This window comes from Vigna umbellata, chromosome 4 (genome assembly GCF_029865625.1).
Source record: "Vigna umbellata cultivar VRB3 chromosome 4, Vumbellata_1.0, whole genome shotgun sequence".
Lineage (NCBI taxonomy): Eukaryota > Viridiplantae > Streptophyta > Magnoliopsida > Fabales > Fabaceae > Vigna > Vigna umbellata.
Genome location: NC_142168.1, coordinates 25,666,626 through 25,810,804, shown reverse-complemented (window position 1 = coordinate 25,810,804; position 144,179 = coordinate 25,666,626). Strand labels below are relative to the sequence as shown.

General features: G+C 33.6%; 8 protein-coding genes and 2 pseudogenes across 10 annotated transcripts; 7 read left to right on the top strand and 3 right to left on the bottom strand.

Moving 5' to 3' along the window:
* Positions 1–18,412: 18,412 nt before the first annotated feature.
* On the bottom strand, positions 18,413–21,301 carry LOC148199696 (uncharacterized). Of its 3 annotated transcripts, XR_015785672.1 has the most exons (5): positions 20,785–21,301; positions 19,902–19,975; positions 19,572–19,669; positions 18,743–18,810; positions 18,413–18,567 (listed from the first exon to the last, which is right to left on the bottom strand). XR_015785672.1 is itself a non-coding variant. In XM_088111926.1 (4 exons), exons 1-3 carry the CDS (start codon positions 21,029–21,031, stop codon positions 19,589–19,591), a joined length of 402 nt encoding a protein of 133 aa, XP_087968052.1. In that variant the 5' UTR covers positions 21,032–21,301; the 3' UTR covers positions 18,413–18,810; positions 19,572–19,588. The 3 variants fall into 3 exon arrangements, 2 of the variants coding, with proteins under 2 accessions (XP_087968052.1, XP_087968050.1); XM_088111926.1 differs by having other exon boundaries at positions 18,413–18,810; XM_088111924.1 differs by lacking the exons at positions 18,413–18,567; positions 18,743–18,810 and having other exon boundaries at positions 19,465–19,669; positions 20,785–21,296.
* A 17,156-nt stretch (positions 21,302–38,457) lies between these two features.
* LOC124838435 (cytochrome P450 736A117-like) lies at positions 38,458–40,355 on the top strand. The gene is made up of 2 exons (XM_047314032.2): positions 38,458–39,414; positions 39,744–40,355. Exons 1-2 carry the CDS (start codon positions 38,458–38,460, stop codon positions 40,353–40,355), a joined length of 1,569 nt encoding a protein of 522 aa, XP_047169988.2.
* A 25,175-nt stretch (positions 40,356–65,530) lies between these two features.
* LOC148199695 (cytochrome P450 736A117-like) lies at positions 65,531–69,515 on the top strand (annotated as a pseudogene).
* A 3,217-nt stretch (positions 69,516–72,732) lies between these two features.
* LOC124837367 (cytochrome P450 736A117-like) lies at positions 72,733–74,972 on the top strand. Its single transcript, XM_047312704.2, has 2 exons — positions 72,733–73,703; positions 74,225–74,972. The coding sequence occupies exons 1-2, from the start codon at positions 72,753–72,755 to the stop codon at positions 74,831–74,833; spliced, it is 1,560 nt and encodes a 519-aa protein (XP_047168660.2). The 5' UTR covers positions 72,733–72,752; the 3' UTR covers positions 74,834–74,972.
* A 5,484-nt stretch (positions 74,973–80,456) lies between these two features.
* LOC124837369 (cytochrome P450 736A117-like) lies at positions 80,457–83,995 on the top strand. The gene is made up of 2 exons (XM_047312707.2): positions 80,457–81,415; positions 83,080–83,995. The coding sequence occupies exons 1-2, from the start codon at positions 80,483–80,485 to the stop codon at positions 83,701–83,703; spliced, it is 1,557 nt and encodes a 518-aa protein (XP_047168663.1). The 5' UTR covers positions 80,457–80,482; the 3' UTR covers positions 83,704–83,995.
* A 9,929-nt stretch (positions 83,996–93,924) lies between these two features.
* LOC124820743 (cytochrome P450 736A117 pseudogene) lies at positions 93,925–100,719 on the top strand (annotated as a pseudogene).
* A 6,175-nt stretch (positions 100,720–106,894) lies between these two features.
* LOC124820742 (protein phosphatase inhibitor 2-like) lies at positions 106,895–112,487 on the bottom strand. Its single transcript, XM_047292502.2, has 5 exons — positions 112,357–112,487; positions 111,748–111,818; positions 109,142–109,254; positions 108,587–108,772; positions 106,895–107,353 (listed from the first exon to the last, which is right to left on the bottom strand). Exons 2-5 carry the CDS (start codon positions 111,750–111,752, stop codon positions 107,118–107,120), a joined length of 540 nt encoding a protein of 179 aa, XP_047148458.1. The 5' UTR covers positions 111,753–111,818; positions 112,357–112,487; the 3' UTR covers positions 106,895–107,117.
* Positions 112,488–117,484: 4,997 nt separating this feature from the next.
* On the top strand, positions 117,485–128,691 carry LOC124820741 (F-box/LRR-repeat protein At3g26922-like). The gene is made up of 4 exons (XM_047292499.2): positions 117,485–117,665; positions 117,913–118,888; positions 119,033–119,235; positions 128,271–128,691. Exons 2-3 carry the CDS (start codon positions 117,971–117,973, stop codon positions 119,204–119,206), a joined length of 1,092 nt encoding a protein of 363 aa, XP_047148455.1. The 5' UTR covers positions 117,485–117,665; positions 117,913–117,970; the 3' UTR covers positions 119,207–119,235; positions 128,271–128,691.
* A 1,319-nt stretch (positions 128,692–130,010) lies between these two features.
* LOC124820740 (cytochrome P450 736A117-like) lies at positions 130,011–132,144 on the bottom strand. Its single transcript, XM_047292498.2, has 2 exons — positions 131,194–132,144; positions 130,011–130,856 (listed from the first exon to the last, which is right to left on the bottom strand). Exons 1-2 carry the CDS (start codon positions 132,133–132,135, stop codon positions 130,245–130,247), a joined length of 1,554 nt encoding a protein of 517 aa, XP_047148454.1. The 5' UTR covers positions 132,136–132,144; the 3' UTR covers positions 130,011–130,244.
* Positions 132,145–140,227: 8,083 nt separating this feature from the next.
* Positions 140,228–141,731, top strand: LOC148199694 (uncharacterized). The gene is made up of 6 exons (XM_088112763.1): positions 140,228–140,491; positions 140,591–140,671; positions 141,132–141,223; positions 141,293–141,368; positions 141,459–141,554; positions 141,636–141,731. Exons 1-6 carry the CDS (start codon positions 140,228–140,230, stop codon positions 141,729–141,731), a joined length of 705 nt encoding a protein of 234 aa, XP_087968889.1.
* The last annotated feature ends 2,448 nt before the right edge of the window (positions 141,732–144,179 follow it).

Here is a 144,179-nt window from a genome sequence, read left to right as displayed (position 1 = left end):
TAGTGTTCCTCTTACAAGTGCAGACACATAGTAACCAATCAACACAGATTCTAACAATTCTAACAACACATTTTGATCCTTTACAACATGATCCAACACTTGAAGTTCTCCTGATGTGTCTAAGAATTCTGTTAACCTTTTAGTACTCTCGACCTAATTTGACATGATATACTAACTTTTTCACTACTTTTGAAATGTCTGGATTTATTCAAATTATGACATACACAATGCTTCTCATTATTAATTCAAATTCTTCTTCTTTTGTTTCACTTTCAAATTACTAATTAAAGATATTATTGATAAAAATCAAATCAAATTATTAAAAATAATTGTATAAAGTTTATCCCACAAATTAGTATATGTTATAGCTAATAAAAAAACTGGAAATCCTAACCTCCTTTATTAGTGTGCAATGCCCTTAATTCATTGTCTTTATTATTGATTTATTATATATATTATTTACTTTAATTATTTCTAAGTATAAAGTATGGTAATTTTTCTGTCAAATTTTAGTTATTAAGAGTGGTCTTAATTTTAATTGAAACTTTTATGTTGGAAGATAAAAAAATTGAAAGAAAGTAATTGTCTTTATTATTGATCTATTATATATATTATTTACTTTTTTTATTTCTAAGTATAAAGTATGGTAATTTCTGTCAAATTTTAGTTATTAAGAGTGGTCTTAATTTTAATAGAAACTCTTATAATGTTGGAAGATGAAAAAATTGAAAGAAAGTAATTGTCACTATACCTAATAAAATATTATGAAATTATATATCATCACCTAAGGTGATAATTGAAATAATGCATTAATCGTAAAAGGGCCAAGAAAACATAATGTATCAAGACCACAAATTTTAGGTAATGTATTATAATAATAATAACAATAATAATTTTTTATACTAAAAACAAAAGTTGCAGAAAAATGAAAGCAAGTCAAATAAATCATGTTTACTTCTACCGTCTATGATAGTTAAAACACAAATTAAAATAGATACTGTAAGCCTATTATTCTTTTTTTTTATTACACTAAAATAAAAATTACAAAACATAATATTTTGTACAAAAGTTATATTTATCTTAAAGTATTTGTAGAAATTATTGTAAAATATGATTTATTTTTTGTTTAATATTTAAATTATCACTATCTAACCAAAGGATAAATTTGACTTCCACCTACATTTTAATGGGTGAAAAAACAGGAGGAAATGTTCCATACATGAAACAAGGAAAATGACACCAATGGAAAGTAAATAAAAGAGAGATACCATATTTCTACTATTTGGGTTAGTGAAGAAGAAATGAAGAATTAAAAAAAATAAAAAATCAAGTCAGTCTTTTTCTAACATAAAAACTGTTCAATGTACATTAGGAAAATTGGTGTGTATATATATATAATAAAAAGCTTCCAATTTTTTAACCTAAAGTACATTTTTTTAGAACAAACTTTGATTCTAGCCATTCTACCCATTTCAAACAAGTGGAGAAAAATCACTTTGTTTTTATTTTACTTTAAACTATAGGACATAAAAGTGAAAAGCCATAGGCTTTGTCCTTTAAGACAATGAGCTCAAGTTATTGCACGTTATAATAGGTAATTCAAGAAGCTTTATTGAAAAAATACGGACAATAATAACAAAAATAGTTTAGGAATGGTTTAATGTCTCAATAGGTCCCTATTTTTGTTCAGAATTTGAAATAGGTCCCTTTATTTTTTGGCGTCTCAATTGGGTCCTTATTTTTGTTAATTTGATGCAAATAAATCCTTTCCGTCAATTTCATCAAACGGCGTTAATGAATGTGTGACGTGGTCTGAGGACAGTATTGACACGTGTAAGGCCACGTCACACATTCATTAACGTTGTTTGATTAAATTGACGGAAAAGATTTATTTGCATCAAATTAACAAAAATAAGGACCCAATTGAGACGCCAAAAAATAAAGGGACTTATTTCAAATTCTGAACAAAAATAGGGAACTATTGAGACATTAAACCTTTAAGAATTATTAAATAAATTAGTAAAAAAGTTAATCTCTTAATGAATTATGACACAAATGACCTATTCAAAATCAATCATTTCACAAAATGTGAACTATAATATTCTGAAATTGGACTTTAATAATGACATATTTCAGAACTCACATTTATATAAGAAACAAACACAAGAAGATACACATAGATTTGGACAACTCACTGAAAACGGAGCAAAGGGACCAAGTACGTCATGTTTGGACATGCGATGCAACTAAGCATCATCTGTTACTTAGTCTCGTGAAACTTCTGAAACAGATATTTTGGTACTTCGTAAGTTGTAACATTGTCCAGCAAGAGAGATAAAACCCTAACCGACACAGCTATAAAATAACGAAGTTTGAAATACATAATTTAACTATCTTATATTGAAATAAGAACTACGGTTCTTGATAAGTGAAAATGAAGAAATTAATTATTTACAATAGGATAATTTTTTAATATTATGAATTTAGTTTGAATAAGTGTGATCCTCTTCATTTATATAATTCAAAAATATTAATATTTTTAATAATTAAATTAAGTTCAATGTTCAAAGTTATTGTTAATGGTAAGGACAATGTATTAAAATTAAGTTCACATATTATTATGAATAAGTGTGATATATAACTTTTATGAGATATGTTATCATAATTTAATGGTCATGTTATTTGTTTATATATGTAATAACATCACAAAAATTTAAGTTATGTGGTCGAATTTATATTCGTATCTCAATCTAACTCTTTGTTTAGTGGTAGGAAAATATGTAATACTCTGACATTTTAGAAGTAGTGGTGTAAAAATAGTGAAACTCGATTATTTTAATATTAAATGGTTTTAACATAAATTGTTTTGTTATACACGAGTTTTATTATTTTAAAACACGCAATCTCTCTAAAAATCACTTTTCTAGAGTTCTCCGACTTCTTTCCATAAGTTCTTTGTTCATCTGATTGAAGAACTGAGACGGCAGGAGTGATCCTGACGGCGAGCTCTTCAATTCAGACCGATCAGTTTCTCCATTTGAGTAAATTAAGTTTTGACCCTTTTTCTCTGGTATTTTCTTTCTTTTGTTGCATGTGGGTCTTGCTCATTTTGCATGTAATGTCTGAGTCTTCTATAAGACTCTCTATTGATCAATGGTACTAATGTTATATCCAGATCGTGATTTTATGGTCTATAGGTACAGGTAGAGCTCTTTTAAAAAGGTAACAAAAGCTAGTTTTATGTTTTGAGTATTTAATTTCCAGTATGCTTGATGAAATTTTGAAATGAAAATATGATTTAGTGATGTTAAAGATGAATGACTTGGTGAAAATGTTGTTTTGATTTGAGTGAAATTGGTTGTATGATGCTTGATGACTTGTATGAGTATGTGTTTGATTGGAATAACCTTATTACTGGTATTTTAGTGAAATGATGGTGTTATAATTGGTTGGATTGTTGAATAAAATTGAAGTTGTATAATTTTAGATCATTAGTGGGAGTGTTAGTAGTTAACTTTCACAAGAAATGGTAAAATGGACGAAATGCATGAGAGTTTAAGATCTTTGGTAGTGTCATTTGGGACTAGTTTGAATGATGAGTGAAGATGTATATGGTTTGGATTTGCATAATAGAGGATAAGTTGTGTTTTTCATTAACTTTAAAGTGTATTTTGAGGTTTTGAGTAATGAATGTTAGAAGTAAAAGGTTTTAGATAAAATGGAGAGTTTGGAGTTTGTTTTTGAGGTAAGTTGGACTTGTCTAGACCCTTAAATTACTTGGTCAAGAGTGAAAATTAGTAGATTTGAATTTTAGCCCATAAAGTAAGCTTTGAGTTGTTTTTAAGTGGAATTTCCATAGTAGAAGGAGTCAATACTGGTTTAGATTGGAGTATATATGTATATACGGGTTGCTATATCTTTGATTATCATTTAGAAGTGTTAAAAGTTGGTAGAAATGCATGGGAGAAGATATGAGAGTTTGGAGTAGTGTTCTTGGCATATTTGGAGGGCTGTTGGTTTATGTAGAGGGGTTGGGCGAACAATTTACTCGTTGGGCGAGTAAATAAGGGTTCTGGTGGTGAGTTTCAGGGGTAGGACGAACCAGCTCATTGGGCTATGAGAGCTGAGTGGTTTTGTTCTCGTTGGACGAGTGAGGACTACTCGTTGGGAGAGTGAGTCTGAGTTTCATGGTCATTTTTTTCATAGATTTCTCTTTTGTGCTTAGTCATGAATGATAAAATATTGTACTTTATACTCTATGATATGATTGAAAGATATGATGGCATGTGAATGATGGTTATAAGGAGTTCAAGGAGAATTCCTTTAAATGGTTATGTGTGTAAGTGTATGTATTGATATAAGAAGCTAGTAATTAGAGGTTATTATGACGCTCACAATAACCTCCAGTCTTAAGAAAAGAATGATGGTTATATGGTGGAGAGTAGCAGAAGTTCCCTAGTCTATTGGTTATTTGTTAGCCATAGATGTTTGAAAGGATTAACCTTGGAGTGTGGTAATTTGTTGATGAGGGTGTTGTTGTTGTTGTTGTTGTTATACCACCTCAAAGGTAGAGCCTCTATAGTTCAATATCAATACATGTATCTGGATGGTGAGTCTAGAGTTAGATGATGAAATGTGTATGAATGTTGTTTGGTTGTTGATAGTTGAATTACAAGAACGATGTTGTATAAAATTTTTATATGTGTTCTTTGATAAATTAGCTTACCCTTTCTTCTTTGTGTTGTTTGTCTGTTTTGCTTCTTCTCTTTTGCAATGATCACCTAAATGGTGTGAGCTTAGGGGAATGTCCTGGTGAGTGTTAACCTTGGAGTGTGGTAATTTGTTGATGAGGGTGTTGTTGTTGTTGTTGTTATACCACCTCAAAGGTAGAGCCTCTATAGTTCAATATCAATACATGTATCTGGATGGTGAGTCTAGAGTTAGATGATGAAATGTGTATGAATGTTGTTTGGTTGTTGATAGTTGAATTACAAGAACGATGTTGTATAAAATTTTTATATGTATTCTTTGATAAATTAGCTTACCCTTTCTTCTTTGTGTTGTTTGTCTGTTTTGCTTCTTCTCTTTTGCAATGATCACCTAAATGGTGTGAGCTTAGGGGAATGTCCTGGTGAGCAGGTTCTAGGAAGATGTAGATCTAAGACGCATAGTAGAATGTTTGTTTTCAAGCTTCGTTCATTAATGTAATTACCTTATTAAGCTTTTGGTTTAGTGTAATATTTTTATAGTAGTCTAGGTTTTAGTATATATTTTGCTATTATAAGTTATTTTTGAATTATTTGTAATAGCATCTTATATCCTTTCTTCAAGTTAAGTGTTTTATATTACTGAAGTATAATGAATCACGTGGTAGTTGAATGCTAAGAAAAATAAGGATGTTAAAAAAAACCTTTATTTCATGTTTATATACATTTAAAATGATATAATATTTCATTTAACATTTAAAAGTTAAGTCATCATTTACATGAACTATTTTTAGAAACAAATAAATTCTTTATAAGATTTTCCAAAGTTCCTATCATATCAAATTCATCAAGGGAATATGAGAGGATTACCATATGACCAGTGGATACCACCGAAGCCATTTGAAATTAGAGAGGAAAAAGAATCATGACTGGGTAAGCTAATCTTAGTTACAATTTGTCTTTTATTTAAATTTTATGGTAAGTGAATTTTTTTTCAAGACTTGTAAGGAGATAAACCCAATTAAGGAAGAATAAAAAGGAGATAAACCCAAACAAAAAAGAAAACAAACCTCATAAATAAAAAAAATATATTTTGTTCAAATTAGTAAAGAAAAAAAAGAGGTACAAATAATATTTTATTTTTACAAAGAATAGATAACTATTATGGATAACAACTATAAGTACCTAACTAAGGTTAGACACATATCAAAAGACTTAATTTTTACTAATATTCCTTTTCAAGTTGGATTGTACATAATGTGACGAATGAGATATATTGCTAATTGAGAATTGAATGACAAATGAAACAAACAACAAATCTTACTAAATATTCAATCTTGTGAGATAATAGTCCATGTTAATATGTTTTGTTGGTTTATGAAAAAGGAGATCCTTGCTATGCAAATTCCTTATATTCATTATCATAAAAAATAGACAAAGGAGTAAGAATGTTGAGAGATAAGTCACAATACAAAAATTGTAGTTATTGGAGCTCACAAGTAAGGGTCAAGGCTATGTACTTAACCTCAACAGAAAAATGCTAAACCAAAAAGGATACAAAACCAATAAATGGTCTACTATTAGGACAAAAATATAGTAAAAATAAGAAAAGACTTGAATGGTTGAATGTGGTGTTAAGTATGAGAAGGATAAAAAGAAAAATGTCGGGGAAGACTTAAATATTTCATGATTAAAAAAAAAACTTTGAAATAAATGACTATGGAAACTCAACAAACAAACTTAGTTGTTGGATGAAAAAGGTAATTTAATATATCAGCATATGAAAAATAGTAAGATATTCCAAATAAGAAATTTAAAAGCATAAAACTTAACATAGACATCAATAGAAATGCTCATAGGTTTATAATATGTTAATCCATGTTCAGAGAGAAACTCCATTGATTAATGATAAGACTATATTGAAACTGAACAATTTCAAGACCTAAAAACAATTGAGATTGTTGAGATCTTTGATGTGAAATTGAGCATGCAATTAGTTATAAGAATCTTAGTTTGTTTTCTAGTCTTAGTTAGGTAGTTACAATCTTTTTCACATATTTGGACTAAAGATCAAATCTTCTTTCTTCATCTGTTGACTCTCTCCTTTTTATATTTTGCTTGGGGTTTTTATCTCCTTACATGGTGCAGTGAGTATGGAGAAAATAATTCTGTCAGAGATAATCCCTTACTGTTTTTCAATGTGTTCAACCATGGCCACTTAAAATTTCAATTCAACTTGCACTGGTTAATCATCTTGTGAATCCATCAAATTCTTTGTTTCTTCATTCTAAGGAGAATCACACTCTCATCTTATTACTCTTCTTTTAACATAACAAAATTTTCACATCTAGTCATACAGAATATTCTTACCGCATTTAGAATAGAAAAACAATGAATGGTTAGTCGATGATTTACTTCTTTTTCCTTCGACTCCCAAATCTCTTCTTCACAATCCATGATAGCCTTGCAACAAACCATCATGTCTTGATTCAACTTATAACACACTTTATTCTTCAATATGTCTTTGGAAGGATATATGCAAGAAATTATCTCATGGCAATAAACTTTGTATCTTTGATCTTCAAGCTTATGTTCATGAGCATAAGTTTATTATTTTTGTTCAAATAAGGTCATATTAGGCATTATTATGAACTTTGATATGTCAACTATGATGTCACTCAAAATCTCATCAATCATTTGTCATTACATAAAAAAATTATTAAAAAGAAAAAGAATATAAAGCACATGGGACCACACCAAACCCATGATAAAATTAAACTTCACAAACCATAGATAAACTATACCTATTATGAAAAAAATCTAAATAAATACATGGTGGTAAAGCATTAACTACTTATATTGTTTATATGAATCAAAGCTAAATTAGCTAACTTATCGACACAATTATTTTCTTCACGAAAAACATGAAAAACTTAGAATTGCATATTCTTATAAAAATGCAAGCATTGCCGCCATCTTCCTCTAAAACTACAAGAAACTACTCGTTGATCTAAAAATCATGACACACTAAAGAAGAATCACTTTCCAATCAAAGCTTTTGAAAATTTTCCATCCATGCTCCAATGCATAAATTGCCCTCATAAATTTAACATAAATAGAAGTTTGTAAGTTAAAGCTTAAAAGCTATCCATATATTCATCCAACTTCTTCTAAAAATACTAACACATGAAGCAAAATCATGACAACTCATATTTGTATATTAGTTTCATAAATGAAACCAACATATTTTGTTGAGTTTATTTTAAGAAAAGTTTGTTGCGTATTTTTTGTACATAAATTTGTTTTCATCTTCATGTTTTGTTATTATTTTATCTTTTAATAATATTTGTAATATAATTACAAGTGATTGACGTACTTGGATATGTCAAACTAGGTTAGATATAATATATTAGATATCATAATATACTGTGATACCTAACATTATTTTATATATAAAATTATGTTAAAAAAACAGCAAATTAACTTAATCAAGTTCAAGAAATTAAAAACAAATTTAAAACTTTCTTTTTAACTTTTTCTAAATACGATTAGATTTTGAAGGCATGATATTTGAAAGGAATACTAATTAATGATATTTAAAAAAAAAAAAAACTAACACTCCCCAAATCAATGTTGTAATATCGTTAACACTAACACATGCATGCCGCAGCAATTGAAGACAAAAGATATAAAAAGTTGCATGCATGCAGAGACAGTTTCTCTCAATCAGACCAAATTTTTGCAGCCTTAAAAATTGTATCGTGTGATGATTTTCCTATTGTTTTTACCAAACTGCGAAATCTTGCTTATTTTGTTCCTTGTCTGGTCCCCTGCATTAATTCCAATGATGCTGCACCACCAATTTTTGTATATAGCCACAACTTTTATTATCTTCTTATTAAATGATGGATAATTATCCACCGAAAGAAAGTGACTTCTCTTGTTCTTGTCACCTCTTGAAATAACAAATTAACATGCCAATGTGGAAAAAGTAAAACATAGAATGCTGATTTTTTGTGGGGACATCAATGTTTGAATGTTATGAGAAGCTTCATAATACCTTCATTTTTTGTCAGTGAAAAAAAAATTCTGCTTTCGTTATAAATAATAATAAAAAAATAACTTCACATGTACTAAGAAAAATAAATTTCAAGACTTTTTGAGTTAACTTTTAAATTTTCCAATGACGAATGAGAAATATGTTTCCTTTTTTCTAAAAGTTCTTCATGTTATTACTCATTAATCCACTAACCCAACTAAGATGGATTGAATTCACTCGCCGTAATTTCTTTTAATTAAATGCTATTTTATATAAACAAAAAAATTATTATCAAACTTACGAGTTTCATGTGATTTTGTTGTTTCACTCGATATCTTATTTCTAAAAATTATAATAAGTTAATTTAGTCGGTAAGATTTATTAATAGTTTTTTTCTTAATAAATCTTTGAGTGATTGATGACTTAATGTGCTATGGATTGTGACATTATTAGAAAAAACGCAGATTAACAACCAAAAGTAACGGAAATTTTTTTGTCGGTGGAAAAATTGCGATTGAATTTGTCACGGATATCAATATTCATCAAATATATATATAAAATGGTGTTTACTTTTGTGATTGAATTGTTGGGGGCATAAGATATTTGGTAGCGAAATCAATCACGATTACAATTACTTTTTAATACACTTTTTCATAAATTTTAGTGACCGAATTTCCTATTGAATAGTATTTTTCATTCAACGACCAAGTTTGATTTGGTTGGTAAAGAAGTTCTTGATGTTAAAATATAGTGACTTGTTTTCTTATTGTAGAAAATAACAATTTCTTTTTGCCTTGTGACTTCTTTAACATATTTTAAATTAGATTTAGTTATTTTTTTTCTTTAGCTATATATTATTCCTTGAATCTGGAATTATTTGAAATACGAAGATTATCAAATTACGTCCAAATCGTGTCATTTGTAAGGAATTAGTTTTAGTTTAGCCATACAATTGTTTGGAGACATTTTATTTGACATTCTATTCATTAGAATCAGAATTCCAAATCTAATTCCGTGGTGATAGAAAACTAGTACATATATTTAATTATTTGTGTAATTATTTCACAATAAGGTCAAGCATAAAAATTAGAAGTTAAAATCAATATTTCATTTATTTGGCTTTATTTTATAAAGAAAATAGCATCAACAAAAGAAAGAATGTTTTATTATAGGTTTAATTGCTTCCTTTGTCCCCAGTTTGGTTGAATTGTGTCAAATTCATCCTCATTTTTAAAAAAGTTTCATTGTCGTCCTCACGTGGTATAAAAGTGTCAATTGAATCCAAACATAGAAAAAATTTGTGTCAAAGTAGTCATTTTTCCTATATCTCTGTGTCTTCCTTTCATATGTCACTTCTCTGGAGCTATGAAAAGCCTTAAATTGGATAAGGTAAAATGAATATCTGTACTTGATTGTATGAAAGGAAGACACAGATATATAGGAAAAATGACTACTTTGACACAAATTTTTTCTATGTTTGGATTCAATTGACACTTTTACACCACGTGAGGACGACAATGAAACTTTTACACCACGTGAGGATGACAATGAAACTTTTTTAAAAATGAGGATGAATTTGACACAATTCAACCAAACTGGGGACAAAGGAAGCAATTAAACCTTTATTATATCTCTATGATTGACATGACATCTATTTACTGGTTGGAGGTATAAATGAGAAAGAGAACGTGTATTCACATTTAATAAAATGTTTAGTTGGTGAAAAGTGAGTTAATTTACAAGTATTCAGTCTCAAGTGATGAATAAGAAAAATGTATTAAACAAATTCAAATAGTTGAATTATGAACTATTAGTAAATGAATATTAAAGATAAAATTAATAGAAAATAACTCATCTTTACAAAACAAAATTATAAATTTAAAATTGTTCTGTTTATCTTTAGTCGATGTAATATCTCAAACACACATCTATACAAAATACATTCATACTTCATTATAGAACTATATATTTGTGGTGGTCCAATATCAACATAATAATGAATAATATAATAAATTTAATAAATCTTATTATGATAAGTTATAATAGAAGCGAATTTAAGTCTAATTCATTTTTATAAATTTAATATATAATGTCAAAATTATTTCTAATTATTTATTGAAATTTGATATTTATTTTTAATTAATAAATAATTTCAAACATATGATTAACAAATAAATGTATAATTAATATCTAATCATAAAAAAATAAACAAATTCAACAGCAAATGAGTCTATACGACTTGTTTTATTATATTTTAATATAAAAGTTTGTATTATGAAATCCAATTATAGACGGTACTAATCATCACGATGATGTTATAATCCTAATCATGATGATGATATTAGAATTGATTAAATTCATGAGATCCTAAGCACATATTTTCTTGCATGTTTATGTCGATGTATTGTGTTTTTTTTTTATATGAATACTTATTTATCAATTATGGATATGCGTTGAAACTTTTAATTTGTCACATTGCTATTTTTATTCGTACTTTACTACTATTCATTTTTGTCATATATTCTGTTTTTTTATCTTTACATGTAATCAAGTTTATATACAAATTTTATATGTTTTGTTTGTTTACTTGAAAATGCCAAAGTCTTAATTACAGAAAACAAAATTAGAGAACTAAATTTATTTTAGTAACATAAAATTCCCATCACTGTTGAATTAACAATAACTTTTTAGTGGCTACAGTGACATAACTTATTTTTTTTCTTGAAACTATAATTTAGTTTTTTTTTATATTTATATGTTCATTACTTAGTAACATTAAATTTTATTCAACTTAAAACATATATAAACTAATTACATTAATTTTATACTATTTCTATATTTTTATTTTTTTATAAATACATATATTTACTTTTTTTATAATTATTTTATTTCTATGATATATATCAAATTAATTTTGCCATTATTTTAAATGTAAATGAATTACAAATCATATATTTTTGTTCTTAAATTTTCATGAATTAGTGACTGATTTACGAAATATAGTGACAAATTTCATCTGTCGTTAAGTGACCATTTTCTAGTATTATAATTAGAGCTATATTCAACATAATATTTTATTTAACTTTTAAATTGAATAAATTTTGAATTAAGTTTGATAAGTAATGATATTAGCTGGAATTTCTATATGTTTGCAAAAAATAAAAATATATAGTCTTGTAACATTAATGAAGATAACGTTTGATTCTACAAAGATAAAAATGTAACAAATATTTTAGCATGCACATTTCAATGAGTTCATAAAATTATCTTAGCCAATTCAAAGCACAAATACTTTTCAACACTCTTACTTGAAGGTTTCTTGAATGTCAACCAAGAAATTATTATTCAAACTTTGATGTCAGATACTATGCTTGATTTAATACATATATGAAAGTTAAGTATACCTAAGTCTGATTAAAAATTATTTATATGAATGATTGGATTTGGTCCGTGTCCACAAAATTGAATAAAAATACTTTCATTATATAGACAATATCTTTCATCTTTATTACTTAATTCATTAAAATTTGTTACTATTATAATCTTAAATTCGTAAAAATATTTTTTTAAATTTAAATCCAGGCATGCATATTCTCTACGTTTGGGAATGAAAATACGTATTATCGCAAATTTGGTTGGTGAAAGCACGTTTTGGGCTTGAAGAGTAACTGGGCCTTTCTCATTGAAGATGACGTCATAAACTTAAAACTAAAAAATATAAGAAATTAGAATATATAGTATTTTATAATTTAGTCTTTAAATATTTAGATGACAGAAACCAAACCAAATCAAGATTATATGTATACAAAACTAAAAGAGATAACAATGATATCTGTAAAGACTAAAATAAATCATTTTTAAATATATGAACCAAAAGATAAATTTGTGCAACTGTACTTATTAAATAAGTAATTAAATTTAAATAATAAAATAAAATAATTTAAAGGATAAAATTAATTTATATGTAAGTTAAATATATCTCATAAAAAGACATAGGAAGATTTTCATTTTTAATCATGAAGCTCATTTTGTGAACTATCTTCTTATTACATATAATTTTTTCTTATTAATGACCTTTTACATTGGACTATTATATTAATAAGATACCTTTGTTTTTCACAAATTGAGATTTTTCTAACAATTGGAACCACTTTTTAGGAAATTATTGTTCTATACATATATGTTAAATTTCAAATAATTGATTAATTATGTTATGTTTTTTCAATCTTACCTTTTGTGACTTTTCATATAAGTTTAGAATTATTCACAATAAAAAAATTATATGTCAATTTTTACCTCTTTCAATCCTAATTTTAGTTTTAAGATATTATTTGTGCTAGAGCTTTTGATTTAAGTTCCAGACTTTAACACAACTTTTGTACTTTCATTTGTAATTAGATTAAAACTTTTATTTTGTGGGCCTTTGGGTCCAAAGAAACTATTTGGCCCACAAGCCTAAATCGTGATCACCTAAATCAATCAATGCATTGACTTGAATTCACAATAATTAAGAATTGTGATTCTGATTTAGTTTCCATAATTGAATTATAAGATTTCTCTAATGGAAATAAAGTGATATGATTAGGCATCTTTGTAAAATTGTGACAATTCTAACGCATGTATTTGGATCGTTGGATGGATGTTTAACATTTGGGAATCACATTTTCTTTTAAATCAATTTTTGTAATTTTAACACACAAAATCTCCTTTCCAAACACATTCAAAAAGATTGGACGGTGGATATGAATCAGCGGTTTCAAAAATTTTGATACAAATAGGAGCTCGGGGTTCAGTCATTTTCACACACTTTCTTTCTCTTTTGTTGCTGTCGTTCGGTTTAAAATTCTTTTTCCAAGGTAATTAATAAATGGCTACTGTTCGCGTTTCTTCTTCCAACGGGTCAACGGGTAGGGAAGGCGGGGATTCATCTGACGGGAATAGGTCATCGTCTCCCAGCTCGGTGTCTTCGTCCTATCTGGAAAGGCCCGAGCCGGAGGGGGGATCGGGGCCGAGATCCCCCGTTGGTGGTGGCGAGCGGGTCATAAATGGGATATCACTCTTCCTTTCCCAAGTGGGTATCGTCATAGACGCTGAATGGGCGGAATCGGCCGGTGGGTGGCCCGTAATCGGGGGTTATGACTTGGCTTCTCACGAAGTAGGATCCTATGAGTCTGAGTTTTCTACCCAAGAGGAACTGCGGTCATGGGTAGAGCGATCGTTCATAGCCAGGGATGGAAAAGATACCCGTTTGATCCGCCTCGGCATTAGTCATCCTAACGAGCGAGTCTTCCACGAAAATGGGGCCCACACTGAAGACTTCTTCTTTGTATATACATATTTATTCAACCAGATGTTCGTTCGGGTTCCCTTCACCGCGTTCCAATCAGCCGTGCTTCAAAGGCTAAACGTCGCTCCCTCTCAACTACATCCGAACGGTTGGGCCTGTATCCAGGCGTTTGTGGCGATGTGCTCGGCCCTAGCGATTACTCCCACCATTTCCGTATTTCTGCACTACTTTAATGTCCGGGCGGTCCCCTGTTCCCCTTTTATTGGACAAGGGACCATGCCAAAATAAATGTTGTGCCGGTCGACTCCATGACGCCCGTTGAGATTGAGGCGGTTAAGACCATTGACGCCTTATCCCGCCGTCTCCCTGCCCGAAATTTAGTTGAATGCCTTGGGCATGAGGATTTTGATCAAATGTCGTTCGGTATGGCATTTGCCACTATCTGCGTGTTATTTTTCTATTAACTTAGCTAAATTTATGTTTTCTTTTCGTATATCATGTCTCTTCCACCGCTCCGCAAGACAAGCTACGTGTCATCGTCCCAGAAGAGGGACCCCTGGTCGGCGGGTTCCAGCCATGGACTAACGGCTACGCAATCGAGGACGGTGACGAAGCCAGATCCTCCCGTGGCGGTCGGAGTGGTGCAACCGGCTCCCATGGTGAACCTGGAGTCGTCTGAGGCGGCCGCCATCCCCACTGTCACCCCCTTAGAAAAGAAGAAGAGAAAGTCAAGGAAGGGGAGAAGTCGTCTTCAAAGCGGAGTCGTCGAGATGTCCTCATCATCTTCCGCGCGGCCTCTTCGACCCGGCATTTAATGTGGGGGGCCGAGTGAGCTTCCACACGAGCTCTTCTCAACAGACGGTGATTGAACCTATGTCAGAGAAGGACATCACTGAGGCGCGCTGGAGTTCGCGAGCCTGGGGGCCATGCTGGTCTAGTATCTACGCAAATTTGCCGATCAGTGAAACGCTGGGAATGTTCAAGCGGAGCTAGCCACCGAGAAGAAGGTCGTCGAGGATCTCCGCACTCAACTGGAAGCTCTCACTCTTGAGCATAAAGAGTGTGGAAAGAAGTGGTCTGAACTGGAAGAAAAAATAGATGAGGTGCGCCAGGAGCTGAGTACGACCATCCAACAGCTGAAGGAAACTCGTGCTAGGAGTGATCGGATTGTCGAGGAGGCCGGACGGCTGAAGTTGGAGGCAAAGCGACTGTCCGAAAGAGAGAAAGAGTTGTAAAGTCAGGTGGAGAGGGCCAACGAGGCTATTGCCATTTTGAACACAAATGTTCAAATTGAGCATGAAGAGGACTTTAATAAGGCGCTCCGTCAAACGCTTTTCTGTTAGGGGCGGATCCTTTGGCCATCAATTTTGACATTTGCTAAGATGTTTACGATAGGAAGATGATGTCGATCGTATGTTCGCCGGTCGATGAGAATGTGGCAGCTGAAAAAGAGGAGCGTCCGGACGAGGACGATGATGAGTGATTGAGCGTAGAGGGGGTATTTTTTGCTTTTTGTGGAGGTAATGGTTACTCGGATGGATTATATTGTTTTGCTTGCCGACCGTGGCCGTTCATTGCTGATGTAGTTACAAATTTGAACTCTTATCAATGCATGCTCTTTATCGTCCGGCCATAATATATATATATATATATATATATATATATATATATATATATATATATATATATATATATATATATATATATATATATATATTTATATATATATATTTATTTATTTATTTATGTGGTGACATAATATTGTGATATTGATATAACATATATATTATGTAACCTTTTAAGAGTATGTTATTCATGTAGGCGTATATGAGAATACTAAATATGGTATTTGACTTCAAAGATGGTAATATTAATTACGAAATTCATTAAGAAAATAAGATATCTTATATTTCACAAATGGTTTAATCATACGTACACATATACGTATAAGAATTTAAATGGTAAGAAGTTGAAAGAAGTTTGTTCTATCACCACTTTTTATAATAATTACAACTAACCACACCAATACAAATACACCGATACAAACACAAGAAACCAATGTTGATTTTTTATTCATTTTCATTGAGATGTCATTAAATATTTGGTTGAAAGTGATTTGGTTATAATTTAATTACATATGCAAGAAATAAGAGGAGCACGCGAAATGTGGAAAAAAAAATATTCTAATATAGAACAAACTACAACATGGTGAAGATAGTTGAACATGGAAGCTCTCAACAATAATAATCAAATATGATGCAAGGAACATGAAGCAAAGACCTTACTTGAAACATCAATCATATAGATGATTCTTCACTATAGAGTTCTCATAAATAATGTATAAGAGATAAAACATCTTCGGGCATCAAACACATGCGCACATGTGTATTTAATTTGTTTTTGTGACCAAATAAAAAATTATCACATAATTTTAATAATTAATCAAGTTCAAAAAATATTTAAAAAACTTAAAAAAAATAGTAAAATGAAATATATTAATAAAAGATAACATTATCCACAAATTATGTACTAAAAATATCGGTTACAAAAGTGAATCTCGCCCGCGCGCACACATATATATATATATATATATTATTTTATATATTTTCTAAAATAATGCAAGAAAAAAAACAATTAACTCTTAATATATCGTAAATATCAATATTTTTAATTTGTCAAATAACTATAAACAAACATTTTAATCACACTAATGTAGACTTTTGTAAGAGGTTTTAATAAACTTGGTTGTTTACTTATATATTGAAAAATTATACAACAACATAGAACATTGAAATCTTTGACTGGTAAAACATATTTTTGAAATATATAATAATTATTTAATTTTTTTGTGTAAAAAATTCATTTATGTTGTGTTCACTTAGTATATTTACTATTTGTGAGAGAAAAAAAAAAGAGACAGAGGATGTTCACTTAATGCAATTTGTGTGGATTTGTGAGTGAGGATAGGAGGGATGAGGGTTAAAATCAATCATTCCTCGTATCAGAGGATTTGAGGGATGAGAAATAAAATTACAAAATAACTCTTAATAATAATAATAATAAATAAATAAAAAATAATGATAATAATAAATAAATAAATTATAATAATAAATAATAATATATAATAATAATAAATAACAATAATAATAATACATTTTTGTTTTCATGTTAAAAATTAATTTTTATTTTTTTTTTCTTATAATAATTTTTACAATTATATATAATATTGATAATTATAATTTTATATTTATTTTTATTATTAAGGGTATTTTGATAATCTTAAATGTTATCAATTAAATAATTTTATTTATTTGTCACATCAATCAAATTCTACACTAATTTTCATAAATTTTACTTTCAAATTCATTTTCACTCACCTCCAATTCTCTTTAAACAAACAACAATTAATTCACTCTATAATTTCCTCAAGTTCATCCACTCACTCTCCCCAAATCAATATTTTAAAGTGAATATACCCTTATATCTGAATCAAAACTAAATAAAAATCTCAATTTAAAGGTTTAATATATATATATATATATATATATATATATATATTAATTATAAAAACAACTTTTGTGTGAATTTTATTAAATTAATCTAATATTATAATATTTTTACATTTTTGTTAGATTTTATATTTTTTTATTGTGTTTGGAATTTTATTTGTTTTATTAGTGTTACAAGTTTTCTTCTCTAAAAAATAATAAAATTAATAAAAAAATTATAATCAATAGTTATATTAAATATGATATAAAAATATTAATTTAAATATAATAAAATTACAATATATTAAACTATCTAAAAAATATATAATTTTATATTTGTATATAAATGATATTGTTTCTAAAAAATTAATTAAAATTTTGTATAAAGTCTTGTATGATAAAATCAAACACACTTTAATCTTGATTCTAATCCAATTAAGATAGATTTTAAAGACCACATTTTTTATATTCCACTTGAGAGAAGCTTTTAAAAAGAAACTTTTTAAAAAATGAGTTAAAGTTATCTATAACTATTGGTGAAGTCGAGAAATCTAAAGAATATTCATAACACAGACCATCTTTAATTTACATAGACAAAACAAAAATTAAGATAGACACCCAGTTTTGCAATTTTCAAAATTAAAAACCCACTCCCTAATTAATTACTTTGTTTTTAGAAAATAGAATTTAGATCAGTTGAAACACATATCGTAATCATATAAAACAATTTAGAAAGCAAACAAAAACTGAAATTAAGGTAGTACTTGTACTTGTAATTTAACATAAATAGAAAGTATAAAGCAATAGAAGAGAGATACTAAAAAGTGGATGGAATGGTGGAATAGGACTTCACATGAGAAGCAATGATGGAAAGTTGGCAATAAGATGAGAGTGTTCTAAAAGAAGAGAAAAAGCATAACACAGAATTTCGATTTCAAGACATTTACCAAAAAACCACCACTGCCTCCAACATCATACAGATAAGGTACCAAACTCCTCTCATGTCCCTTTCCTTCAATCTAATCACAATCCACACCTTCACGTGCCCTAATTCAATAACATCGTATTTTCTTACATTATCGTCCAATAGTAAAAATTATTATATATCTATTTATTTATATATATATATATATTATAAAACTCTTACTATTTTTCCCACTGCACTATCAAATAATGTTGATATGATATGATACTCCTAGAACTTTCATAAAATATCTCTCACCCATAACATGCACATCTCAAACTTTGCTTTCTTTTCCCATCATATGAAAAAGGGAACCAATAACTCTGCTGCAAAGAAATGGAAAAAATAAGAAACATCTTAGCTCATTGCATGTGCTGCCTTCCTTCATTGATAATAACCGGCACACATGCATAGTTTCTTAATATCTTCTCACATGATAGACAAATTTAGTTACAAACTCTTAAAGAAAACTTACATGTCATAAATTAGAGAAAAATAAGACAAATTTGAAAAAGAAGATAATAATAATATTATTCTTTAAATTTTGAAAGCAAATAAATATAATTATTTTAACTAAATCATATTAATCTTTTTTATATGTTAAATGATATTTTATGTTAAATAATATTTCAATTAATGTTTATCAAAATAGACCAGATCCAATCCGGTCTATCCCACTGTGAATTGACTATTTTAGATAAATAAATTTATAATATTTTATTTTTTAAAAATATTTTTTTCTTTATTTTTATTTATAATATAATAAAAAAATATTAACTGACTCATCATAAATTCAATCCGATAAACCAAATTCTTAATAAATTAAGTTATATAATAAGTTTTATTTTTTTCAAATTTAACTCAACTCAAACTCATATTCCTTAAAATATAAATCAAAAGGTTTAATATAACTAAATTAAAAATTATATATTTTTATTTTAGAATTTGAAATAAAAACAAATTTTAATTTTACATTCGAATTGAAAAACGAAAAGTACATTTAATTTATAATACTAATAATAATAAATCAAAGACGAATATATTGTAAATAAATTGTAAATAAAAGTGGAGTTGGTAGAAAAGGTACACTAAACATCAATATTCTTAATTTTGTGCTCTTTTATCATCGTCGTCACCATTACATGCTGCTGCACCTTCTCTTTGGTTTTCTGCATGTGGGACCACCTGTGTCCATGTGGAAATCACACGTTAGTCTTTTTCCTCATCCATATATATCTCTTCGACAAAATATCCTTATCTTAATAATTTAAACTATGCATGCACAAGACCATTCAGAGAATCATGTGAACCGATTAATATATAAATAAATGTACATATTATTTCATATTTTAACAGTTGGATCATGATCCGGTGGCTGGAAACAGCTTTCATCTTCACAAAGGCAAATTTACTACACCTGATCCTGCGATGAGTTGTACGGCTGAGATGATCTTCTCCTCGGTCTTCTCATTGTTGGACCCATTGAATCTACTGTAAGAACCAATACCCGATTTAAATTATAATAAAGAATAGAAAACAGGGACACAAAAATAAGTGGATCGTCAGATCATTTTCATCAAATAAATACATTGAAAAACATCGCTGTAAAGCTTAAAAGAACTTTTCTAGAAAAAAAAAGCTTTTAATTAATTGACACAAATAAACTACCAACATTTTGTTTGCTTTAATTAAATTCTTAAAAAATAAATATCCACTCTTACTAAATCTACCTACAAAATCCACAATTAATCCAAAATAAGTCTGCCATAAAATTAAGATTAACTATTTCAGTAAATATAGTTTGTGTGTTCAATAACATTATAATATATATATATATATATATATATATATATATATATATATATATATGAACAAAATTATATGTTATAATGTATTATTCTTAGTGTTAACGGCAAACATTTACTGTGTATAACTTTTTATCTTTAATGTAAAAATAAAAGTAAAAATAAAAATGGCATTCGATGGTGGGGCCAGATGGAAAGAGAAAAAATCATTCAATGTCTACAAATATCTAAGAAGCATATTCGTTGTTTTTGACACCGGTTACGTGCTGTTTGGTTTGGGGCTTTACATCGTCAACCACCGGTCCACCGCCACCACCGTTTTTATCAAAGTAATAAAAGAAATAATAACATGCAGCCAAACGCTGTCTTATGACTATCAGAACTCTCCTCAGCTCAAACAAACCCAATCCACCGAATCCAAAGCAACGGTAATAACAAACCGGTGGAAGCTAAAAGGCGCCGGTAGTTAAACTTGTGAGGGGTGCGATCACGTACCTGCGGGTGAATGGAGTTTTCTGGTGCGGCGTCGGAGATGCGGTTTCAAATCCAACGTGGAATCGGAGGTGTCAGGGAGGTCGCGATCGAGGCGCAGGAAGTGGCGCGTGAGAGTTGCGGCGCCTTGGTTTTCAAGCATTGCACGAACGAAGGCGGCTTCCATGGTGTTGAGGAAGTGCACGTGCTTCTCCTCCGTCCAGAACGACGGCGTTTCTGTCGCCGGCGGCACGTGCGAGGTGGAGTTCATTGCGGCGGCGGTGGTGGCAGTTTGTTCGGAGATTCCTAGGTGGAGGGGTTGGGGTTTTATTGAGAGAGCTTGTGGTTGGTTGGGTGGGTTAATGAGAGTGAGAAAACAGAAATAGCTGAGATCAAATTAGTATTTTAATATGACAAAAATGAACTTAGCTAATATGGAGAGATAAATACATAGAATCAAATGTAGGTAGGATGCATTATTAATATATTATTATAGAAAAATATTATTCTTAGTGTATATATTTTTTTAAATATTCTTTTTTAGTATTGGTTAATTTATTATACATCACAAGTGTAAGTAAGTATTGTTGTTTATTTTTTATTGATTACAAGTGAAGTGAAATTCATTAATTTATGTATGTAAAAAATGTAATTAAAAGAAAATATAAAAATGTTAAAAAGACAAGATGACATTGCTAATGATGATGCAAATTCACATATTATGGAGTTAAAACTTTAGTTCTAATAATAAAAAACAGAAAAAGAAAAACATATATATACCGACCGAACTAGTTCTAAGTTGTCCTTGTTTTACGAAAAAAATCATGATATTTAATAGATTTTAATATTTCGCCTTTGCAATAGAAGGTATGTAATAATATAAGTGTCAATGTTGTTATTAAGTAAAATTTCAGAATATAACATTCAAAAAGATACAAATAACATATTATTTTGGTGTAAAAGTGAATCAGTTTAATTACAAATTAATTTAAAATAGTCTTTTTGAATATTTATATTATTGCTTTGGAATGTCACTAATTTTATTGTTGAATAATTTTAATCTTAAACCTGATTAAACCATCTTGAATTAATATAATTTTCAATCAATTGTTTTCATTAAGAAAACTTAAACTGGATAGTTCGGTATCACTCAAAGAGAAAAGAAAAAACATATTGGTTAAAAAAAGTTAATTAAAATAAGCATCTTAGTCTGTAAAAACTGTAAAAATAAACATGGGATGAAGGATAGAGTTATACAAATCTATTATTTTTTTTAATTTATAAGTCTATTAAAGCAATTAAACCAAAGAATTTCAAAAAGAAATAATATTGTAAACTTTTGTATACGTGTAATAATGTAATCAAAGCATTCTCTTGATGAATGGATATTTCCCTAACTACAAAAAAAAAAAATCTTATTTCATCCTCCATACAAATATAGATTATTATTCATCAACTTTAGTTAATTAAATTTTTTGTAACTTTATTTGCATTAATGAATGGTAAGTGACAGTCAATAGAAGCGCGAGTAGCAATTGGACACACCGTACTCGACTGGGTAGGTTTTGAAAGGTGCAAAAGTTACAAAATATCTCTGACCTAATGAGAGTGAAAGAAGATATTTTGGAGATAAATGAAAATATATATTTAATATTATATCTTAAAATTCTAGAATGTAACTTAATATTTAAATGATATATTTTAGACATTAGTTGAGAAATAAGAATAAGAGCTCGTTTGCTAAAGCATAAAGTAAGAAGCATATTTCAAAATATATAAGAATAAATTGAAATTATAGTAAACGTCATACCTACATAATAACTTTTAAAATGCTTAAATATATTTTTAATCATGCAATATAAATATTTCTTATTTCCAACAAAAATATTAATTCGTTTTAAATTTCTTGTTCAAAATAAAGATTAGTTTAAGGGAAAATATAATTTAAATAATTATAATTTTTATTTATACTATTAAACACAAATAAACACTATTTTGTTGTATTTTTTAATTGAATTTTTTAATCTTTTAAGAAATAAAAACAATTTATTTATTCTTTATTTTATAAAAATAAATATTTGAATAACTTTTTAATTTTAAAATAATTAAATGTTACTCTTGTAAAGATAACGACTATATACATTTTTTTTAATTACTTAAAAGTAATTATTTATTTATTTAATAAAATAACTTCTCTTCTTTTCAAAGTAATTAGACAATTTTTATTTTAAAAACAATGGTTAAATAATTTTTTAATATTATTTTTATAAAATTATATATATATATATATATATATATATATATATATATATATATATATATATATATATATATATATATATATATATATATATATTAATGTTATAAAATTGTTAATGCAAATACACAAAAAATACTCATCTTCTCTGGTATATGTAGTTTAATTAAGTAATTCAAATAATGTAATCGTATACTATATCTATTTTTTATTTAGTAATTTTGTTTTAGTGTTGTATTTTCTATTAAAAGTAACTATAATATTTTATATATATTTAAAACAATTTATTTTCTAATGTCATAAAGAGTTTTTATTACAGGAAAAAATATACTTTATATTTTCAAAAATTCTAATCCTAATATATTAAATTAAATGTAATACAGAAAAATAATTATCACGTTTTTATATTTAAACAATTTAAACTAAAATAAATTAATTTTATTAGTAATACATTAATATATTTTGGGATTAGTAATTCTTTATACATAAGGAGATGGAATTTATAAAATTTGAGGAGATTTAATAAAATGATATATGTATTTTATTTTTATTAATAAAAGGTAATGATGCATCCACATTTTAATTTGAATCACATACTTTAATTTGAAAATCACATACATATATAAGATATTTTATTAACATTTACGAATGAAGTATCTAACTTATAGAACAATAGTATTTTAACGATGATAATGATTTATAATTTTTTATTTTGATAACTTTATATATATATATATATATATATATATATATATATATATATATATATATATATATATATATATATATAATATTTTATTATTTTCAAAATAAACGGATCGGCATATCAAATACATGTAGTATATCATATCATGTATCACAGGTAAATTATAAATATGTTTCATTAAATAAATTTAAGAAAGAAATTATGTTTATTTTTAAAAACATATAATCTCAATCTTCTCTTACTTGTCTCTAAGTTATCTCACACTTTCAATCATACACCATCTTGACTCAACTAAGTGTTTGACTCATATAAAAAAAAATACTTAGAGTAAGAATTGAAGGAGGTTATTGTGTGTGGATTCAACTTCATGGTTAAACTTATATATAGATGATTGGCTCAACCCCTTTAGTTGTCCTTATTTTTATAGGTTTTTCTCAATTCGATCCCCATTTTATTAGAATTCCCAATTTTATCCTAAAAATACAAATTTGAGTCAATTGGGCCCCTGCCGTTAAATTAGCTTGACGGGGTTAAGTTTTTATGAGTTGGGACGTTTACGTGGCCATTTTTTGCCACATCACTCTTGTCACGTTAGCGTCATATTCCCCAACAGCAAAAACCCTAATACATATTTCGAAATAGGATTTAGGGTGGCTGTGCGATTTGGTGATAGCGACATTGGAGCGCTTCTGTGTCGCGGAGGAGGGGTGGTTGTTCGTTGCAAGTGCGTTTCTGGATGAGGAGAGAACTCACAGTGGAGGTTGAACGCCGAAGAGGGGATTACGATTAGGATATTTGGTATCTGGTTCACAATAAGATTGATTGTTTGTAGGTTCCTGGATCGTGGTGGTACGAGAACACTCACGGTGGCTGCTTGAACGTTTGCTGGCTTGGTGGTGTTTGAACGACAGCGAGAGAGGTTGTGCGATTCTAGATTTCTTGGCTGATTGATTTTCTGACTTGTGGTGGTAGATGGTTTCACAGTGGTGAAATGTTTTCAAAGAAGAGACAGTGGTGGAAGGAGATAGAGGCGTTGTGGCGGTCTGGGGATGGCGCGAATCACGACCATGAATCTGGGTTCTCTCTAGTTGTTGAAGGTGGTGGCAGATGATTGTTTATGAGTTGCGTAACGACGACATTGATGCGCCACTAGATGGTGGATGCACGAAGAAGGTGGTGTTGATGGTGGCGGTGCATCGAAGGCGCTACTGGCGTTCTTACAATGGCTTCACGATTGCGGCACAACAAGGTGGTGACGGCGACATGGTAATTTGTACAATCGAAATGGTTGCAGCGCAACAAGGTTAGGTTCAGAGCTGAGATACAGGTATAGTTCAGGCATGTGCCGGATAATCTGTACAATCAAAATTTTGGTGCAGATCTTGATCGAGCGACCAATGAACTTGTTATCAGAGTTCAACTTGATGAGGCTATTTATTTGAAGATAAACAACAAAGTTCCAGATCTGAGAATGAAGTTGGATCGTAGTAATCTAAATCTTCACTATGGATCAAGGTATTTTCCTTTTACTCTTAAAAAATCAACTTTATGGGACCCCTGAAATACACTCTTCATTAGATTATCATCTTATAAATTCACTTCATTCTTAGTTTCTTACTTAAACTAGTGACAGTGTTCAACATTGATCTAATGTCGATATAATCTCTGTGGGCCTATGGAATGCTGCCACCATAATTGCAGGATTTTTCTTGCTCCATAGACAAAATTGGACATTTTGAAAGTAGTAAAGTGTTATCTATGGATGACATAGTGTATGATCATTTTGAAAGTAGTTTTAATTCTTACTTCATTTCAGATATTCAAAGTAGATTCCTTATGCTTATGAGAGGCTACTCTTGGATGCCAAAGGAGAAAGAAGACTCTTCATACGCAGTGTCAAGAGTGATGTGGCAAAAATTGGCCACGGCAACGTCCAAACTCATAAAAAATTTAACCCCATTAAATTAATTTAACGGTAGCAGCCCAATTGACTCAAATTAGAATTTTTTAGGACTAAATTGAGGATTCTAATAAAACGGGGATCGAAGTGGGAAAAACCCATAAAAATAGGGACAACTAAAGGGGTTTAACCTAGATGATTTACCCTATTATACAATTTTGATACAGTGGTCCAAACCCCAAACTCTCTCGCTTAGTGACTCTACTCACTAGGCGAATCCAAAGATAGTGATCCAAACCCCTCAACCACTCGCTCAGCAACCCAACTCGCTGAGCAAATCCTGAAATAGTGACCCAAACCCCTTGACCTCTCGCTGAGCGACTCCACTCGCTCAACGAGTCTACATAATTCTACAGCACGAAAACTGCAGAATTATCACCCCAAACCTCTCTTAACCAATTGAATATATTTTTTCCAAATTCTAACCCTCCTAGATCATGTTTCTAACCCTCCTAGATCATGTTATATAGTCAATTAAACTTGAACAAATGTGTCTAAACAATCGTAAACTCATTTTAAAGTGTTTACTAACCAAATTAAACTTCAAAAATCCACCAAACCTCAACTTATAGACCTAAATTGAAATCTACCATTTATGGTACAATTTCAATCAACTTAGGGACTCAAACAAGTCCCATATGACCTACCAAGACTATTCAAAATGACCATCTGCACACAGAACTCCTAACTCAAGTTTTCACTACTCCACTTCCTCAAAAACAAGTTTTAAACCAAACTTAACTCTACATATTCACCACCACACACTCTTAACTCAAATCTCTCACAAATAAAACGTCGAACATGTCCTAAAATAATTCATAACCAACCCCAATTGCAACCAGCAAGTTCACCAAATTCTTTTTCACCATTTCACCATTTAAGACCTCATTTTTAGACCAAAATGACCTACAACCAATGGTAACCCTTTCTTCCACAATGCAATCAACACAATTAACTTCATCAATACATAATTCAACATCAATAACACATACAAGAAGATTTTACATGTTATAAACCATTCATCATCACACAATTTATCATTATTATCACAAAAATACAATCAAATTCTCGTTTTCTCAACCTCTTCATACATACACACATATACATTCCCACTTCTTTCAACACAATCACAATTTAAAATAAAGATTCTAGCTTCCCTTACCTTACACTGACGATATAAAGCTCTATTAACACCCGGTTACTTCTCGCACAAGGAATTTCTAGAAACACCTACGAATCACCAATTGGCGATTGGAGACAAATCTTAGAACCCAAATTGAACCAATAATCAAGGAAGAAGATCACTTGATACGTGCAAAACAGTTCCTCTTTGCATGGTTAAGGATCAAGAAAAGGAACAAGAAAAGGCTCTAAGCACCAAATTAATCAGATAGAATGATAGACCTTGACGTCGTGATCGTCTAGACACCTCCTGATCGTCATATAGATGACTTGAGATCAAGAACTCTTAAAAAGAAGGTAAATAACTCTAGAAAAGTGATTTCTAAAGAGATGATACGTTTTAAAATAATGAAACTCGTTTATAACAAAACTATTTATAATAAAACCGTTTAATATTAAAATAATCGAGTCTCACTATTTTTAGACTACTACCACTTCTAAAAATATCATTTTATGAGGTTTTACATATATTATCTTAATGATTTTAATTAATACATTTAATTTTTAGTAGTTAATAATGACTAAAGAGTTACAAAATATTAGAATTTAAAATTAATAAATATCCTATATTGAATAAAAGTATATGAAGTCATATTTATATAGATTAAAATATATTTAAACCAATTTAAAATATATAATATTATTAAATAATAAATTTTAATTCATTTTTCGTACTTTCTTTGCTAGATAACAAAACCCTCTATATTTGTTCTAGTAAATATTTAAACTTTACCAATCAATGTGGTAAAGGTGTTATTTAAAGAATCTATGAATAAATTTTTTATGGAACACATATTTATTATTTTTTATTATTATTAATTTTATTAATATCTTTTATAAAAATCTTGTGTGCTATGGTTAGATGGTGACATGTGGCAACATAGTATTTCAGACCCTTTTATCTTATTATGCTGTGGTCCATTTTTTCGTTTTTGATTTGGATTATTGCAAAGAGCCCATAACGGCCCACTTTTCAGTTATAGATTCACTCTGTCACAATCCTATTCATTTAGTAAATTTATATTTATTATTAGTGAAATTACCTATATGTCCATATTTATATTATGTATGAAGTTTTTATTTATAATCATATATAAAAAAGATAAAACATGTTTAAAATGTAAAAGTACGTTATTATAATACTAATATATAAGAGAGATACACTGCACAATAATGATTTTTTTAAAAAAATGATTTTCAGAATTTTTGCTTCTTTACTTGTGTATCTTGTCCCTTCCAATTCAAATTTATTCATTTTTCCATCTCATGTACTTTGCATTCTACCATTGAATTATATGTATGAATGACATTTATCATAGATTCAATTATGAATAGTTTGCTTATGAATATTGTTAAAAGTGTTGATACATTGTGGTGTCTAGTTGTGTAATATTGTGATTTGAAGATATATAATATAAAAATTGAACTTTTTATAAGCAATCTATGCAAAATTAAAAAACAAATCATATAAAACCACATTTTAATAAATGTGGCTTTAATTGAAAGACAACATTATATAGGCGTGGTTTAATCTTAATGTGAAAATTTTTGTCTATTGTGATGATACTAAGCAACAGTTTTAACAATGTTGTCATAGTAAAAACCATGGCCTATTACCTATGTTATGCTCACTTACACCATGCTTAAAAAATCATTGTCTAAACCTTAGTCCAAGGTTTTTATGGTTTAGGCCACAATTTTTTGTTACTGACTAAAGTGATTTTTATTGTACTAAACTTTATATTAAATCTTAAATAAAAAATTATAATTGAATATGAATTAAATTTTAACAACAAGATATATTATTATTATTATTATTATTATTATTATTACCAAATTAAGTTAATGCAATTAACAAATCAATTTCAAAAGATTATATAGTGTATCATATTTATTAATTAAAATGATATATTTTAAGAAATAAAACTATTTAAAACAAGGATATTAAACAAATTATAAATTTAATATTATAATTTAAATTATTCATTTAAAATTTAAAAATATAATTTATATAATATTCTTTAGGTTTAATGTCTCAATAGGTCTCTATTTTTGTTCAGAATTTGCAATAGGTCCCGCGTCTCAATTGGGTCCTTATTTTTGTTAATTTGATGCAAATAAATCCTTTCCGTCAATTTCATCAAACGGCGTTAATGAATGTGTGACGTGGCCTTACACGTGTCAATACTGTCCTCAGGCCACGTCACACATTCATTAACGCCGTTTGATAAAATTGACGGAAAGGATTTATTTGCATCAAATTAACAAAAATAAGGACCCAATTGAGACGCCAAAAAATAAAGAGACCTATTTCAAATTCTGAACAAAAATAGGGACCTATTGAGACATTAAACCTATTCTTGATAAAGTCATACTCTTATACCCAAAATTTCAATAGCATAATGTCTAACATGTAGAAATTCCAAAATTTAAAGGATATAATTTATTGAAGATCAAACACACCTGACTCAATACCAATGTCTTACAAAAGAACTAATCAATGCAAACAATTTCAATATATTAAAATATAATTCAATGAAACATATGCGTAATCTATTTTTCAAACATATTCAAACCACATGTATAATTCATATTTGAAATCTATATAAAAGAAAAATCAAATGTGCCACATATAATTTGTTCTTACTCTAGAACATGTAGAATATTTTTGCTCCATTATAAAAACATGGTTGTTGCAGGATACAAACTAAAAGATGAACTAACTATCTAATTAAAGTGATAATAATAACAAACAATATATGAATAAATTCACCACAAATTTACCTATACTAATAGTCACACATTAGATATATAAAATTTGGCTGAAGGAATAATATTAAGTTTAGATTAAGAGATTAACACTTGTTATAATATATGTTTTAATTAACAATCTACTTATTTTTTAGGAAGTTAGATGCAAAATACACGAATAACTAGAAATTATGCATAGCTTACCAAAATAGATTTCCAATTCCAATCTATTAATTGTTTCCTATTTTATATCTCAAAACAAAACTAGTTTAAATAATAAAAGTCAAAACACTAAAACACCCCGATGAGAAAACAGGAGTTCATATATTTAATTGAGAAAGGTGTAATATGTAATAAAAATGAGAAAACCAGTGATAAATTAAAAAAATTGATCGTCATATATATTTTTAGAAAATAAAATTTAGATTTTTTTTTTATAATTCTACGCTCTAAAAGTTAAAAAAACTGTTTTTTTTATAGGAATTCGTATACATGTCTCCATTGTTTACAGTAGAATTGGGATATATATCTCCGTTATATTGTCCTTTTATGGAATATATTAAGTAAGATTATCTAAATTTCATATTAATTCTTAATAAATATTGTTTAATATTTACAGACCATTAACTCTCACAAATATAACTTTAATTTTCATTATATTGATAATTATTTCTCATCTTTAATATTCATTAATAATTACCTCACACTTAGGTTTTTTAAGTTCTCATTATATGGATAAGTATTTCTAATATTTAATTGAAAATAAAAATATTTCAATCAAAATTTCAAAATAAATAATTCTATAATAATGGTTAATTTAAAATTATCATATTTTTTGAGACTATATATATATATATATATATATATATATATATATATATATATATAATTTATCCCTGGTTGTAGATGCTTATTAATAATTCAAGGTCATGCTTTGATCCGTGTTATTGTACATACTTCTTTTATTATAATATTGTGTCATTTTTAACCAATTTTTTTGAGTCCAAGTATCCCAAATAAAATAATAGAAATCCACATACACCACCATGCCTTAAATTAACCTTTATTAGAATTATTCATTTTGAGATTTATAAAAAAAATCTGATATTGTGATTCTTGACGACAAACTAATTAAGAAAATATTTTTTATTAAATTAACCAAAAAAGTATAAATTAATTTTAAATCAAGAATAATAAAATTTAAATTTCATTTTCAAAGATTAAATAAGTCGTACTTTATGAAGGAAATTTATGGTATGATATCATATTACTAACTCGTGATTAAGATGATCTTCTCATTGGGCAACCACACAAACTCACGCGTCAAAAGCTTAATTACACTGTCTCTGTGTAAATGACTAAGTTTGACCTAATTTCCTTAATTAAGACAAAACGAAAAACACGAACAGTATCAAAATCCATCCGAGTTTCGAAGAAGTAATATACATACATCCCTCGCATGCACCCAGTTAACGTTTTTGGTTAAATAGAATGCCTCTATGTTTAGGTTCAACTTGGTCAAAGTTAAGTAGAGACGATTGCTAACTTTTTATAAATATTTTTTTTTCTATTCCGTATAAGATAAAAACTATTTTTAACATTATTTTGGTAAACTTTAACATCAATTATTTGAATTTTAAAATCGAAAGAAAAAAATTTAGATGACCAAAGGGCAAGTTAGCATATTAATTAGGATTAAAAAATTGTAAAAAAGAATAAGAGTGTTGAAGAGAGTCAATTCAACTTATGGTTCATCGAGATAAAATGAGTTAAAGTCAATATAATGGATTGTTATGTGAATAAGAAAATTTTCAATTTAACTTGATTTTCAATGAGTTAGTGATTCAATTAACACATGTTTCATTTTCCTAGCTTACTTTTTATATTGTAGTACATTTACTTGATTCATCTATTTATAAGTATGCATAGTGAACGTGTTTTATCAAGTGGAATGAGGTAATGATGCATACCTTGAATACATTACAAATCAAATTTATCTTTAAACATATATGAAACCATAATGAATCTTTCTTCAATTTTGCAGCGCTTTAAGAGTATATCTCCTATACTAGAGGACACAATTAGGCAGATAAGACAGGAGTGAACAAATTATCTTCTGCAAAGATGGAGTTAGGAACAATTTTATTTGTTGTTGAACATTGCTTAGTTTTAGTTTAAGTTTATATCTTCATAGTTTGGTATTGGATTATTTTGTACATTAAGTAGAAGTTTCTTTATACGAAACGCATATATACTATACTATATTATTCTATTATTAAAATACCCTTAACCTTAAAACTTAAAATCCATGATATACTAGGATATTTTTATTTACTAAAACTCGATACACATTGCTAAAATATATCAACTGAAAAACAGACATTCCCAAGTTAACAAACCTATATATATTATAGTGTATAAATTTAGTTAATCTTTGCATATTAGGAATGAAAGGGTGCACGCGCTGTGTTTTTACGAAAAGAAGAAGCCGCATAAATTTGAATGTTTCTACATAATGTGTTTTCAATTATTATTATAAGCATGTGTTAAGAGATAAGTGTCAAAGTTTTCAACTGAGCGTGAGATTCTAAGTTGACTTGTTAAGTATCATTCTAGATCACGGAAGTCCCAATTAATTGTTCTAATCATTTACAGCATGCTAAAACTTAAAATCTGAAGAAAAAAAACACGCGCATCAAACAATAACTCGGGTAAAAAAACACACCATTAACGTTTTTTATTTTCAAATTAGAGTTTGTTTTGATAACATTATTACAAACAACTTCTTTCTTTTTAATCTGATTATGATTTTTAGTTGCATCTCACTGTTTAATATATATTTTTATTTCATTTACAAACTAATAATATAAACCTCATTCGAAAGATTTAAATTTAAATTTATTATTAATAGTTCAACAACGTCTAATATATATATATATATATATATATATATATATATATATATATATATATATACTAATTACCAAATTACGAGTTTTTCAAAATAAAAACAACTCCTATACTAAATATCTATAAAAAATTATGAAAACTACTTCGTCGTATTCTTACTTACCAAAGGTCTATCATCACTTACCTCACTGTCTGCTCAGTAATCATCGCAAAAATTAACAAAATACAAAAGAATACACGATAAGCCAGTGAACAAAAATACTTTCCTAAATTATTTAAAATTTCTAAATTATTTAAAGTATGTTATATATAGAAACTAAACATGTATAAAATACATGTCACGCGTATTAATACAAATAGTTGATACTAGACGTAATTATCTGGACATATATCTTTGACATTGGGCTTTATGTAGGCGTACACTTGTAGTAATAGTTATACTCTGCAAATTCATAAATAAAGGGGTTATCACCTTACTATTTACAAGATTAGTCTCCTTTGCATCTTGGACAACACAATCCAATGACTAGGACTTCCTACGACTCTCACCACATAACACATTGTACTCTATTTGAGTGTAAATAGTTATTAGAGTTCAGAATACCTCCTTATTGGCCTCTCATATGTTAATACTTACACTAACAAAACCATAATCAGTTGTCTTTAGATTAGAACCAACAATTCTAAAATAAACATTTACCAGATCACACATTAAGCATACTGAAAGAGAATATATAAAATGGAATTAGACTCTATAATTTCGCTCAACAAGGATATCTACTCGCTCAACGAGTAGTGCTTGAATGTCCACTCTTCCAGAGATCAGATAGCTCCCCCAATGAAATAAACAGTAGAACTCACAAATTTAAATTCTTCTAAAAGTTTTACAACGTGACTTGTCTCGCCCAACCATTGCTAAGTCAGTGTGCTCTCACTAGTAAAAAATCGCATTTTTAAATCGCACATTATGCTTTGGTTTTTTTGGAACCGAAGCATATCAAAACGTGGTGGCAGTTTTCTAATTTTTAAACCACTATATGCCTCGGTTGTTAAGCAACCGATGTCTAAACGGAATACTACCTCAGTTGGCAGAATGGACCGAGGTATATACATCAGGTGAAAGAGATACTGCCTCGGTTGGCAGATCGATCGAGGCATATAAGGCTTTCTATTAACACTTGGGCTTGGACCGTGCAAATCTTCAAGCCAAGAAAACCTAGCACCTCTCCCATTTCCCTTTTATTTTTCTTGCTTCTTTCTCTTCTCTACGCTCCAATCTCGCTGCTTCCTACTTTAAGTGCCCCTGCCACGCTCCAATCTCGCTGCTGCCTGCTCTAAGTGCCCCTCAACAAGAGCTCAAAATTATTTTCATCCAAAGTTCTTCACACATTCCTTGAGCAAGAGCTCAAAATTCAGCTTTTGCACTAGAACGTGATACTCCTTGACGTCTAAGGTCATGTATAACACAACGAACGCTTGCATAAACGTCCATTAGTTTGGGTGAAATTATGTCGGCACAACATTTAGCCCACATAGGACGCCCATTTGAAAATCTTCGAAAGGTATATGAACGAACAAAAACCCACTTCATAATATGGTATCGGAGTCATGGTTAAGAGCCTATCCTAGCGATATTTCTTGTTTCTTGGGCATTTTTATTCCACCTGTTGTCGGGCCCAATTTCTACTATCATGCTCGAGATGTCTATACCTTGACGTGAAGGAGGTGTGTTGGAAGTCCCACATCGACTAGAGATAAAGCCAAATTATAATATATAAAGTGAGGTGCAAACCTCACCTTACAAACCGGTTTTGTAGGGTTGAGTTAGGCTTAAAGTCCACTTCTTAATATGGTATCAGAGTCATGGTTAGAGCCTATCCTAGCAAGTTCTATGTGGGCATTTCTATTTCCACCCGTTGTTGGGCCGATATTGGACCACCCAATTTCTACTGTCACGCTCGAGATGTCTATACCTCGGCGTGAATGGGATGTGTTGGAAGTCCCACATCGACGAGAGATAAGGCTAAATTATAATATATAAGTGGGGTGCAAACCTCACCATACAAGCTAGTTTGTGGGATTAAGTTAGATTTAAAAACTTACTTTCTAATAACTTTTCCCAACAAGTATATAGCGACTACCAAGTCAATAACTCTTTGACTTTGTCCATGGTGTATATTCTCGTCCAACAAGTTTACATAATTTTACAGAACATAATTATGTACATTTATGCCATTGCAATCCTATCAAACAGTTCAACAACTAATCCAGATGCAAAAGCATACCAATTTTAAATTACTTTTTTAAATACACTATCAATTATAGGTTCTTACATATTTATATTATTTTTAATTTTTAAAAGTATAATTACTAAGATTTGCACATAAGTCATACGTTTAATAGAAATAAGAAAATTAAATTGAAAACAATGTTAATTTTTATGAGTTATAATTAGAGCTGTCAAATCGGGTAATCCGGCCCAACCCAACCCGACCTACCACGAGTTGACCACTTAGTGAACCAACCCAATCCGACTCATTTATTAGCAAACCAAAAAAATTTGAATCCGACCTGACCCACCACGGGTTGGTGGGTTAAACGGGTTGGCTCATTGGCTCACTTAACTTTTTTTCACTCTCTTCTTCTGAGATTCTTATAACATGTTACTTTTATCGATCAAATTGAAATAGTAATAATTAGACCAATTGATATAAAAGAAAATGAAACAAAAGAACTCTATTGTTATATATTCTAAGCTCTTAAGCATAAAATTTTGTCAATTTAGTTTAATGAGACATACACAACCGTTTGACCAAGAAACTACATATAGCCGTTAACAAAAATATATAGCAGAGGGGAACTTTTGGATAGGCACCGCAGCACGAAAAGCTCTACTGCGAAGTAAAGGTTGTGTTTTTTGAATAATTAATTTAATTAATTTGATTTCAATAAAAAAAAAGGTGGGTTGGTGAGTCAACCCGACTCACCCCGGGTGAGTCGGGTTCTTAGCGAGCCGGGTCAAAATTGGCTCACATAAAAATTTTCATATTTTTTTCCAACTCAACCCGGCTCAAACCCGTGGTGAGCTGGGTTAGCTCACCGATTTCAACTCCTTTTTGGCGACACTAATTATAATGTTTCATTTTTATTATATATTCTAAATAAACCCTTCGATCTAAGTAGGGAAATTAACAATTAATAATTACATCAATTAAATGGTGTGTCACTCAAGAAATTGACTGATTTACTCACTAGAAAAACAAATGGTTTTTTAACTCGCACCATATGTTTTGGTTTTTACAAAACCGAAGCTTATAAATATGCGGTGACATTTTCGTAGTTATGGCGAACTTATAGGCTTCAGTTGACTGGGAACCGAGGCAATACGACCGTTCGACTTCGGTTCTGCTCTCAACCGAGGCAGTAACCGAACGTTTTGTCCACTAATATGCCTCGGTTGTCTGGGGACAAAGGCAATATGACCGTTCGGTTTCGCTTCTACTATGAACCAAGGCAATAACCGAACGTTTTGTCCACTAATAAGTCTCGGTTGTTTGGGGACAAAGGGAATATGACCGTTCGGTTTCGGTTCTGCTATGAATCGAGGCAGTAACCGAACGTTCCAAGTTAATTTTGTCCACTAATAAGTCTCGGTTGTCTAGAGGCAGAGGGAATAGGACCGTTCGGTTTCGGTTCTACTATGAACCGAGGCAATAACCGAACATTCCAAGTTAATTTTTTCCACTAATATGCCTCAGTTGTCTGGGACAAAGGCAATAAGACCATTCGATTACGCTTCTGCTATGAACCATGGCAATAACCTAACATTCCAAGTTAATTTTGTCCACTAATATGTCTCGGTTGTCTAGGGACAGAGGCAATAGTACCATTCGGTCTCGGTATTTTACTTAACCGAGGTAATAGCCCTTGCGTAAACTAAAAGCGAACGCATTTTCTGGCGTAGTGTTCTTCCTCTTCCCTTTCGCGCCTCCAAAGAAGTTCTTCTCTCCAACCTAGGGTTCTTCTTCCTCTTGTTCTCTCCGTTCTAATTCGCGGCAAAGGAGGTTTGATTCTATTTCCAATCTCTTCTCTCTGCCATTTTATCTTTTTCCCCCTTTCTCACTGGTTCTAGGTTGGTATTGCAGAGAGGGGAAAATACTCATGGCGGCGCGAAGCTTGTGGGTTTGCGATTTAAGCTCGTGGTCCTTCTACAGATTTTTGGTTCTTGTGGTTTGCAGGTTTTATGGCATCCCAGATGGAGATGTGGTGGTTGCAAGTTCTCGCGTTGAGTGTCGCGATTTTTACGGCGGCGACGGCCTGAAGTAGGCTTTGTAGCATGACAGTGGTGGTGATGCTTCACGGTGGGGATGGCACGATGCAGTGGCGATGGTGAGGTCGCACTTGGGTTCACGAACCTGCTGGGAGAGGCGCTTACGTGCGAAGCGAGAGTTCCATGGTTGATGCGTCAATGGAGGAGATGACGCGGCTAGGGCTCGGCGAGATCGAGAACCGTTCAGCGAGGACGAGCACCGTTCGGCGAGGACGAGAACTGTTTGGTTCAGTACGAATCGAAGCCTAAAGTCTAAAAAAAAAACACCCTACTGCCTCGGTTACCTAAGAACCGAGGCATAATCCGACCGCTTTTGACCTCGGTTATTAACCGAGGCAAGAAACCTACCATTTTTTGCCTCACCTATATATGCCTCGGTTGTAGAACCGCTGCCTATAAGCAAAAATAACCGCTATCGTTTCTCCTTACTGCACTAGTGACTTATAATATTGATATTAACAGTAACATACGAATATACAAAAGAAATACAATAATTAAAATAAAACATATAATTGTTATAGTTTATCTATAATACTGTATTAAAGCTAATTAAAGATAAAATATAAACTTATAAATATATTTTAATCAATAAAATTAAAATTTTAATTTAAAGAAAATTTGACAAAACGATATCAATTTATATTTCTACGTAATTTGTACCTTTTTCTCTTTATATTATTTTTGGATGTGCTTTAGTACATCAGTTTTGATTAAAAGAAAAATAATCGATGTTTGTTTTTATGAATAAAATAAAAAAATGTATTATTTTTGTTTATCAATGTTTATTTCTATCAAGAAAAATATCAATGTTTATTATATTTGTATTTATAAACTATAAACATGTAAATTTTCCTTCACAATTCATTTATGATAATTAAGTATCACTTATTTGGCGTAAAAAAGCTAATGGATTATTATTATTTAGGCTTTTTATTGTTTTGTTTTCTATATATTTTTTTAATTAATTAATTTTTTTTATTATAATGGTTCAATTGAGTTGTATTTTTGAAAAAAAAAATTATTTTTTTGTTGTTGCTAAATTGGTGTTCATTTTCTCTGAAATTGACACCTACAAAAATTTAAGTTTATGTCAAAATATAAATAATTTTTTAATTAAAAAGTATTATGTTTAAAAATTAGAAAATTTTTAAAATAAAATATAATTGAGATTTTGAGTGTGACATACCTATATTTAAGAAAAGATATAATGCTAAGTTTTTTTAAAATAAAAACTTAATTTACTAAAAAATAAATATAAAAACTATGATTAATCAAATAACTAATGACTAAATTACTCGTTAAATATTTATTTTAGACAACAAAGGTAGGATAAATAAATGAAATTGATTGGACAGAAAGAACTGTATTTCTGTTTCAAGCATGTGTCTGTAAGTTAGTACGATGTCGACCATGATTCAGATCTGGTTGTATTCAAACATCAATTAGTACTATGAATTGAACAATAAAATAAGTATTGCACCCATAATCATGAAACGTGTTTCTTGAACAAATTCTCCACAAACACGTAAGTTATGGTGATGGCTTGTAACAGATATAAATACCTCAATCCGCATTGATAATTAAGCATCAAACTAAACAAAATGTCGACCTCTATGCATGAAAACTCTTCACACTGGTTGTTCCTCCTATTGGCTACCTTCATTATCCTCTTTGTTTTACGTACTGTTCTAAATTTTTTATGCAAATGGAATAACAATTCCATCACTACAATCGCCAGAAAAACCTCACCACCATCTCCTCAAAAGCTTCCAATAATAGGAAATCTCCACCAACTTGGCATTCTCACTCACCGCACTCTCCATTCCTTTGCTCAAACCTATGGCCCTTTAATGTTACTTCACTTTGGAAAGCTGCCAGTTCTTGTGGTCTCAACGGCGGAGGCAGCTCGTGAGGTTATGAAAACCCATGACCTTATTTTCTCCAACAGACCACATCGTAAGATGTTTGATATCTTCTTTTACGATTCCAAAGATGTGTCATCTGCTCCATATGGCAACTACTGGAGGCAGATAAGGAGTATTTGTGTCTTGCATCTTCTCAGTGCAAAAAAGGTTCAATCCTTCGGTGCAGTGAGAGAAGAGGAAATCTCCACAACGATGGATAAGATTAAACAGTGTTGCTGTTCTGTGACGCCTGTGAATTTAACTGATTTATTTTCAACAGTCACAAATGACATAGTGAGCAGAGCTGCTCTCGGAAGGAGATACAGTGGAGGAGAAGGGAGTAAGTTTTGGGAGCCAATGAATGAGATGATGAAGATGTTGGGTGATCTAGTTATAGGGGACTGTATACCTTGGCTTGATTGGGTGGGAAGAGTTAATGGAATGTATGGTAGGGCAAAGAGAGTGGCTAAACAGCTTGATGAATTTTTTGATGAAGTTGTTGATGAACATGTAAGCAGAAGAGGGCATGATGTGCATGATGATAATGATGATGATGATGAACAGAATGATTTGGTGGACATTTTGCTGAGGATCCAAAAGACAAACGCCTTGGGGTTCCAGATTGATAAAACAACCATTAAGGCTATAATCCTGGTACGTAAGATTAATACAATGTGGTATCTATCTGTATAAGTTCTTAATATACAACCACTCTAACTTCATAAAATCTTTACTTTTCTTAAACATCATTTAGTTCAATCCTTAATATCAAAGAAGATGTGAGAAAAGTCTTAAGATAAGCTGTCGGAAGTTTACAAATCTTAAACATCAATCCAGAGGTTTATTCATTAATTTTGTATTTCCAACATTCATAAAATATTAGAAATAACCTCTTTATACTGGTGAGTTCATTTTGTTGAATATGTCCTTCATGGAATTTGAAGGTAGACAGTGAAATTGACAGTTGGTGGGTATTGTTTCAGGATATGTTTGTGGCAGGTACTGATACCAGCTCCTCAATCCTGGGATGGATAATGACAGAACTCTTGAGGCACCCAAGTGTGATGCAGAAGCTTAAAGATGAGATAAGGAATGTGGTTAGTGATAGAACTCGCATAACTGAGGAAGATTTAAGCAGCATGCCTTATTTGAAAGCAGTGATTAAAGAAAGTTTTCGATTACATCCCACAGTTCCCTTGTTGATGCCAAGGGAATCCATGGAAGATGCCAAAGTGATGGAGTATGACATTGCAGCAGGGACACAAGTAATAGTGAATGCATGGGCAATAGCAAGAGATCCTTGTTACTGGGAAAATCCTGAAGAGTTTGAAGCAGAAAGATTCTTAAAGAGTTCAATAGATGTGAAAGGACATGATTTTGAAGTGATACCATTTGGAGCAGGAAGAAGGGGTTGTCCAGGAATAATGTTTGCCATGAATGTGATTGAGTTGGTCATAGCAAACCTTGTTCATCAGTTTAATTGGGAAGTGCCAAGTGGAGTAGTGGGGGATCAGACACTCGACATGAGTGAATCTGCAGGGTTGACCAGTCATAGAAAATTTCCTCTCATAGCATTTGCCTCCTACCATGCATAAGTTGATGTCAAAGATAAACATAGTACTGGAAAGAAAAATAAGGGACTATATTCTCAACATTTATAATAAAATCTAGGGTTATAATAGGTTAGTTTATCTAGTTATTCTTATTTTGTTATTGCAACTCTTTGTTGTCTTCAATTCGTACGTGTAAATCATATGTACGTTGATATGTACTCAGGATTTATTAGAGAAGTTGAAGACAGATTCTTGGATGTTTATTAAGAAATTAAACAGTACTATTCTACCAGTATATATGGTAAGAACAGGAACGATCGTGTACAATTTTTCCTGTCATTCAAGAGGATCTGCTTGTCGTAATTTTTCCTTTACATAATACTCAAAACTGCCTACATAAATCCCATCCCGGACTATATATATAATAGTTTGTTACACCACCCAACTGCATAAGGTTATAACACTGTAGTAAAATTTAACCGATGAATTATTATCAGCAAATTTAAAGTCGTCGGTAAATGAGCATTATCGATAAAATTATTGATAAATTGTACTATTTTATTTACGGACAGATTGTCCATCAAAATGTGAGAATTTTTTACCCCAATTTCACTTTCGCTGAACCTTAAAAAATTAACCTGGGTTGTATGTTTGGGTTGCATGGGGCTTGTATTGCTGATAATTTTCGGCTTGATTGTGAATCTCATGATGTAATTTCTGAAAAGGACAAAACGTGAGTATTTTCGTGTTATGTTTTTATGAGGTTAGAAATTGATTTTGGTGTTATACTTTTGTGCCTTTTTTTCCTCTCCGAACCAAGATAGTACTGTCTAAGCACTAGTGCAGAAAGGGGTTTTAACGTCCGATATTTTGGCCTTTTGACGTCCGCCGTACGCCCGACGTTTATGTGGGTGACGTCGCTCAGACGTCCGTTGTGGCAGGACGGACGTCTCTGTAAACGTCCGTTGTGTCAGCACGGACGTCTACATAAACGTCCGTTGTGTCATGACGGACGTCGACATGAACGTCCGTTGTGTCAGGAGGGACGTCTACATGAACGTCCGTTGTGTCTGGACGGACGCCTATATAAACGTCCGTTGTGTCTGGACGGACGTCTATATATACGTCCGCCTCCTCCCCCCTGACGTATACCTTGCTGAAATGTTTTAGGTAGGAGCTCGGGGGTGGACGTCCGTGTGTGCACTGACAGACGTCTATAGACGTCCGACTGTGCACTAACGGACGTCTACTGGGCGTTTTTTTTTTTAAAAATTAGTTTATTTTTTCAATAAAACCACACCTGAAAAGCAGAAAAATGTCCCAGAACAATTTTGCAATAATATAAAAATGCGTTTTATATAAACAAAGTTCTACTTAATGTGGAGTTCAATCCACTACCAAACTATCAACATAAAACTTAAACTAAAAAACTAAACAATGTTCAACAAGAAATATAACTATTCCTAACTCCATCTTTGCAGAAGATAAGCGGTCCACTCCTGCCTTATCTGTTTAATTGTGTCTTCTGTAATAGGCGATGTAGTCTTGAAGCGCTGCAAAATTCAACAAAGATTCATTATTGTTTCATATATAGTTGAAGATGAATATGATTTGTAATGTATTGAAGGTATACATCATTACCTCATTCCAGTCATCTGTAATGACTGCTCGAATGATGGTCTTAATCCAACACATCACATAGAAGCCACATTCCCATGAAATGAGAGTAGTCAACGATGACCACAATCAAATATGCATCCGGAGAACAACACAAGTACTGAACCGAAATTTTATCAATCTTATCCTTAAACTCCAAATGACATGGAATTGCAAATTATGGAAATTAATTTTCTCAAACTGTCCAATCGGACAATTCAAAATTTAACACAAACGATTAAAAGATTAATCGTTTGTCTTAAATTTCAAACGGGAACTAAGTGCCACTCAATGATTTGATACTTATATAATACACAACTAATACAGATATATTCAAAAGCCAATTACGCAGTCACATTTTACAGTAAAAAACGTGCATTCACAAAACTCAATTACATGCATACAAAAAATTTTCAACCAACAAGCTAACCTGAAAAGTAGATTCGAAATGAAAAGGATGAAAACGGAGGAGTGAACGGCCTAAAATGCAGTCCAAAAACAGTCAAAGAAGCCTCCAAGAACACGCAAGAGTCTGCAAAAAAACGGACCGAAAACGATTTTTAATCGGTTCAAATCAAAGGTATTTCATCACAGAGCAATGTAATCGGATTGAAAATGAATTTAAACGGTCCAAAAACGAGAAAACTCACCTGGAAATCAATGGCGCAGCAGCGTTTTGCGGAGGAAGACGATGAACAGTGCGTTTCCAAACGTTAACTGGTCACGGGTTCGCGGGAGCACGATATTATACTCTTAGACGTCCGGCGAGCTTGTGGACGGACGTCTATAATATTATAGACGTCCGGTTCGTCACTAATGTGACGTCTTTGAGGATTTAAAAATGATATTCGCGGGTGGGTTTAAACGTCAGTCCTTGGTTGCGCCGACGTCTGTAATATGATAAACGTCCGTTTTGGGGGGCTGACGTCTATTATATTGAACAACTGAACGTTTCAACTCCCCATGGCAGGCCCTCAACGTCAGTCCTAAGAGGGCCCGGACGTCTATAATATTATAAACGTCCGGCCCCGCATATTGGACGTCTCAGGACCTGAAGAGAATTAAATATCCAACCACCCTGTCAGTACATTAAACGTCCGGTATACGGGCTCGGACGTCTATAATATTATAGACGTCCGTGCCCGCTGAAACACAGACGTTTCAGGACCTGAAGAGAATTAAATATCCAACCACCCTGTCAGTACATTAAACGTCCGTTATGCGGGCACGGACGTCTATAATATTATAGACGTCCGAGCCCTCCCAAAACGGACGTGTAAGGTCCCTACTTGGGAAATTGAAACATTCAGCCTCGTAGACGTCCGTCCCCCTGACACGGACGTTTAAGGGCTGCAATGGGTACTTGAAAACGTTCAGCTATAAACGTTCAGCCTTTTAACGTCCGTCTCCGAGGACGGACGTTCGCTATAGTATAAACGTCCGTCTCGGCCAGGGACGGACGTTCAAAGGCTGCACATGGTTTTCACTGTTCAGCCTAATAAACGTCCGTCACTTAGGACGGACGTTCACTCAAGTATAAACGTCCGTCTCGGCCAGGGACGGACGTTCAAAGGCTGCACATGGATTTTCACTTGTCAACACCCAATTTCGTCCGGGTTGACTAAATAATGAATCTCTTTTGATTTTGCCTTATTTTATTTTCTGTTTTTTATGATTTTAATTCTATTTTTATTATTATTTTATTTCGTTTTATTTGATTTTCTATATGAGTATTTTAAAAAAAAAAAAAAAGAAAAAAAAAAAGAAGAAAACAAAAGAATAAAAAAGGAGTGAGGCAAGATCACGTGGACCCCATCTCTAAAAAGAAGAAAAGAAAAAAATTCGTTCCTCCCTCACAGACACACGGACACACACTTCCTTTTGCTTTCCACCCCTCTGCTCCTCACACACCGGGAACCACCCCAACAACTTTTCCTTTTTTGACTCCCAACCTTCATCCTCATCCCCGGACCCAATCATCAACGATCATCCATATTCACCCATCGTCATAGCCATCTTGACACCCACGGCTACTGCCAACACCCTTTCCACCACCTTGATCTCAATCAAATCTCCATTCTCATCCTTCTTATCATACTTCTCTCCTATTTCCCCTAGATTCAAAAACAAAAACAGAGAAGAACATCCTGTTTAACTTCACCCATCAACCACCAAAAACCCCAAGAGTCAAACCTAATCAAAGCACAGGAACAGAGGGGGAAGAGAAAGAATCGTCGCAACGATTAGTGGCGGCCATCGAGTCGAACTTAAGAGGCGGAAGCGAAAGGTTCGAGTCGATCTCTCTAATGGAAGCTGGTATTGTCGACCACATATATGCATGAACTCTCTGCATTGGGGTTCCCTCCGTACGCTCCGTCAACGCCTCCCCGCCTATCAACCTTCTCGACGATCATTGTTTCTTCTCCAAACATACTCATGCAACTCGACCAGCTCCAAGTCCTCGGTTTACAGAACAACTCGCTCACGAGAACCATCCCGGACCTCAGCGCTCTCTCCAATCTAAACAGCCTGTACAACAACCAATTCACTGGTTCTCTCCTTCCTTCACTCTTCTCTCTCCACCGTGTATGATACTTGAAATCTCCCGCAACAACCTCTCTGGCGCGATTCCAGTGACGCCGACAAACTCTTTCTCTGTTAGGGCTTTCCTTAATCGGCAAACTGTTCATCACCCAAGTGTCAAACTCGTGATCGTTGGTGGCGGCGGTCTCGAACTCGGAGAAGAGAAAAAAGGGATTCCTTATTTGCGAGCGAAGAAGAGAAAGAGAGAAGAAAGCTTGGCGCGGCGGCCAGTAGGGTCTGTGGCGACGATCGGCGCACTAGCAGCGTCTTGGGTTGCAGCTGGCGGCGGTCGGTTTGGCTGAGGCGGTGGCGCGTGTGCATGAACGGGCGGAGGTCCCTCCTTTGGCTGCCTCATTTAGAAGAAAGACTCTAGGTCTCTAGGTTCTGAGCTGTATGTTTGAATGGAGAAAGTGAGAACCCCTAAAGTGTTCTGAGCTAAAAAAATGGACCTTGGGCCTAGGTATTGGGCCACATTCTCTCTGCCTGCCACCACGCGTAACTCCATTCACACCCTCATTCCATTTGGGCTTAAGCCCATTCTGTTTTTGCAAACAAAACAAAGAGAATTGGGCTTGAACATATATTTCGGGATGCACCTCCCATTTCTCATTCTTACACTCCTGACAGCATTGGCCCAAGCAAAGGAGCCTCATTTCTTCGTACCCCTGGTTTTTAATCTCTACACCCCTATTCTTGTTGGGCTGTTTCTCTTGCTTCATTTTTATGCTTTTGTTTCTTTATTTTTTATTAGTATTTGTTTAGTTATTAGTCTTTACTGTATGTAACCCCTTATATGATAACCCCACTCCTAGATCTTGTCTTTTATTTTTATCTTGGTTATTTACTGCACTTTAAATAAAAAAGAAGAAGGAAAATTATATATAAATAATAAAATCAAATAAAAGTATTTTGAAAAGGTTTAAGCACACGTGCGACCGCTCGCGTAGGCCTTGTGCTGAAAACCTTTTCCTTTTCTTTTACAAAAGTTAAAAATCAAATAAAAATATTTTGAAAAGGTTTTAAGCACACGTGCGACCGCTCGCGTAGGCCTTGTGCTGAAAATCTTTTCCTTTTCTTCTACAAAAGTTAAAAATCAAATAAATATATTTTGAAAAGGTTTTAAGCACACGTGCGACCGCTCGCGTAGGCCTTGTGCTGAAAATCTTTTCCTTTTCTTTTACAAAAGTTAAAAATCAAATAAAAATATTTTGAAAAGGTTTAAGCACACGTGCGACCGCTCGCGTAGGCCTTGTGCTGAAAATCTTTTCCTTTTCTTTTACAAAAAGTTAAAAATCAAATAAAAATATTTTGAAAAGGTTTAAGCACACGTGCGACCGCTCGCGTAGGCCTTGTGCTGAAAATCTTTTCCTTTTCTTTTACAAAAAGTGAAAAATCAAATAAATATATTTTGAAAAGGTTTTAAGCACACGTGCGACCGCTCGCGTAGGCCTTGTGCTGAAAATCTTTTCCTTTTCTTTTACAAAAAGTGAAAAATCAAATAAAAATATTTGAAAAGGTTTTAAGCACACGTGCGACCGCTCGCGTAGGCCTTGTGCTAAAAAACCTTTTCCTTTTACAAAAGTTCAAAATCAAATAAAAATATTTGAAAAGGTTTTAAGCACACGTGCGACCGCTCGCGTAGGCCTTGTGCTAAAAAACCTTTTCCTTTTACAAAAGTTCAAAATCAAATAAAAATATTTGAAAAGGTTTTAAGCACACGTGCGACCGCTCGCGTAGGCCTTGTGCTAGAAAACCTTTTCCTTCTTTATTAAAAATACTAAAATATTCCCAGCTACAAGTAATCTTTCAGCTAGAACTACGTAACCCTGATTTCTCATTTTGAATGAGAATACGTAGGAGCAAGGTCAATCCTTGTCGGGCCCAAAAAACTAAAAAATATATTTTGTTTATTTTTATTTTATTTTAGGGGATAGTTAAACATTTTGAAAACCACATCATATTCGCGCATTTAGTTAAAGGTACTGCCTTAGGGCAGGCGTTGTAGGGTGCTAACACCTTCCCTACACGTAACCGACTCCCGAACCCAGAATATGGTTTTCGTGGACCGTGCTTTATCATTTTGAGGTTTTTCCATAGTTTTCCATAATAAACTATGGTGGCGACTCCAAAATCTCTTTTCAAAACCCGTTTCTTTTTTGGATCGTCGTCCCGTCGCGATTCCGGTTGCGACAGATGGCGACTCCACTGGGGACTGTTAGAGAGTCGAGCCATTTAATTAGATGCGCGAATTTGATGTGGTTTTGCTTTGTGTTTTTCTTTCCCTTTTTTCTATTTTATGCTCGATATTTGGAATAACTGCAATAACTGTTGAATATTGAACCCTAGGGTAGAAACCATGTTTATATCTGCCTGGGAATTTTTCTAGTTGTTTTGCAGGTGAGGGTTTGGGTATGCATTGCATTCTCCCTTCACACACGCACTTTCGGCATATCATGAGTGGGGCCCTATACCCGGGTCCGAGCGTAACTTAGAATTAGAGGAGTTGTGTAGCGGTGTCACTCTGGGATGTACTTCCTGTTTGGCTATCGTGAGAACTCCAGCTAGAGTCTGTTCTCTTCATATGTGTTTCCACACCTAGTTGATTACTCGACTGTTGTGGAGATACTATAAAGGGGGCCATAGCTCTAGTGACCGTTGATCTTTAGGTTCAGGTAACCATCCTTGTGAGATTCCATATACTTAACCTTAGATCTTAAGTGTTCGACCTTCATTAGGGCACAAAGGGAGATGTGTGCAGTCTTATAACCCTCATTTTTGCTTAATAAAATCAAGCACCTTGTACATATCTTTATACCTTTTTTATACACCTTTTTCTTTTATTTCTTTCTTTTTCTCATGCATTTTTATGGTCTTGTCACTGGTTCTAGTCAGAAAATTATAAATTTGTGACTAAGCCTTTGAGATAAAATGGAAATTAACATGAGATCTGAAGTCAAGGGGGGTTCAAGTTCAGACATTTTAAAGGAAAGGATAGCCATGGAAGTAAAGGAGGGTAATATGGATGGCCTGAGAGAACCGCTGAAGAAAATGGAGACAACCCAAAAGGATGCATTCAGGAAGGAGTATGGGAATTTGTTGAGCCTGTTAGAGGTGGAAGTTCAAACACCGGCCATTACTCTTTTAGCCCAATCTTATGAACCACCATTGAGGTGCTTCACTTTCCAAGATTTCCAACTAGTGCCATCAGTGGAAGAATTCGAGCAAGTCTTAAATTTGGAAAAAACTCCATACAACTACTTTGAGCAGTATATCCTTGTCTTGCAGTGAGCGAGGATCAGGAAAATACACCTAATGAAGTTGGAAAGCGAGTTCAATCAAGGGCAAAGTGAGGGGCCTTCCTCAAAGATACTTATAGGAATACCTACATCATTTGGCTTAAGAGGAAAATTGGGAAATGTTTACGAATGTATTAGCTCTTCTCCTCTATGGTGTCACGCTTTCTCCTAAATGTCAAGAACCTCGTCGACTATGCCGCTATGAATGCATTCGTGGGATACGAAGAGCGCTGTGAGAATCCAGTCGCTACCATCTTGGCTGAAGTTCATGGGACCCTTAATCATTGTTATGAGTTGAAGGGAGGGAAAGTGCTATGTTGTGTTCATCTCCCGTGTGACTGAGGACGCCTTAAAGGCCACCTGTCCCATGTTTGAGCTATGGCAGTATAAACCAAATGTGAAAGGGGCAAATGAATGGGCGCAACTTTGTACAAGTTTAAACAAAGAACAATTTAAATGGTGTGTCCCTTGGCAGCATAGATCGCAAATTATATATCATTTGCACGAGTTAAAAATGAGCTTGGAAGAGTCTCCAACAAAATTATAGAGATGAATCAACAAGGCACGCAGAAACGCTCGTCACACATGCAGAAACGCTTGGCGCAAGGGTGACGCCAAGTGAACGTTCGTCCAGCTCTCAAAAGACAGCGCTCGTCCAGAAGAGGACGTTCGTCCACATTCGTCTGCACGTTCGTCTAGAAATGGGACGCTCGTCCAGGAACGCTCGTCCAGTCGGGGAAGAGGACGCTCGTTGCAAGCCGCTCGTCCAGAACGCTCGCACAAGTGGACGCTCGTCCTAGACGCTCGTCCAGACATGTTAACGCTCGTTCAGAAAGGGAGCTCGTGCAGGACGCTCGTCACTTAGCGAGCGGACGCTCGTTTCATGGCGAGCGGACGCTCGTTGACAATGAAAGTGGACGCTCGTGTAGCAGAAAACGTTCGATCAGATAGTGGACGCTCGTCCAGACATCCAACGCTCACACACGGACGCTCGCCGAACACAGCGCTCGTCCAGAAGAGGACGTTCGTCCACATTCGTCTGCACGTTCGTCCAGAAATGGGACGCTCGTCCAGGAACGCTCGTCCAGTCGGGGAAGAGGACGCTCGTTGCAAGCCGCTCGTCCAGAACGCTCGCACAAGTGGACGCTCGTCCTAGACGCTCGTCCAGACATGTTAACGCTTGTTCAGAAAGGGAGCTCGTGCAGGACGCTCGTCACTTAGCGAGCGGACGCTCGTTTCATGGCGAGCGGACGCTCGTTGACAATGAAAGTGGACGCTCGTGTAGCAGAAAACGTTCGATCAGATAGTGGACGCTCGTCCAGACATCCAACGCTCGCACACGGATGCTCGCCGAACACAGCGCTCGTCCAGAAGAGGACGTTCGTCCACATTCGTCTGCACGTTCGTCCAGAAATGGGACGCTCGTCCAGGAACGCTCGTCCAGTCGGGGAAGAGGACGCTCGTTGCAGGCCGCTCGTCCAGAACGCTCGTACAAGTGGACGCTCGTCCAGAATCCAGTCGCTCGTTCAGAATTGAGACGTTCGTCCATTGGGACGCTCGTCCACGTTCGTCCAGCAGAAGCACGTTAGTCCAGCAAGTGGACGCTCGTCACCAAGAGAATGCTCGTCCAGCGCTCGTCCAACGCTCGTCCAGAATTGGGTCGCTCGTCCAGAAAATTGGACGCTCGTCCAGAATTGTATCGCTCGTCCAGAAAATTGGACGCTCGTCCAGAATTGGGCCGCTTGTCCAGAATTTGGACGCTCGTCCAGAGATGACCCGTGACTCAATTCTTGTACCCTTCTTTATATCCGAATCCAGAGGCAGTTGGAAAGGGGGATCTAGAATGGGGAGGAGACCAGGGACGCTGCTGCAGCTGCTCCAAGGGGCTTCCATGGTGGAAAAAATCCAATTTCCACCACCCAATCCATCATTTCTCTCTTCTATGTTGTATATGTGTAGCTAAAACACCATTTCACTGGGGTTAATAAAGATTCCCTTGGCCAATGAATCGTAGAGATGGTTAAGACAATCAAATTGTAATTCAAGTTAATTTCTCCTTACCCAAACTGTGAAAGGCAACTTCATAATGCTGAACAGCGGATGAAAGCAGCAGTTGAGAAACTGGAAAAAGAATGTTAGCATCAAGCTAAAAAGGAGACATCCATAAAAATGATTCAGATGAAAGAGTATGTCATTGAACAAGGACAACTTACAAAGAAGTGGAAGAGAAGTCTCTCATAGCTAGCTTCCCTTGCCGATGAAGTCATTGAAAACGTCCCTAAGTTCTTAGCTGATGCTGAGTCTGTAATGTCAATCATCAACCCGCCTAAGGGGATTGAAACATTCCTCAATTGCTGCAAGAAACTGATAAGAGAAATGAAGAATGTGATGGCTAAAGCCTGAGGTGGTTGACCAAGACTTCCTGTGTCTCACGTTTTGGGAACTTCTGAATGATGAACCGCCTTATGGACTCCGTTTCGTGTTAATTTCCAAATTATACCAAGGCAAAATTTTCACAGCTTTATAATTTCCGACTAGAGTATTTAAACTACATTGTCTCTTCTTTTTCTTTTCATTTTCATTTTCATTTTCCTAAATTGTTTCATCTAAAAAAAAAAAACAAAATACGGTTAAACATCCAAGATACCCTAAAGGACTCGAACCAGTTACCAAATCTTGGAGAACCAAGGAGAGGTTCAGGAAGGGATGAAAGTCGATATCCAACAATTGAAGAGACAAATGAGCCGAATCCTAGAGGTTCGCCCACACCACATCCACAACACAGTGTTTTAGGGGCACCAATTTTCCCTCGATATGTCCTCTTCCTGAATTACACTCCACCCTTGGGAGTGGACTCGGGACAACTTTGCATTCAAATGGCCAAAAATAACGTAGTTGAAAGAGTAAAGAAGCTTGGGGCACTTTCATGGTCCCTAACGAAATGATTCAGCCTAGTGTTGTGAGCAAGATAATGACAAAGCAACCCGAGTTGAAATCTTTCCCTCATTGTTGTTGCACCAGTGGATGTTGATGCTGACAAGCTTAAATTTGAAATACTGGAAAAAGGATAAGAGTCATGGAAGGGGGAGGAAGCTCTAAGTTTGCAAATGTTGTAAGGCTATGCTTAGTCCCAAATGTGGTGATACCTCCCAAGGTTTAAATTACCCAGAGGGACCACTTGTCTTAAGATCCATCTCATGACATATGGGAAGAAAATGGTTGTTCATGCATGTTGAAAAGTTCATAATTCATTTTTTCCAAGATAGTTTGGTTGGCGTGCCACCAAACTGGGGCACTCACCTTGAATGTTCGTGCATCCGGTCTTGGGGAAATCTGGTAGATGCTTTCTTGAGGTAGTACGAATATATCAGGGATGTGGCACCTGATAGATTACAACGGCAGACCTTAATGAAGGAGTCTAAATTGTTCAAAGAATATGCCAAAGGTGGAAAGAGACCGTTGCTCAAATGAAGTTTCATTAGAGTGACAAGGAAATGGTTCCCATATTCCTCAATACTCTGTAATCACCCTTCTGTGAGACCGTGGTGAGCAGTGTCTCCATAAGCTTTACAAACTTGGTGATGATCAAATAAAGAATTAAAATTTGTGTGAAGACTGAAGAGATCACTCAAGGTCCTACCATGGCAGTAAATGTGAACAAGTCTGGTCTAAGCTTGGGATAAGGAGAGAAGAAAGAGCTCAATCATATCCCACCGCTCAAATACCGTTGGCCTACCCTTTGAAACCGTTTTGAGGAAGATTGGAGACTAGACCCAAACTCAACTTCCTACCAAGCTGTCAGGTAGAAAAATGTTTGATCAAGAGAAAAGGCCTATGAGTTTCACTCCTATCCATATGACTTATGCAACATTTCTTCCAAGTCTCTACATAAAAAGGCTTGGTCTCTACTTGTTACATGAAGCCTTTAAAGCCTCAATACCTCAAGACTCATGATACATCATACACAAAAGGTGATTACCATGGAGTGGCTATCGGTCATTCCACCAAAAATGCTGGTGGTTCAAGCGCAAAGGCAAACTTTGATTCATTCAAGATGATTAAATTGTGAAGAAAGTCAATCCAACATTGAGGCAAGGCTTGAGAATGCCTCTACAAATGCCATGAGGAAATGAAGTGGGCTTTAAGACCACACAAGAAATCATAAGTCATTGTACAAGTGAATTTGATGTTGTGGGGTGTCTTCCTATGGAGAAGTATGCTCATTGGTATCACGTCTTCATCCATGACTTTGGATGCAAGCATTCACTACAGGGTTTCTCCAAGTAGTGCTGGAAATCGAGTCCTGAGAGGGTATCGAAAAAAAAAAAAAAAAGAAAACAAAATTGAAAAAAAAAATGAAATAAAGTCAATCTTGAGTCACTTATCTTTCTTGCAAATCGTCAAACTTTTGTTTTTCGAAAATAGAAAAGAAAAAAAATGATGAATAATCAAAAGGAAAATTGGGATGTCAAGTTTTTCGAAGGTCAAGTGTTTAATCAAAAAATAACAATTTGACGCTTTCTCCCGAGACGTTTGTGCGTATTTTGCTTGAAAACCTTCACCCTTCACTGTTCCAAAATAAAGGATGTTCCCCAACAAACACTGTCACTGCCTTTAGTAATGATGTAAGCCTTTACACTGGGGCAGATTGGCCTGGCCAAAATTTTCCTCGCTTGACCTAGTTGGGTGGTCCCTGAATCCATTGAGACAAATAAAAGAATTTTCAAAAGGAGAATAAGTCCACTAGATTGAAAACCCAAAAGGGCGGTCTAGAAAGAAGGAAAAAGAAAAAATCACTCATGTTGAGGTCATCTAGTCGTAGAATTAATCTTTTGAAAAGAAAGCAATCAGAATTTGAAATGATGTGTGGCCATTTTTTCTTTACCAAAAAAAAAAAACAAAATATATCCATTGTCACCCTGTTTTGAGCCAAAAATAAATCCTTTTTCAAAATTATCCCCAAGCAAGGGTTGTCATCAGGTAGGAGTCAACTCATGATGCAAATGAAGAGCACTCAATGATCAAACGAAGAAATTTCATCAAGAAGAGTAAACAAAGAAAAAGCAAAAAGAACAAAAAAATCACAAAGTGATGATAAAAAAAAAATGAAAAAAATGGAGTTCAAGAAAAACAAAGTGCTCAAAAGGTCAAATAGTTGACACAATGCTAGGTGACAACCCTTGTTTCAAAAAAAAAATGTATCCGACAAACATTCATTTGGGCCTTTATATCTTCTCTTTCAATACCTTCTAGCCCTAGCCACATTACAAGCCTAATAAAGTCCACGCAGATTGAATAATGTTTGCTCAAATTTTCATAAAGCTTAATTTTGCGATAAGACAAAATGACTTACAATGAGTCCAAAAAAAAACAAAAACAAAAACTTTAAAAAAAAAAAAAAAAAGAAAAAAGTAATGTCTCAGGAAGAAGGGATCTCTTTGCCAACTAAGCAAAAGCATGCAAAAGAAAATCAGACCAATTGGGGTCATCCTTTTAGCTTATCCTTTTCATGCCCACTACCTCTTCCAGGTAAGAACCCATACCCGAAAAAACTGAGGCAGATTTGTGAATCTCACACGAATTCTTCGCCTTGCAACTCATTGACACATAATCCCAGACTGGGGCAGCTTTGCGGATCTTACTTGAATTTTTGACCCGAATTTTCAAAGATCCATACCCCATGTTCATTTTCCCAAACACCAAACTGGGGCAGCTTTTGGGTGTCTCGTTTCCTTTAAGCAATGTATAAGGAATGATGTGCTTATGTGGCTGTCCCAGACTTCTCCAAACCATTTTAAATAGCTCACATCCTTCACTTGCCAGTAAATTCAAGCATGTGTGCGTCGATGTCTCGAAAGAAAAAGTCAGAATGTAATCATATCAAACATTAGACCTCGAATGTATGACATTCCTCAAATTCACAAAACATTGAAAATAAAGATCAGTTTGATGATGATTGCAAGTAAGATGAATGACTCAAGCAAAAAAGAGAGACAAAACACAAAATAAAGCAAATGTTTTCCATATGTGTGCATTCATCCATCAAAAGAAAATCTTTCAAATCAAAACCCTCTTCATTCATATGAATGGTTGTCAAATCCTTCTTCAAAAATACAAAAAGAATAACATTATGGTCTTATCTTCAAGTCATGTTGTTTCTTGTTGATAATTTTTTCTCTCATTTGGGGTTTTAATACACATCTTTACACCCTGTTCAGCATTCTACAATGGTTTTTTACACCTTGTGTCTTTTATCCTCATATCAGGATCCTTTCTTTGGGAATAATCACTGACGCCTTTTCAAAAATCAAACTTTTGTCAAAAATTACAAAAAAAAAAAAAAAAAAAAAAAAAAAAAAAAAAAAAACATTTCACAAAACCACAAGTTTCAAGAATTTCCAGGTCCTAAAGCCCAGTTCCCATACTGGCCCCCCAAGCCCAGTTTCGCCTGGCACCCTAACCTCAAGTTTTCCTTTTTGCATTTCGGCCCTCTGTAAGACAATGGTCGAACCCAATGATCATATCATTCATCCATAGGGTTGGTACACCCTCCACGAGGTTATTACACCTCATTCACTTCCATAGGGTTGGTACACCCTCCACGAGGTTGCTACACCTCATTCATTCATCCACAGGGTTGGTACACCCTCCACGAGGTTATTACACCTCATTCACTTCCATAGGGTTGGTACACCCTCCACGAGGTTGCTACACCTCATCAACTTCATCCACAGGGTTGGTACACCCTCCACGAGGTTTGTACACCTCGTTCCCCTCAAGCACGGTTTTGGTTCGGCGTTTCAAGCCCAGTTTTATCTAGCACCTTTAGTTTTCTTCTTCGTTATCGGCCCTCTGCATGGCAATGGTCGGATTTAAATTTCTGTTCTGTGAGTTTGGCCCTCTACGAGGCAATGGTCAAATCCAGGTTTTAGTTTTCTGTTATCGGCCCTCTGCATGGCAATGGTCGGATTTAAATTTCTGTTCTGTGAGTTTGGCCCTCTGCGAGGCAATGGTCAAATCCAGGTTTTAGTTTTCTGTTATCGGCCCTCTGCATGGCAATGGTCGGATTTTAATTTCTGTTCTGTGAGTTTGGCCCTCTGCGAGGCAATGGTCAAATCCAGGTTTTAGTTTTCTGTTATCGGCCCTCTGCATGGCAATGGTCAGATTTTAATTTCTGTTCTGTGAGTTTGGCCCTCTGCGAGGCAATGGTCAAATCCAGGTTTTAGTTTTCTGTTATCGGCCCTCTGCATGGCAATGGTCGGATTTAAATTTCTGTTTTGTGAGTTTGGCCCTCTGCGAGGCAATGGTCAAATCCAGGTTTTAGTTTTCTGTTATCGGCCCTCTGCATGGCAATGGTCGGATTTTAATTTCTGTTCTGTGAGTTTGGCCCTCTGCGAGGCAATGGTCAAATCCAGGTTTTAGTTTTCTGTTATCGGCCCTCTGCATGGTAATGGTCGGATTTAAATTTCTGTTCAGTGAGTTTGGCCCTCTGCGAGGCAATGGTCAAATCCAGGTTTTAGTTTTCTGTTATCGGCCCTCTGCATGGCAATGGTCGGATTTAAATTTCTGTTCTGTGAGTTTGGCCCTCTGCGAGGCAATGGTCAAATCCAGGTTTTAGTTTTTTGTTATCGACCCTGTGCATGGCAATGGTCGGATTTTAAATTTCTGTTATGTGAGTTTGGCCCTCTGCGAGGCAATGGTCAAATCCAGGTTTTAGTTTTCTGTTATCGGCCCTCTGCATGGCAATGGTCGGTTTTTAAATTTCTATTCTGTGAAGTTTGGCCCTCTGCGAGGTAATGGTCGAACTCTCTGTGTTGCATCAAGACATTTTTCTTTGAATTCAATTATCGTATTTGCTTGGATAAGTTTTTTATTCTTCCATCTTTCTCTTGTGGAAATCCGGACGAAATTTGTGTTTCTTTCTTTACTTAGCTTTTACTCCGATAATACGAAAATATCAACTTTTCATATTATCCAGTAATATCTAAGTAAAGAGGGGCAGCTGTCAACACCCAATTTCGTCCGGGTTGACTAAATAATGAATCTCTTTTGATTTTGCCTTATTTTATTTTCTGTTTTTTATGATTTTAATTCTATTTTTATTATTATTTTATTTCGTTTTATTTGATTTTCTATATGAGTATTTTAAAAAAAAAAAAAAGAAAAAAAAAAGAAGAAAACAAAAGAATAAAAAAGGAGTGAGGCAAGATCACGTGGACCCCATCTCTAAAAAGAAGAAAAGAAAAAAATTCGTTCCTCCCTCACAGACACACGGACACACACTTCCTTTTGCTTTCCACCCCTCTGCTCCTCACACACCGGGAACCACCCCAACAACTTTTCCTTTTTTGACTCCCAACCTTCATCCTCATCCCCGGACCCAATCATCAACGATCATCCATATTCACCCATCGTCATAGCCATCTTGACACCCACGGCTACTGCCAACACCCTTTCCACCACCTTGATCTCAATCAAATCTCCATTCTCATCCTTCTTATCATACTTCTCTCCTATTTCCCCTAGATTCAAAAACAAAAACAGAGAAGAACATCCTGTTTAACTTCACCCATCAACCACCAAAAACCCCAAGAGTCAAACCTAATCAAAGCACAGGAACAGAGGGGGAAGAGAAAGAATCGTCGCAACGATTAGTGGCGGCCATCGAGTCGAACTTAAGAGGCGGAAGCGAAAGGTTCGAGTCGATCTCTCTAATGGAAGCTGGTATTGTCGACCACATATATGCATGAACTCTCTGCATTGGGGTTCCCTCCGTACGCTCCGTCAACGCCTCCCCGCCTATCAACCTTCTCGACGATCATTGTTTCTTCTCCAAACATACTCATGCAACTCGACCAGCTCCAAGTCCTCGGTTTACAGAACAACTCGCTCACGAGAACCATCCCGGACCTCAGCGCTCTCTCCAATCTAAACAGCCTGTACAACAACCAATTCACTGGTTCTCTCCTTCCTTCACTCTTCTCTCTCCACCGTGTATGATACTTGAAATCTCCCGCAACAACCTCTCTGGCGCGATTCCAGTGACGCCGACAAACTCTTTCTCTGTTAGGGCTTTCCTTAATCGGCAAACTGTTCATCACCCAAGTGTCAAACTCGTGATCGTTGGTGGCGGCGGTCTCGAACTCGGAGAAGAGAAAAAAGGGATTCCTTATTTGCGAGCGAAGAAGAGAAAGAGAGAAGAAAGCTTGGCGCGGCGGCCAGTAGGGTCTGTGGCGACGATCGGCGCACTAGCAGCGTCTTGGGTTGCAGCTGGCGGCGGTCGGTTTGGCTGAGGCGATGGCGCGTGTGCATGAACGGGCGGAGGTCCCTCCTTTGGCTGCCTCATTTAGAAGAAAGACTCTAGGTCTCTAGGTTCTGAGCTGTATGTTTGAATGGAGAAAGTGAGAACCCCTAAAGTGTTCTGAGCTAAAAAAATGGACCTTGGGCCTAGGTATTGGGCCACATTCTCTCTGCCTGCCACCACGCGTAACTCCATTCACACCCTCATTCCATTTGGGCTTAAGCCCATTCTGTTTTTGCAAACAAAACAAAGAGAATTGGGCTTGAACATATATTTCGGGATGCACCTCCCATTTCTCATTCTTACACTCCTGACAGCATTGGCCCAAGCAAAGGAGCCTCATTTCTTCGTACCCCTGGTTTTTAATCTCTACACCCCTATTCTTGTTGGGCTGTTTCTCTTGCTTCATTTTTATGCTTTTGTTTCTTTATTTTTTATTAGTATTTGTTTAGTTATTAGTCTTTACTGTATGTAACCCCTTATATGATAACCCCACTCCTAGATCTTGTCTTTTATTTTTATCTTGGTTATTTACTGCACTTTAAATAAAAAAGAAGAAGGAAAATTATATATAAATAATAAAATCAAATAAAAGTATTTTGAAAAGGTTTAAGCACACGTGCGACCGCTCGCGTAGGCCTTGTGCTGAAAACCTTTTCCTTTTCTTTTACAAAAGTTAAAAATCAAATAAAAATATTTTGAAAAGGTTTTAAGCACACGTGCGACCGCTCGCGTAGGCCTTGTGCTGAAAATCTTTTCCTTTTCTTCTACAAAAGTTAAAAATCAAATAAATATATTTTGAAAAGGTTTTAAGCACACGTGCGACCGCTCGCGTAGGCCTTGTGCTGAAAATCTTTTCCTTTTCTTTTACAAAAGTTAAAAATCAAATAAAAATATTTTGAAAAGGTTTAAGCACACGTGCGACCGCTCGCGTAGGCCTTGTGCTGAAAATCTTTTCCTTTTCTTTTACAAAAAGTTAAAAATCAAATAAAAATATTTTGAAAAGGTTTAAGCACACGTGCGACCGCTCGCGTAGGCCTTGTGCTGAAAATCTTTTCCTTTTCTTTTACAAAAAGTGAAAAATCAAATAAATATATTTTGAAAAGGTTTTAAGCACACGTGCGACCGCTCGCGTAGGCCTTGTGCTGAAAATCTTTTCCTTTTCTTTTACAAAAAGTGAAAAATCAAATAAAAATATTTGAAAAGGTTTTAAGCACACGTGCGACCGCTCGCGTAGGCCTTGTGCTAAAAAACCTTTTCCTTTTACAAAAGTTCAAAATCAAATAAAAATATTTGAAAAGGTTTTAAGCACACGTGCGACCGCTCGCGTAGGCCTTGTGCTAAAAAACCTTTTCCTTTTACAAAAGTTCAAAATCAAATAAAAATATTTGAAAAGGTTTTAAGCACACGTGCGACCGCTCGCGTAGGCCTTGTGCTAGAAAACCTTTTCCTTCTTTATTAAAAATACTAAAATATTCCCAGCTACAAGTAATCTTTCAGCTAGAACTACGTAACCCTGATTTCTCATTTTGAATGAGAATACGTAGGAGCAAGGTCAATCCTTGTCGGGCCCAAAAAACTAAAAAATATATTTTGTTTATTTTTATTTTATTTTAGGGGATAGTTAAACATTTTGAAAACCACATCATATTCGCGCATTTAGTTAAAGGTACTGCCTTAGGGCAGGCGTTGTAGGGTGCTAACACCTTCCCTACACGTAACCGACTCCCGAACCCAGAATATGGTTTTCGTGGACCGTGCTTTATCATTTTGAGGTTTTTCCATAGTTTTCCATAATAAACTATGGTGGCGACTCCAAAATCTCTTTTCAAAACCCGTTTCTTTTTTGGATCGTCGTCCCGTCGCGATTCCGGTTGCGACATCACTGTTCAGCCTAATAAACGTCCGTCACTTAGGACGGACGTTCACTCAAGTATAAACGTCCGTCTCGGCCAGGGACGGACGTTCAAAGCCTGCACATGGATTTTCACTGTTCAGCCTAATAAACGTCCGTCACTTAGGACGGACGTTCACTCAAGTTTAAACGTCCGTCTCGGGCAGGGACGGACGTTCAAAGGCTGCACATGGTTTTCACTGTTCAGCCTAATAAACGTCCGTCACTTAGGACGGACGTTCACTCAAGTATAAACGTCCGTCTCGGCCAAGGACGGACGTTCAAAGGTAACACATGGTTTTCACTGTTCACCTTATAAACGTTTAGTTGTCTGCGTATTAAACGTCCGTCACATGGGACGGACGTTCAATCAAGTATAAACGTCCGTCGCGGGCAAGGACGGACGTTCAAAGAGCTGATAGGTGTTTACTAGTTCAGCCTATTAAACGTCCGTCACCCAGGACGGACGTTCAGAACATTATAAACGTCCGTCTCGACCAAGGACGGACGTTCAAAGGGCTGACACGTGTTCACTTGTTCAGCCTATAAACGTCCGTCACCAAGGACGGACGTTCATAACATTATAAACGTCCGTCTCGATCAAGGAAGGACGTTCAAAGGCTGACAGGGGTTGAATTGTTCACCCTATTAAACGTCCGTTTGGGAACGCTGGACGTCTATAATCTTATAGACGTCCGGCTAGATCAAGGGCGGACGTCTACAGTTCCACTTATTTACTAATATGCCACCGGTCAATTATATACGTTGGGGCTTTTGTGGACGGACGTCTATTGGGAGACGTTAAAACCCCTTTCTGCACTAGTGAAGTCGTTAGTATCAGAAGTTAGAACCTAGAAACAATTTTTTTTTGTTTTTTCCTTCTCATGAATTCTAAGTTTCTGACAATAGATACTTAATTTATACCGTGATTGTTGAAGGTGAAATATAAGTGAAACAAGTAGTTGCATCTTCCCTTTTTAGTAACTTAGTTTGTGCATTGATGCCATATATGATTTCAACATTTGGTTAATTTACCATGGAGTGCCAGTGTTATGTTTTCATCCCAGAGAAGTGGGTGACAATGATTAAACATGGAGTAACAAGGACTACTACATTGATCAATTGCAATGTTGTTGCTCCAACCAAGGCCGAAGACTAGATTGATCATCAATGCCACAAAACATGTTGCTTAAGCTATCTTCTTTGATCTTTTGATCAATCTTTTGGCACTGAAGTGCTGGCCTTGAAGCGGTTTGGAAAAGCTGAGCAACTCTTGTTGGTCTAGTAGATGATGGAAAGAGGTTTCTGTCGTTCTACTAAGTGGATAAAGGACTGTCAATAGTTGGGGTTTATATTTGAAGACTTTTGTTTATCTGTTATAAATTTTAGTTTTATTATGGTTAATTGACTTTCTTAGTCCCTATTTCTGTTGGATTTTTTCAAATAGGTCCCTTTCTTATTTTTTTCTCCAATTGGATTTCTAGAAGTGAAAAATTGAAGCAATTGACTCCCTACCGTTAAATTGGATTAACGGAGATAAAGTTGTCGGTTTGACATGGAATATTTTAAATATGTGGCCATTATGTTAGATTACGTGGCATATGCACGTGAAATATATAATTAAAAAACAAATAGAAAAAGTTTCTGAGAATTGAAACCCAAATTAGGGTTCATCATCTTTAATATGCCGAACATTTGAGAATTGAGACGAACATCATAAGAAGATGGGGAAATTCAGTACACAATATGCCGAATCCAATATACTCAGAAATATCTCAGTTGTAGAGTAACTCAAAACACATCAAAATTACGACTCAAAGGTGATCATTGATCAAAATCACAAATTCTGCATTGGATAAAGAACCCACCAAAGAACAGGGAAGGAAAGGGGACATGGAAAGTCACCCAGTTCCAAAAATCAGTGGGGATGAAGAATTGAAGTACCCATAACTCCAAGGAGGAAACTTTATTTAATGAGGTTCAATCATATGTCCTCACGGTGAGGGAAAAAGAGACATCAGATCTTCCTAGATTTATTATTGTTGCAAAATTTAGGATGAAGAAGAATGGAAAGATGGACAAAACTCGCAACCTCCGACGAACCCTCACTATGTTTTGATTTTCTTCTTCTTGTTGTTGTGGCAGAGGTGGTCGTCCTTGGCATCGGTGGTGAGGACGAGGAAGAGGACGACTCCGAGGGCGACAACAACGCCGTGGAGGGATCCATAACAGCCAGTTATCAGGCCAAGTGCCTCCAACTTTTTGGGCCCTTACTAGGTTTCAGTTTCTTGAAATGTCCAACAACAGGTTTGAAGGTTTTGTCTTTGCTTCCATCTTTGCGACATTCACCAAACTCATTTTATTTGCTAAGGAATTTTCTGGCAAATTCCCAACACAAATATGCAAACTCACTCACCTTCTAGAGATTGATGTCAGCAAGAACCGCTTCACCAGTGAAGTTCCCACGTGCATAACTGGGTTGAAGAAGTTACAGAAACTTGAGATGCAAGAGAACATGTTCACCGGCGAAATACCCAATAACGTGGCCCTCTGGAACGATATGACATAGTTGAACCTGTCATTTAACCGATTTTCGGTTCAATCCCACGAGAACTTGGGAGTTTACACGATTTGACAAACCTTGTTGCGTCTTTAATCCTGAACCTAATTTGATTTTGATAAACCCTAATTTGGGGGTGCATAATTTCATATTTCAAAAACTTGTTGGGTTTCATATGAACCCTAATTTCGTGATGAACCCTGAGTATCAATCGCTAGGGTTGAAGATGATGAACCCTAATTTGGGTTTCAATTCTCAGATTTTTTTTTATTTTTTAATTATATAATCCACGTAATCTGTTCTAAATGTGCCACGTCCTTTAATAATTTCATCTCACACTCACACATCACCTGAAAGTTAACTATGTTAACCCAATTTAATGGCAAAGAGCCAATTGCTTCAATTTTTTACATTTAGAGATGCAATTGGAGAAAAAAAATAAAAAAAATCTATTTGAGAAAATCCAAATAGAAATAGGAATTACAGAAGTGATTTAACCTTTTATTATAGAGAATAAGACTCACTTTTTCATATTTCCTCTCTCAGTTAATTTTTTATATATTTTCTTATTAGAAGGATATTTAATTATAACTAAAGAGAGTGATTTTTTTTTCTTTCTAGTAGAGGAAATATTGGATATTATTTCATATCAAACCCTATAAGACTACATGAAGGTATTCCGTTGTCCATATAGATATATATTTGTTTAGTGAGAATTCAGATTTCTTTTGCTTGATTTGGTGCACTGTTTCGGCCTGGTGAGGGTCCAATTTCATATAAATAACTTGGGACAGGAGCTCGTACCAAAATAGGCAGTAATGGAGTTGAATTTCTTTGCTGGAATTAAGTTTACATTGGGAGAATTCCTTGGCTAGATATAACTATTTCAAACCTATAGCTAATGTAAGAGATGCGTATGTTTTCTTTTCTTGGATGCGTTGAGAATTTACTGGTTTGTTGGCTAAACCAATAAAGTTTGCTACATCATTTTTCTCTTGGATGAAGCTTGAAAGATGATGGATCTTAGATGTGAGAAAACTGAAGTTTGGAGAAGGTTTTGATTGCCATCAATTGTTGGACGACACTTATTGTGAAAAGGTGGCTCTTCTGGGCAGTTTTAGTGCAGCCAATTATTGCAACCAGAATTGGAAAGTTAAAAGCAGTTTTATATGGACTTGTTATGGTATATGTTGACCAACATAAGTGTCCAATTTACCTTAGAAATGCCAAAATCTGATTGCATTTTTGTTGAACGAAGTAGGACCAGATTTTATAAGTTTATGATTATAGTTTCATGTTGTAAAGACCCATGAGAAGGGGTTGTACTTGAATTAGTGAACTTCCATGATATGGTTCACATGAATTATGTATGATTAAGCTGAATGGAGTTGCTTTTGTTGACTTATAGTGTGTCTCAATGAGGGTAGGAAGTAGGAAACATAAAATAGGTTTTGGTTGCGGCAAGAGGAGATTTTTTAAAAGGTTCTTATAACAAAAACTGTTAGGCAGCATGGGGTGATTCTTTTAATTTTTATGGCTAGTCATAATTGGTTAAGAGTTTCTCATTTGGAGGGAAACTAGATTGTCCCTTACGTGAGAGTGTATGTAACATGCCTTTTTAGAGAATTAAGTAGTTGCTGGAATACTAAAGATAAGGTGGTGCAGTGCCAAGTTGTTTCTCTGTTTTGAAAAGGCTTTTTAGTTGTTTCTCAGTTTTACTAGTGACAAGAAGTTTAGGCTTGGTGAGGACAATAATAGTAAAAAATTATTATGCAGACTTGTATTTGATATTTAATGTAGATATTTAATTCTATTAATGTATGCAGGCTTGGTGAGGAATTTAGGCTTGGCAGCAGATATTTAGTTCTATTAATGTATTCCCCCATTTCTTTACTTGTATTTCTATTGTAAACACAATACATCTCTCCAACCAAGTACACCTGAAAAGTATCAAGTTCTTTAATTTGTAAATTGTAATAATAACATATATAATTTTGTTTCTTTGGTTCTTGATGCATATTTGACCGTGACTAGAAAAAGATTGAAGCATTTGTTGGATCAAATATAGTTATCAAGGTAATTTGAAATTCAACCTTTGTTGCGAATTTGCACTAGCTGTTTGGTTTAGCCATAAATGTCCAGGATTGAGAAAAGTGCGGTGATGATGCTAGATGACATCGATGGGAGTAGAAAGAGGCCACGATTGGAAGGATAGTGATGAAGTCCATTCCTTTCTCTTTCTCAAATTTCTATCTTTCTTGCTCTACCACAGTTTTAGAAACGAAATACATCTAATTGCATTGAAGACATTAATGGTTTAATTATATTTTATTTATATATTGATTTGTATATTTATTCATATGATGTATTAAGTAAACCTCTAAAAATAAGAACACATGAAGAAACTAATTGAAACTTTGGTGATTTCGAATATGAAAATTGAATAATGAAAGACAAAAGGTGAAGGTGTGAGTGAGAAAAAGTACTAACCCAACCAGTGTGTGAATTGTCACGAAAAGGACAAATTCAGTTCACCCCATCACTATCCCAACAACAACGTCTTCCAATCTAGTCCATGAGTGCAACCATTTCTCCTTCAACAACCACCTATCTAACAACAACTTCAACGGCACGAAGAAAAACATAATGATTCGGATGACTATTATGATTATTAGGATATTTTGTAGTTTACCAAACATTTACTTGAAGACTTATTTATTTTTTCTCCAACTGAATGACACTATAACTATGATATTTAATGCTATGAATTTCATTCACTATAACTATGACATTTTTCGTAAATAAAACAACTATTTAGATGTCGGTTATGGAAGGGCTCGACGTTTAAATACTCATATACGTCGGCTCCCCCGAATAGACGCCAAAACTAAACGAAAAAGTTAAAAAGAAAATAATTTTTTATTCTATTTATACGTCTGTTATGGAGGGAACCGACGTCTAAATCCTAAATCCAGAAATTTAAAAAGTCACTTTTTGACTCCATTTAGACGTCTGATCCCTCCACTCCGACTTCTGAAGCACTTTACACGTCTTTTAATTGGGGGAACCGTCGTCTAAACCCTAAATCCAGAAATTTAAAAAGTCACTTTTTGACTCCATTTAGACGTCTGATCCCGCCACTCCGACTTTTGAAGCACTTTAGACGTCTATTAATTGGGGAACCGACATCTAAATTTTGGCATTAAAACACCGTGAACGCGAGACAGCCGTTACGCGCACTCATTGTTCATCATCTTCGTCGCGATTTCTCTCTACGAGTTACGTTTTTCAGGTTCGTTTTCTCACTTTTGCACCGTTTTAAATTAATTTTACTCCGATTACATCACTTTTGATGCATTATCTTTCATTTGAACCGATTAAAATGCGTTTTCGTTGGGTTTTGGTGCAGTTATTCTCGTGTCTTTAGGCGGCGTTCTATGGCGGCGATTTCTTGTGTTTTGTACTCCTCCAATTCCCTCCACTACGTTTTTAAAATCATCCAATAAAAAAATGTACAATACATTCATATAGAGACATCTAACCTGTATGGATCGGACATCTATATAGACGTCGGACCTATATAGGTCCGACGTCTATAGAGACGTCTGACCTAAAGGGTCTGACGTCTCATTAACGTCACTCATATAGACGTCGGACAGAGATAAGACGTTAAAAGCCCAAAATAACAGACGTCTAAAGTCCTTTTTGCACTAGTGATTTATGATTGATGATTGCATTGTTTAAATTGCGATATTTGTATGTATTGTATGAATGACATCAATCTGCATTTGATTGTATTATTGACAGGTTCATTGTGGTAGATAGAGAATGTTGCCCATTGCAATGAATCTGTCTTGAACTTAACCGATGCACTTCCTGACAGATTATTCAGTTGGTAATGTAACTCATTTTGTTACGTCATTACCGATGGATCATGGTCGTTGGTAATTATCGAAAGACGAAGGTCGTCGGTAATGTAACCCATTTTGTCACCTCAATACCGATGAATCTTGGTCCTAGGTAATTACCAACAGTCATATGTTGTCAGTAATCAACGATAACCTTTGTCCTTCAATAATTATCTATGGTCTATACCCGTCGGTAATTACGGACAGACAAGTCATTGGTATTTATCGACAGTTATGATATGTCGGTAAATATTTCTGATAAGGTATTTATCGATAGATTTTTGCCATTCGATAATTCGTCAAAAATTAACATTATCAACAAATATTGGTGTTTATCGACGGATTTGTTTTTTCAATAAATCAAGTTTTTTTTTTGTAGTGTAACAATCTTCTAATTTTATTACTTCTAACATACACCTTGCCACTAAACCAATTAATACCCCTCTGCGAAGTTTCAACTTGTTCTCCTTACTGAAGGTGGTTGTTGCTTTCCAACTATTTTCAATGGTTGGAAGATGTTGCCTTTGATTAAAACTTTTATGTCGCCATCTTTTATGGTTTGTGTATCCAATAGGGCTTCTAGTTAAATGTATAAGATTAACTCTTCATTGAGTGTAGCTGGGAGGGCTTCAACAGAATTGGTGGGTTTGAATGCACGCTTGAGGAGAGATACATGGAAGACTTGATGGATTCTGCTGTGAGCAAGAAGGTCCAACTTGTAAGCAACTACTTCTATGCATTCTATCACTTTGTAAGGGCCATAGAACTTAGGGCTGAGTTTTTCATTAGGTTTGCGAGCTAAAGATCTCAATCGATAAGGTTGTAATTTATGATAAACCTAATGACCTATTTGAAACTCCACATTCCTCCTATGCTTATTGTGCGATTTTGCTCTTAGGCTTTTCATATGTTTCCCTTTAACTCCTTTAATAGCACATCCTATTCATGTTATAGTTGATTAACATTTTTCACCTTAGATGGAATAATAGTACCCTTTAAAAGCAAGGAAGGGTCACGACCATATAGAGCTTTGAAGGGGGACATCTTTGTAGAAGCACTATAGTTGGTATTGAACCAAAATTCACCCTATAGCACTGCAGCCATTTCCTAGGCTGGATGGTGTGTTGTGCTAAACTTCACCTTGGTGTCGGCTTGTTTAAATAACTCACACGAGAAATTACTCTTAAATAAGTTGTCTCTATCTGAAGCTATTGTGGAAAGGAATCCATGAAGTTTCATTACTTTATTAATGAACTACTAAGCCACCTCGGCTGTTGTGAAACAGTGAGTCAAGGCCAAGAAGTTGGCATATTTGGTGAGTTTATCCACCATAACCAAAATAATATCTTTCCTCTATACCTTGGGTAACCCTCCTATGAAGTCCATAAAAATATCTGACCAAACTTGAGTAGGAATTGGCAGTGGTTGTAACATACCTATAGGAGCTAATGTTTCTATTTTGTTACACTAACACATTGCATGACAAACTCTTCGACATCCTTTTTCATGCCTTTCCAGTAAAGGACTCCAATTATCCTTTTAAATGTTCGAAAGTACCCACTATGGCCTTTGAAAGGAGACTCGTGCATCTTTTTGATGATGCCAGGAATGTGGGAAAAATTCCTGGGTAACACTAATTTTCCGTGGTAGAATAATTTCCCCTTCTTTAACTCATAACGCACACGAGCATTAGAATTGAGTACTAACTCTTGGATTAGAGAGACCAGTTTAGCATCCTGTTGGACTTTTGTTTCCTAGGACTTCCATTCATTAGAGTGAAACATAGACACAACCAAAAAATAATCTTTGCGGACAAAGCATCAACCACTTGATTCTCCTTGCCAGGTTTGAAATGGACCTCGAAGTCATACCCAATGAGTTTAGAGGCCTATTTGAACTATTTCTCTGCCAACAACCTTTCGTCAGTGGGAAATCTTATACTCTTTTAGTCTGTTAATATAACAAAATGGTTACCCGTTAGGTAGTGCTTCCATTTCTAGAGTACCTGGACTATTGCCATTAGCTAACGCTCATACATCGACTTTTGTTGGGCTCTCTCAAACAGGGTTTGGCTCCAAAAGGCTAGGGTCAACTTTCCTGTAATAAAATAGACCCCAATCCTTTGCTAAAGGCATTCATTTCCAAGGCGAAGGATTTTGAAAAATCCAAAACTGCCAACACTGACAATTAGGAAACAACACCTTTCAAATGTCAAACACATCTTGAGCCTAGGTTACCCAACGAAAGCCCTCCTTAGTTAAAAATTGTGTGGGTGGTTAGACAATCTTACCAAACCCTTACGTAAATCTTCTATAATATTCAGTTAACCTTAGAAATCCCCTTAAAGCCTTAGCAATTTCAGAGGAGCTGGTCAACTCCACATAACTTCTACCTTCTTTTGGTCTGCTTTAAACACTCGTAAATACCTCATTATCTGCATCACATACTAATTTGACAGTAAATTAAAGAAAACACAGTACACAACGTCCACTGTTCTACATGAAAACTCTTGAATCTGATTTTTCCTCCCAATGGCTACCTTAATCATCCTCTTTTTACGTATTGTCATTAAATGCAATCATAATTTCAATTCTGCAATGGCCAGAAAAACCTCACCACCATCTCCTCCAAAGGTTCCAATAATAGAAAATCTCCACCAACTTGGAACTCTCACTCATCACACTCTCCATTCCTTTGCTTAAACCTATGGCTCTTCAATGTTACTTCACTTTGGAAAGGTGTCAATTCTTGTGGTCTCAACGGCCGAGGCAGCTCGCGAGGTTTTCAAAACCAATGACCTTGTTTTCTCATATAAAACACATCATAAGATGTTTGATATCTTCTTTTACGAATCCAAAGATGTAACATCTATAGGGAGATTCAACATACACATAGATCTCCACAATGGTAAGATATTGTCCGCTTTAGGTGAAGTCCTCACGGATTTGCTTTTGGCACTACTTCAAAAGGCCTCTTACCAATAGAGGTATCTTATGTGTATATAAACCCACTAGTGCAGAATTGGCTTTAGACGTCTGTTATTTTGGCCTTTTAACGTCAGATCCATATCCGACGTCTTTGTGGATGACGTTAATCAGACGTCAGACAAGGTATACTAGACGTCGGGTGGGGTATACCAGACGTCTATATAGACGTCGGATGACATATACCAAACGTCTATATAGATGTCGGATGTTGGGTATAACAGACATGTATATTGACGTCGGATATGGCTACATCCGACGTCTGTAGGCCCTGAAACGTTTTGTTCACTATAACTCATTGGACGTCGGTTTGTGCATTGATAGACGTCAATAGACATCGGACATGGCATTAACTGACGTTTATTGAGTGTTTTTTTAAAAAAATTAATTTATTGTTGCAATAAAACGACACCTGAAAAACAGAAAATTGTCCCAGAACAATATACTATAACGACACCGCGGCAACTACTAGAGGCAGATAAGCAGTATTTGTCTCTTGCATCTTCTTAGTGCAAAAAAAGGTTCAATCCTTTGGTGCACTGAGAGAAAAGGAAATCTCCATAATGATGGATAAGATTAAGCAGTGTTGTTGTTCTATGATGCTTGTGAATTTAAGTGATTTATTTTCTACAGTCATAAATGACATAGTGCGCAGAGCTGCTCTTGGAAAGAGATACAGTTGAGGAGAAGGGGAGTAAGTTTTGGAAGCCAAAGGATGAGATGATGAAGCTGATGGGTGCTCTAGTTATAGTGGACTGCATACCTTGGCCTCATTTGGTGGGAAGAGTTAATTGAATGTATGGTAGGGGAAAAAGAGTGGCTAAACAACTTGATGATTTTTTTGATGACGTTGTTGAGGAGCATGTTAGTAAGAAAGATCATGATGATATTATTGGTGAAGACCAACGCAACTATTTTGTTGTGGATCCAAAGGACAAATGTTGTAGGATACCCATCTATAAAACAACCATTAAGGCTTTGATCCTGATACCTAAAATTAATACAGACACGAGTTTATGATATTTTAGATTTTAAATAAATTGCCTATAAGATTAGTTTATGTGAATCTCAAATTTGGATACTTGCCTATTTCAATATTATAGAATGAACTTGGAAAATGATGATTACATTTACTTTGTATATAGATAAATTTTTATAATTACTATATAATATAATATAATACTTTTTAAAATCGTGCATTTACTTTATATTGTAAATTAGGCTTCCAACAATATATATATATATATATATATATATATATATATATATATATATATATATATATATATATATATATAATAAATTATTAAATGTGTTTGAGTCATTGTATTTTATTAGTCAATTATAAAGTGATCTAATTAAGTAAATGTGGCTAAGGACATATATGTCATGAAAGGTTTATTCTATAGAAACCAACAATAATTTTAATTTTTTGAAGGGACCAAATTATAATTATTGAAACTTAGGAAAAATAACCGTAAGAGGTTACATAAAGTGGTCATGGTCTCGATCTTTGAGCACACTCATTATTTCTATTTCTTTCTGTTCATCCCTATTAGAGGAGAAAACTAAGAAGAAACCTAAGTTGCTTTACTCAATATCAGATACCAATCTACGAGTTCATTAATTGTTCTTATTCATTAATTGTTCTCAATGACCAATTCTTCATGTACTTTTCCGTTTTCTGTTATAAAGGATATTAAGAACTATTCTGATTATAGGATTTAATACTTATTAATCTGTATGTAAATCTCAACTTGGAGCACATGTTAGTTTATGATTAATCGAGCTTGAGTCCTAATTTAATTTGATCTTTCCAATTTTATGAGAAATTATGGCTATAAAATTAGGGGGTTTTCATTTAATTGCTCATAGCCTGCATTAAATTCTTCGTCCATTAATGAATGTTATATATGAGTGATTTGGATTATGATAATAGTATCCCCTAATTGATGTTCTCCCATATCAGAAAATCAAATAAAAAACCCTATTAAGAACCTTAATTGTTTCTGGTAATCTAAAATGGAGAAAAATCCCCAATCTGAACCCTAAGAACCCTATTGTTTAGAAACTCTAAATTTGGAAAAAGCCCCAAATTTATAACCCTAAGAAAGGTCCCCAATGTTTATAGTTTCCTTCTTTTTCTCTAGTGTTGTCAATGTTTTTGGTTTCTTCTTCTTCTTTGGTGTTGTGGAGGAACCATCTCTAGAGGGTTCTTCTTATCCTTGGAACAACTCGTGAAGGCGTAGGTAGTGGCGCAACCCTTTGGTTCGCGTTCTAGTTACCTTCCCTGCTCACGATTGCACAACGTTAAGTGGTAAGGAGGCGCGACCCATGGGAGTTTCATGGTGGCTCACAGGTGTCTCTTGATTCATGCAACAACGACGCCTCATGGTGGCGACGACTCGTAGTGGTGACGATGACGGCGACAACAAGATCATTCAGAGCTTGTGAAAACAGTGACGTGTTTGCTGTTTTCATCTCGCGACAACATGAGGCACACTTCTCTCTTGATTCGTTTGATCGGGACAATGATTTTAGGTTTTTTTTTCGCGTTGATCAAGGACTATTTATAATAGTTTCAAAACTAAGAGGACTAAAAGGAATAAAAGTTTCGAATATGAACTAAAACCAAAATCCTATGATATTTAAGGGATGAAAAACATATTTAACCGATTTTGTTTTCTTCAGTAAAGACTTAAGTAAAATATTGTTATTAGTCATTAATATTTTTATGGGCTTAAATATTTTGACTACACTTTTCAAATTAGCTATGTATTAACTTAAAAAAAAAACTAAATTAAAAATATATAATATCATCTTTCTTAATTTTAGTACCGATATATTTGTTAAAATAAAACACTTTCCCACAATCTAAAATATTAAAAAAATTACATTTACTTATATCTCCATTATAAAGTAAATATTTTTTATCAAAAACTAGTGGTTGGTATAAAAAGTCATCAATCATGGAAATTTATTAATAAAACAATAAAATAGAGGAATGCAAAATACAATGTAATTCTTAAACTATGATTTAGACTTCACGAAAAATAGAAAAATTAATTATATTTATTATGGAAAAATATAAATAAATACATAGAGGTAAAATATTAAATTATATATCATTTTTTTATGAATAAAAACTAAATTACTTAACTTATGAGCGTAATGATTTTGTTCATTAAAAACATGAAAAACTCACGTTTACAAATATAACTGATGTCATATTTTTCTAAGACTCTAAGAAACCACTTGTCCAACTAGAATATCTGAAAGTCCTTCCTTTAAATAAACAACTGCATAACAACTGCATAACAGCTAGAGCTTCTTATATAAAAAATGTAGCACCTCGAATAATATATAAACTTATGTAATATATGTTCTTTATTACAAAATTGTTATCTCTTTTAATTTTATAACATTTTTTATTAATTAAATTGATGTAATATATAGTTGTATAAAGGTAATTCTGGAATAGTGTCTGCAAAACATTAAAGAAAATATACATATGTGATCTCTAACTACTTGTACATGAATCATTTCACTGTTGCGAACTTCCACGTACACTGTTATCTTGTCACGTATAATATACAATCATTGTAGGTGTCAAAACCTTAATAGGATATGAGGACCAATTCTTAAGGCAAGAAAAATTACGAAAAAAAAAAACTCTATCGAGTCTTCTGTGAATATGATGTATACCTCTCTGAAAGTTTTATCAAGTAGAAGCTAGAGGATGGAACCAAAACAAGCTCATAAATACATTTAAATGTGGACTAAACCATAAAGACAAACCGTATAAGTAGTTACGCCATATCCTCCAACAACCTATAATTTAACACCATTAACCATGAAAGAAAATTAAATAAATTGATTATTAATATCAATAATATCATATGTGAAGTGAATTCTATCAAACAACCACAATCTAGTATCCTGTAGAGGCAACCGATATCACCTTCAACTACCAATATTTTTGTTTTATTGTGAGACTCTGATTCAATAATTGAACAATCCGTCATTAATATGCTTTCACCTTGTATTGAAAAAATTACATTGCTTAGTAATATTTTTACTGATTTAATGTATTACATTGTGGAAATATTTTATTTTCTCATAATTATTATGGTCCAGATTCTTTGTTCAACACTTCTGGTCCCATCATCTGTCTTGTGTAAATCAATCATCCACATACCATAAATAAACCAACACAAAATTGCGAAATCCACGAGTGATCATTTGAAGCAGAAGCCAATGACGACTTTTCTGAATGGAATCATTTCCTTGTGGTTCTTCATTCCCATGCTAGCATGCTTCATCTCACTAGCCTTTCACACCATATTCAATCTTCTACCCAAACTCAACTCCAAATCAGGAAAAAACTTACCACCATCTCCTCCAAAGCTTCCAATAATAGGAAACCTACACCAACTTGGCAACCACATTCACCGCACTCTCCAATCCTTTGCTCAAACCTATGGCCCTTTGATGTTGCTTCACTTTGGGAAGGTGCCAGTTCTTGTGGTCTCAAATAATGAAGCAGCACGTGAGATTCTGAAAAACCAAGACCACGTTTTCTGTAACAGACCACATCGTAAGATGTCTGATATCATCATATATGATTCCAAAGATGTGGCATCCGCTCCCTACGGAAAATACTGGAGGCAGATAAGGAGTATTTGTGTCTTGCATATTCTCAGTGCAAAAAAGGTTCAATCCTTTGGTGCAGTCAGAGAGGAGGAAATCACCATAATGATGAAAGAGATTAAACAGTGTTGTTCTTCTTTGATTCCTGTGAATTTAACTGAATTATTTTCTACAGTCACGAATGACATAGTGTGTAGAGCTGCTCTCGGAAGGAGATACAGTGGAGAAGGACGGAGACAGCTTTGGGAGCCACTGAATGAAATGATGGAGCTGTTCGGTGCTCCATTTATAGGGGACTACATACCTTGGCTTGATTGGGTGGGAAGAGTTAATGGAATGTATGATAGGGCAAAGAGAGTGGCTAAAGAGCTTGATGAATTTTTCGATGAAGTTGTTGATGAGCATGTAAGTAGAAGAGGGCATGATGTGCATGGTGATGATGATGATGAAGAAGAAGAAGAAGAGGAGAATGATCTGGTGGACATTTTGTTGAGGCTCCAAAAGAAAAACAGAATGGGGTTTCAGATTGATAGAACAACCATAAAGGCTTTGATCTTGGTAAGTAAGATTAGTATAACGTGCTATCCCCATTATTAATTGTTCCTAATATTCTCTAACAGACAACTACTCACTCTCTAACTTACGAAAATCTTTACTTTTCTGAAGCATCATTTTCAATACCTAAAGTCAAAGATGGTGAGAACGGTTTAAGATAAGGTGACTGACTTTACAAATCTTAGAAGTCAAAAGTGGTTTACTCTTTAATTTTGTATCCCCAACATTCATACAATATTAGAAAATATATCTCTTTAACTGGCATACTAATTGGTGAATTCATTTGGGTTTTGTTTATTAATGTCCTTTTCGTTAGGTTTTACTTCTTGTTTAGGAAATTTTACTTGAATTTCACTTCATGGTACAGTCTATAGCAGAGTCAAAAACCAAGTCTTCGAATATCTCTCTGATAAAAGCTATATAACATCTTTAATATATACTGGCAAATCCATTTTGTTGAATATGTCCTTCATGGAATTTGAAGCTAGACAATGAAATTGACAGTTGATGGGTATTTGTTTCAGGATATGTTTGTGGCAGGTACTGATACCAGCTCCTCAATCCTGGGATGGATGATGACAGAACTCTTGAGGCACCCAAATGTGATGCAGAAGCTAAAAGATGAGATAAGGAATGTGGTTAGTGGTAGAACTCGCATAACTGAGGAAGATTTAAGCAGCATGCCTTATTTGAAAGCAGTGATTAAAGAAAGTTTTCGATTGCATCCCCCAGGTCCGTTGTTGGTTCCAAGGGAATCCATGGAAGATGCCAAAGTGATGAACTATGACATTGCAGCAGGCACACAAGTAATAGTGAATGCATGGGCAATAGCAAGAGATCCTTGTTACTGGGAAAATCCTGAAGAGTTTGAAGCAGAAAGATTCTTAAAGAGTTCAATAGATGTGAAAGGACATGATTTTGAAGTGATACCATTTGGAGCAGGAAGAAGGGGTTGTCCAGGAATAATGTTTGCCATGAATGTGATTGAGTTGGTCATAGCAAACCTTGTTCATCAGTTTAATTGGGAAGTGCCAAGTGGAGTAGTGGGAGATCAGACACTCGACGTGACTGAAACTGCAGGGTTGACCAGTCATAGAAAATTTCCTCTCATGGCATTTGCCTCCCATGCATAATAAGAAGTCAACGTTAAAGATGGTAACTTAATAAGAGAATATATTCTCATTGTTGTGATTAATTAATAGCCTTCCTTTGTCTCTTTTTGCTGATTGTGTCTTTGTTCTATCTAATCTTAATACAGAGTTATCTTTTTTATTTTTAAATTACACTGTGAAATTAAATTTTGATAATGAATTAAATTTTAATAGTTGTTTATGTTTTTAAACTTTAAAAATGTATAAATATAGTTTTTGTCTTTAAATAACTTATTAAAAGATTTGCTGACGTTACATCAAATGACATTATCTATAGACATACATGTAATATTGTTTGTCACATTAATAATTTTTTTAATTAAGCAAATACATCCATTTATTAATAAAATTTGGAAATAAAAATGTATTAAAGTTAAAAGTAAAATTAAAATCCAAATTGATATGAACTTTTAAGAAGTAAAAATATATTTAAAATATCAAAATTTTATATTTTAAATGGTGATAAATATTGTAAAATAAATTCAATGCATTTTTAAGGAAAACTTCACTACAAAAATGTCCAATTTTACCAGGATTTTTGTTTTACGTTACACCGGGGTTTTAACTCACCTTAAATACGTTTCCGGCAGTTATGAAAATCACTAGGAAAACCAGCGTCACTAATAATTACCGGCGATTTTTTGAAAACCGCCGGTAATTACTGGAGGTTTCCAAAACCGCCGGTACTTGCAGGGTTTTTGCGAAAGTGCCAGTAATTATTAGGGGTTTTCCAAAATCACCGAAAAATTATTTAAAAAAAAAAACAAATTACTTATTTACATTTAACATTCAATCAATTTACAATCAATTTTCATGTATTATGATCTCATCCAATCAATATATTGAGTTAATGAAGAGATTCAATTGAACAAAAAAAATCAAATTCATTTCACACATTAAATTGTGTAATAATATTTAATACATTATTTGTACATAAAATTATATATTCAATCCAAATATTACATTATCCTACATATATTACTAAATTGAAGTCAAGTTCTTACAATTTATTAACACTTAAAATAAAAGAAACCTATTTAGTTCTAATGTGTTCCATGTCTGAACCTTCCATTCCGGATGAATCATTAAAAACCTACAAATAAAATAATAAGTTAAAACAATATTGTAATGAATAATTAAATAAGTATTTAATAATTTTTTAATTCGCGTTATAAAAGATGTAATGCTTAACTTTTGGTTGAACTTTTAATTCAGCTTTACAAACTTGTTAAATTCACTAACTAATAAAGTGATTATGGTTATATTATGAAAGAACAATAGCACAACTAAATTAATTAAATTGAATGTTTTGGTTATAGTATAAAATTAATAATTGTATCTTTGTTATAATAATATTATAACAGGAAGAATTCAGGGTTTCGGAAACTTTATATAATATTATTATCATTTACACTGCAGATGGATGACTAGAATATGGAGAATATATAGCATGTAATTTCTTATCTAGAAGTAACTTGATAAAATATCAGGAAAGAAATAACTCTAAATAAACCAAATTCCAGGGCCATATCAATTTAAGTAGATTTTATCTTCATGTATACTAGAATATCACTACGCCAGAAGGAAAATAGAGTAAGACAAGATCACATACCGAATCTTTTGAGGTTTGAATGGCATTCAGCAAGTGGAGAGCTTCAAATTTCAAGGAATTGTGCAAGACAGCAAATTGCCTTGCTATTGCTGCCACCTGTAGAGGAACGTGTCAAAAATATTGTTTCACCAAAGACATTATATATGTTTATTTACCATGATGCAAGATTAGTTAATAAAAATGAAAACAAATTAAGTACCAAACAGAAATATTATAGAAGCACACTTACAATAACTGAAATGTCAAATAAGTCATTATTTTGGAATATTTCAAAGGACATCCTACCGAGAATCAATTGCAGAAGTTTGAAAGATAATTCCATCAAATGTGAACCTGCAAATTAGGAGCATATGTTTATAAAAAATGTGTTATATACAAACTAAAAATGTGGTTTTTGTTGAAGTGCAAACAAAGTCTCACATTGAGTGAAATAAGGCCTTTTGGAGTGGTACCAAAAGCAAACCCGTGAGGGCTTGGCCTAAAGCGGACAATATCTTATCATGTGTAATCAAGTTAAAAATAGCGGAATTACCAAAACTTTTAATTTCGATAAGGATTCCAAGTGATCTGAAATTCAACTTAATTGAATTTTTCTTAATCCAAGTGAAATTAGCAATTACGTATATAATTCATAAGCATTTATGCCATGAGTGTCAATGGATACATTTTTCAAATTAAAAGCATTCGGTACGCTGAAAACTTTAATTCACATTTGCATTTCAATCACCGAACATAACTTTCAATTCACGGCACAACAGAAATTCATGAATCCTTACATGCTATGCAGATTACAATCCACATGGTGCAGCGAAAACCAATTAACTTCCAGAAACAAAAACAATCCTAAATTTCATAATTTTAAATTAAAGTTTCTATAATTTAGAAAAAAATAACTTTTGGAGAGAATCATAGATTCCTGACATTTATCTGATACCAATGTAAACTATTATACAGTTTAATTTTCTAATCAAGAAACTACTCTTTTACAGATAAACATTTAGGATTTATAATTTTCACAACTATATTATTAAAAAGGATTAAGAATTTACTTGGATTTATTACAAAGTTTTTTTATCAAATTTTTCTTTCTCTTCCTTTTCTTTAATGGTTTAATGAAAAGATTTCTTCATTCAAAATAATTTTCTTTTTGTTTTTTTAAGAATGTAATTACAAATTTTTTTAAATTACTGACGAATTTTGAATTCTTTTACCAATGGAATCATTATGACAAAAATCATCAATCAATTCATCAGTAATATATATTTCATTTATTGACGAAAAATCCGTCGATAAATCTGCTGATAAAACGAGCGAAAATTTTCATATCCATTTTTCCTCTCTGTCCGTGAGATAAAAAGGTTATTTATTTTCTCTCACTCGAATGTTTTGCTCATATTTACACGATGAAACCTCATTTTTCTCCTACTTCCCCATCTTACCACCGTAATTACAAGCCCAAGCTGCCTCCATCTCCGTTAAGTTAGGCCATTATCTCCATCTCCACTGCCTCCGTCTCTGTCTACACATTCGAGGTCTTCCACTCCAACTTTTTCTTCTTTAGCACGTGCATGAAAAGTGTAGTGCCTCTATTCCTCTTCTTTCACAAAATTATACAACCAAACATTGTCTCCACCGCACAACGTCGTCGTTGTTCACTCGAAGTCTGAACAAAGTCAATGTTTGTCACTACCATCGCACACCCTGCATTGTTTGGCGTTATTTATTTTTTAAAATGTGTTCTTTAGCTAGATAGATAAAAATAAAAGAAAGAGGAATAAGAGTGGATTTGAAGACGATATTTCTCGTCGGTAATTACCAACAGAATTTTTCGTTGATCAAAAAATTCGTCGATAAAATTTATCGACAACCACGAATCTTTGACTGTCGATAATTTTAGTTTATCGATGATATTATATATTACCATCAGATTTTGACCATCGCTAATATTAATTTTTACCGTAGTGACATTCACATTTTTATCAAAATGTTTTTCACTTATGATATTTTACAAACTTTAATAAAATACTAAAATATCTTTTTTTAAAAAGAGAAAGAAAATAAAAAATTGATTTTAATAACTCTAAAATAATTTTCATAACTTTAATACATTTATATTTTAATAATATTACATTAAAATCTTTATATTAAAATTATTCTTTAAATTATTCTAACTAAAAAATAAATTAATATAATAACACACGTGAATCACAAATTTTGATGTTGTTGAATAAATTTAGTTATGTTATTAGAAAAAGTCAAACATAGTGGCCGAAATAACATATGAATCACAAATTTTGATATTGAAAGCTAAACTTTCCCTTAAAAGGAATTCAGTTTTAAGATTGGTCAAATAGTTAACCTTAAATAGAAGGTAACGTTAATTAATCAATAGTATCCAATTTATGTTGTATATGTAACATATTGTATAACCATAAAATTAGTTCATACTATGAAATTATAACATTAATTCCTTATGGTTAATTTTTTTAAGTCCCATTCAGTGTTTATTAAGCCGTGGTGTTGTGAGTGTCTATTTTTAGAACAATAATACATCAATACATATTTTTTTACAATATTTTAACATTTTGACACAGTATATGTATTACTCTTTTATTGAATTTAGAATATATCAGTATAATAATAAATAAATAATAAATTAGTAAAAAAAATATACATGTAATGTACTATATCAAAATGTTCTAAAAAAAATCTGTATCAAAATTTTTTATTGGGTTAAATATGTTTTTGATCCCTTAACTTTTAGTGAAATTTGGAATTAGTCCCTTTGGCTTAATTTAATCCCAAACTTTAAAAATGTGTGAATTTAGTCCTTTTAACTAAATTTTGTTAAGTTTATTTGATGTTTCAAGTGTGTTTCATGATAACATTTGAGTTGTTTATACCATTTGACACATTTGAGAAATGTGTTTGAAACATCAAATAAAATTAACAGAATTTGGTTAAAAGGACTAAATTCACACATTTGTAAAGTTTGGAGACTAAATTAGTCCAAACTTTTGTGGTGGGACTAATTCCAATTTTCACTAAAAATTAAGGGATAAAAACATATTTAACCCTTTTTTGTTTCTATTTTAATATTAAATGTTGTTTCATGATCAAGAGTACACTACATGTGTTTAACGCGACTACAAATGTGTTACACGAGGCCCTGTTCACGTTGGATGTTCTCTTACAACTGTTTCACTATATTTTCTATCTCAGTAAATAAATTAAAAAAAAGGTATTTGATGCCGGAAATTTTCTTATCCTCATTTAATACTATTTCTCACTATCTTTTTCTTTAAAAAATGTAAAAGTTAAATTTTCACTAAAATCATTTTATTTTTACAAAAGTTTTCAAATGATAACGAAACGGTGCCAATAACTTTCTTCAAATAAAAATGAGGTCGCATTATCTTACATAATCTAAATTTAAATTATCAAATATGTGTAAAAGATGGGTTACGTAGTAAGTAGGGTAAAATATATAAGTCTAAATGAAAATTAAATGAGTACTGTTGATATATATATATATATCAAGATCTGATAAAACAATATTAATTTAGTTCAGCAAAATATTTAGTAAAGTAGCATTTGTATAACTTTTTTCTGATTGGTTACAATTAAGTAATACACGATATTTTGATAATATTTTAATATTATTTATGAATTATTACGTTGATCTTAAATTATTATTTATAATTAATTATAATAATTAAAAATAACAAAAAAAAACACGTGGTGTTAAAATGTTATAAAAAAGAAGATATGATGTGAAAGTATGATTATACACAAAATTATTAACAGATAATTATTCCTTTTAAGAGGAAAAACATTGATGGGTACATATATGGTCTCAAATGGTCCCCAGTTTCTTTATTGAACTTCACATCATGACTTTTGCTGTGCAAGTTCTGTCACGAAAGAACCAACCATTGTGATACACATAAACAAACCGACACATTACCAGCACATTATTACAAAATCCACGAGTGATCACAATCTTGAAGCAGAAGCCAATGATGAATTTTCTGAATGGAACCATCTCCCCGTGGTTCATCATTCCCATGCTAGCTTTCTTCATCTCACTAGCCTTTCCCACCATATTCAATCTTCTATCCAAACTCAACTCAAAATCAGCAAAAAACTTACCACCATCTCCACCGAAGCTTCCAGTAATAGGAAATCTCCACCAACTTGGCAACCTCACTCACCACACTCTCCAATCCTTTGCCCAAACCTATGGCCCTTTGATGGTGCTCCACTTTGGGAAGGTGCCAGTTCTTGTGGTCTCAAACGCCGAAGCAGCACGTGAGATTCTGAAAAACCAAGACCACGTTTTCTGTAACAGACCACATCGTAAGATGTTTGATATCTTCTGGTATGGTTCGAGAGATGTGGCATCTGCTCCATATGGGCACTACTGGAGGCAGGTGAAGAGTATCTGTGTGTTGCATCTGCTGAGTGGGAAAAAAGTTCAGCGCTTTCGTAGAGTGAGGGAAGAGGAAGCTATGATAATGGTAGAGAAAGTTATGGAGAGCTGTGGTTCTCTGAAGGCAGTGAACTTAACTGATTTGTTCTCTGATGTGACGAATGATATAGTGTGTAGGAGTGTTATAGGAAGAAGATATGAAGGGAGTGTTCTTAGGGGGCCAATGAGCATGTTGGAAGAGTTTTTGGGGGCTTCTGTTATAGGGGATTATATACCTTGGCTTGATTGGGTTGGAAGAGTTAATGGAATGTATGGTAGGGCAAAGAGTGTGGCTAAACAGCTTGATGAATTTTTGGATGAGGTTGTTGATGAACATGTTCGTATGAGAAATCATGATGGTGATGTTGTTAATGGTGGTGATATGCAGAATGATTTTGTCGATATCTTGCTGGAGATTCAGAAAACAAGCTCCACAACAGATTTCCAGGTTGATAGGACTGTCATGAAGGCTTTGATCATGGTAAGAGTATCTATCTATCATGCTTTGTGTTTTAGTTTTATGTATTATATACGAAAAAGATTATTATTATAACTATACTCCTTATTACACATTTTTCTCACTAATTTGAAGAGATGATGAATGATAGAGGATACAAAAGAGTGTGGTATGATTAATTTGAATAGATTAATTGTAGTGTTAAATTATACAAAAGTTTTTCTATTAAAATTTCTTTTAAAATTGGATACTTGAAATTTATAAATATTGGACTTTAGTCACTCAAAAAAATATTTATTTATATTTCATTTTATAATTTTAAATTATCTCTAAAATATTTTTATTTTGTTTTCTAAACTTTATTTTTTGTCACAATAAAATTGATATATTTTTTATTATATGGTGATTATCGTGTTAGTGGAAAAAAAAACATCAAAGAAATCCTTCAACATATCATATACATATATAATAGATCTAATACGAATAAACAGCAAAGCCTTAAATATTTTTTTAATTTATAGATATCTAATTTGAAGTAAAAAAGAGTTAGATATTAAAAAATAAAAGTTGGTCATATATAAGATATTTATAAGTTATTTAAATTTTTTATATTTTATTTTTATTTCAACTTTACAATAAATATGAATAATTGTAAGATTAGATGGATACTCAACCAGAAAACAATACAAATCAATTAATGATACTTTTGAATTTTAAAATTAACTGCAAAATAAAAATATAGTACCCAAAAATAGGAATCCTTTCTTACCAAAATTACATTTTTTTTATTTTTTGTTTTGGACTTCATACCTACTACATTATCTGGTCGAGTTTCATCCACAAAACTAAAGAACTGTACTGTGCTATCTGTTATGAAAAGCTTGTCCAACAAAAGTTGCATTGATCAATGAGGATAAGAGTTGGACTCAATGAGTAGGATAGAGACTAAGTCGCAAAATAAATTTTTTATATTTATTTGAAAATAGTGATATTTTTACAACATTTTTTTATAACATTTTAATATATATCATCTACATATAATTATGTGATTGGTTCAAAATTATTCTTCAATCAATAATAATTATCATAAACACTAATATGAACTAATTACATAATGTCACATAGATAATGTTAAAATGTTGTATAAAAATGTTGTCAAAGTATTATTCTCCTTTATTTGATTTTAATTTTTTATATATTTTAAAATACAAAATTCATTCTTTATCTTTAAAATGTATATGAAAGTGTAAATTAATTCACCTGATCATTGTTCCTTACACAAAATCATATAGCTTGAAAACTCAGTTGGCACAAATATACATAAAAAATTACAGGGGATTAATTTATTACAAACAAAATTAGAACATAAAAAGGAAGTGATTTATACAGCAAGTATTTGTTTGTATTATCAATTTAAGAAAGTATTTATTTTTATATATTATTAATTGTAATAATACATTAAGATATTCAATACTATTTTCTATTTGAGACAAATATACATAAAAAATTATAAGAACTGATTTATTACAAACAGAAATAGAACCTGAAAGGCAGTGATTTATACTAACATGGAATAAGTTTGTAAAAAGAATACAGAATAGTTTCTTGTAGTACATAATCAGATTTTCAGGTTCCAAAATAACCATTAATTATGAATCATATATTGATGTTTGATTGTTTGATTTCAGGATATGTTTGGTGCAGGAACTGATACCACCCTTGCAGTGTTAGAATGGGCTATGACAGAGCTGTTGAGACACCCAAATGCGATGCAGAAACTACAAGATGAGGTGAGAAGTGTGGCTAGGGCAAAGACTCATGTAACTGAGGAGGATTTGAATGAGATGCCATACTTGAAAGCAGTGATTAAAGAGATTCTGAGATTGCATCCACCATCTCCTATACTGATTCCAAGGGAATCCATGCAAGACACCAAAGTGATGGGTTATGATATTGCAGTTGGCACACAGGTACTGGTCAATGCTTGGGCAATTTCCACAGACCCTTCCTATTGGGATCAACCTCTTCAGTTTCAACCAGAGAGATTCTTGAAGAGTTCGATAGATATCAAAGGGCATGATTTCGAATTGATTCCATTTGGAGCAGGAAGAAGGGGTTGTCCAGGAATAGCTTTTGCCATGGTTGTGAATGAGTTGGTTCTTGCAAACACTGTGCAGCAGTTTGATTGGACTGTGCCTGCTGGAGTGGTGGGGGACCAGACATTTTGCTTGTCTGAAACAACTGGATTGACTGTTCATAGAAAACTACCTCTTCTGGCACTTGCATCTCCTCATCTGAAGTCTTCCAAATAACATTGCAAGCATAAACAAAATAAGAGGCTGTCTTATCAGTAATTCTGCATTATCAGAATAAACAAAAAATGTTAAAGAATAAAATCATTGATGTTTATCATTTATCCATGCTTGTACTCCAAAAAAATATGGTGACTTTAGTTTTATTTCCTTGATACTTGGGATTGTTCAGAGGTTTGAAAGAACTAAATAACCTAATAGACAAGAAAGCAACTCAAGCTATGAGTAATTATACATGGATGTTGCATTCACAATAAAGGAACTGAAACGATGGTAAAAATATATACTTGAATTGTCTCACCTTAGTCGTATGGAAACAATTGACTTTGAGACTGTTTTGTAACACAAATAAATTGACTACCAATCTATTTAGCGATTTATAATGAATTAGTTTAACTAATACAAAAATGTTTGATATTTAAAATAATTTTTAAGTATTTTTTAGGTTATAAACTACTTAGTAATTTGTTATTGTTTACTTAATTTTCTTTATAATAATATTTTTTGTATTTAAATATATTTCTTTATTATTTTTAATTAATTTCTCCTCATTTATTCTTACTTATTACTTATTTTAGTTTTATAAAGATAACTAATTATTGTATCATTTTTTTAATATTTTGTTATTATTCTTTTTAATTATGTATGTAGTTCAAATTTAAAAAAATATTTAACATTATAAATTTGATTACATGATATTATACTAAAATTACACACAATGAAAACTGTAAAAAAATTAATCACTACAAGAAACACAATAGAGTCGCACTTAAAACCACCCAGAAGAGAAAAAGGACGCTCATGGAAGCAAAATAAGGACGGTACCATCCACCTAAAAGAAACTCTTTTATTTATGTAGTTTTATTTTTGCGCCCGAAATAATATGACAGAATCGTCACTTTTAATTTAATATTTAAATATACAAAAAAATTTAATTAATTTTTATAATATAATTTCTTGCTAGCAACAGTCGTGCCCTCTATATATTTAGTTTTTAAAAGATTTAATACATCATTTTGATCCCTAGTTTTGGGGTTTGGTTCAAACTGATCCTACCTTTTGAAAAAGTTCAGTAAAGCTCCATATTTCGTTTAAAAATGTTTAATACTGTCTTTTTCGCTGACGCTGTTAAAAACCTAATAGTGCAGATGCCACCGTGGCTAAACCTGAGTAAGCTGTTATGTTTGATGATTACGTGACAATGTGAAATGAAGTGAACTGGTGGAAATATTTAAAGTTGAGGTTATTGTGTCTAATAAAAGGGGTGATTAGGGTTCGTGGAAGTTGTTCCCTTTTTTTAGCACAATGGTTGTGGGTAGATAGAAATGACTCCTTCCCAAGGTTGTTCTTCTTGTGCCAAAACAGGGTGGGAAAGAAATTCGCAATCTGCAAAAATGATGGTGGTTGGAGGGGAGGTGGGATAATCCCTCGTTGCAAATGGTGATTATGCTGTGAGCAAAGTGGCAAGAACTCCACATAATGCTGACAAACAATTTTAGGGATGTCCTCATTACAAGGTTTTTTGAATACCTTTGTCACTTTATTTGGAATTTATTTGTTCATAGATTGATGAGTTAAAACCAATTTTGGTGGCTTATTTGGTGCATTGTTAATCCCTCGGAAAGTGTAACCGAATCGTATCAAGTAATAAAACTGGTAAGACCAAGTATCGTTCTCCCAAAGGACTCACGGCCTAGACAGTTATGTGATTGGTTGACTATCTAAGACTTGTGAGCAAAATATTGTAGGTTTAAATGCAAAATACTAAAAAGTAAATATGAATGCATGAATTGATCAATGAGCAAGAAAAAACAAAACACGTGGTATGAAATATATGAATGAATATGTTGTTGGGGTTTATCAATTTCATCCTATCCACTCTCGTGTATTCTAGAATTCATCTTTCTTCATTAATTGTTAATGTCACTTTCTAAATTACCTTAAACCCGATGTCTCGGCGAAGAAAGCCTGATCATAATCATTAGTTTACAGTGTCTTGTCTCCCTAGCAATTACTCATGCATTATAAAGCACAGAAGCTTAAAGGCAACCAACTATCATACTCATATGTCTAGGTTTATACTACTATTGAGAGATATTCCCCAGATCTAGATTTTCCCGTATGTGTCCATATCGACAAAATCAATAATCATGACATCGAATGAGTTAAACAATGCAAGCTTAGAGCAAAGAGGAAAAACCCTAACAATTAATGAAAGAAAGCATGTATCTTTAAAAGATCTTGAAGAACAAATTCAATACATGAGAGCTTTAAAGGATTACATTGACTCTCCAATGTTAATAAAAGTTTAGTTCACCATATTCATGGTGAAACTAGATGAAATACAATGAAGGAGTGAAAGATAAAACCCTAGAAAGGTGAGAAAGAAGTTGTAGCATCCAAATCCTCCTCCAAGGGGTGAAAGAATGTCTTTCTGTTTCGTTCCAGCCAAAGATGCTTGACCTAGGTTAACTAAAACCTTATATAGTATTCTAAAGATTACGGAAAAGTAAGCCCAAACCCATAAGAATGTCGCTCAGCGGTAAATGCCGCTCGGCGGTAAGTGCCGCTCAGCGGTAAGTGTGTGACTTCTATTCTGCCCCTCAACTGCAGTTTTGCCCCTTAGCGGTGTTTGCGGGTCTTCAAAGTGTTGCTCAGCGGTAAATGGTGCTGAGCGGTACTTGCGGCTTCTCCCTTTTATGCACTTTTTCTTCCTTTTCTAAGTCCAACTCCTAGCTCCTTCACTTCTTTCACTCAATTCATCTTAAAACCTACAAAAGCGAGGAAATCAAGCATAAAACCTGTCCAACTCTCTTATTTCCAAAACTTCAACAAAAACATGATTCCAAGCTAGTTTCTAAGTCATAAAGGTTGTCTTTAAGGTCAAATTTAAGTCTAAAAATAATAGTTTTTCAACTGTTATCATGCATAACAGGGTGGATCTTCAAGAGGGATGTACTGTAACTTTTTCAAGTGGTGTAATGAAGAAAATAATGACAAAAGAGATGGTGAAATTGTCAAACAAAGGAGGGGGATATGTAAGCTGGAAATTTTAGTTCGAAAGTTGCAGAAAAGGATAAAATTGTTACTTGGAGTTATGTGTGTTGTTATTGCGCTGAACACTGTGACAATGTTTAGGTTGAAGTGTAGGTGAATGTTTATGTTGTTTATGTTCATATAATGTGAAGGTGAAGGTCAATGTAATGTGAAGGTGTTCATGTGAAATGTTAAATTTAGTATCGCTTTCATTTTAAAATGTCCAATATGGTCCTCTTTTGAATTTAAAACTATTACTTTTGGTCCCAAATGAATATGAACACATGTAACATCTCGGCCATAATATACTAACACAAGTGTTTGTCATGACTACATAACTAAAGTGCACCTAGAAATTACATAATAAAAGTTGATCACATGACAATCAAAGTAAATAATAAAACTTGATCACATCAGTTGTGAATATGCATAAGTAAATTAGTTCATCAAAATACAATTGCATCAACATACTACATAGTTCAGGAGTTTTTTATAAGTTCAAAATACATCCAAAGTTGATCTAAACTTTTCTTCTGAAATCTAACTTCTTCCTCAAGATTGGTGGTGTTGAATGTGGAATGGACTCCTGAGTAGGTTGTGGTGGTCGCGAGGATTCGGGAAAAGTTTGCTGTTAGGTTAAGGGACATGTTGGTTGTGTGATGTCCGGATGTAAGGGGCAGTTCTTTTTGTTGTGTCCCACTTGACGACAGATGGTATATTTTTTTCTATGGCCACCAACACTCATTTGGGTGGCATTCTTTGTTAACTCTCACGCCTCCAACTTTCTTTTTTTCTTTGGTCTCCCAGGAAACTTTTGAATAATTGGTGGCAGGACATCAACATAGCTTGTTCTTTCCCATAGCAACTGCCTATTGACAGGATAAATAATAGAGGCATAAACCTCTTCATATGTGGATCTTGTGAACCAAGAAGGTATGAAATTTTATGGGTCTTAAAGTCATCCTTATCTGTAAATAAAGTCTCAACTTCCCATTTGTAATCTGCCATTGACTTTTGTTTCTCATATGTAGGAAAAGAACCGGGCTCTGGTCTATCTTCAGTGTCCTCCTCACTACCACTATTTTGTGGAGTTAATAGGACATCAGAATGTCATTCATCATCTGACAACCCCCTAGCACTGGGTTCAGCCCTATACTATAATTTTTTAATACTATAATTTCAATTCATATAAATATCTTTATATCTTAGTTTTGTCACGTTCTCTAGTATAATTTTTTCCTTTTCAAATTTGGTCGTCTTGCTAAGTAATTATATAAAATATTATGCATTCTGAATAATATTAGTGTGATTTCACAAAAAGTAGCTAAAAAATTTTACTCTTTTGCTATGGAATGTGTAGTTGGATGATCTGTCACTAACTAAAACTTTGGTTTTTTTGAAAGTTGTTGTATGATTGTTTGACTATAGATTTGGAAGTTCAAAAAAGAGTAGTTTTATGCTTTATATGTTCTTTGTGGGGAAATAATTTGGAATTTTTCTCATTTATTATTTCATTGATTGATTGTTATGCTATTGTGGAATAGTTGAAAGAAGCTTTTTAGGATTTGGAGTTTTCTTATTTGAATTTGGTTGTTTAGTTTTTAAAGTTTTTAGTCATTTGTTTAAAGTGGTTAAAGTGGTTGTCATTATTGCTATTATCTAGATGCTTTGGAGGATGAGAAACAATAGTATATTTTAGGATCCAATTGTTTATCTTTATGCTACTTCTTAAATTAAGAAGTTAGTGCACTAGGATTAAATATAAGAAACATATGAGGAATAATATCTCTCATTTTTTTTGTGTTGGAATTTTTCAATATTCAAAGTAGAGAAGATAAGGTGGCTTCATTTTTAGACATAATATATCAATTTCTATCTACTAATTGGTTCAAGGTAAATATTGAGGGTGCATTTAAGGGTTGTCCTTATTTGACTTTATGTGGTATTTTTGGAGAAGTCGGTGTGAATATATGTGGATATTTGTTCAATTTTTATAACGTTGCAAATTTTTATTTATGTTGACTCTATACGAATCATTTATGTTTTGGAAACATCCTTCGAGGGAGAGCTTTTAGAGGCTTTGGTTGAAGAATGAAAATTCTTTAGTCCGACATGATTTTTTAGATTATTGAGTAGTTTCTTGGAGTCTTAATGGGAGATGACACTAGTAAAAAAAGCAGTTACGAAAGCGCCGTATATGCTTCGGTTATGTTAGAACCGAAGCTTAAAAAATTATACGCGTCTGTTAAATTGTAACCCGTGGTGGAAGGGTGATACTGCCTCGGGTCACACAAGAACCGAAGTGTATACTCTTGCTTCGTACATTGCAATTCAGAGTGACAGCTTTTTTAGAAGGCTTTACTGCCTCGGGTGACCAGCAACCGGTGCCATATAGTCAATTAGAAGGCTTTACTGCCTCGGGTGGCCAGCAACCGGTGCCATATAGTCAATTAGAAGGCTTTACTGCCTCGGGTGGCCAGCAACCGGTGCCTTATAGTCAATTTCAGTTACCTGCGTACTAATTTTCTTCTCTCTACTGCATCCAAGCTCCAAAAAAGATTAAAGGTCTCGACTTTCTTCTCTCTGTTGCACGGTTAAAGGTCTCCACTTTCTTCCCTCTGCTGCACGGTTAAAGTCTCCACTTTCTTCTCTCCGTTGCATCTTCTCTCTCGCTGCATCCAGATCCAAAAAAGTTCTCGACTTTTCTTCTCTCTCGCTGCATCCAAGCTGTTGCTTCCTCCTCGCTGCATCCAGATCCGTCGAGCTCCCTCTGGTTATTGGCGGCGTGGTTCATCCGGGCGAGCCTCTCGTCACCAGCTTCATCCATTGGGGAGCGACGAAGCCCACAGTCGAGTGCGGGGTGGCGACGTTGTGGCGGCGAAGGCGTCCTGCTGCGATGGCGTTTCTGCAACAGTGACGTTTCTGAAAGGGTTCAAACTCCATCTTCTTTTTTCTCTCTTTCTGCCTCGATCCATCAAACCCAAGAGCAGTCGGAACCGCCACCGGACGCGATCTCACTCCGCCTCCGGACGCGATCTCACTCCGCCACCGGACGCGATCTCGCTCCGCTTCCTCATTCTCGTCTCTCCCTGTTAATTTTTTTTTTACTTGGACTGTGTATGAATCTGTGTATGAATGATTGTTTTGCTGGATTAGAATTTTAATTGGCCTTTTCAAAGTTTTGCTACTGGTTCATGAGAGGCGGTTCGGTTCTTGAGAGGCTCCTTGCGGTTCTTGAGGGCGTGCCTTCTTACGGTTCCCGTCGAGGGCAGGGAGGGGGATCCAGCGGTTCTTTGAGGTTGGGATTTGGGTGTTTGAGGGTTTGGGTTTGAGGGTGAAGTGCACGGGCACGACCATCCAAGGAAGAAGGGAAAAGTGCTACTTTGCTTTCTGACCGGAGAACTGAACAGCGTGGTGATTAGGAAGGAAAGCTTGAAGGTATTTCTGACCGGAGAACTGAACAGCATGGTGATTAGAACTGAACAGCGTGGTAATTAGGAAGGAAAGCTTGAAGGTAGCAGTGGTCAACAAAGAATGTTAAGGAGATGAGGATGGATGTTTACCAGTTTGGGGATCGTTCCATGTGAATCAGAATTGTTGAAAAAAAAATACGTTACTGCCTCGGTTAAGTAAAAAACCGAGGCATAATCCCATTTTTATTGAACCGGTTTAAAACCGAGGCATAAAACGTACCCCTTTTTACCTCGTCTGAATATGCCTCGGTTATAGAACCGGTGCCTATAAACCAAAGCAACCGGTGCCATTTCCTGTTTGTGTACTAGTGTGACGTGAGTGTTTGCATTTTTTGTAAGTAAATGCAGTTCAAAGTTTTTTATGTTTTTTTGTGAGGAAAATCATTGTAATGGTAAGTTAGTTAATTTAGATTTGATTCATAGAAAACAATATAAATTGTTTAATATTTTACCTTCATGTATTTGTTTAGATTTTTATTTGTATATGTATTTAGTTTGTATAAAAGTGTAATTTTTGATATAGATGTATGGTTAGTCTCTATGTTTTGTATTCTTTTATTTTATTTTATTTTTAATAATTTTTTATATAATAACAAATGATTAATGAAGTTTGAAATATATGTTTTGTATTCTTTTATTTTATTTTATTTTATTTTTAACAATTTTTTATATAATCACAAATAATTAATGAATTTTGAAGTGTAAACATACACTAGTACAATTAAGGTATACCGCCTCGGTTATTTTCACTTAAAGACACCGGTTTTACAACCGGTGCATATTCAGACGAGGTAAAAAAAATGGATTTTTTGGCTCGGTCCTGAACCGAATCAAAAGGATTCAGATTCTGACTCGGTTCACAAACAACCGAGGCAGTAGAGTTTTTTAATTTTTTTATTTTCAACCGAGATCAGTGTTCTTATGTTTGTTTATTTTCTTTTTGTGGTTAAATTTCTTTCTCTTGTCTGCAATGTTTTTCATATCCATGGTCTTTGAACAAAATTTGTCAAACTCAGAAGAAGGGGGAATAGAAAGCAGAGAGAGTAGACGGGAGATCCAAACCAAAATCAGATATCCAAACCAAAAACAAAAAACCAGAGATCCATTGAGCCATCCACCTGCAAATAAACAGAACCAAAAACCAAAAATCAAAAACCAAAAAACGCAGAACAGGGTTTCCGCCATCGCAGCCGCCGTCGCGGGCTGTCTCGCACACCGTCGCGAGCTCCCTCGCCGCGCCGTCGCGTTCTCTCTCGCCTCCCCGCGTCGTCAGAGCTTTCTCGCCTCGTCGCACCGTCGCGAGTCGTCTCGCCTCGCCGCATCGTCTCGCCTCGTCGCACCGTCTCGCCTCGCCGCACAGTCGCGAGATCTGTCCTCGTCGCACCGTCGCGAGATCTGTCCTCGCCGCACCGTCGCCACACCGTCGCAGCACCGTCTCGTCTCGCCTCGTCTCGCCTCGTCTCGTCAAATCTCATCTCGGTTCGCCTCGCCGCACCGTCGCTGCACCGTCCTGGGGATGCAGAGGGAGAAGCCATCTGGTCTAGTGAGAGAATGATGGAGTTGAGGGAGAGGGGACTTGAGAATGGGAGGTTGCAGGAGAGGAGGGAGGGGTTGCTGGAGAGGAGGGAGGGGATGAGGGAAAGTGAAAGTGAAAGTGAAACGTGAAATGGGAAATGGGAAATCAAACATCATATCTAGGGTAATTTTTTTGGCACCGGTTCACTCTCCACCGAGGCATATAGTCCTAAAAAAAATGAAATAGTTATATGCCTCGGTTTCCGCCTAAACCGAGGCATAAACATGGATTTACACCGGTTCTTACTGAACCGAAACCATAGGCTCACTGCAGTCAGACGTGTCAGGCAACTTTCAGGCCTCGGTTTTGCTATGAACCGAGGTAATATTACTTATATGTTTCGGGTTCCCTTGAACCGAAACGTATAAGTTTACCTAAACTACAAAAATGCCACTGCGTTTTGATATACTTCGGTTTTTCCTAAACCGATGCCTATACCGCGAGTTAAAAAGCAATTTTTGTACTAGTGATAGCTGAAATATCAAGATTCATATAGTTTGACTTGGTTTAGAGTTCTGATTCATCTTCCCTTCCTTTGAAATCAAATACAAATAAGGAAATAAATAATTAGAAGCCACCAAACCAACTAAAAAGCCAAATAAAAATATTAGATCAAGTAAAAACCTTAGAGAATAATCACATACCAGATAGCTATCATTTTTAAAACCTTTCAAATGGATAAGTTCAGTTCAATTAATCACATTGGGAAGATTATCCGATACACCAACAACTACACAATAATTATATGAAAAAACTTTCATCCATCTACATCTCTATAAAAGCATAAATATAGTTTTTATCTAAAAAAATTTGATTGTTTTTAAAATGGTTCCTGTTTATATTTGGTTTCTTAAAAAAAATAATTTGAATTTAGTCTTTGATCGGGAGTTAAAAAGGTATAATTTTTTTTTATTAAACCTGTTAAAAAATATAACTAAAATTTAAATAGAGACTTAAATAACAATGTTTCATTTTTAAGTTTAAAAGTCATTATTGGAAAGAAAAAAAAAAGGCCTTGTTGAAATTTATAATATGAAATCAGATTATTATCATAAGATGATCTTACCCTGGACGGCAGTGAAAGTCAATGCATAGCATATCCAAAGTTCAAACAATACAAAATGATAAAGTGAAGAAATTTGCAAGAAGTAACACATATATTTCATTTACACATGGTTAATGCCTCGTACTATTGTTTTCTACTCTTAAGATAAAATTTAGTGTCATCTGATTTTGGTACATCAATTCTAGAAAAGTCTAGGTTCCAACTTTTGGGGGTTTTTGAACCAAATGAAACAAAAATAGAGTTCTAATTGAAGAGCATTTTAATATCTAGAACCTTGAAGAATTTTCTAAACTTAATCTCTAAATATTACGGAACACAAGTACTGCATGCGTGCTGTCAATGGAAACAAAATCTAGAGACGTAATCTTCGTACATATATACTTTCATAATCACCACGTATTCAGATATAAATTAATAATGAAAACACGTGTTAAAATATAAGTGTACAAAATTAGGATAGCATATCATTCTTCTTTACGTTACTTTCTTTCTGTCTTTCTTTTTCTTTTGGCAAATTGATAAGCACTGTTACTCAACAAAATTTAAAAAGTTTTCAATAATATTATAATAAATGAGAGAATGAAAAATTGATGAGTAAGAATCTTTCCCATGTATTTAAAAACGTTGATTAATGTTAAACACCATCATATATTTAATCTTGAAGCATATAATTTTACTTATACAATATTCTTGAGAATCCAGTATGAGTAATATCCCACATTGATTACCATAAAGCTTAATTATTTATATAAAATTTTCACTTATGTATATTAATTAGTATTGTATCTCATCCGATAATCCCTCAAATTACTTGTCAAACATAAACTTCAATTTTAATTTATTTCATGTCGTAAGAGAAAATTAGGTCGTTTAAGTAGCATATTAATCATCCCTGGATTCAACAATAAGAAATTGCATGCATGTTGAGCTAGCGTGTCTAAATAATGAAACGTATACGTATTTTTCTCAAATACACGTATTTTATTAATGTTGATGACTTCCGACGCTTATAAATACCTCATTCTCTGCATTGCTTATTAGACATCAAATTAAAGAAAGCACAGTACACAATGTCAACTTCTCTGCGTGAAAACTCTTCAATCTGGTTTTTCCTTCCAATCGCTACCTTAATCATCTTCTTTTTACGGACTGTCATCAAATGCAGTCATAATTTCAATTCTGCAATGGCCAGAAAAACCTTACCACCATCTCCTCCAAAGCTTCCAATAATAGGAAATCTCCACCAACTTGGCACTCTCACTCACCGCACTCTCCATTCCTTTGCTCAAACCTATGGCCCTTTAATGTTACTTCACTTTGGAAAGGTGCCAGTTCTTGTTGTCTCAACGGCCGAGGCAGCTCGTGAGGTTATGAAAACCCATGACCTTGTTTTCTCCAATAGACCACATCGTAAGATGTTTGATATCTTCTTGTACGATTCCAAAGATGTGGCATCTGCTCCATATGGCAACTACTGGAGGCAGATAAGGAGTATTTGTGTCTTGCATCTTCTCAGTGCAAAAAAGGTTCAATCCTTCGGTGCAGTGAGAGAAGAGGAAATCTCCATAATGATGGATAAGATTAAGCAGTGTTGTTGTTCTGTGACGCCTGTGAATTTAACTGATTTATTTTCTACCGTCACAAATGACATAGTGTGCAGAGCTGCTATCGGAAGGAGATACAGCAGAGGAGAAGGGAGTAAGTTTTGGGAGCCAATGAATGAGATGATGAAACTGTTGGGTGCTCCAGTTATAGGGGATTGTATACCTTGGCTTGATTGGGTAGGAAGAGTTAATGGAATGTATGGTAGGGCAAAGAGATTGGCTAAACAGCTTGATGAATTTTTTGATGAAGTTGTTGATGAGCATGTAAGTAGAAGAGGGCATGATGTGCATGGTGATGATGACGACGAACATAATGATTTGGTGGACATTTTGCTGAGGATCCAAAAGACAAACGCCTTGGATTTCCAGATTGATAAAACAGTCATAAAGGCTATAATCCTGGTACGTAAGATTCATACAATGTGATATCTATCTCATAAAATCTTTACTTTTCTTAAACATCATTTAGTTCAATCCTTAATATCAAAGATGATCTGAGAAAAGACTAGAACTAAGAGAGATTTCACAAATCAAATAAGGACTAAAGCAAAGGATTGGTGAAAGTCTTAAGATAAGCTGTGGGATTACCTATCTTAAAAATCAATCTAGAGGTTTATTCATTAATTTTGTATTTCCAACATTCATAAAATATTAGAAATAACCTCTTTAATTGATATACTGATTAATTCATTTTGCTGAATATCTCCTGCATGAAATTTGAAGGTAGACAATGAAATTGACTGTTAGTATTTTGAAGGTTGTGAAAGGAGTAGTTGATGTGGTAGAGAAAATGTAGAGATAGTAGAATGTAGAAGTAGTAGTTGAAAGAAGTGTTGTAGTTGTCTTTAGTTGTAGTAGATGTTAGCTCATACAAATGGTAGATGTTGGCTACATACATCAAATGGTAGAGTTCATGGGTATTTATAGACCCATAGATTATTCTAGAACATACTAGCCACAACTTATGTGGAATGTTCTAGATTTTTACCTATGTAGAATATTCTTGATTTTTCTTCCTATCTTAGGTTTTTCTAGAATATTCTAGAACTTGTATTACATTTCAATTCTTCTATTTAAGGAGCTTCTACATTCTTCTAGAATTTGCATTACACTTTAATACTCCTCCTTAATGCAAATTTGGTAACTCCAAGCATTGTGCGCAGTAGTTCAAATCTTGGTCTTGGTAATGCCTTCGTAAATATATCTGCAATTTGGTCTTCTGTTGGACAATACTCGAGTCGAATTTGTTTAGTTGTCTCTTCATCTCGAATGAAGTGATATTTAATGGCTATATGTTTTGTTCTTTGATGATGGACTGGATTTTTTGCTATTGCTATTGCCGATTTGTTATCGCAATAGATAATAGTCGGTCCATCTTGTGGTTCACCCATTTCTTCAAGTATTCTTCTTAGCCATATTGCTTGACTTGTGGTTTCAGCAGCTGCTACATACTCTGCTTCTGCTGTTGATTGTGCCACGGTTGCTTGCTTCTTTGATGCCCAAGATAAAATACCCGATCCTAGTGAGAAAGCATATCCTGACGTACTCTTCATGTCGTCCACTGATCCTGCCCAATCACTATCTGTGTAGCCAATCATCCTTGAGTTAGTCATGGTTTTGTACCATATACCAAACTCCTTTGTGCCTTGTAGATATCTTAAAATTCTTTTTCCTACTCCATAATGAATCTGACTTGGCTTTTGCATGAATCTTGATAGAAGACTTGTAGCATACATAATGTCTGGTCGTGTGGCTGTGAGATAGAGAAGACTTCCAATTAAGCTTCTGTAGCATGATGCATCTACCTCTTGTGCTCCATCATCTTTTTGTAGCTTCTCATTTACCACCAGTGGAGTAGTGACAGGTTTACAACCATTCATCTTGAACTTCTTTAATAGAGCTTCAATATATTTCTTTTGAGAGATAAATATACCTTCCTTTTCTTGTTTCACCTCTATACCGAGGAAATAGTTCATCAAGCCAAGGTCAGTCATTTCAAATGTCTTCATCATGTCTTCTTTAAATTCTATCATCATCTCTATATTGTTTCCTGTATAGATAAGATCATCGACATATATAGAGACAATGAGATGGTACTGACCTTGTGCCTTAATATATAGTGTTGGCTCACTCTTACTCCTCCTGAATCCTTGATCGATGAAGTATTTATCAATCTTGCTATACCATGCTCGAGGAGCTTACTTCAGGCCATATAATGCTTTTTTAAGTCTTAGTACTTTGCCTTCATTGCCTTCGTTGATGAAGCCCTGTGGTTGTTCAACATAAATCTCTTCTTCGAGCACCCCATTTAGAAAGGCTGACTTGACATCCAATTGATAGATGTTCCATCCTTTTTGTGCTGCAAGAGCTATTAAAACTCTAATTGTATCTAAGCGAGCAACTGGAGCAAATGTCTCATTGTAGTCTATTCCTGGTTGCTGTGAGTAGCCTTTGGCAACCAATCTTGCTTTATGCTTTTGTATAGTTCCATCAGGATTGAGCTTTGTTTTATATATCCATTTGACTCCAATGATGTCTTTTCCATGAGGGCAATTTACGAGTTCCCAAGTGTTATTCTTCTCAATCATTTTAATCTCTTCTTCCATAGCCTTGACCCATACTTCTTGCTTTGATGCTTCTTCATAACAGTTAGGCTCAATCACGGCCATATTGCAAGTTTCATATATGTCTACCAAAGATCTTACTCTTCTTGGACTAGATTCAGGTGAAGAATCTTGTTGTGGAGGTGGAGAAAACATACCTGAATTTTCTACCTCTTCTTGAGTTTCTTCTTGAGATTGTTGCACTGGAAGTAAAATGTTGCTTGTAACAACTTTTTCTTCTTCCCAATTCCAAGAAGCATTTTCATCAACTTCAACATCTCGACTGATGATGAGCTTTTTTGTTTGTAGGTTGTAAACTCGATAGCCTTTTGACTGTGTGCTATATCCCAAAAATATTCCTCGTATAGTTTTGTCTTCAAGCTTGTGCCTCCTTTGATCAGGAACATGTATGTAGCAAATAGACCCAAATACTCGTAGGTGTTTAGCCGATGGCTTTCTCCCACTCCAAGCTTCAATCGGAGTCTTGTCTTGGACTGCTTTAGTTGGACATCTGTTTAGAATATAAACTGCAGTGTAAACTGCTTCAGCCCAAAAAGTTTTAGGCATACTTTTCTCTTTCAGCATTGATCTTGCCATCTCCATAACTGTGCGATTCTTTCTCTCTGACACGCCATTTTGTTGTGGAGTATATGCGACTGTAAGTTGTCGCTCTATGCCTTCATCTTCACAGAATTTGTCAAACTCGTGAGATGTGTACTCCTTGCCACGATCACTTCTAAGTATTTTTAGCTGTTTTCCACTTTGCTTCTCAACAAGGGCCTTGAATTTCTTGAATACTCCAAAAACTTCTGACTTTGCCTTTAAGAAATAGACCCATGTCATTCTAGAGAAGTCATCGATGAAGAGGATGAAATACCTGTTGTTATGATGTGAAGGTGTTCTCATCGGTCCGCAAACATCGGTATGAATCAACTCCAATAAGTCTTTTGCTCTCCATGCTTTGTCTGTCGAGAATGGTAATCGATGTTGTTTTCCTAGGAGACATCCTTCACATGATTCATTATTCTCCTTCAAGCATGGAAGATCTCTCATCATGTTTTTCGTATATAGAAGTTTTAAGGCATGTGTGTTGAAGTGGCCAAATCTCCTATGCCAAAGCCATGAGTCATCAACTTCTACCTTCATGGCAATATTAGTTCCAGGTTTGAAGCTTATAGGAAAGCTTCTATTTCTCTTCTCCATTTTTACTTGGCCAATTTCTATCATTTTATTGTCATAAATTTTGCATGTATCTTTCTCAAAATGAAGAGAATATCCATTCTCCATCATTTGGCCAATACTTAAAAGATTTTCTTTAAGATTTGGAACTAGTAAAACATCCTTGATGAATTTCGTACCTTTCTTTGTCTCCACCATGACAGTTCCTTTGCCTCGAGACTCCACTGTGGTGCCATTTCCTAGCCGAACTTTGACATTGACAGATTTATCAATGTCTTTGAAGATGCTTTGATCTTTCGCCATGTGATTGCTGCATCCACTATCCAAGTACCAACTTCCTTCTCTACCAGAAGATTCTTGATTGGCGTAGAATAAGAGTTTCTCTTGATTATCTTCTTCCGCAAAGTTTGCTTGATACTTATTTTTATTACGACAATACTTTTCTACGTGACCAAATTTCTTGCAATAGTGGCATTGAGGTTTTCCATGATGCCAACAATCTTTTTCCAAGTGACTTGTCTTTTTACATATGCCACATGGAGGATATTTTTCTTGACGAGTCTTCGAGAAGCTTCTAGGATTTTCTTTATTTCTAGAAATTTCTTCTCTACTTTTATTTCCTTCATATTCTTTATTCTGAGACCGTAATTTTAGTTTTGATTGAAAGGCATTTTCAACCGAGTCTTCTTCATGCCTTTTCAATCTTTGTTCATAAGCTTCAAGAGAGCCCATTAGTTGTGTGACTGACAATGTAGCCAAATCTTTTGTTTGTTCAATCGCGGTTGCGATTGCATCATACTTTTGGGGAATAGAAATTAAAATTTTCTCAACGATCTTTTTGTCAAGAATATTTTCCCCATAGGCTCTCATCTGACTAACTATTTCTTTTATTCTAGAATAGTAGTCTTTAATGGTCTCAGATTCTTTCATTCTTAATAATTCAAACTCTCGTCTTAGAGAATGAAGTTTAATATTGCGTACCTCGTCACTTCCTTGAAACTCCTCTTGTATTGTATTCCAAGCTTGTTTTGCACTTGTGGCACCAATTATCCTTGGAAAAATTGTCTCATCAACTGCTTGTTGAAGAACAAATAAAGCCCTTGAATCCTTCTGCTTGTTTTCTTTCAACTCCTTCTTTTGAGCTGCAGTAAGAGTAGAGGTGTCTTCTGGAATATTGAATCCCTCTTCTATGATATCCCATAAATCTTGAGAGCGGAAGAATGTCTTCATTTTGACACTCCAAAAATCATAATTTTCTCCTTTGAAAATAGGTACTGGAATTGATGATGTTTGATTAGTAGTAGCCATGTGTTGAGAATATATTTGGAAGTAGTAGAATGAGTTATAGTTTTGTTTGAGGTAGTTGAAAATTTTATCTACGCCCAGTAGATGACCGAACGTAGCTCTGGTACCACTGTTAGTATTTTGAAGGTTGTGAAAGGAGTAGTTGATGTGGTAGAGAAAATGTAGAGATAGTAGAATGTAGAAGTAGTAGTTGAAAGAAGTGTTGTAGTTGTCTTTAGTTGTAGTAGATGTTAGCTCATACAAATGGTAGATGTTGGCTACATACATCAAATGGTAGAGTTCATGGGTATTTATAGACCCATAGATTATTCTAGAACATACTAGCCACAACTTATGTGGAATGTTCTAGATTTTTACCTATGTAGAATATTCTTGATTTTTCTTCCTATCTTAGGTTTTTCTAGAATATTCTAGAACTTGTATTACATTTCAATTCTTCTATTTAAGGAGCTTCTACATTCTTCTAGAATTTGCATTACACTTTAATATTGACAGTTGATGGTATTTGTTTTAGGATATGTTTGTCGCAGGCACTGAAACTAGCTCCACAATCCTAGGATGGATAATGACAGAACTCTTGAGGCACCCAAATGTGATGCAGAAGCTAAAAGATGAGATAAGGAATGTGGTTAATGGTAGAACTCGCATAACTGAGGAAGATTTAAACAGCATGCCTTATTTGAAAGCAGTGATTAAAGAAAGTTTTCGATTACATCCCCCAGTTCCCCTTTTGCTTCCAAGGGAATCCATGGAAGATGCCAAAGTGATGGACTATGACATTGCAGCAGGCACAGAAATAATAGTGAATGCATGGGCAATAGCAAGAGATCCTTGTTACTGGGAAAATCCTGAAGAGTTTGAAGCAGAAAGATTCTTAAAGAGTTCAATAGATGTGAAAGGACATGATTTTGAAGTGATACCATTTGGAGCAGGAAGAAGGGGTTGTCCAGGAATAATGTTTGCCATGAATGTGATTGAGTTGGTCATAGCAAACCTTGTTCATCAGTTTAATTGGGAAGTGCCAAGTGGAGTAGTGGGAGATCAGACACTCGACGTGACTGAAACTGCAGGGTTGACCAGTCATAGAAAATTTCCTATCATAGCATTTGCGTCCTACCATGCATAAGTTGATGTTAAAGATAAACATAAACATAGTAACTTGAAAGAAAAATAAGGGACTATATTCTCAACATTCATAGCAAAATCTAGGGTTATAATAGGTCGGTTTATCTAGTTATTGTTATTTTGTTATTGCAACTATTTGTTGTCGTCAATTTTTACGTGTAAATCATATGTACGTAATGTTTGATTAAGTGATCTTTCTAATTCTATTTTCCAAAATTGGGTGAAATCTCTCTCAAGGGAAGTTTTCTTTTCTGCACAAAGGATGACTTAGCTTCCTTCACTTCAATAATTTTACAACCCTCCTGATTCTACAAGTCGATAAAGGCAAATTTTCCACCAGGAAAAATACCAAGCATGACATTTCTGAAACTTTAGGTTTAGATATTACATTGTATATCAAAGGTCTGTTTCTTCATGCACCCATCAAATTTGAGCACTGCACCCCATCATTCTATATTTATTTTCTGTAACACACTAAATCATCAATTTTGAAAATATTTTTCTGGAAGGCACTGGTCCACTTTTCAGGAAAACATTCATCCACTCTTATTCTGAAAAACATTTTCTGGAAGCTCTGATGAGCTGCAGAAAAAAAAAATTGATAAAATTGATAAGGTGTGGGAAGCAAATGAGAAGTGACACCGGGATTACAAACCAAAGACAAAATTTGTTTCCAGTGTAATAGGAATTTTGGTGTTGTATTCTGCTATAGAATTTTTCTAGAAAGTACATATAGTGTAAAGGGTAAGTTAATCATGTTTTATATCTAGAAGAGATAAATTAGTGTAGAGAAAGGGTTAATAAGTAAATGCAGAGATTGGTTTCATTCTCAAAGTCGTCTGATAGAAAAAAAAATGTTGTGGTTGCAAGAAATTTTATTATTGTATGAAAAATGAGCAGACATATTATAATGATGGTTCATATAATTCAATCATTAGAGTTGATTGAATACTAACATGGGAAAAAGATTCACCATGTTGATAAGAATGGTTGTATGATAGGGGTTGCCCATGCTCTAATATAAAAAATAAAAAATCATTAAGTAACAATAAATATATGCATTAGTCATGTATAATATGTTAAATATGTTATGGCATATAGTAGTGTCATCCAAATAGTTAGTTTGCTCGAACCCAATTTCTTGAATTGGAGAATTATGTTAAACATTTCACATCAACATTTCCTATTTATGGTATTGTTGAAACCTAAATTATCGCAATGTAAAGGGTAAGTTAATGATGTTTTATATGTAGAGATAGATCAAGTAGGGAAAGGGTTAATAAGTAAATGTAGAGATTGATTTAATTGTGTAATGAAAAAATGTTATAGGCGCAAGAAATTTGTTAGTATGAAAATTGAGCATACATATTATAACGATGGTTCATATTTTGGGTTGATACTAGCAAAAACATTTCTAAAATAAATAAGTTCTAACCCATGTCAAATGTGTACGAAAATAATAGCAAAGCACATGAAGTATATCTAAAAGTAAACCAACTCCTTAAACTATTACGAAAAACACCATCTAATTTTAAAGTAGTATGGTCTAATTCAAAAATTTCAATGTCTAACATATTTTTTCAGAGTAGCAGAATTACTATAACTTTATTAAGCTCACCACCATAGATTTAATAGTTACACCTGCATGTGTTAGGATATCAAGAAAAAGATTCAATTAGTTGTTTTTAATGATGTCCAAGGAGAGGTGTTTGTTTTTAAATAGATCAACACTAGTCTTATGTGTTTTAACATATGTTTGCAAAGCCAAGAAAAAACCCTCTTAATATATCTTAATAAGATAATAATTGATTAATCTAAATCTAGACATGTTCTTAATCAAATTCAAAAGATAAATGTAAAACCTGACAATTTAAGTCGATTAAGTCACTTATATAATCGATTAATCTGGCAAGTTTTAAAAATGTGATTAATGCATACTAATCGATTAAGTCATTAATATAATCGATTGATCTTGACCGTTACTTAATTTTTCTTTAAATATTGCATCTTCTCTCTTTTTATTTTAACACTTTGAAATCCTATAAGATCAACCGGAAGTATATGAGAGAGTTTTAAGCATTTCATCTTTGTAGAAAACGTTTTTATTCAAACAGATTAAAAGATTGAAGTAGTTTTCTCTTGGCTATAGGTTTTGATTATAATAGCTTCATACAAGTGATATATTTCTTGTATCTTTGTTCTATAATTTCATTCCTTATATTATTATTCACTTTTGTGTAGAAGATTGTGGTGATTGTGTGAAGTATTACCTATTCTTTGTAAGGTTATAGTGATTGTGTAAAGCATCCCTAATCTTTTGTTTTTTTGAAAGGTTTCTTCAAAATTTTGTTGAGATATTGATTTTAGGATTTTGTAGGTATGTTTGTAATTTGAAACTTTTGATCTTTAGTGGAATTTCTATCTAAGATTACTAAACAAACTAGATATAAGTTCATTAGAATTGAATCTATATAAAAATTCTTATATCTTCTCTTTTTCTTTTTATAAATCTTCAAATATCTAATAACCCAAAGTACATGTCGTTAAAGACATATATATTAATTATTCATTGCATTACCATATAAGCTTAGCCACATGTTTATATTGGAGATTCAATGATATCACACGTAAGTTGTTGATTAAGTATCACTTTAAAAAAATCTACAACATATGTAAAAAATTACAAACATCTTACGAGTCAAAAATAAAATTTTAGAGAGATACAAACTCATTATAACTTACAACACACCTAATGGGAACTTGTTGAGAATGAATTAGACACAAACTTGGGAGACAATAGTCAAGCATAGATAATTGAAAGAAAAAGTTTCGATTGATATTAAGATAAAGGCTTAATTACCTACTTAGTTCCCATGTTAAGAGGTAATTTTCTGTTTAGTACCCGGTTTTAAAAATGTAGGCATTTGGTACCTATGTTTTGAAATTTGTATCAATTCAATCCTATCCAGTTAACGGCGTTATAATTGATGCGAGAAATTAAGAACGTTAATGAAGATGCATTCAAACATTTGATAGTTATTCCACCCAGGCTATTAACGTTCTTAATTTCTCGCATCAATTATAACGCCGTTAACTGGATAGGATTGAATTGATACAAATTTCAAAACATAGGTACCAAATGCCTACATTTTTAAAACTGGGTACTAAACAGAAAATTACTTCCTAACATGGGGACTAAGTAGGTAATTAAGCCTAAGATAAACTAGTAAAGGTCTCTTAGACACAAAAGCTAAGTGTATAATTAAATGTGCTCAAGCTTTAAATTCATCCACGTATATATTCTACCATTTATACTTTCTAAAACTTTGAACTTGAATTTAGTAATAATCAATGTAAGGAAATCACCTATTGAATAAAATAAAAAATACTCAAAAACACGTCAATGGTTTTAGCTTGCAGTGAAGTTGCACCATGTTGAAAATTTTATTTGAATATAAGTTGTGCATCACATATATGACTTTTATTATATAGAAGTCATATAAGATATGAATGACCCTATATAGAAGTCATCAACCACAGTCGTGACTCTAACTTTTTCATTACACTCATTATTTGCACTGAAGTCATGGACCTAGGCCATGATTTTTCCTTTTTAATTTATTTTTTTACTAAAAACAGTATACTCGTAGATGAGTACTTGGGATATTCTCATCCGTATATACAAACATAAAAAAATTATATACTAGAAAGGTAAAATATCATGTGATGAAAAGGACAACAAAGTCATCCCAAGTTATCAAACATATTTGGTGATATTTCACATGAAATGACCAATGCAAACATTAACATAGTTATATTTGCACAAATTTACGCAATAATATGGATTATGCTAATTTATGCACACATACACCTATAAGTTATAAGCCAAAGATGGACATATCGAAATTTCCTCCCTAATTAATTTTTTTAACATTTACCAATGACACGTGTCGGGTGGAACAAGAAATCCTAATATTAGGGTATCTTGACATTAAATATTTAGGATTAATTACATTAAAAGTGTTACATAAATGCCAGAAATGAATTTATATTGGACATATGATAAAGTTCCATATAAAATTCCATTTTTCTGGTTTTTTTCTCTTCATTTATATATTTTTTTTTTCTCAATGGCTCAATTAGATGATAAAAAATGTATGAATGTTGTAGTATATTTTCAAATGGTGAAGTAGTAACTTCTTATGTTGTCTGACATATAACCTCTATCTAATATTTTATTATATTATATCAATATTTATTAATGAAATATCTAATTTATAAAACAATAATATTTTTATGATGAAAATAATTTATAATTTATTATGTTAACAATTTTAATATATATTATTTTAATTTGGATTTATACAATAATAATTATATATTTATCATGTTTTTAAGAATTATTATATATTTTTTAATATATATTACATTATCATATCTAATTAATTTCAACATAAACGTAATTGTGCGTCATGATATGTTAGTGACCTTGTTGATGACTCTCTTTAGTGAAGACAGGTGGTAACAGTGTCATCTTGTGTTTGTAAGCCTCCAACCTAACTCATAAAACTCATACATGATGTCAGTTTCAATTATACAGCAGAAATATAGAAAAGTTACATCAATGACATACTTGGATCTATGCTTTAATAGAATTAGGGATGATAAGGTCGGTTCGAACACGGATAGTGTTTATATACAATCCAATCCATGAAAAAAAAATCGATTTACAACTCGTCTGTTACCTGTACGAGTATTTGTTTAGAACATACTCAAGGATATTTTAAAACCGTTACTACTCGTAGATATCCACAAAAAATTAAAAAATATATTTTATATATTTTTTAAATAAAATTTAAATAAAATTATAAAAAAAAATATAATATAATATAATATAAATTAAATTAAATATAAATTAAATTTTAATTTTAATTAAATTTATTTAACCTAATAAAATATAAATTAATTTTATTTTAATTAAATTTAATTTAAAAAATAAAAATTAATATCTTTTTAATTATTTTTTGCGTGTAATGGATACGTGGATAGTTTAATACTCACACTCGACCCGTTTAGAAGAGGGTTTTAAAATACCCACTACTTGTTATCTAGGGATAATAAATATCTGTAGATAGTAACTCTTTGTCACATATTCATATTTTATCCGCAGATATCCATATCTGCATATTTTTTTTTGTCATCCCTAAATATAATATAAAAAAATATTCATCTTCACAAAACACCCGTTGATTCAGATTGAAAAATTTACCTTTTAAACTTACACAAATTTGTCGATCAAGAAAATGAAAAGGAAGTGAATCACGCCTTAAAAGTGTTAGGAAGAAGAAACACAATGTCGTAATGCAAAAATATTTATATAGGACACTTAAGTCCAACACAAAACTTGATATTTACATAAGAGTGTATATGATTTTAACCTAAATATTGAATCTTATACAAGACTTTAATGTCTCCAATGCAAAATAATTATACTTATTTACAAAAGTATTACAACACATTTTTTTTATTGTTCTTCTTTTTGTAATTTGATGTAAAATGTATGACGTGGAAAGTGAATTTTGGACTAATGAATATAATTTCATAGGTCAAGTTTAAATAAATTTAATGAGAAAAAAATCTATAAATTAATTTTAAATTATAAAAAAAAAATGTATTCTTTTCTTATAAGTCCAAAATGCTATATATCTTATTTTGATATATGCATAATAATGAGTATCTCATACAACTTGGGAGGGTTTCATCTAAATTTGGAGAGTAACTTCGATCCACCCAATGTTTCATGACTAAATAAATTTATAAATGTTTCCTATTACTTCCTACATATCAAAATTTTCACAACTATATCTCAAGTAATTAAAAATACTTGTATAATTTTATATATTTATCAATGCAGTTTAATATTAACTGCCCACAACACAATTAATCACTGTTAAACATTTCAATAATCTCATAATTCTACTAATCATATTATACATAATTGTATTTATATACAATTATAATTGGGGGCATAATTAACCATATTTTCATATGTAATTTAACCACATGCTTACATATATGCAAGATACAAAAATTCAATATGATCAATACTCGTTTTCCAAATCTGATATAGATTTATAAATTGGAGCATAAATCTCCCACACAAGCTGCAACAAAAACACAGAAATAAGAAATGCAATATTGTTAACTTTGAGATATATCCTCCCTTTCACAATCCAACTTCAATTACTCATAAAAACCAGGACCAAATTCATCGAAAATGCTAAAGCACAAACCAAGTACAAAAAGTGTAAACGGAGCATAATAAACAAGGTCAACAAAGAAACTATTTACATACAATGATACAAGAATACAGTGGAATCATCTAGCTTTATCTCCACCCACAAAATAAACTAACGAAAAGACAGGGTTTTATTTGTAGATAACTGTCTAAGAACCATTGGCTGGAGGCGTTGAAGACTTCTTTCCCTTAATCTCCATCTCTTTAACACTATCACTCAGTGAAGAAGATTCACATTTCTCCGCCTTACAACGTTCAGAATTATTATCTTCATCACTTTCATCCTCAAGAGAACCCTTCTGTCGCAGCTCTCTGACTTTAAGAAATTCATCATAGTGGGCCTTTCTGTGTTCTTTAAAACTCATGCTTCTATCTGTTTCAGAATCTAACAGTATAGCCAACCCAGGAAAAGTCAAGTTAGGTTACTAGAAGAATAATACACTACAGCAAATCAACTCACTAAATTACTCGGAGAAAAAAGGGAAAAAAACTTTCATGTTCATCAAAATGGAATAAACTCCCTTCATGATAGAAACAAATGACAAGATTCCAATACTTTTTGCAGTTTTTACTATAAATAGATCCTAACTCATGACCACACAATTTACTGAAATTTAAAAGAGTATAATGATTGGATACTATAGCAACCATCACTAAGTCCAACATTTTGGCCAGGCCAACGTATCAGAAGTAGTTATCAAGTTTGGGCAGAACATGATCAATTAGCTAGTTAGTCATCATCAATGAAGATAAAAAACCTTCAAGATCCGACAGTGAGAATGGTATGCATAAGAAATAATTAATCCTGCCATGTTCAACCCAGAAATGACTCATTCATATAAAAGCATTTGTAAAAGTTGGCTTCCATAAAATGTAGAGTTAACCAATTGAAGTTATTATTATATATATGGTCCATGAAAGTAACAACTTGTAATCTTGTATTGGTTTGGTTCCTGAAAGACGTGTTATATGAATTAGTGTCATTGTAAGATGAAACTGTTTGCTCACAGTGAATACAAAACTTACTAGAAAGTTAAAACTTTTGGAGAACAAGTTAAGAAAACATACACTTCTACAGACCCAAGTTACAACACAATTTGCCACTTTTCCAGGACAAAATGACATTATGTCACCCATTTTCTAATAATATTAAGTTTACATACGTATAGTTTCTGATTTAGAAATATTAGAAAAAGGTATAGCAGTAATAAGCGACTTTATATACATATTTATGATATTAAAACAAAACAGCACAAAATAAAAACACAAGCAGCATCAACCAAATTCATTTATAGCTCTATTCCACAATGTCTGTCAGAACCCTTGGTTCCAATATTATCTAGACAGGAATAAAATAATAAACGTCAGATCTAAAGGAAACCTGACATCTCAACTTCATAATCCTTACATGTTAAAATACGCAAATCAAGATAACACTACATAATTATTCAAAAATTTCAATTGTTTGAATTAGAAATCAATCATTGAAACTAAATTTCTCATAAAGGAGAAGCACAAGCACCCATCAAGAGTAACAATCAATATAAAAAAAAAATTAAAAAAGAAAAAAACATGATACCATAAAACAACAAATGAAAGTCAAATAATGGTACCATACCATCGTCATCTTGCTCCATTGCCTCAGACTCGTCCTCAGATGACGTCCAACCACCAGATTGACCAGTGCCTCTTCTACTACTGGAGGCTACATCATTCAGAGCAGTCCATATTGCTTCAGCATGCATTGAGCGATTTTTATCATCAATACATGCATCAAAGCTTCCTCGTACAGGTGATAAAGAACCTAAAAAAAGTAGGTTCTTTCAGAGAAAAGTTGCTGCACATGTATTGGCTTTTAAACTAAGGCACAAGGGCAAGCCTGAGAATAAAATTTCAAAATGACCATAACCACGTACTCTATCAACAAAATTGGGTTACTGTATGTTTTATATTTACAACCCAGACCTTGTTGAGGTCCAGATAGATGTTTGAATTTAGCTATGAAATAAAACCGTTTTAAAATACTGAATATCCAATACAAGAAAAGTAAAAGCAAGATCATAGTTAGAAATCATATATACATCTTAAAATAAAATCAATAAATTATTTGTATAAAAGGCCTAACATGCAGCCATAAAAATAGAAACATGAAGTTTAAGTGATCTTTACATACTGTCATCATCAATCATAGGATGATACGGAGTCTTGGGCTCAGTAATTTTTTGCCTCACAGGTTTGTTTGCCTCAATTTCTCCAATATTAGCCTCATCCCACCTTACACGTCCTCTACAACAAGATATCAAAAGCAAGATTCATAGCAATAAGAATGGGTAAGATCATGAGATTGAAAGCGGGACTGTGTACAGATAAGAAGATCTTTGGAATAGTTATTAGAAAATATTGTGAGTAGATAAAGGGTGGATGTACCAATATTCCATCAAATATTTTCATCTTTCAATCAATAAAGCACACATTCACTCAACAGGCATGCAATATCTATTTAAACTTCAAGTCTGATCGAGAAGATTTCTTAGACAATAAAAAAGAAATGTCAGTCCCTTTTTTTTCTTTAATTTGATGTTAGTTCGATGCAAACAATGTTTATCTACCATCCCATTAATTTTGCCTTTGAATAGGCTTTATCAGTAAAGTATAAAAATAAACAAATAAATAAATAAAACAGACTCGAGAGTCATTGGAAAATTATTTCCATTTGTTAGAGATCTAATCATAAGCCTCCACCTAATATTGTTGCTTAAACAATAACATTCCCAAGAATATGAAATTAAACATAAAGAATCTGTAGCTGGTACAGAATGTCATTTAGCATAATCTCTCCTTTGCAAGGGTTATAATACCATTACTTTTCTGTAGTTGGTCATTCTGTTACTGCGTGTAAATAACACTGGACCAGGGGTAAAGTTCAATCTCAATCTACTGATTTAATTCAGAAACACATAAAGAAGAACCTGAAGGTAAAAGGAGGTTTGCAATGTTTAGAATAGTATGGTAACAAATTCAAGATCACTTAAGATAGGTTGTTTTTATTTTTCATCTACATTCCTACTAATGCATTTTCCATTCAAACTGTCTATATGACACTGAAAAATATTGAAAAATGGCAGGAAAGATTGTCTTGTTGTCTCCTATTCACATTTCCATCCTTCTCTATGAATGTCAACAATGGCTAACTTCTCCTGGCCTTTCACGGTATTTCCTTCACCATCAAATTATCCTAAATAGAACGTTTTCCAATTGAGCAGTTGCATCTACCACAACAGTATAATTCAACACTGATTATTATGATCCGCCTGAAGCCATCTTGGTTGCCACATTATACCAACAATCTGGTGAAATACTTAAATAGAAATAGATTTCTTTTATAAGTCTCAAGATAGTACACTCCAGGAACCCAAAGCTCTCCCATGTAATGAATTCCTAAAATACAAGGTTCCATTTTCTCTTGGTTTCCCTTGGTTTCTCTTCTTTTCAATAACAACTTACCCTCTAACTTACCTAAATACAGTTAATATTCTGTAAAACATTGAATAAGGCCCATTCATTCCCTGTGGTCCAATCTTCTCCTCCTCCTATAACATTATTTATTGGAGGTACTATCACCATCATACCAAACATAAAAAATGACACGATTAATTAATCATCTGAACTGAAGCACTGATAGAAAAAAGCACTTTTTACCTTGAAAATAATTTGCATAAAAATAGGCTTAGGGCACCACAGGAACAACTATTAACAACCCAATCACAAACTTATAATACCCAAAGTGACTTCTAAACAACTCTAAAACCAGGGGAGCAACCCTATCAGTCCAGTCCAGGCTTCACAATCAACACAACATTATTTCTATGGACCTTGAACTTTCTGTTTATCAAAAATTCAAGACCAAAAAACTAATGATTTTGAAACGTTATACAACCTCATTCTAAGTTAACATAGGCTGTGTCTGGTTACCCATTGGGTAGTCACTGCATGTATTACGAAAAAGAAAAGATGAAAGGAAAATATTTGCTTTGGGATAAATATCCATTAGGCTGTATTCTAACAAAAATGAAACATACACAGTCTATAAATAATATTGAACCAAAAAGTGTCTCTTTTCCTCCAACTTCATAAATAAATGTCCCAGGGAAATTAAGCCACCTCCCTAGTACTTTAGGCCTAAGAAAAGGACAAGTGCCCACAACTTGTGCTATAGCTTAACATAGTCTACCTTCTTATTTTTTATTTATGATGTGTTCCCTTTAATATATCTAGGCTTCTTTTCTAATCAACCAAAAAATAAAGTAGAAAGCACAAAAATACACGAACTGAGTATTTGACTCTGTTTTAACAATATCACATTTTGAAACATGGGTTTAACTGCTTCCAAAAGTTCATATTGATAGGAAAGAAATAAAACTATCTGAATACTGTGTTTTATTATTAGTATCTGTAAAGAAAAGAAACATGAGAAAGGAATAATTTTCCCCAAGCCAGAGAGACTCTCTCAATCCACAACTGTTAAGGAATTATTAGCCCTGAATAACTGTCACACATTCATCAATTGAGTCTAAAAATTTTACCACATCAGAAAGTATTATTATCCTCGTAAAACTTCCATGGTCAGGTTACATTATCCCAGGAGAAGAGATTCTTCATTTTATCTTTCCATGATATATAATATGCAATAAGCAGGACAATTCAATTTCAGTGAGATTAAGAATTTTCTTGTCACAAACTATATAAGCAAATTAACATATATATTTTTGATTGCATTACTTCATTGTGGTAGACGGATGAGCTCTTCAAACACCAGATGTATGCAAGGAATCCTCAAGTCGCGTGATCAACTGGGAAAAACATACGAGGTTATTACAGTAGGTTATTGAACTTCAAAGACCACAAACAATAAAAAGGGAAAATTTTCAAAAAGATAAATACCAAAGCATGGAAAATCACATAGAAACACCCTCCTAAACAAGTCAAAGAATATGCCAAAACAACTAGACAAAACAGTGCGAGTTCGCCGAAGGACGGCAATTTCATTTACAATCAAAATGTTCAAAACCCTGACTCTGGCCAATTTCACAACCAAATTGAAAATCCACAAATTAATGCGAAAAGACTTTGTCATCAAATGTAAACAGTTCACCGTTCACAGCTGATTAACAGTTTTAATTGTGAGGAATAATTTGAATAAAGGGAAACAAAAAGGAATCCCTACCAAACATAACCTTGGAAAACTCTTTTTGAAAACTGTGCATTGAAATGAATGAAGTTGCGAGCTACTAAAGGAGTTCAACCCATCCAACAAAAGAAAAACGAAAAGAAAACTAACAAAGAAAATTCATTTTATAGGGAAACAGATAGCAGGTGAAAGTGTGGTACCTTGGAGAAGAGAAGAGAGGAGAACAACGAGAGCTTTAAGCTGTGAGAAGTTACCAAAAAAAGTGCTTTTTAACAAAACCGTGTTTTCTATCAAGGAATCTAATTTTTTTCGCTTTTTCCATGTTGAAATTATCTCAACTCCGAGATTGTCCCTTTTTTCTGTTTTTATTTTTTTTTGTTAGGAATTAATGGTTGTCCAATTATTTGTTACATTTATTAGTAAAATTCACTGATTTATTACAATTATTTATATAATTTAATTACTTTTATTAGTAAAATTGACTGATTTGTTACAACTATTTATATAATTTAATTACTTTTATGATCATATATATATAATTAAAACTAATATATATATATAATTAAATTTTAATAAACTTAATAACTTCAACTTATTGGTATTACTAAACTTAATCAAGCAAGTTATAAATTATCATATAATATTAAAGTTAAGTATAAAACATCGTCTTTGAAAATCTTTTAACCTTTACATACGTATAATATAACAAAATTTAAAATCACAAATTCATATCAAAATCATATTTCACATTCATACACATGATATGTATATTTTAATATATCATTAACTTAAATATTCATTTGTAACATATATATTATGTATAATATTGGTATTTGAATATCTCCATTTACATTTTATAACAATTACTATATAAGATCTATATAATAATAAATGTTCATTATACCCTCAGTTTACATATACATTTTGTAATACAAAATAAAAAAGTTTATTCTTATACCTATACTTAATACCAATGTTAGATATACATATTTTAAACCAATATATAGTAAAAGTACCATTAAAAAATTCACCATAAATTAAATTATAATGAAACTAAATTAAAATATTCATCACTAAAAGATTTCTCTACAATTATATATACATATACATATATATATATATATATATGTACATGTATATGTATATATTAACACCAATATCAAGATGAGCAATACCTGCAACGAGTTGAGGTTAATAAGTCCATTAAAATTTAATTATATATATGGTATATAATAACTTTGTATAGACTATTAGATTGTGTCTTGCTGATAATGCAACAACTCGTACTATTCTCAACAGTAAACATTGTTTATGATATTACAAATATATTTGAAGACTCTAAAAGAGCTATTATACTTCTACAAAAAAGTATAATAGGAACTTGTTAAGTTTCAAGGATATTAGTCTAAATGGATACTATATTGAGACAAACAATGAATGAGATATGAAATATCTTTATATCAATACAATTGAGTTAAATAAAAAATGTGTATCGGAGAAATTATCAGTCTTCTCTTATGGCTTGTACTAGACATATAATAGTACAATTGAAATGCATGGCATTGTAAGCCAAAAGCTTTCGAATTAAAATGAATTTCTTGTTTAGCATGATTGTTTGGGTCATCCTACATCTACAATGATGCAAAAAATAGTCGAAAACTCATATTGACACCCACTTAAAAGTCAAAATTTTCTTCAGTCTAATGATCTCATGTATTGCAAGTTCATAAGGAAAGTTGTTGACAAGACCATCACTAGAAAAAAATTAGAAATGAGTCAATCTCATTTTTAGAACAAATACAAGGTGATATTTGCGGTCCAATACACCCATCATGTGGATTGTTAGATTTATTATTTTTATCTTATCTTTATCTTTTATCTTTAGTTAGTTTGTTATTTTTTTCTTATTTGTATTTTGGATTTAGCATATATTTCTTCTATTACAAATAGAATACCCTATGTGTATATTCAACATAAGAGAGATTAATTTCATACATAGTTTTCACTATATTCAACATGGATCATTTAGATATTTCATTATTTTAATTGATTCATCAACTAGATGGTCACATTTGTTTATTATCAATTTGCAGTCGAGCAATTACAAAGTTATTATCACAATTAATTAAGTTAAGAGCCCATTCCCAAATTATCCGATTAAGAAAATCCATCTTGATAATGCTGGTGAATTTACATCTCATGATTTTCATGAGTATTGTATGTCAATTGAAATTGAAGTTGAACATCCAGTAACACATATTTATACTTAAAATAGACTTGCAGAATAATTAATAAAACATTTAAAATTGGTTGCAAGACCATTACTTATGAGAGCTAATCTTCTAATGGCTACTTGGGATTGAGATATGTAATTTTGCATGCTACAATAGTAATTCGCATCAAGTCAACACATTATCACAAATACTCTATTATGCAAATGGTTTTTTATTAATAACATAATATTTCTCATTTAATAATTTTTAGGTGTGTTACATAGGTTTCAATTTCCCCACCAAAAGAGAATATGATGAGTCCTTAGAGAAGATTGAGAATATACGTTGGATTTGATTCTCCATCAATAATAAAATATCTTCAACCCTTAATAGGAGGCTTATTTACAGTTTTATTTGTTGATTGTCATTTTGATGAGTAAGGTTTTCCAACATTAGGGGGAAAAAAATAATTGGAAAAAGATATTGATTGGAATGAATTATCATTATCTCGTCTTATCATTACGACTTACCTAGCATAGGACACCATCGTGTTTTCTTATTATGAGTCATCTTGGAAAAATTAAGATTCTCGAAAGTGGAGTCAAATGTCAGTGTTGTATGAGCCATTTTGGATATGATTTGTGGACATTTGATTGATAATTGATTTGAAGAAAAATGAATTTGACTATATCATACTTTAATTTGAATAATATGAATTGTTATAATTATACTAACTTACCCTAGTTTACATTGTGTTGTGATTTGTTCACTTGCAATGTAGTATGTTATGCGTGAACAAATAATAGTGTATGTAAGAAAGTTATGAAACGATTAGATTACAAATGGTCTTTCTAAAGGATAATTATTATTTAAGTATATGTTTTTTTATTATACAAATCCTTATAATTAATAAGTATTATTTATCTTTCAACAATTTTGTTTTGTTTTCATGAAGAATTTATAAATATATTTTATATATTTATATCTTGATTTATGTTATTTTATAAACTATGTAATATCTTAAATTAGTAAAGTGAATCCTCTTAAATTTAGGTGTTTCAACTTAGATAAAAAAAATTCATCTTACAAATTGATATTTTAAATCTGTTCTTATTATTATGCATGTTACTATATATAGATAAATATGTTAATATTTCTATATAAAATATTACTGCTGTCAAAAATAGGTTGTAACCCGCGAGTCAATCCGACTCATCATGAGTTTGAGCTGGATTGGGTTTGAAAAAAATGTAATTTTTTTTATGCGGGTTAATTTTCAACTCGGCTCACCGGATTGAACCCGTGTGAGCCAGGTTGGCTCACCAACCCACCTAATTTAATTATTTATTATTTGTTGTTTCAATATTATTAGTTAGCATTTTTTTATTATATTGTAGATAGTGATAAAGAAAAAGATGTTTCAATTGAGAAAAATATTATAAATTTATTTATTCAAGACTCTAATATTATAAATGCACAAGTGATACAAAAATTATCAATATTAAAAACTTATTTGTTTGTCTCTTGTACATGTTTTTTATTACGATACTTTTTTATTTTGAATTGTTTTTGGAGTTTAAGATCATTTTAGTGTGACGTTTATTTAGATTTAAATCAAAAAACATTTTAATTTTTTTATTTTAGAAAAAACTTATAATTAAATGAGCCAGTGAGCCAACCCGTTTAGAGTGTTACTCCCTTCACCACCCCATCTTCTCCCTCCACCCTCCAATTTTTTCTAAATTCCAATCTTACTCTTTTTACTTCTACCTTTATCTATTTTACTTTTTATTTTTTAAAACCCTAATCCCCTTTCACTTTCACTCTTGCTCTGAGAGGCAAGCCTCCACCCCCCACCCCCACTTTCACTTTCTCTCTTTCTTTTCAATTTCTACATTCGATAACACATAATCTAATTAATCCCCACAATCTTCTTCGCTAACAGTGTCACGAGTCCTCTTCACCTTCTCTACGTCACCACTATATATACCCTGTGACTTTGAATATCAGAATTAGTTTATTGAATTTACACCACATTGAGAAATCCTCACATCCACATATGTTGATGAACTACCACATGAAATTTATTATTCAAACTGTCAACTTCTTTCCATTACTTTTTAAAAAATATGACAAAAGTGATCAAACCATATATAATATAATGTAACTAAGCTTTCAAGAATAAAGAATGAAGAAAAGACAGAAATTGAGAATGATGTTAAGGGATGTGGAAATTGAAAAGAAAGAGAGAAAGTGAAAGTGGGTGGGGAGGCTTGTGTATGAGAAAAAGAGTGAAAGTGAAAGGGGATTAGGGTTTTTAAAAATAAAAAGTAAAATGAATAAAAGTAAAAGTAAAAAGGGTAGGATTGAAATTTAGAAAAAATGGGAGAGGTGGAGGGAGAAGATGGGGTTGGTGGAGGGAGTAATACTCACCCGTTTAACTCACCAAATCGTGGTAGGTCGGGCCGAGTTCGAATTTTTTCAGCTCGCTAATAAGTGAGTCGGGTTAGGTTGACTCACTAAGTGACAAACCCGTGGTGAGTCGGACCGGATTGAGCCAGGTTACATATTTTGACAGCTCCTCAAAACTATTTAATATATATATACAAGAAGTGTGAATGAAAAAAAAACATATGAAATTGATATTATATATATATATTTATAATAAGAATTTATTTAAATTTTTTATTCAAAATTAAAAATAAGAATATATTTATAATTTTTATTTATTTATTGTTATGTTCAGTGAAATCAAATGAAAAAGGAAGTACATTTCTAGTTATTCCAAAAAAAAACTTTTATTCTATATTAGATTTAGTCCCATATAATTTGTTAACAGAATAATACAAGTACTAATAATAATTTTTTAATATAATTTTTAATTCATTCTCCTTCATACTTTTTTTTTGTTCTATAAAAATAACTTATACTTTTCATTTATCTCATTTCTTTTTTCCTCTTTTTCTTCTCTTTTACTACCTTTTTTTTCTTTTTACGATAATAATAAATATTTTGCTTTTAATTTTGTACTTATTTATTTATTCAAACCTTTTTTTATTAATGTTTTTGTCTCATGTGTTTTTCCCTCTCTTAATAAAATACAAAGAACAAAAAATCCTGTCTAAACAAAAATATCTACATCGAACACGCGCACCCTCTCATGGCAAAGATATCGCGCCACACATTCTTCTATCGATTCAGAACCCAAAGAAAAACGCTTTTAGGATTTAAGGCGAAACTTGAAGTGCCAGGGAAAGTTGCAGTTTGAATGATCGAATCCCCAATCACTGCCTAAGGTATTTATATTCCCTGCTTCCTCAATAATTTGGGATAGTATTTATTCAATCATTCTTAAAGGGTCAAACCCAAACCTTCATATCTTATTGGAAATTGAAAGTGGAAAAAATTTTGTACTTGACTTCAAAAAGGTTTTCTTTCATTAGATCCAATCCTAGTATTGGCATTTGACAGTTATTTTTTTTTGTTGACAATTTTTTGGTGTAACTGTGAGAAGTGAATTTATGATATGTTTGAATTTCTTAGATCAGGTGTGGTTGAAGGAAAAGGGACAACAGTGGAAATTGAAGTTGAAGACGGAAAAATGCAGAGTGATGGAGATAAAAAAGAGGACATGGACAGGCTCAGTGACATGCCTAACTTTGTCTTACTTCATATAATGAAATTTATGAGCATGAAACAGGCTGTTCAGACTTGTGTCCTGTCTTCGAGATGGAACGAACTTTGGAAACACCTAAGTGATTTGGCTTTGAATTCCTCAGATTTTACCAATCTTACACATTTCAGCAAATTTGTTTCTTGGGTTATTTCGAATCGAGACAACTCTATTTCACTGCATAGTCTAGATTTGAGGCGTAAAGGCTGCATTGATCATGAACTTCTGGATAGGATTATGGGGTATGCTGTGTCACACGATGTCCAGCAGTTGACAATTGAAGTTAATTTAAGTGTTATACTTGGTTTTAGGTTGCACCCTTGTGTCTTTTCTTGTAAAACATTGACATATCTCAAGCTTTCGATTTGGGCTGTACCTTGGATGACCCAACTTCCGAGTTCCTTGCATTTGCCAGCATTGAAAAGCTTGCATCTTGAGCACGTCACTTTTACTGCAAGTGAAAGTGATTATGCTGAGCCCTTTTCAACTTGTCACATGTTAGATACTTTGGTTCTTGATCGTTTTAACTTGCACCAAGGTGTGAAATTCCTCTGTATATGTAATTCCAACCTTTCTAGTTTGACCATTGGTAGTACCATTCAAGAAGCGCCTTACAAATTTGTGCTTTCTACTCCAAACCTTAGATATCTTACTGTGATGCGTGATCCTCTTTACCAACTCTCTGCATGCAAACTTTGTTTTCTTGAACAAGTAAGCATTGACTGTGAAGCCTATTTTCATACTCATTTTGAACGGACTTATTCAGCCCTTATAAGTCTGCTGCAAGTGCTTGCTGATTATGTAAAGATAATGATACTCTCTTCAAGTACCCTTAAGATTCTACATGTAAGTTTTATTTTGTTTTTCCTTTGTATTTTACTTTTGATACTGCCCATAATATGTTCCATGTGCCAAATTTCTATCCGTTAGTCAATCTTGCTTTTCAAATTATCTTTCAAAGTGTGTCTTCAATCAACTCTCGTTGTGCAGGGTCTCTCAACTTCTGGTTCAATGATAACTCAAATTCCTTGTTTTGTTCAATTGAAGTCATTGAAATTGAAAGTGAAATCTTCGACAAACATATCCGATGATGGAGTTGGCAGGATAGTAGAATACTTACTTCAAAAATCCCCTTTTGCCAAAGTGGATATTATAAATTGCTGAGTGATATCCATGCACACTTAAATCTTCAGGTAGCGTGTTTTACATATTGTTGAGTTCATGCTTCGTTTATGTTTCCTTCTAATCCTGATACTCACGTTGTCTCTTCTCAATTCTTAGAGCCACAGCAACTAAAGATTTCTATATTATGAGGTCCTTTTTGCCCCATTGTAGCCTTGCTTTCTTTCCCTATATTTGGCTTTACAGATGACAATTTTTAAGTATTACTGCGGGGAGCTATGTGTTTGATACATGCTATTTCTCACTCTTACCTCAAATATTAAATAACACAGACACACGTCACCTAGAGGGGAGCTGAATTAATTCTGTTTTGCTTTATGGGACAGCTGTGCTTTCCCCTGCTGTATTAGTGGTGCAGTGCACCGATTTCTGTTTTCTCTTTTCTGTTAGCATAAGTGTCTATTTTCTTTTTTCGGTTAGTGTTTGGCTGTATCTATTTATTGTCTCCTGCAGCTATGCTTTCAATACAATGAAAATATGATACACTATTTTAGAACTAATTTCCTTTTTAACTTTTCTGATATGGTATCAGAGCTCTGATTATCAGAGCTCTGGTTTGCTACATTCAATCATGGATATTGATCCATCTCAAGACCCTTCATCACCATATTATCTTAACCAATTTGAAAACCCATCTTTGGTTCTTGTTTCTTTCATTCTCGAAGGCCGCAATTACCACCAATGGTCACGAACGATTAATGCAGATGAGCTTGGTTTCTAAAAATAAGCTTGGTTTTGTTGATGGAACCATCTCACCTCCAGTCCGTGCTAGTCATATATACCCAGGGAGAGAGCAAACATGATGGTTGTGTCATGGCTTCTGCGATGTCTTTCTCCTTGCACTGCCCAGAGTGTCATATGGAGAGACACTGCTTCAAGTATTTGGTCTGATCTTGAAGAGAGGTTTTCTCGGGGAGATTTGCTTTGCATTGCAGATCTTCAAGACACTATCATATCTCTCAAGCAAGGGGACCTAAGTGTCACCAATTATTTTATCGAACTGAAAACTCTCTGGGATGAACTTGAGGTTTTTCGTCCAATCCCTATTTGTAGTTGTGCCATTAAAAGCTCTTGCAAGGCCTCTGTCAACACTGGGAAATACAGAACTCAGGACCAAGTGATTAAGTTTCTTCAAGGGTTGAATGACGGGTATTCCATTGTGAAGTCCCAAATCATGTTAATGAACCCCTTACCACCCCTGAATCGTGTCTTTTCTCTGGTTGTTCAGCAAGAAAGGCAAATGTTTGGTGAAATTATAGAACACTCCAAGATTATGGCTATTGGTGGTAAAGGAAACAGCGGAGGAAGAGGAAATAGTTTTTCTGGTGGTCATGGCGGAGAGGAAATGCAAACCTCAGTCGTGGTAATGACAATAAGATGTGCAATCATTGTGGTAAGATGGGCCACACTGTGGACTCCTGCTACAAGAAACATGTCTTTTGCCCACATTTTAAGTTCACAAAACAGAACACCAACCATTCTTTTGCCAATGTAGCCTTCCACAGTGATGAATCTGAACCCTTAAAGGAAAATCAGGGGCAACAATTTGGTTTCATCAAAGTGCAGTATCAAGGCCTAATAACTCTTTTACAGCAGTCGCAGGTGTCTAATAACGGCCAATAACTTCCAGTTCTTCCAGTTCACCTGCGTGTACTGGTAAAATCCTTCCTTTCAGCACATGGATATTAGATAGCGGAGCAACAGACCATATTTGTTTTTGTCTTTCTCATTTTGCATCATATCACCAAATCAAACCCATACATGTTACGTTACCAAATGGAAATAAGGTTATTGCATATTACTTTGGAAGTGTCTTTTTAACCAAAACTCATGTTTTACATAATGTGCTTTACATACCTTGCTTTAATTTTAACCTCTTATCTGTTACAAAATTGATTAAAGACCTCTCATGTGTTCTCACTTTTGGTTCCATTCACTGTAAAATTCTGGACAAGAACAACTTGAAGATGATTGGTATATTCTGGATGGTCTTTACACACTGAGAGTGCCTTCTTACCATACTTTCCCACATACTCAGACCCCTTACTGTATCACAACTGTTAGTTTAGCCTCTATTGGTATTGATGCTCTTTGGCATTTTCGTCTTGGTCATGTTTTCAACAAATGTCTTGATGTGATAAAGAGCAAGTTTCCTTTAGTCAAGATGATTGGTATGTTTGTGATGTTTTCCATTTGTCTAAGTAGAAAAAGTTACCCTTTCCTATTAGTAATTCTGTTTCTGTTAAATGTTTTGATCTAATACATACTGATTTGTGGGGACCATATTCCATTCCATTTGTTCATGGACATAAATATTTTCTCACTATTGTTGATGATCATTCACGCTACACTTGGGTTTTTCCTTTAAAACAAAAATCTGAAACTGCTAAAATTGCAGGATTTTGGTACTTTTATACAAACCCAATTTGACAACATGATAAAAACCATAAAAAGTGAGAATGGAACAAAATTTTCCATAACTGATTTTTATGCTAACGAAGGAATAATACACCAAACTTCTTATGTTAACACACTTGAACAAAATAGCATTGTAGAAAGAAAACATGGCATTTATTGAATGTAGCAAGAGCTCTAATGATACAGTCCAATTTACTGAAAGTATATTGGTCTTATGCTGTATCACATGCTGCCTTCATCATCAATATGTTGCCTACACCAGTTTTAAAATTTTGTTCCCCACATAAGATTTTGCATAAGACTGAACTGGAATTTGCTCCATTAAAGGTTTTTTGTTCTCTTTGTTTTGCTAGCACTTCTCCTGTTAATAGAACCAAGTTTGATCCTAGAGCTTGCAAATGTATTTTTTTGGGTACAAGTCTGGCACAAAAGGGTATATTTTAGGTTTAATTATACAAATGGTCCCTATCGGGTGACTTTTCTCAAATAGATCTCTCACTTATTTTTTGTTTTAATTGGGTTTTTATTTTAGAAAAATTGAAACAATTAGGTCTTTGCCGTTAGTTTGGTGTTAGTACGGAACTAACGACAATGACTTAATTGCTTCAATTTTTCTAAAATAGAGATCCAATTGAGACAAAAAATAAGTGAGAGACTTATTTGAGAAAAGTCACTAGAAATATGGACTATCTATATGATTAAACCTATATTTTACTGAACATACAAACTAGAGAGTTATTTGTTTCTAGAAATGTTATTTTCTACGAAAGTGTGTTCCCATACTGCAAATTAGAAGCCAAAGGCAGTGAAACTAACAAAGGTCCCTCCCCCAATGATGAAAGCCATAACAATTATTCTCCTCTGTTTGACCCTCCAATTCAGACTCCCATTGATATTAGCCAGCGTCCTATTTGTGAAATTGATTCAGCACCAGAACCATCCTTTGTCACAACCCATCCTACCTCCGTAGCACCAAACTCAAGAGAAAGGGGTTTGATTCTCCGTGTACATTAGAAATAGATTATTCAACTGAGATGAATGCTATCACTACACCTGCTTGCTCCAGCACCAGAATAAGAAGGTCTCCTGGCTATTTTATGGACTATCACTGTAATATTAGCACGATCTCCAATCCGTCTTCCAAGGTTCTTTATCCTCTTTCTTCTGTCTTGTCATATGAACGTTTATCTCCTTGCTATAAATCTTATGTCATGTCTTTGTCTTCACATGCTGAACCAAGAAACTATACCGAAGCTATCACCTATGACTGCTGGACAGATGCTATTCAGGCTGAATTATGTGTTTGATGATAATCAAACATGGATTGTCACTGATTTACCTAAAGGGAAGGTTCCTATTGGCTGTAAATGGGTTTATAAGGCCAAATGCAGAGCTGATGGGACCGTAGAGAGACATAAGACTAGTTTAGTAGCGAAGGGCTACACTCAAACTGAAGGACTGAAATATTCTACACCTGTGGCTAAAATAACCACTGTGAGATTGATTTTATCTCTTGCTTCAGTGCTGAAATGAAAACTAAGGCAGCTTGACATTAATGATGCCTTCTTGCATGGTGAGTTAATGGAAGAAATTTAATGGTGGCCCTTCCTGGACGGAATGCGGTTTTACCAGGACAAGTGTGCAAGCTACAAAAGGCATTTTATGGCTTAAAACAAGCTAGCTGGGAATGGTTTGCTAAATTATCCTCTTTCCTTCTTTCTGCTGGCTATACACAGTCAATGCATGATCATTCTTTGTTTATTAAGTCATCTAATGATTCTTTCACAGCAATTTTGGTGTTCGTAGATGATATAACTTTGACAGGGAATAATGACCAAGAAATAGCATTGATTAAACAAGCTCTTGATGTTTCCGTCCGCATCAAAGATTTGGGAGAGTTGCGGTGTTTTCATGGTTTTGAAGTGGCATGGACAAGGAAAGGGATGCATATTTGGGAGAATTGTGGTTTTTTCTTGGTTTTAAAGCGGCATGGACAAGGAAAGGAATCTTAATGAACCTGGCCTTTTGGGATGCAAAATAGCATCTACACCGATTGATGATGCAAAAAGAGTTTCAGCAGACTCAGGAGAATTACTTGATGATTCTCTAGCCTATAAACGTCTTATAGGAAGACTCATGTACCTTACAGACACACGGCCAGATATAACTTATGCTGTGCATCATCTTGCACAATTCCTTTCCAAGACAACAACAGCACACTACATTGCTGCTCTCAGGATTCTTTGTTACATCAAAAAGGCACCAGGCCTAGGATTATTTTTCCCATCTGATTCTGCCCTTCAACTGAAAGCTTTCATGAAAGTGACTGGGCTGCTTGTCCTGATACAAGGAAATCTATTACAGGATATGGTGTGTATCTAGGCTTCTCACTCATCTCATGGAAGTCAAAGAAGCAAACCACAGTCTCCCAAAGTTCTTGCGACGCAGAATATCCATGGCAGTTGCAACTTGTGAAATTCAATGGCTTACCTTTCTCTTGCAAGATCTTCAAGTCCCTTTCAAGACTCCAACTTTGCTTTATTGTGACAATCAATCTGCTTTGCATATAGCTGCCAACCCAGTTTTCCATGAAGGGACAAAGCATATAGAGTCGGAATATCACATTGTTAGAGAAAAGACTCGACATGGGCTAATGAGATTATTGCCTATTTCTTCTTCTTGGCAACTTGCTGACATCTACACCAAAGCTTTGAGCCCCAAACATTTTCATTCTCTAGTTCCCAAGCTGGGTCTCCAGCTTGTGGGGGGCTATTAAATAACACAGACACACGTCACCTAGAGGGGAGCTGAATTAATTCTGTTTTGATTTATGGGACAGCTGTGCTTTCCCCTGCTGCATTAGTGGTGCAGTGCACCGATTACTGTTTTCTCTTTTCTATTAGCATAGGTGTCTATATTTTTTGTCGGTTAGTGTTTGGCTGTATCTATTTATTGTCTCTGCAGCTATGCCTTCATACAATGAAAATTGATACACTATTTTAGACCTAATTTCCTTTTTAACTTTTCTGATATTGGTACATGCTATTTCTCACTCTTACCTCAAATATCTTCCCTATTTGCCTTATGCTAAGGCTAGGGAAAAATATTTTCTTATGTTGCTTTATCCATTAAGAATTTATTGGGGGATAATAAATTGAGAATGCACGAGGAAAAAAGGTTTTTCAAGGAAGATATACGATTATTTGGAAAGCATTTCAGTAAGATCTAGAGGGACTTCTTCAAAATAGAAAAGAAATCAAGGAAACTTTTGTAATCTAGATTTAATGACATAATAAAACCCCTGTAGTTTCAGTTGGATAGGCATGGTTGTTTCCTCTTTTTTTTTTGTGCTTTTTGGTTATACAGTAAGATTCACCTATGACTAGTAGCAAGTGGGTGAATTTGGATTTCAGCTTTTAGGTGGAGTTTTGTTATGTGTTGTCTATTGTGATGTTTGGCTGATTTGTTTTCACTAATAATTTCCAAAGTACCTCCTTATTTCTTGTGTTATAGATAAGGATTTTGGAAAGGGAACGGTGTTAATAACAAAATTTTTGTTTTCACCATTTCCTTTACAAAATTTACAGAGAACTTTTGTGCGAAATAGTTTTATTTTGCATATTTGGGGATGTTGAATATACCGGTTTGAACAGAGGATTATGATGCTAAATAACTGAAGTTTGATGTTTCAAACTATGAAAGTGAATTGCCTTGTTTCTCATGCTTGGTTTATTTTAAATTCCGAACTTCATTTTATTGTTTTTTGCATTTAGTCTGTGATTATAATATTTATTATTTGTATACGTTTTTTATTGAAAAGTTAATTTGGACATCCCATACATGGCGCCAAAAGAAGCATGATTATTTCGGAGTCTAAACATGATAGGTTCCTAAACTGGGAACCTAATCAAGAACTCCCTCACAGTCTCTCACACCTAGAAAACAGAGAGAAATATATGGTGAATTGTGTATTATTAACAGAAAGAATAGTGTGTATACAAGATCCAGAGGCATAACCCTCTTCACATGTCAATGGCCTGTTAACAAACAATGTACTCAAAAACTGCCTTCTAACTATCCAAACAATCTATTTATACAATTCCTCTACCTTCTATCCTAATCCCATTTCCCATTATACCCTTATATCCCAAATACCCTATATCCTAACATTACACCCCCCTCAGAACAACCTTGTCCTCAAGGTTGGAACCGGAAAGCTCGATCTCATGGCTCCTCTTCATCAACCTATTACCATATGAAGGGAACCCACTGGATGCTGCCCTCCAATTCAGGTCTGGAGGCTTGGGTGGTGGCGATTTCTCCTCCAATGACTTCCATTCTTCCTCTTTCCTTCTTATCACCCCCAAATTCCACACCAAGGTCCACGGTTCTACTTCCTTTATTTTTAACAAAGCTTCTGGCTCCCCCCACCTTCTAGCTAATGTTGGATCCCCCTTTCTGAATACCTTCTTCCCTCTTTGATTGAACACCCTAGTCAATACCGTTCGGTTTCGTCCAATAATGATCAACACCGTTTGGTTTCGTCCTATATTGGTCATCACTGTTCGATTTCGTTCTATAATGGCCGATACCGTTCGGTTGCTTCCTATAATGTGGACCACTGTTCAGTTTCGTCCTTTAATGGTCAATACCGTTCGGTCCCCTATCGAACATTGCAGCTTCATTGCTTTTGGCTGAATAGGGCCTCCAGTCGAGAGAGTGGACAACTTCGTCTGCTTCAGGTCTAATTCTGTCTCGGACCGCTCGGCAACCTAACCTGGGATATTGCGCTCGACCTCGGATTGCTCGGCAACATTTGATCTAACGTTCGGTTCCTTCCCACTAACTTCAACCGTTCGGTCCGTGTTGGTTTTCTTCCTATGCTCATCCCCCAAGCTCACCTGGTACGGTTGGGTATCCTCCATGGGTAAACCCCGATCCTTTACTAGTACCTTGCCTATGAAACTGTGGCTGGCTCCTCACATTCGTCCCCCAAATGACTCGTCTTCTGACCCGCGACCCACCAAAATCTTGAGGTCTTGTACAAACTCGTCCACCGTCCCTTTCTGTTTGGATGCTGCCAAACGCTCAACGATGGTTCCAAACCGTATCACAAGGGCTTCCTTCAAACCATTCCAAGAACGATTCTTGGCTTTCTCCTTCTAGGCTCTGAACCAGTTACCGCGCTTCCCTCCATGCTAATGGCTGCCCGTCGCACCTTTTCTTCCTCCTTCACCCCTTGGGTTTCAAAAACTGTCTCTGCCCTAGCAATCCACCCCATCACATCAAACCCTTCGAAAACAGGTAAATCTACTCTCCTCTCCCCGCTGGGTTGCACTTCATGGCGTTCATCCCCTCTCTCCCGTTCCTCTTCCTTTCGCCAGTCCCAATGTTGGTCGTCCTGGTTGTGGCCTCGACCACCCAACATCCTTACAATTTCTTGCAAACCTTGGCGTATTGCAGTATAATCTTGGCGTATTGCAGCATAATCTTGGCATATTGCTGCATAATCTGATCGTAGCTCCCCTGTCTGCACCGTCATTCTATCAACCGCAATTTCTTTCACCCTCACCCGATTCTGGCGCTGGTTCGAATCCGGCAGGTCGGACCAATTGATAGGTTCCTAAACTGGGAACCTAATCAAGAACTCCCTCACAGTCTCTCACACCCAGAAAACATAGAGAAATATATGGTGAATTGTGTTTTATTAACAAAAAGAATAGTGTGTATACAAGATCCAGAGGCATAACCCTCTTCACAGGTCAATGGCCTGTTAACAAACAATGTACTCAAAAGCTACCTTCTAACTATCCAAACAATCTATTTATACAATTCCTCTACCTTCTATCCTAATCCCATTTCCCATTATACCCTTATATCCCAAATACCCTATATCCTAACATTTTGATAGGTTTTTAAACTGGGAACCTAATCAAGAACTCCCTCACAGTCTCTCACACCCAGAAAACAGAGAGAAATATATGGTGAAATGTGTATTATTAACCGAAAGAATAGTGTGTGTATACAAGATCCACATAGGTTAATGGCCTGTTAACAAACAATGTACTAAAAAATTGCGTTCTAACTATCCAAACAATCTATTTATACAATTCCTCTACCTTCTATCTTAATCCCATTTCCCATTATACCCTTATATCCCAAATACCCTATATCCTAACAAAACATGACTTGATACTATTTTCTTTTACATACATAATAAATTTAGACTCCAACATGATATGGTGGATGATATTAAACTGATATGCTGAGCAGAAAAATTCACTGTGATTTTTTGAAAAGAATCATCTGCTACTGCTATTGTTTCTAGCCATCTAGGTTGCTATTCTGTACAAATATTTGCTATCTGGTGGTGCCTAGTCAGAATGTTATGCCAAAAAACCATGTAAATCTTGGAAGATACATGGAATTGTGATTCATGCCATGACTAAAATGCTTGAGCAAGAATTTTGGTTTAATTTTCACCAATTTTTACCCAAAAATGTTCTTTTCATAAGCCATACATTTTGTATTTATATTTACTTACATAGTAGAAATCATTTTTTTCCATTGACAGAAGGTACTCTTACTGAGCACATAGACTAATTTTTTTTGTTCTTTTGTTTTCCAGTGATATCCAAATATCTTAGTAAGGACAACACAGACTTTGACCATCATAATTGAAGTGGCTGTATCCAGGCATCTATGATATCTTCTATAGCTCAAGCTATTAGAGTGCTATTGTTAAGGTTTATTAGCTATTGGATCTTTGGATGAAAGGATATGTTAATGATAATATTAATACACATTAATAGTCCAATTGCAATTCCTGCTCCTCTTTTTCCTTTTGAATGTAAATAGATGAGCCAAAGTTCTGTGTATAATGCCTCTACCAATGTTTGGATGTAACTGAATTACTAGACTTTGGTGTTGTTTGAACTCATGTCAATTTTATAATGATGAGTATGTTTACCATGTCTTATCAATTCCTGAGGAACTTTGTAAAAGTAGGTGAGGACTTTGTTTATAATGTTATATCAATTTCTGAGACATGGATGTGGGTCTGTTTGCTTACTCACAGTAAGTAATACTGTTGAGAAATATTTTCCTAGCATGAACATGTTGTGAATTGAGTACTTCTGTTTACCTCTGTCATAATCAGATGCATTAATCTAGTGAAAGCATATATAATGGTTTGGACTCACTTAGCCACACTTTTGATGTCAATGTTCACAACATCACACATTTATAAAAGCATCGAAATGCATCACTTGGAACACCGTAAACTATACAATATATATTTATTGTATAGTTTTGTTCGAACTATATTGCATTTCGGTAAAAATAAACGTCAAGTTTATTACATGAATTCATTTTTAGATACACATTTGATATTTATGTTCCTATTTAATATATTTATTTGTTTTTTTTTATATAGAAATGTATGAGTACGAATTATAAGTGTTTATCATGTAAACTTTTAGTTTATTAAGTAATTGAAAAATTCATCTTCTATTTACTTTTCAGTTCTTAGTTTTATTTTATTTGAAGAATTATTTTCTTGTTATGTAATTTTTTATTCTCTCTTAACTCGTTCTATAACTACTAAGTTCACTCAAATTAATGTATTTTCTCTTTTAATATTTTGCAAAAATAATATATATGTTGTAATTGTTATGAAATTTTAACTATACATTGTAACAACTCAATTAGCAGCATCATATAACTAATTAGGCCATTCATATGACATAACAAGTATATGTTATTCTAATATATTTATTTCTTTGTTATTTATGTTTTCTAAAATTTAAATTCGCAATTAATGAAATGTAATTTTATAAATTTTATAAACATTTAAAAGTTATCTATAATTGATTTAAAGATTAGTTGTACAGTGATAAGTTAAAAAATTATTTCAAATTTTCACTTGTTACAATAATTTATATACATATTTTATATATTGTTTCTAATTATTAAATTTATTTAAAAAATTGTATTATTTATTACAAATAAGCATTGAATTATTTATTATAAATAATATATAATAATCTTTTTAACACAAAACCCATCCGGATTGAATCGGGACAGATATTAGAAAGTGATTTTTAAACCTAACTCAATTTCACAAAACTGACTTGTATGTGAGATTTGCATATCTATTTATATATTATAATTTGACCTTATTTCTGGTTGATGTGAGACTTTCAATAATTTGTTTAATTTATTTTAAACTTAACCCATTACATTATATAGCTAACCATTATAAAAATATTCAATAATTATTCAAATTTATACATATATATAATATTTTGATAATTTTTTATTCACTATTTTAATTCAAAATATAATATATAAAGTTAATCAATTTTACAAAATATTTTTTTTATTAAATATTAAATATAGTTAGAAAAATAACGTACATTGTACAGGTTTACCAATTGCATACATATGATTTACACGTAGAAATTGTCAACAAATAGTTGCAATAACAAAATAACAATAAGTAGATAAACCAACCTATTATAACCCTAGATTTTACTATGAATGTTGAGAATATAGTCTCTTATTTTTCTTTTAAGTTACTATGTTTATCTTTAACATCAACTTATGCCTGGTAAGAGGCAAATGCTATGAGAGGAAATTTTCTACCACAGGTCAACCCTGCATATTCAGCCATGTCGAGTGTCTGATCACCCATTACTCCACCTGGCACTTCCCAATTAAACTGATGAACAAGGTTTGCTATGACCAACTCAATCATATTCATGGCAAACATTATTCCTGGACAACCTCTTCTTCCTGCTCCAAATGGTATCACTTCAAAATCATGTCCTTTCACATCTATTGAACGCTTTAAGAATCTCTCTGCTTCAAACTCTTCAGGTTTTTCCCAATAACAAGGATCTCTTGCTATTGCCCAAGCATTAACTATTACTTGTGTGCCTGCTGCAATGTCATAGTCCATCACTTTGGCATCATCCATGGATTCCCTTGGAAGCAACAAGGGAGCTGGGGGATGTAATCGAAAACTTTCTTTAATCACTGCTTTCAAATAAGGCATGCTGTTTAAATCTTCCTCAGTTATGCGAGTTCTACCATCAACCACATTCCTTATCTCATCTTTTAGCTTCTGCATCACATTTGGGTGCCTCAAGAGTTCTGTCATTATCCATTCTAGGCTTGTGGAGCCAGTTTCAGTGCCTCCGACAAACATATCCTGAAACAAATTCCCATCAACTGTCAATTTCCCTGTCTACCTTCAAATTCCATGAAGGACATATTCAACAAAATGAATTCACCAATTAAAGATGTTATTTCTAATATTGTATGAATGTTGCAAATACAAAATTAATGAATAAACCTCTGGATTAATGTTTAAGATATGTAAACTTCCGACGGCTTATCTTAAGACTTTTCTCACATCATCTTTGATATTAAGGATTGAACTAAATGATGTTTAAGAAAAGTAAAGATTTTGTTAAGTTAGAAATATAGAGTGGTTGTATATTAAGAACTTATGCAGATAGATACCACATTGTATTAATCTTGCGTACCTGGATTATAGCCTTCATGATTGTTTTATCAATCTGGAACCCCAAGGCGTTTGTCTTTTGGATCCTCAGCAAAATGTCTACCAAATCATTCTGTTCATCGTCATCATCATCATCACCATGCACATCATACCCTCTTCTACTTACATGCTCATCAACAACTTCATCAAAAAATTCACTAAGCTGTTTAGCCAATCTCTTTGCCCTACCATACATTCCATTAACTCTTCCCACCCAATCAAGCCAAGGTATACAATCCCCTATAACTGGAGCACCCAACATCTTCATCATCTCGTTCATTGGCTCCCAAAACTTACTCCCTTCTCTTCTGCTGTATCTCCTTCCGAGAACAGCTCTGCACACTATGTCATTTGTGACCGTAGAAAATAAATCAGTTAAATTCACAGGCGTCACAGAACAACAACATTGCTTAATCTTATCCATCATTATGGAGATTTCCTCTTCTCTCACTGCACCGAAGGATTGAACCTTTTTTGCACTGAGAAGATGCAAGACAGAGATACTCCTTATCTGCCTCCAGTAGTTGCCATATGGAGCAGATGCCACATCTTTGGAATCGTACAAGAAGATATCAAACATCTTACGATGTGGTCTATTGGAGAAAACAAGGTCATGGGTTTTCATAACCTCACGAGCTGCCTCGGCCGTTGAGACAACAAGAACTGGCACCTTTCCAAAGTGAAGTAACATTAAAGGGCCATAGGTTTGAGCAAAGGAATGGAGAGTGCGGTGAGTGAGAGTGCCAAGTTGGTGGAGATTTCCTATTATTGGAAGCTTTGGAGGAGATGGTGGTAAGGTTTTTCTGGCCATTGCAGAATTGAAATTATGACTGCATTTGATGACAGTTCGTAAAAAGAAGATGATTAAGGTAGCGATTGGAAGGAAAAACCAGATTGAAGAGTTTTCACGCAGAGAAGTTGACATTGTGTACTGTGCTTTCTTTAATTTGATGTCTAATAAGCAATGCAGAGAATGAGGTATTTATAAGCGTCGGAAGTCATCAACATTAATAAAATACGTGTATTTGAGAAAAATATGTATACGTTTCATTATTTAGACACGCTAGCTCAACATGCATGCAATTTCTTATTGTTGAATCCAGGGATGATTAATATGCTACCTAAACGACCTAATTTTCTCTTAGGACATGAAATAAATTAAAATTGAAGTTCATGTTTGGCAAGTATTTTGAGGGATTGTCGGATGAGATACAATATTAATATACAGAAGTCAAAATTTTATAGAAATAATTAAGCTTTATAGTAATCAATGTGGGATTACTCATACTGGATTCTCAAGAATATATTGTATAAATAAAATTATATGCTTCAAGATTAAAGATATGATGGTGTTTAACATTAATCAACCTTTTTAAATACATGGGAGAGATTCTTACTCATCAATTATTCATTCTCTCATTTATTATAATATTATTGAAATCTTTTTAAATTTTGTTGAGTAACAGTGCTTATCAATTTGCCAAAAAAAAGAAAGACAGAAAGAAAGTAACGTAAAGAAGAATGCTATGCTATCCTAATTTTGTAAACTTATATTTTAACACGTGTTTTCATTATTAATTTGTATCTGAATATGTGGTGATTATGAAAGTATATGTACGAAGGTTACGTTTCTAGATTTTTTTTCCAATGACAGCACGCATGCAGTACTTGTGTTCCATAATATTTAGAGATTAGGTTTAGAAAATTCATCAAGGTTCTAGACATTAAAATGCTCTTCAATTAGAACTCTATTTTTGTTTCATTTGGTTCAAAAACCCCCAAAAGTTGGAACCTAGACTTTTCTAGAACTGATGTACCAAAATCAGATGATACTAAATTTTATCTTAAGAGTAGAAAACAATAGTACGAGGCATTAATCATGTGTAAATGAAATATGTGTTACTTCTTGCAAACTTCTTCACTTTATCATTTTGTATTGTTTGAACTTTGGATATGCTATGCATTGACTTTCACTGCCGTCCAGGGTAAGATCATCTTATGATAATAATCTGATTTCATATTATAAATTTCAACAAGGCATTTCTTTTTTCTTCCCAATAAATGATTTTTAAACTTAAAAATGAAACATTGTTGTTTAAGTCTCTATTTAAATTTTAGTTATATATTTTTTTAACATGTTTAATAAAAAAAATTATGCCTTTTTAACTTTCGATCTAAGACTAAATTCAAGTTTTTTTTTAAGAAATCAAATATAATTAGGAACCAGTTTAAAAAAATCATATTTTTTTAGATTAAAAACTATATTTAAGCTTTTATAGAGATGTATATGGATGAAAGTTTTTTCATATAATTAATGTGTAGCTTCCCAATCTGATTAGTTGAACAGAACTTATTGTCTGGTTTTGAAAATGATAGCTATCTGTATGTGATTATTCTCTAATATTTTTATTTGATCTAGTATGAAGGTTTTATTTAGCTTTTTAGTTGGTTTGGCGGCTTCTAATTATTTATTTCCTTATTCGTATTCTTTTCATATATTCATCATCGAATAATGTGTTGTTGTATAGTTGATATATGGGTAAAAGTACCCAAATGTTGTATAAGTTTGGTCCTTGTCGTTTTGTTGATGGAAACAACTTTTATCTGATCTAGTCTAGAAAATACTATCAAAGTTTAGGAAAAGAAAAAAAAATCAAAGCCCAAAATTATAAGTCTTATATACATAATCCCTAGTAAAAAATTATTTATTACCGCGCACATTATGCATCGGTTAACCAGAACTCGAAGCATAATATTGCGCGGTGTCATTTTTGAAATTATATCGACAGTATAGGTCTCAATTGCAACAGAACCGCAACCGTATACACCCTTACGCCGCGGTTCTTCAAGGAACCGCGGCCTATAGTCCCTGCAAAATTCTGACATCCCACCCAAGTCAGTCTGAAATCAGACACACAGGGAATAGGCCTCGGTTCTGGGGCGACCTGCGGTCTGTTGTCCCTGCAAAATTCTGACATTCCCACCTAAGTCAGTCTGAAATAAATTTAAAATCAGACAGTCAGGGAATAGACCGCGGTTCTAGGGGAACCGCGGTTTATTGTCCCTGTAAAATTCTGACACTCCAACCTAAGTCAGTCTGAAATAAATTTGAAATCAGACAGTCAGGGAATAGGCTGCGGTTTTGGGGGGAATCGCGGTCTATTCCCTGCAAAATTTTTGAAATTCCCGCCAAAGCAGTACTGAAATAAATTTTGAAGTCAGACCGTCAGGGAATAGACCACGGTTCCCCCCAGAACCACGGCCTATTCCCTGATCTGAACAAATTTTAAATATTTAAGACAATAGGCCTCGGTTGGGCGGGGAACCGCGACATAAAGGTTGAAAAAAATTTCAAAATTGCCATTTCAAAACAATTTTAAATTTTTATTTTAAGAGAATAGGCCTCGGTTATGTTGGGAACCGAGGCTGTATCCCCTTTATTACCGCAGTTTTTCAATGAACCGTGGTAGTAATATTTGATTAGGTTAAAAAAAATATTATAGAGTGAACAGTTTCGTCTTCCTCGAACAGTTTCGTCCCCTCTAGCCATTTTCTCTCCAACGACGTTCTTGCCGCCGCGATCTTCCTCCATTCGTTCTTCCGCCACTGTTGCGCCGCCTCCGTCACTATAGAAGGATTTCCTTCATCATTTTTCATCACCTACGTTTGTATCCGATCAAATTTGGCTTTGGTCGTCGGAGTTTTTTCGTTTTTTTTTTTAGTTTTTGGGTTGGTTTGATACGTTTGTTTATTGATTCGGATTATCAAACTTACATTTTGTTGTATTGTTTTATAGGTATTGTGTTTTTTCTTTATTGTGTGGTTTTTCACGCTCCCAGGTTCGTATTATTCTGTTTATTAATTTTCATTTTGTACATTTTTAATTTTTTGTAGGTTGAATATGAATAATATTGTATGATTGAATGTTTGAATTGATAATTTGAATGCTTATTAATTGTTTGATTGTATGATTGTATTATTCTGTTTATTTTATTTTGTTAATTTTTTAATTTTTTGTGTGTTGAATATGAATAATTATGTATGATTGAATGTTTGAATTGATAATTTGAATGTTTATTAATTGTTTGATTGTATAATTGAATTGATTGTATGTTGAATATATTGTATAATTGTATGATTGTAATTTTGTAGAATATTTACGTATGGATCGAAATTGGATTAATTTACCACGCATTAGTGCTGAGTATGAGATAGGGGTAGAGGAATTTATACAATTTGCACAATGTAATGAGGGTATAAGTGATGATGAAGTGAAGTTTAGATGTCCTTATGTGAACTGTTTGAATGAGAGAAAGTTGAACGCAACCCAAATTAGAGAACATCTTATCTGTGATGGTTTTCTAAGATGCTATACAACATGGATATGGCACGACGAAGAAATACAATTTTCGGCTGACTCCCAAACTGAAATTGTTATTGATTCCACTATGGAAGAAGATCGACCGGATGAAGACAAATTAGAGGACATGATCCACGATGTTGGCGCAGAAAATTTTGCCAAAGCTCATGTGTATGAGGCGATGTCGACTGATGCGAAAACACCTTTGTATGTTGGTTCAACTAAGTTCACACGTTTGTTAGCGGTGTTAAGGCTCATGAATTTGAAGGCGATTAATGGATGGACTAATAAGAGTTTCACAGAATTGTTGACGTTGTTGAATGAAATGCTACCAGATGGAAATACACTACCCACTCATAATTATGATGCAAAGAAAATTCTTTGTCCGATGGGTATGGAGTATAAAAGGATACATGCTTGTCCCAATGATTGCATTTTATATAGGAAAAAGGGTGAATTTTTGACAAAGTGTCGTCCAAAATGTGGGTTATCATGATACAAGTAAAAAAAAATAGTGAAGATAATGGTCAGATAGAAAAAAATGGATCTGCTTTGAAAGTTGTTTGGTACCTTCCAATTGTGCCCAGACTTAAGCGTTTGTTTGCGAATCCAAAAGATGCTAAAAACCTTAGATGGCATGCAGATGAGAGAAAAATTGACGGGCTGCTTCGTCATCCAGCTGATTCAAAGCAATGGAAAAATATTGATCAACAATTCCCCAAATTTTGTAAATAGTGTAAAAATCTTAGGCTTGGTTTAGCCACTGATGGAACGAACCCATTTGGTAATCTAAGTACCAATCACAGTTGTTGGCCAATTATATTGATAATTTACAACTTATCTCCTGCATTGTGCATGAAGAGGAAGTACATGATGTTGTCTATGATGATATCTGGTCCAAAGCAGCCTGGAAATGACATAGATGTTTATCTAAGACCACTAGTTGAAGACTTGAAGTTGTTGTGGGTGGATGGGGTTGAAATATTTGATGCATTCGCTTATGAAACTTTTGTGATGCGTGCAATGTTATTTTGCACCATTGATGACTTTCCAGCTTATGGTAATTTGTCAGCATACAGTGTCAAGGGTCATAAAGCATGTCCTATATGTGAAGAAAACAGTACAGCTCATTAATTGAAACACGGAAGAAAGACAGTGTATCTGCATCATCAGAGATTTCTAAAATGTAATCATCCATATCGAAGGTTAAAAAAAGCATTCAATGGATATCAAGAGAGGGACGAAGCACCAAATCCACTTACTGGCCTTCAAATTCTTGAAAAAGTTAATAAAATACATCATGTATTTGGGAAAACATCCAAGAAGTCATCTGTAACGACCCCTTGGAAGAAGAAATAAATATTCTTTGATCTTCCATATTGGTCAAAATTAGATGTTAGACATTGCATAGATGTGATGCATGTAGAGAAGAATGCGTGTGATATCTTGATTGATACACTACTCAACATTCAGGGAAAGACAAAAAATGGAGTGAATACTCGTTTGGATTTGGTTTACATGAATATCCGAGAAGAGTTGACACGTAGGGAGATTGGTAAACATACTTATTTGCCTCCTGCATGTTACACAATGTCTAGACAAGAAAAGATAAATTTTTGCCTTTGTTTAAAGAGTATCAAAGTACCACAAGGATACTCTTCAAATATGAAGAGTTTAGTGTCGATGCAGGACTTAAAGCTTGTTGGCATGAAGTCTCATGATTGTCACGTCTTAATGCAACAATTGTTACCGGTGGCTATTCGTGGAATTTTGCCAAAAAATGTTAGGCAGACCATAAACAGTTTGTGTTCATTTTCCTCATCAATTTGTAGTAAAGCCATCGATCTACAAAATTAGATGAACTTCAAGGCGAGATTGTTATCATCTTGTGTCAACTAGAGATGTTTTTCCCTCCATCTTTTTTTGACATCATGGTACATTTACTTGTTCATTTGGTTAGAGAAATCAAGTTGTGCGGACCGGTATACTTAAGATGGATGTATCCTATTGAGCGTTATATGAAGATTTTGAAAGGGTATGTTAAAAATCCATATCGTCCCGAAGGTTCAATGATTGAAAGGTATATTGATGAAGAAAGTATCGAGTTTTGTTCAGACTACATGACATCAGCAAATCCAATAGGAGTTCCTCGCACATCATGGATGAATAAAAGTTCTACAAGTAAAAGCATCCGAGGTGTGAATGCGGTTACAAAGGATCGTGAAGAATTGTTGCAAACACATCTTTATATATTGAACAACACAGATGAGGTGATACCTTTTTTGCAAGCACACAAAGCCATTGTGAAAAATAAAAATCCAAGACAATAAGAGAAATGACAGTTGATGGAGCATAACAAAACATTTATGCCTTGGTTCAAATATGAAATTGACAAAGAGCCACATTCTTCTCAGAATTTGTTGTGGCTTGCAAATGGTTTAAAGTTTGATGTCGTATGTTGTACAGGTTATGAAGTCAATAATTTCACATTCTATACGAAGACTTTGGATGATAAAAGAACAATACAAAATAGTGGAGTCAGTTTAGAAGCTGAGTCGCTTCAATTTTCCACATCAAAAGATCAATCTCTTGTACTTGGATCAATGAGATATTATGGTATAATAGAAGAGATATGGGAGGTTGATTACACCAAGTTTTTTGTTCCATTGTTCAAATGTAAGTGGTTTGACAATAAGAGTGGTGTGAAAATAGATGAATCGGGTATGACACTAGTTGATTTTCCAAAGGTGGGTTATCGAGACGAACCGTTTATCATGGTACATCAAGCTTCTCAGGTTTTTTATGTCAAAGATCATGCGTCTGACCATTGGTATGTCGCTCTTCAAGGCAAAAAACAAATTGAAGTTAACGAAGACAATCTGATTAATACTCATATTGTTGACAACCATTCATTTCAAACTACGAAAAATTTGGATGACCAACCTCTAGTTGACGATGTACATGCAATTCGGTCATATCATAATGAGGGAATATACATATGATGAATCCATATCTTTATGTATGAATTTCAAATTTGTGTATATAAGTTTTCTTTATTAATATTACATAAGTATTTTATTAATATTTCCTATGACTACTATTACATGTTTTGTTAAATTATATTTTATTAATATTACATGTTATTTATTTTGACAGATATATGGCTGACCATCCACATTCATCAGGGGATGAGACTCCCCCATCCAGACCTACTAGAGGCCCCACCAGAATGAAACAACTTTGGTCAGAAAAAATAGTGGTGAAAGAACACCCGTGAATGTTAATGTGATCACGGGTGTGGCATCTGGCCCAAATGCAGATGACTTCCGATCATACCTTGGAGTAGTGACGCGTGATAAGATTAGTATTCTTATTCCATCTTTCGACCATGTGTCCGAGGTTGATCGGAACATTATATGGAACGATATATTGGTAAGTTAATTAATATCATTTGAGTTAGAGTTTGTTTATATTGATAATTTTGTACTGATACAACTTTATTATGTTTATTTCAGATGACATTTGACATTCCAAATGTCACTACACTTAAAAATAAGTGTTTATCAACTATTGCTGAAAACTTCCGGGGTTTTAAGAGTAAGTTGACCTCGAGATATGTATTTGGAAGCCAAAAAAACAAGTCTCCATGTAAAACATATAAGGCCATTGATGAAGAGACTTGGCGCCTCTTTTTGTACAGAGTCAGACATTAGAGGAATGGAAGGTTAGTATAGTTGATATTATTCAATTCCTCATTAACAAATATATATCAAATGAACTAATTAATTAAACATATGTGACAGGAAAAAAGAAGCAAAGCACAAGGAATAAGTGCTCAAAATAAAAACCCCCGCCTATTATCTCGTGGTGGGTATAGGAAGCTTGAGGAGAAAATCCTCAAGCAAAAGGCAGAAGCTAGACCATCATCTGAGGGTGGTAGCCCCCAACCTACTTCTCCACCTTCTCGGCATGAGAAATGGAAGTTGGCTCGTTTAAGATCATCGGGCACCTACTCTTCTGACACTGCACGGGAAATATCTGAAAGAATTGTAAGTTATCACTGTTCCTAAAATAATAATTTCATTATACAAGACTCCTTGGTTGAACTTTTTTAAGAATAATGGTGTTTTGTTATGTTACAGGACTCCTTGGTCGAGTAGAGCTCCCAAGGTCAATTCACTCTAGAGGGTCGCCAGGATATTCTTACCATTGCAATTGGACAACCTAAGCACCCTGGACGTGTGCGTGCTGTTGGAACTGGAGTAGGCATTCGAGATTATTTTGGGAGTTCTTCTTGTCAGACTTCATATGCATACAGCGAAGCACAAGAACAAAGGCTGGCACAAGAAATCACAAAAAAGCTTCGAGCAGACCTTAGGGAGGAGCTTAGGACGGAGCTTAGGGAGGAATTGTATAATGAGGTCACTACAAAAGTGACTGACAGAGTTATGCGCCAGTTTCAGCAGCAGTTTGAGAGTTATGGCATGCGCCCGATGCCATCTCCTATATAGGAACAGGAACATGTTGTGCCTCCCACAAGTAAAATTAATAAACATTTATGTTCAATAATCTCTATGTTTTGTACAATCTAACATTTACTCTGACAGGGAGAAGCGGGAAAGGAAGTTGTTCAGCACCAGCCGTCCCAGGGGATGACATGGACGATGGTAGTCCATGTCTGCTATACATTTTAGACGGTACCGGGACGATGCTGGTAGCTCGTGGAACAGTGTTTCAGGCAACGAATGTTGTTCATGGTATGAACCTATCAGAGGATAAGCTGAAGGTCTCAGTAGACGACATTATCATACCAGATACCTCAGTTCCTCTGCCCACAGATGAGATTTTCACTGTGGCACAAACATTCCAGTCTTTTATCGCTTGGCCTAAACACTTGGTTGGTTCGGTTTTCGACCCCCCGGTATGGAATTCTACTTTACACTTCTCAATTTTAAAGTTTACATGTTATTGAGGTCAAAACTTATCTTATTTTTTCATGTAACGATAAGCGCATGCATAGGAGAAGATTCGTTTATCTGAGGACGATCCTCTTGGTGCATTGCAACAACTTGCTGACATCATTGGAGATAAGCCTTTGGAGGTTGAATATGATGCTAATGTATTTGGGAGAGGCTCTGAGGTCCCAATATACCTGCATAGCCAAGATGTTAGAGAGCTTGCGTTGGGAATAGAAGAGTTGAATATTACATTAGTTCAGCTATGGATGATGTAAGTCTATGAGCAATTATTTATATAAAATTGATTTATATATCAAGTATACTTATATCAAAGGTAATTTTTGATTTCAGGTATATGTTTGGTGTTAGTAACAACTTGGGGTACAATGATGTCTATGGGTTCATTAATTCCCATGTCATTCACGAAACAAATGATTTTGATGAGATCACAACATATCTCACAAGAAGATTTGTAAGTGGGAAGAACATACTTTTTATTCCTTATATATCTGGGTAAGTGAGCTTTGTTAATATAATAAAGTTCCATATGTGATTTTAATATATAATAATTAAGTTATTATGAATTTCAGGCGCCATTAGCAGCTACTTGTTATTTCTGTACAGGAGAGCTATGCATTGTGGTTCTACTCATTGCAAAAGTCTCCTCCCAAACATCTCAGACAAGCAGTTGATTGGTAAGAACCTCAATGTTTGGACTTTCTTTGTTATATAAATGAATGCTAAAACCTTTTTTTTATATATAGTTCTATTTTAGCAAGTATGATGTTGGTTAGGAGATCAATTGCTAATAATAGAAAGCTTGCATGGATTGCTCTCAAAGTTTGACATATGCTAAAGTCATACTTTCTTATAATTGTTTTGTTTTAATGATTTTCACTAACTATTTACAACTGTGATGATATATTGTAGTGTAACAGACATAATGATTCATATGAGTGTGAATACTATGTAATGTATTGGATGACCCACATTATTCGTGCCCATATCACAAGAGGTTGGGAAACGGTAATATTTAAATTTAATGAATTTTGATTTTCTCCAACATTTGGAATTCATACACTAATTAATAACATTTGTCTTGTGCAGAGATTCAAGACTTCTACTCCAATTCTTGAGAAGTCACTTACATTCCTGAGGAAAGCAATTGCAAAACATTTAGTTAGATTATATAATAATTCATAGTTATTAGATTTAAAATACATTAGAACATATTGATTTATAGTTATTAGACTTATTACATTATGTGATGTAAATATTGACTATTGTGTTGAATCTATGTTGTTATGATATTGTTTGATATGCATGCCTGTTTTTGTGATAGTGGATATCACAAAAATAGACATGCTATTAAAAAAAATTGTAGGAGAATAGGCCGCGGTTGGGGCCAAAACCGAGGTAGAAAGGTTAGATGATAAAAAAAAGGGTTTTGGCCGTGGTTCCAGCATGAACCGTTGTCATATCTCCACGTTATTACCGCGGTTGGAACCGCAGCCAAAGGTTACACGAATTTTTTTTTAAAAAAGGGGTTTTGGTCGCGGTTCAAGAAAGAACCGATGTCATATCCCCAGGTTATTACCGCGGTTGTAACCGCGACCTAAAGTCCCAGACTTTTTACCTCGCTCGTATATGCCGCGGTTCTAAAACCGCAACGTATATTCAAAAACAACCGCGGTCGTTGCCCTTCGCTGCACTAGTGAATTTTTGTTGTGTTTGGAATAAACTTAAATGGAGTCTTATGGATAGTTAATGTATTAGTTGTTAGAATCTTATAGGTAGTTATTGATTAAGTGTTGGAGTGTTATGAATTGTCAATGTGTTAGTCGTTTTTATTTGTTAAGTACCATGGTAAGAAATATGTGACACTAGCACAAAAATGATCTATTACATAAAGCACTTTACGTCTAAGCAAAGAGGTTCATATGTTAAAAATGTGTAATGATATTTTTGTAATCATGTGTTAAAAATTATGTTTGACCTACAGGGAAACAAATGTAAATATCAAATTTTACATTTCGTCGTAAGGGGTCAGATGTAAAACTCTTCATATGTAGTCCTGATGTTACTTTCATTTTCACTTTCATCTTCACACAACAGCAACAACAAACAATGTGAACACCCTACAAACATTGTGCTGCATTCATTGGTGAGTATTTTTTTTCTTCCTCTAATATGAAACCCTCCCTCACTCCGCTCATGTTTCTCTTTCTTTCTCTCCGTTTTTGAACCCCCTTCGAAGCCTCCATGAGCACTTCTGAATGTGCACGACGGGTTTTATATTTGAGACTCGAAAATAAGGCTCGCAACTGAAGCTTGCCGCGTAAATCTACATGTGCTTCTGCGCACACATTACCAAAGAGGTTCAAATTGGAGAGGAAGATGGAAATCTCGGTTTAGAGGTCATTCAAGGGAATGAAGACAATTTTGTGTCTTAGGAAATGTATGTCGAGGGGATATTAAAGAAGTCTAAAATGAGGAACTGCAACCCGATTTCTATCCCAATGGAGCCCAACACAAAGCTCTCCAAATATGGAGATGGAGACTGGATTGATACAAGCAAGTATCACAATCTAATTGGAAGCCAATATTTGACAAACACAAGACCAGATTTGATGCTGAGAGTTGGGATCACAATCCGATAAATGGAGGAGCCAAGGTACTCTCACTAGAAGGTCGACGTTGAAACGAATTTGGCGATATATGTGAGAGGAACAATATCATTTAGGCTCTTTATCAGTAAGACAAATTATTACTTACTTAGTGGGTACTCGGACAATGATTGATACAGAGACATTGATGTTTGGTTTCATTTTATCATAGAAAAAAAATAAAAGAAAGAAGCATGAAGTTAAAACATGTGGGAAGTAGAAAATAAATTGCTGACATGTTCACGAAATCATTCTCTACCATATTGTTTCATGAATACCTATTAATGGAGAGGAAGGAAAAAGAACTTAAATTTATTGAAGAATTTTTTTAGAATAAATTTAAATTTATGGAAGAATTTTGTTAGAATAAACTTAAATTTAAAAATTATTAGACGAGTGGCTGGCCGTGTTAAATGTATAAGGAAAACAAAAGTTAAAAATTTAATAAGTTATGTTTTTTTATAATTATGATTTTCTAACAATTGGAGACATTATGACTCTTTTAAATTGTAATGCTCACCTGAAATGAAAACACAAAAGAAACAAATTCAGATAATTCTGAGTGCAATATTCCTAACTGGAATCCCATCAAAACTGTCCAAGTAATGCTGGTCTTTTAGGATTTGTACATTACGTTGGCCCCATTGTTTTATCAAGTTGTTCTTTAATAATTGGCTTCTTGATTGTGTCTAAAGATAAAAGATGTTTGTAATTTGGAACTTCTTGCAACTAAGTTAAACTCAAGTCTTGTGCAGACAACTATTTTTATTTCATGGTAATTACTATATAAAAGACAAGTGAACTAAATTTTGTTTCTCTCAAGTTACATCTAAAAGGTGGTTGTTGTCTTGATCTATAGGTTGAATGTTAGGGGATATAATTAACGAAAAATAACTGATGAAGAAAAAATTGCATGAAATATTTTGTCCATTGAATGAATTTACTGACAGTTCATTTTCTCACGTTCTGAAGTTCAATCCCATAG

Bases quoted from the DNA above. Each gene is read 5' to 3' on its own strand.
- LOC124820741 (XM_047292499.2), top strand. From the start codon at position 117,971: ATGCAGAGTGATGGAGATAAAAAAGAGGACATGGACAGGCTCAGTGAC. The intron at 118,889-119,032 runs GTAAGTTTTATT...CTCGTTGTGCAG, and splicing joins GTACCCTTAAGATTCTACAT to GGTCTCTCAACTTCTGGTTC.
- LOC124838435 (XM_047314032.2), top strand. From the start codon at position 38,458: ATGTCGACCTCTATGCATGAAAACTCTTCACACTGGTTGTTCCTCCTA. The intron at 39,415-39,743 runs GTACGTAAGATT...GTATTGTTTCAG, and splicing joins CCATTAAGGCTATAATCCTG to GATATGTTTGTGGCAGGTAC.
- LOC148199694 (XM_088112763.1), top strand. From the start codon at position 140,228: ATGGACGATGGTAGTCCATGTCTGCTATACATTTTAGACGGTACCGGG. The intron at 140,492-140,590 runs GTATGGAATTCT...GCGCATGCATAG, and splicing joins GTTCGGTTTTCGACCCCCCG to GAGAAGATTCGTTTATCTGA. The intron at 141,224-141,292 runs GTAAGAACCTCA...TTTTATATATAG, and splicing joins CTCAGACAAGCAGTTGATTG to TTCTATTTTAGCAAGTATGA.
- LOC124820742 (XM_047292502.2), bottom strand. The intron at 108,773-109,141 runs GTATGTAAAGAT...TACTTTTTTTAG, and splicing joins TCCTATGATTGATGATGACA to GTTCTTTATCACCTGTACGA. The intron at 107,354-108,586 runs GTATGGTACCAT...CTATACTGTTAG, and splicing joins AATGGAGCAAGATGACGATG to ATTCTGAAACAGATAGAAGC.
- LOC148199696 (XM_088111926.1), bottom strand. From the start codon at position 21,031: ATGAACTCCACCTCGCACGTGCCGCCGGCGACAGAAACGCCGTCGTTC. The intron at 19,976-20,784 runs GTACGTGATCGC...TGGTTCTTACAG, and splicing joins AAAACTCCATTCACCCGCAG to TAGATTCAATGGGTCCAACA. The intron at 19,670-19,901 runs GTGTAGTAAATT...ACATGGACACAG, and splicing joins ACAACTCATCGCAGGATCAG to GTGGTCCCACATGCAGAAAA.
- LOC124837367 (XM_047312704.2), top strand. From the start codon at position 72,753: ATGACGACTTTTCTGAATGGAATCATTTCCTTGTGGTTCTTCATTCCC. The intron at 73,704-74,224 runs GTAAGTAAGATT...TATTTGTTTCAG, and splicing joins CCATAAAGGCTTTGATCTTG to GATATGTTTGTGGCAGGTAC.
- LOC124837369 (XM_047312707.2), top strand. From the start codon at position 80,483: ATGATGAATTTTCTGAATGGAACCATCTCCCCGTGGTTCATCATTCCC. The intron at 81,416-83,079 runs GTAAGAGTATCT...GTTTGATTTCAG, and splicing joins TCATGAAGGCTTTGATCATG to GATATGTTTGGTGCAGGAAC.
- LOC124820740 (XM_047292498.2), bottom strand. From the start codon at position 132,135: ATGTCAACTTCTCTGCGTGAAAACTCTTCAATCTGGTTTTTCCTTCCA. The intron at 130,857-131,193 runs GTACGCAAGATT...AATTTGTTTCAG, and splicing joins TCATGAAGGCTATAATCCAG to GATATGTTTGTCGGAGGCAC.